The sequence below is a fragment of the Natator depressus genome, chromosome 21 (assembly GCF_965152275.1).
Source record: "Natator depressus isolate rNatDep1 chromosome 21, rNatDep2.hap1, whole genome shotgun sequence".
NCBI lineage: Eukaryota > Metazoa > Chordata > Testudines > Cheloniidae > Natator > Natator depressus.
In genome coordinates this window covers 5,479,223-5,623,401 of record NC_134254.1, presented here as the reverse complement: position 1 = coordinate 5,623,401, position 144,179 = coordinate 5,479,223, and the positions used below count along the sequence as shown (strand labels likewise).

The 144,179-nt window shown below is 43.8% G+C and overlaps 3 protein-coding genes and 1 long non-coding RNA gene across 5 annotated transcripts; 1 reads left to right on the top strand and 3 right to left on the bottom strand.

Moving 5' to 3' along the window:
• Nucleotides 1-23,043: 23,043 nt before the first annotated feature.
• Nucleotides 23,044-27,200, top strand: LOC141975787 (interleukin-20-like). Its single transcript, XM_074936441.1, has 5 exons — nucleotides 23,044-23,199; nucleotides 23,913-23,978; nucleotides 26,313-26,465; nucleotides 26,942-27,016; nucleotides 27,123-27,200. Exons 1-5 carry the CDS (start codon nucleotides 23,044-23,046, stop codon nucleotides 27,198-27,200), a joined length of 528 nt encoding a protein of 175 aa, XP_074792542.1.
• Nucleotides 27,201-60,972: 33,772 nt separating this feature from the next.
• Nucleotides 60,973-88,676, bottom strand: LOC141975588 (immunoglobulin mu Fc receptor-like). The gene is made up of 7 exons (XM_074936076.1): nucleotides 88,596-88,676; nucleotides 80,256-80,588; nucleotides 79,858-79,962; nucleotides 71,490-71,697; nucleotides 71,191-71,309; nucleotides 70,109-70,270; nucleotides 60,973-61,676 (listed from the first exon to the last, which is right to left on the bottom strand). The coding sequence occupies exons 1-7, from the start codon at nucleotides 88,630-88,632 to the stop codon at nucleotides 61,630-61,632; spliced, it is 1,011 nt and encodes a 336-aa protein (XP_074792177.1). The 5' UTR covers nucleotides 88,633-88,676; the 3' UTR covers nucleotides 60,973-61,629.
• Nucleotides 88,677-93,488: 4,812 nt separating this feature from the next.
• Nucleotides 93,489-119,479, bottom strand: PIGR (polymeric immunoglobulin receptor). 2 transcript variants are annotated; one of them, XM_074935836.1, is made up of 11 exons: nucleotides 119,314-119,479; nucleotides 104,389-104,486; nucleotides 102,852-103,190; nucleotides 101,836-102,165; nucleotides 99,769-100,092; nucleotides 98,859-99,173; nucleotides 97,699-97,801; nucleotides 96,789-96,907; nucleotides 96,140-96,268; nucleotides 95,439-95,497; nucleotides 93,489-94,129 (listed from the first exon to the last, which is right to left on the bottom strand). In XM_074935836.1, the coding sequence occupies exons 2-11, from the start codon at nucleotides 104,444-104,446 to the stop codon at nucleotides 94,052-94,054; spliced, it is 1,854 nt and encodes a 617-aa protein (XP_074791937.1). In that variant the 5' UTR covers nucleotides 104,447-104,486; nucleotides 119,314-119,479; the 3' UTR covers nucleotides 93,489-94,051. The 2 variants fall into 2 exon arrangements, with proteins under 2 accessions (XP_074791937.1, XP_074791938.1); XM_074935837.1 differs by lacking the exon at nucleotides 119,314-119,479 and adding an exon at nucleotides 105,368-105,384.
• A 5,064-nt stretch (nucleotides 119,480-124,543) lies between these two features.
• Nucleotides 124,544-127,293, bottom strand: LOC141975458 (uncharacterized). The gene is made up of 3 exons (XR_012635923.1): nucleotides 126,892-127,293; nucleotides 125,757-125,820; nucleotides 124,544-124,704 (listed from the first exon to the last, which is right to left on the bottom strand). It is a non-coding gene; the product is annotated as an uncharacterized LOC141975458 (long non-coding RNA).
• Between the last annotated feature and the right edge of the window lie 16,886 nt (nucleotides 127,294-144,179).

The following is a 144,179-nucleotide window of genomic DNA, read 5'->3' as shown; positions in this document are numbered from 1 at the left end:
CATCTGCGGATAGGACAAGAAGCAATGGGCTTAAATTGCAGCAAGGGCAGGTTAGGCTGGACATTAGGAAAAACTTCCTAACTGTCAGGGTGGTTAAGCACTGGAATAAATTGCCTAGGGAGGTTGTGGAATCTCTGTCACTGGAGATCTTTAAGAGCAGGTTAGACAGTCACCTATCAGAGAGGGTGTAGAAAATACTTGGTCCTGCCATGAGTGCAGAGGACTGGACTAGAAGACCTCTCGAGGTCCCTTCCAGTCCTATGATTCTATGAATTTTATAGAATGGTTTAGGAAAGATCTTGTTCTCTATCACATTCCAGATACTAATATTTTCAATACATTTCAAGTCAATGGGACTTTTGTCACTGGCTTCAGTGGGGCCAGAATTTTACCGTACAGGGTTTTAGTGTGATGTCCATAGAACCATATGATTTCATCCCTGTCAAATTCTTTAGGACTTTTTCATAGGGAACAGTGGAGGCTGCCTCCAGGTGAGAGCAAGTCATAACTTGAAAGGTTGGCAGGCAAAGGAGTTAATTCCAGAGGGGAAGGAATGCAGCCTTCCAAGTCTGGGATAGAACTGGCTAGACGTGCCAAGATTTTCCAAGTGTAACAGGTGAGAACAGATGAGGCTAATTATCTTCACCTGGCAATTGTCTACCAGATATTGAGTTATATAAGAGGAGCAATTGGGAAAGCAGAAGAAGGCATCTTCAAATTATTCTTGGTATGGCTCCATTTGACTCTGGGGCGGTTCAGGAATGGGCCCCGTGTTGGCTGCTATTGCAGCATCATTTTCCACAGGAACTGCACCTATCAGATAATACAGGAAGCAGGAAAGCCAAGACTTGCTTGCAGAAAAACCCTTTTGCGTTCCCTTTCTCACTCCTGTCCCCCACCCAAGTTCCTTGAAGTGAATGAACCACACTCCTCACCCCCACCTTTGAAACCGCTTCAGTTTTAATTCTTATACATCCAGCACCAGTGAAACCAGTTTTCAACCCCTTCCGCTGAAACTGGCACTGATCCAAGCAATTATTTCTGATGTGTTCAGGACAATTTCTGTCCAGCAAAACGGAAACTTATATTTGAGAGCTGAGTTACATTCTGAAATTGCAGGCAACTTATTGAGCCAGTAGATTCTGGTTTTGGTGAAAGCTAAATCTATTAGGGCTCTGACTGGCTATTGGGATGATTCATTCACTGCTGAGATATTTCAGAAATTAAGCCAAGAGAGCACTGAACAGGCAGTTTCCCCTCTATTAGGCACCATTTATTGTATGCATCATCAGCATATTTTTTTCAAACCTCCTAAGCAAACGAAAGCTGCATTGTGGAGAGACGGTTGTATTGCTGGTGCTCGTCCTTTACTGGTAGGAGCAGGCTTTGAAGACCCACAGAGATGACTAATGGGGCCCTGAGGGTGTGCTCTTGTTCTCCCATGGTTAGCCAAGGCCCAGTCATTTTAACACACAACGAGACTTTCTGCAGCCTCAGACAATATCAGCAGCGTGTGACTGTGGTGATTCCCATCGCCTGTGCTAGTCTTCATTTTTGCATTTGGGGATTTAATTAATTTATTTATTTTTTTAAAATTTGTCATGCTCTGTGGGCTGAGAGCTTGAGGAGAGTGATTGCTGGGGGACATATCTGAGCAGGGTCTTGTGTGGTCTTCCCATGCAGATCTCAATTCCCCTGGGCACCTTTTCTCTTTCAGCCTCTCCTGAGCTCAGACAGCTACGAACTGTGCTGGACTATGCAGTAATAATGGTGTGTTTGGGGCCTGATTCTCTGTTCCTCTGTGCCTTGTGCAATCCTTTAGGTCAGTGCAAAGTGAGTGTTTCAAGTCAGAATCTTAGGGTTTTACACTCGCTTTGCACTTGTTGTGCCCTGGCATTATCGGTAATATGTGTTAATTTTTTACAATCTCAGAATTTTTTAGATAACCTCAAGATTTCTGGGGAGATAACTCATGAGTTTTGAATGTCTGGGACTGGTAATGCTTAGTAGTTAAACTGTGGAACTCATTGCCACAAGATATCACAGAGGGCAAGAGTCGAGCAGAATTTGAAAAAGGATTGGACATGTATATGGCCAAGGCATCATGTGAGCTATTCTCTGAGACCAGAGCACAGACACTTTGAAACAAAAGATAGAAAGCCTCAGGGTCTACCAATGCTAGGATCCAGGGAATAGATCACATAAGAGATGCGAGCTAATCCAAGCAATCCCAGCAATGATCCGTGCGAGGCAGTGCACCCAAAAGCACATATGTCCCCCAGAAAATTCTGCTCTGACCCCTCTTTTTTGGGCAACTGGATCAATATATTGCACATGTGAGCAGAAATCACTGAGTCTGAGCCCGGAGTCATGAAACAGAGTTGAAAGGGAATTTTACCAGACTCATGGGTTGAGGCCTATCATGGTGTAGTAACTAGTCCCATGTATATCCTGAAATACTATTGCTGTCAAAGTCATTGTCCTTTTCTTCCCCATCCCTTGAGTCCAAATGATGTGGATTACTTATGTGGTAAGTTTTTCCGGGGGCAGGGACCATCTTTTTGTTCTGTGTTTATATAACACTTAGCACAGCAGAATCCTAGTCCGGGACTGGGGCTCCCAGGCACTACCACAATACATATTAATAATAATAAATAAATAAATGGCGATTTTGTTAATTAAGATGACTGGGGTTGTAGTTCGCTGTTGGTGTAAATGGGTACAATTCCATTGAAGCCAATGAGTTTTTCACCTGGTGCCAAAAAAATGACACACCTGTTTTTGCCTACTGGGATTTCAAAATGGAAACCACATCAGTGTTTGTAATAGGATGAACATTGTTGCAATGTAGAGTATATCTAGGGAGACTTTAAAGGGCCTGCAAAAAGAAAAGGAGTACTTGTGGCACCTTAGAGGCTAACCAATTTATTTGAGCATAAGCTTTCGTGAGCTACAGTTCACTTCATCGGCATCCGATGAAGTGAACTGTAGCTCACGAAAGCTTATGCTCAGATAAATTGGTTAGTCTCTAAGGTGCCACAAGTACTCCTTTTCTTTTTGCTAATACAGACTAACACGGCTGTTACTCTGGCTACCAGTTAGATGGTAAATGCAAAATAATTGCAAAGAAAGGCAAAACTTTTCAAAATGCGACTTTCTCCATTTTGTTACAGACTCAGAAATGAGTATTCTGCTGAAAAAACAGCCAGCTCATGCAAATTTCTTTGGCTTGGAAAATGGGCCCCTTTTAGTAGTGAAAACAGAGTGAAAATGGGCCATTTTGAATGAAATGCAATCTTAAACCCTGCAGATTCTAATTTAACTGACGGGTTGAGGAGTGGTTAGTGCAATGAGTGGATAATTCCACTGGCACTCAGAAATGCATTCGGAGAGAATACCCAGCTGTACTGTTTGTCCAATACATAGGTCTCTATTTCAACTAGTGCCTTGAAACTAAACGGACTGGTAGTGTAAAAAATATCTAAGCTTGTGTTAGATAACCTTGATGAGCTTTCTGCAATTTGCAGCTGCATCCCCAGTGTCATTACTGAAGCCATGACTCACTGTAAACCTAATATTCTTTTTCAATGTGCACCTATTGCTAAGGATACTTGCTACTCTACCTGTCATCACAGGAGAACTTTGCTTGCTGTCAATTCTACCCGGATGCACTGCAGTGATTGAGGACTATTTGAATGGAGTGCCATTGATGTTTATTCATTGACCATTGTCCTAAGACAAAAAGAGTGGCAGAGAATGCAACTGATCACTTTAAAAGACAGGACCTTCAGGATTATTGCCTGTCTGAAGCATTAGATGTTATCATGTAATTCACTGTATCTCATAAAGGCACAGCTAATTTTCATACTTAATGTGAATGCGGGCCCCAGCCAACCTCTTTCAAAATCCTTGATCCTATTTAATATACGCAGAATAAGATAATTAGTTATAATCATTTTTAAATGACTCACTGCTTAATTTTTTTTCCAATAATGCCCCTGTTTGTTGTGGGCAGGGTCAGACAAATGATGTAAAATAAACATTCTGTGAGAATTTGATCAAACGCTTAAATGAATTCCCTTCACATTAATGAATTCCCTCAAATACGTGCAACAAGCTGCTTGCAGATGAACCACAGGCCCAGAGTTATTTGCAAATTGTTGAACAAATAATTTAGAAATAGAGGATAAATTTGAAGATATCACAAGCTGGCAGTGGGTAATATGTGAGCAGTAAAAGCGACAAAATTCTTGGAATGAGTTATTCCCTTTGAATCCTGGTTCTGTTACTGACCTGCTGAGAGTAAGTTAACAAATAAATAATTATAATGAATTATACATCTAGCTTTAGTTGTGAGAAAGGGACAAAGTTCTGGAGTCAGGATTCATGCCTTGGCTGGTAAGCAAATGTAAATCATCCAAGGAAGGATATATGTAGGTGGCTTTTGTGGACTTTGAAGAAGCTTAAAATTCATCTATGCAAAATGAGTTCTCACTCATTGACTGCAACATTCTTCCCTGGAGAGGGCTTCCAAGAAAGTTTCATCCTTTCTACTAAATAGTTGGATCTCTTGCTGAACCAAGGTCTGGGACTTACGATACCCTGAGGATCACAAACCTTTTTGAAAATTGTCTGTTTTTCATTTTTCATTAATCACTGCTGCCGTTTACCTTTAGAAGCCCAAATATTAAAAATGTCAGATCCCCACAACAAAATAATTCCTAAACCATATGAAAACTGAAACATACTTGTGATTAAGCTAGTGCCTGAGATCTTGCCAGTGGAGTAGAGAGACTCTACAGAGCGTGTGCGTTTGCCGAGTAGTGCACTGGGGTTTTTTTGCACTTTTTATCAGAAAGCTTTTGCCCATATTCAATTACAAAGCAGTTCTTTGTTCACATTTTCTTCCTTGTTTTTGCTGAAATGACCAGTTTAATTAAAATGGTCAAAAATGACAACAAAATCCACAGCCTGTGAACTTACATGAAAATGATTGCCAAACGGTGAAATTCACCCCAGTCAGGTGAAAGTTAAACCCTTTGGAAAATTCCCGGAATGTTGCAGTTCTCATGTGAAAATTTCACAAGAACAAACAATACATTTATGCATTCAGCTCTTTAAATTAGCAGAAGTTCATTGAACTCCCTCATATTGGGCCCCAATCCAGCAAAGCACTTAAACACATGCTTAACTTGAAGTACACAGGAAGTCCCATTGACTTCAGTTGGACTACTTGCCTGTTAAAAGTTCAGTGTGTGCTTTGGTGCTTTGCTGGACCAGGGCCCTGACAAAGAGAGTGGTCCTTATTCCAGTCCACGTGATGTACATTTCAGGTGAAATCCATGCATATGTCCTTTTACAGCCTGATGTGATGTGAGGTTAAATTATGAAGACATTCAACATGCATTTCTCTTTGGGGAAGATGCCAGCTGTGGTCATCAGAATAATGAGCTCAAGTTTTAGCACCACTATGGAAGCCATTACTTCATCTTCAATTTTATTTTTCCTTCCTGAAGACTCAATTCCTGTGTTTATCCACAGAACAGGTACAGCACAAGTAGTTGCAATGGAAGCTTCCCCAAAGGAGAAATCTTCAAGGGGTTGGAGTATTTAAACTTGTTGCATAGACGAAATCCTGACCCCAATGGGAACTTTACTATTAACATCAGTGGGTCAGGATTTCACTGCATGTTTCTATTACCTTCTGTGAGGAGGTCAACTAAGTCACCAATTATGATGGTGATTTTTGTGATGTGGCTCCCTGGCCGCTTAGGACCTGAACTGAGAGCCACCAAAATAATTTCCTATAGGCCACTGATGGGGACAGCTTTTGGGCACCTCAGTGGAAATGGTGACCAGTGACCTTGAACTGAAAGTTTGAATCCCATTACCTATTCCCCATGAGATCCATTTTCCTCGGTAAGGTAGAATTTGAACGCACACATTCTGCAATGCCTGCTGAGCTGTAATTAGCAGCTGTAGAATAATGTGCCTTAAACACAAACATAACTTTTCCAATAGTGTTTTATTTTGTGCCAAGCTGCGGGACTGGTGCCCTGGGCAGATTTGCAGCACCGCTGAACCAGATCACAGCTACTTCAGACTGCTTTTGCCTCTGTTGCTTGTATATGTTGGAAACTAATTATTAGTAATTAGCAGAGATGGGTAAACTGTTGTGGATACAAGAAGTAGAGAAGTGATTAAGCCACTGGACTAGGACTTAGGAAATCTGAGTTCAACTTTGAGCTCAGTCCAGACTCCCTCTTTGTGCCTCAGTTCCCCAACTGGAAAATGGGATAATAATGTTTCTTGTCTCCCACCTTTGGTCCATCTTGTTTGTTTATGCCGTAAGGTCTTGGGGGAAGGAGCTATGGGTTTGGATAGTTCTGTGCACAGTGACATCCTTATCTGGGTTGGGATGTAAGAAATAAGAAGAGGTGAACTAAAATTTTGTTCAATATTCAGCTAGAACTGGAAATGTTCTTTGATTTTTCAAAAGAGTTCATTTTTAAACTTTGCATAAGTCTGAAATAAGCATCTGAATTTTGGCTATAACTAAAGGGTTAATTATCGTTGAGTCTACTGCACACCAGGGCTGGAGCTCTGGCCCCAGTGAAGTTAATGGCAAAGCTCCCAGTAACTTCAGTGCGGCCAGGATTTCATCCCAGCTGACTGTTTTCCTTCTATCTATCGTAAGTATTTATATGCCCCCCATTTCCCTAGTACTCGAGCATGGCACAATCTTTAACGTGATTACCCACACCACACACTTGTGAGGTCAGCATTGTTATCCCCATTGTACAGATGGGGAATTGAGGCACACAGAGACAAAGCACCAGATTTCTAAAGGCATCTAACTCCCCTGGGTTTTAGGCATCTAACTCCCCTGGGTTTACCCAAGGTCACACACTACGTCTGTAGTGGAGCTAGGAATTGAACTCTACTCGCCCAAATCCCAGTGTAGCACTCTCACTTCTGGAGCACCCTTCAGTCTATAGCATTCTTGTAAATAAGGTTCTAGCTGTCAAGGAACATGTGCTGTTCCATGCTGGGTAGAAAGGCAGCTGATTAAACTGCTGTTTTTCTCTCTCGCTCTTTAGAATATCTGTTCCTGTGCTGAATCAGAATTGAATTTTGTTAAGGTTAGCCATGAGTGAGCCCGGTGAGTCTCCAAAATGCTATGGGTCATGTTTGATTTTCAGAATTAATAAAGCGGTTATGGTCAGAAACGTGACTGCAAAGACGGCACTGTTTGTATCATACCTATCAGCCCATATCAGCTCCCCGCGTGTCTTCTGAGTCATATCTGCTCAGTTTACTGAGAAAAACAATTTTCTCCTGCTGTCAGCAGCATTGCAGAGCTGCGGGTATGTGAGCCATATCTTACCTTGAGCGTTAAGATTGGCAACTGTATTCTGATGACAGAATCTTAAGTGCTGTTAATAATGTACCGTACCAAGTAAAAGAGAACAGAATGTAGCCAGACTTTTCTGAAGGCCGGAGCAAGCAGAAGAACCAGCAGTCCAAAAATGTGATTCCATCTTGTACATAGAGCAATTTCAGGGTGGAAGTTTATTGATGGAGTAAATGTAAAGTGATTTGATTCTGATCTCACGGACACTAGTGTAAATTCATTGACTTCAGTAGAGTAACTCCTGATCTGCACTGATATAAAGAGAGATCAGAATTGGGCTTAGGATCTGATTTTTCTTTTATGGTTAATTTCATGGCCATTAAACCTCCACTTTTAGGGCGTCAGAACTAAGACCGTCAGGCTAAAGCAGCAATTCTGGGAAAGAATTATTAATACTTAACATAAGGAAGCACATGTTATAATTATGAGTCTAGTATAGTTTGATAATTTCTGTGGCAGATTTAAGGAAACAAGCAAGCGCTAAAAAATCATGCTATTAATTCTACTTTTAATCCCCAGTGTGTAAGAGCCTAATGGAAGCAGTTCCTATAAGCCAACAGAGCTAAAATCCCTTGACAAATCCATAGAGCTTTGTTGCTTGTTACCTGGGAGTCATGGATAATGTTATTAAATATGTGTGGTCATGACAAACAAAAGGAAGAAAAACTGGATTAGGGTTATTCCAATACATTTGCATCTTGAAATGGGTAAATTAGACCAAGACTTCCAAACCCAGATGCTTAAAATTAGGCTCCTAAATCCATGGTCAGGTACCTAAATAAGTGGACTGTTCTTTGAAAATGCTGAGTACTCAGCAGTTTCCACTGTCTTCAGTGGAGTTACTTCTGACTTACACTGGAAGACCTGAAATATACCCTGTATCTTTCCCCAAGAGCAGTGTAAATAGATGAAAATTCTGGTTATGTGGTTTAACAGAACATGGTATGTTCTCGAGGCTTGATATCTTTTTCTCCCAGTTTTCCTTAATAGTGTATCTGCACTGGTTCTCAAGGATCTCTGCCAGAAGTATTTTGCAAACAGTTCCTAAAGATCAAACGCTGCCATTCAATCGGGTTTTGCTTGTGCCTCACTAAAACTAAAGAAGGTATATTTATCATAAATGTCTTCTTATCCAGAGATCCCAGTGCAAACCATAACCCCATTTTACATAGGTCTGAGAGTGGAAGGGACACACCTAAACCTTTTCTATAAAATTGGAAACATGAAATTACCTACAAACCAGAAATGTTTAGTAAAATGTTTTCAGTTCTGTATTTTGGAATGAAACTGCCTTGTAATGCAGTTGATATGAAGTGCAGATCAATCAAATATCCCATGGAAAAGTGTCTTAATGCAGCTGAGGTGTAAAATTTTCAAAAGTGCTGAAGTGATTTAAGAGTCAAAGCACCATTTTCAAAAGCGACTTAGGAGCCTAAGTATCACTGAAAGTCAATGGGAGGCTCCTAAATCATGTAGGTGTTTTGGAAAATTTTACCTGAAATCTCAAATTAAAATTTGCATGAGCTCAGCCATTCCCAGGGAGGCTTTTGGATAAAGCGGAGTTTGGTTAACTTGGAGTGCATAGTATGGGGGTTGTAATGACTGTACCTCCACTAGTGCAAAGGACTCTGCATGCATGGATCCCTTATGCAGAATCCCATTGACATTAATGCCGGATTGGGATCTATGTTCATCTTTATTATTGAATATCCCTGAACAGAGGTGTCTTTCGGTATTGCTTTCCCACCGTGGTCCTGCGCTCCCCAGGAGATGGTCGCTTGGTTCTTCATCCTCGGCTCATTCAGTCATTCATTATGCATGAACCTCGCCTTTTCTACAATGACTGCAATTATTTCTGTCGACATGCTTGTGATGCTGCTTTTGACATTTTCACAGTGACGTGAATTCAGCAGCCTGTTTAGCTCTGGAGTGCTGATGACACTTAATGATAAACACTTTAGTCACCGCACTAATCGGAGATGACTGTGGAGATGATATCGATAGGTAAGGGAGGTGGGCTGCAGTAACAGGAGCAGTCTCTAAAGGTTGTTTTCCAGAGGGTGACAGCACTTCACAGTATCGCAGGGATATGCTAGCAAGATGAATGCATCATTTATGTCACTGGAAAAGAAAGAAACACTGGACGCTTCAAAGGAAACTACACCAAGGAGAGTTTGTGACTGACGCAGGGTTAGAAGGGAAACTAAGAGTCCACGTATCAGTAATGACACTCTAGTTTTGCGTGTGCATGTGTGGGCAGCTGAGAGTGCGGTGCAGGACGGGGGGAGGAATGAACTCAGGTGCTATATCATATTCGTGGTTTTATTTTAATCTTTCTGTCTCAGGTTTCGACAATTTGCATAGCACTGTCATATTATGTTCTCTGCTGCTCAGTTGCTGGGCAGCAGGGATGCACTGTCGTCCTGTGGGGCTCAGAGCCAGCGACTCTGGGAGTTGTCTCACATTCTGGGCACAAGTAGAGTAGGATCCCCTGGCTTCTAATTCTGTCCCTGTTACCTAACTCTGTGTGCGACCTTGGGCAAGTCACCCAAACTCTCTTTTAGTTAGTTAAACTAATACATGGCACCTCTCTTAATTCTAAATGCACTACATGGATCCTCCCATTCTCCAATCCACGGGGGACCAAGTAAGTGTCCAGAGAGGTGGCGTTAGTCACTGTGGAGGGAAGCTCCTTAGCAGCTGCATGGCATGGGAGGATTACTCCCATCCTCCCTCCCTCCCCCCCCACATGCATGCACACGCACTGGGCTTGGGAACTGGCCCCTAGAGTTTGTCTAGATTAGGAGAATTTGCAGTGGTGTAAGAGCAAGCCCCTTTTGGCATTGATGCAGCACATCCGTATTGGAAGCGTGCAAATTTCCCCATCCTTGACATGGTCTTAGACAAAACAGAGCCCTAAATTATCAAGCCATGGTTGATAGTTTATTGCCCTCTAGTGCTACCTAGTGGGATTGGATTCAGGAACTGTTTTTTGAACAATTATTTTAATACACGTGTGTCCAGAAAAACTTAGTTCCATGAAGGACCTCCCTCCCCACTCTAATGAAAGCTCTTAATATTGTAGGCCCCGGTGGAGTCTCACCCAGATGGGTATTTATGTTTTGACACCATCTAGCTGTGAGGGATTCGGCCACAGTATTTGCAGTCACCTTTGCAGTCCCCAGGGTGCAGAATGAGCTCTCTCTCTTGACTTCTGTCTGCAGATGAAATAATTCTTTTCTCATTAAGTTCTTCTTTATTTTTGGTGTGACACCGATCAGAACTGTAGAATGTTCACTCCCCTCTTTTAAGGAGAAATGATTTTTTCAGCCAGCCTAGTACATCTTGAAGTCACGATGGGCCCTGGGCTCAATAAACTGCAATTCTGAAATTGCCCATCACATGGCTGAGACACAACTTTTATTATTCAACTGTTTAAATGGGCCATCTTGATTATCACTATAAACATTTTTTTTCTCCTGCTGATAATAGCTCATCTTAATTAATTAGCCTTTTACTCCACCTTTTCATATTTTCTGTATGTATGTATATATATATCTTCTTACTCTATGTTCCATTCTGTGCATCCAATGAAGTGGGCTGCAGCCCATGAAAGCTTATGCTCAAATAAGTTTGTTCGTCTCTAAGGTGCCACAAGTACTCCTTTTCTTTTTGCGGATTCAGACTAACACGGCTGCTACTCTGAAACTTTTATTATGAAGACTTAATGGAGGAGTTTCCCCAATTAGTTCTGACTCATTTAAACAGCAGTCGCGGGGGAGAGAGAATTCCAGCACAATCCTGAATGTTGCTGAGATTGCTAAGGAACGTAAACTTTGTTTGCTGATTTGCTCCGTTTACTATACCTAAGTGCTTTTATCATCACACGAGGTAGCCCCAGTGTGCCAATTCCCATTTTACCATTCAGTGCTCTATATGTATTTTCATCCGAGCACATTCCAGGAATGCCGATTATCTGGGTTGGGTTTTTTTCCCCTTCCTTCCCAGCCTGTGTGTGAGAAATGGCTTCATAAGTTTTTATTGAGGTATTTTTGTGTGTGCGTGATCGGGAAGTCTTTGTTTTGTGTCTGTGTGAGCTTTGAATTCGGGGCCCACTCCAATGCTCTTTGCAATTAATGGGTGCTTTTCCATTTATTTCAGTGGGCATTGAGTCAGACTCTTAGGCCATGTCTACACTACAAAGTTAAATTGATTTTATGTAAGTCGACATCGAGTCTCTGATTTAAGCTAGTCAAGCTTGCATATCCCCATTATGCTCATTGTGTCGGCGGAGTGCATCCTCACTCGCAGGGCTTGCCTCGACACACGGAGCACTGCACCGTGGGTAGCTATCCCACAGTGCATGTAGCTGAGTGGAATTTTGGATTGGGCTTGCAATGCCTTATGGGACCAAAACATTGGCACGGGTGGTTATGGGAACATGGCGTTAGCCTCCCATGATGCACTTACCTCCCTCCCTGAAATCAATGGCAAACAAACCAAGCCATTTTCGCGCCTTTTTTCCTAAGCCTGGGTTACCCGCGCAGATGCCATAGCACGATAAGCACGGACTCCGCTCAGCTGTACACTGTTGTTGTGAGCATTACAAACATCTCGCGGCTTATCCTGCAGTATTCACACAGCCGATACAGGAGTCGCTGTGTGGAACAATGTGATGCCACGCAAGCACCCCTGCTGGAAGACATAGAGCAGAGCAATTCGCAGTTGCTGGCCACAGTCACACATCACCTTGACACAGCTGTGTGCCGCTTCTGGGCCTGGGAAACAAGCACTGACTGGTGGGACCGCATCGTTATGCAGCTATGGCATGATGAGCAGAATTTTCAAATGCATAAGGCCACTTTCCAGGAACTGTGTGACGAGCTTTCCCCAGCCCTGAAGAACAGCAATACTAAAATGAGAGCTGCTCTGACAGTGGAGAAGCAAGTGGCGATAGCTCTGTGGAAGCTTGCAATGCCAGACTGCTACCGGTCAGTGGATAATCAATTAGGGGTGGATAAATTTACCATGGGATCTGTTGTGAGTTTGCAGGGCAATCAACAGACTTCTGCTAAGAAGGTTAGTGACTCTGAGCAACATGCAAGACCTAATGGATGGTTTTGCCATAATGGAGTTCCCTCACCATGGTGGGGCTATAGGCAGAACGCATATACCTATCTTGGCACCAGACCACCTTGCCAAGGAGTACATAAACTAAAAGGGATACTTCTCAAGAGTGTTGCAAGCGCTGGTGGATCACAGGAGCCGTTTCACTGACATCAACGTGGGATGGTCGGGAAAGGTGCATGGTGTGTGCAACTTTAGGAACTCTGGTCTGTTCAGAAAGCTGCAAGCAGGGACTTTCTCTCCAGACTGCAAAATAACCATTGGTGATGTTGAAATGCCAATCGTGATCCTGGGAGACCCAGCCTACCCCTTGCTCCCATGGCTCATGAAGCCGTTCACAGGCAGCCTGGACAGCAGTAAGGACGGGTTTAACCATAGGCTGAGCAAGTGTAGAATGGTGATAGAATGTGCCTTTGGACATTTAAAAGGTCGCTGGCGTTGTTTGTTTACTAGGATAGAGCTCGGTGAAAGCCATATCTCCACTGCTATTGCTGCCTACTGTGTGCTCCATAATACAGGTATCTGTGAAACAAAGGGAGAAAAGTTTCCAGTGGGGTAGGGGGTTGAGGCAGATCAGCTGGCAGCCAATTTTGAGGAGCCAGACACCAGGGCAATAAGAAGAGCACACTGAGGGACTCTGCATTTCCATGAGGCTTTGAAAACCAGTTTCAGCAATGATCCACAGTAATGTGACACTTATCTGTGTTGTTCATTACCAAACTGTCCCTTTCATTGCATTTTCTCCCCTGTAAACTCCACCCCCACTGACCACCGTGTGTTGAATGAATAAAAAACCTTTTCTCCTCTATCCTTTAAGTTTTTATTATGCTCACAAACATACAGAGACAGCAAAGAAAAGTAAGATAATCTGGGTCAAAAGGGCTGATAACACTGGTTGGGGGGTGGTGGTGGGAGGGAACAAGGACAACTGGCTTACAGATGCACTACGGTAGCAATCAAAGATGTGGGAATGGGCACCTTCCATTCCTTGCACCCCCCTTGGTGTTGAGTGCAAGGGATACCAAACTTCCCCCCCACCCCGCCTCATAGGACGTTTCGGGGAGGAAGATGTAGAACTGGGCGATGATGGCAGCAGGTTCAGCATTGGCTGCAGAGGGACTGTCACATCCAGTTGCCATTCTTGATCCTCAACCAGATGCCTCAACGTGTCTGATTGCTCCTTCGTATTCCACAGCATTTCTTCCTGCATGGCACTGTCATATTCCCTGCATGCTCTCCTGTCCTCACTGTCCATGTCCAGATTCTCAGACAGTGTAATCCTCCATGCGCTGAGCTCCATCTTGTCACTCTCAGAGGCATGCATTAACTTATTGAACATGTCCTCCCAAGTATTCTTTTTCTGACTTCTAATCTGGGAAAGTCTCTGTCCCCGTGTGGAGGGTGCACCGGCAGACAAGCTTTCAGCTGCAAGGAATACAAAGCACAAGGGTAGCACTGACAGTGCATATATTGTTTTGGGTGCAAGGTTAATTTTTTTTATTTAAAAAAAAATCCCTCACTGCACTTCCCTGCAAGCCACAATCTAATCACAACTGCAGACTATTGCAAGAGTCGGTTTGCTGCTCCAGCCATGGTGGGTAAGGCCACGAGGCATGGGTGAGAGGTCTTGTGCTGCTGCTTTTGTGAAGACATCCTTGAGATCACTGGTTGGAACTTGAGAAAAGCCCCCTGTCCCCTAGCAACCTGGATGGTGCTTGAGGACAGGCACCAGGGTAAAGCCCCCCAAACAGTTTGTTTTTTACAAAAGCAGCACAGGGTTGGGGTAGGGAAGAGAGACAAACAGGAAGCTGTCCTCCCGCCCCCTTTTTTTTCAATGCTGTTTGCAATGCTCAGTGATCCCTTCCAACCACACCCATGGCACACTTGGGAAATCGTGGTTGTGTGTCCCAGATTTCACCAAACAGGGGTGAATTACTTGTTGAATTGTTTGCAGTTTAAGGGCTAGCATTGAAAACTTCCCCTGTTTCCCTTAGGTGGCCATGTGCGAGATCACTCTCCTGAGGGTAACGGAGGTGGAAAGGGAGTAGATGCTGCAAGCGTCTGGGTACAAACCTGGTCCTTATGCTGCCAGACGAGTTAATACTGGAGTGGCACAGGAAAGTGTCCTACCGTGGTGGATGAAACAAAGCAGCCCTTCCCGTAAACCTTCTGCAAAGGATTGCAGAGTACCTCCATGAAAGCTTCCTAGAGATCTCCATGGAGGATTCCAGGGCCATCCCCCTGCACATAAAGAGACTTTTTCAGAGAGCACCCTCTGCATAGCTGGAGTGGCCACCGATACCCACTATGCCAACTTTTTTGTTCAAATTAAACATTCAAAATAATAGCATGTAACCCCGACGGTTTGACTGGAAATGTGTGCGCCCCAGAGGTGCCTTCCCTGGCATCACGCTGTGCCGGCAATTGGGATGGGCTCCTGGGTTAAAAACCGTTCTTGGCTTTCGGGGAGAATGGATCCTCCGCTTGCCTGCCTTGCATTCTCCTCCTCTGTCTCCTCCTCCTCGTTGTTGCTCGAGGTCACCCAGGGCTCCTGGGAGGTATCCACAGAGCGTTTTGGGGTCGTGGGGGGGTCGCTGCCGAGAATCCCATGCAGCTCCTCATAAAAGCAGCATGTCTGTGGGGCAGAACCAGAACGACTGTTCACCTCCCTTGTCTTCTGGTTCACTTGCCAAAGCTCCTTTATTTTCACGTGGCATTGCTGCATGTCCCTGATGTAGATCTTCTCTCCTATGGCCCGCGCAATCTTGGCGTAGAGGTCAGCATTTCGTCTGCTGGATCGGAGCTCTGCCTGCAGAGACTCTTCTCCCATAGGCGCCAACTGTGTGGGTGCTGCAGGGCTGGAAAAAAATTAGTGGGTACTTAGCACCCACCGGCATCCAGCTCCCCTCCTCCCGCCCACCGGCGGCCCTGCCGATCAACTCCTCCCCCCCCCTCTGAGCGCCTACTCTCTTCCACAATCAGCTGTTTTGCAATGTGCAGGAGGCTCTGGGAGGAAGGGGGAGGAGCTGGGACAGGGCGCACTCTGAAGAGTGGGCGGGAAGAGGTGGAGTGGGGGCGGGAAGAGGCAGGACGGGGTGAGGGCTTGGGCGAAGGGGACAGATGGGGGCAGGGCCGGGGGCAGGGCCTGGGGCAGAGCGGGGAGTTGAGCACCCACCAGGCTCAAAGGAAGCCGGCGCCTATGTCTTCTCCCCACACAGCAATAAGATCCAGCATCTCCTGTGTACTCCATGCTGGAGTGTGTTTGTGGCCTTGAGTCTCCATGATCAGCTGTGATGGTGAGCTCTCCACGCTGATCAAACAGAAAATGAAAATTCTAAAGTTCCCGGGGCTTTAACGGGGAAGTGGCTGTTTCCTGTGTACCTGGCTGACGTGCAGTGGAGTGAAAGTACTGTCCAGGGGGTCACAGCGGAGCACTGTGGGACACCTCCTGGAGGCCAATGCATTCAAACTACACAATGCAGTGTCTACACTATCCCCATGTCGACTTGTGGATGTCAAGCGCAAGGCCCCTCATGAAGGTGGAGTACAGAAGTCGACGTTAAAGGCACTTAGGTCAGCGGAAGGGATTCGGTAGTGTAGACACATTATTAAATCGACCTAATGTGGCTTATGTTGACCTGACTTTGTAGTGCAGACCAGGCCTTAGTTCTGAAAGTGATGAACATTCCTATCTCTTGCCGAAGAGACTTCCATAGTCAAGGTCCAGCACCTGAGAAAGTTGTCTCTTGCACTCACCAGCCCTCCCAGCTTGAGTGTTTCATTGTTCTAGCAGAATACAGCTGTCATGGGAGGTCACAGCTGTGGAGGAAAGGACATATCTCAGGGAACTAGGGCTTTGAGTGTCAGGAATGCATCTTAGAAATGGACTCTGCACCCACTGGGGATTGGGGAACTGTGCAGAGAGAAGAGAACAAGAGTCGGAGGGCTGCATTCATAGCAACCTGTGTTGCTAAACAGATGGGTAGTCTTTTTTTCAACACTTTGGACAAAAAAATGGCTTTCTAAATTATATTTTAAAAAATCAGTTTTTCATTAAAATACAACTATTTTTATTTTGAAATGTTTTGTTTCCTTGCAATTACATTTTTGATTCAGATTAAATTGAAATGATTTTTTTGTTTAATTTCATTTTGATGAAAAATTTGAAAATGTCCAGGGAAAACTTCATTCAACATTTTGTACAGAAACTACTCCGCCTCTTCGGACCAGCCTTAGCTGCTCCATTTTTTGCCAGCTGTACATTCTTCAGGCAGGTGAGCTTTATCTCTCCATCTGAGGAGTTTCAATAACCAAGCCCCCGGATGTCACCAATGCATGGATCACCAAGGCAAGGTGTCTCTGATAGGTTGGGGAGCAATTATCCAGCCAGCGGCAGATGAAAGTGGATGATTCTTGCTGCCATGGCTATTGGGACATCCATTGAGGAGTTTATCAAATGCGGACTAGCAGAGCAGAGGGAAAGAGGGAAACCCTATTCCTCACAAAAAAGTTGACATTTTGAAGTTTTTTCCATTACAGAGTGTTGGAAATGGACCCGTTTTCCAGGTTATTGACACTTTTTTGGGGGAAATGTTTTATAGTCTATATAATGTAATTGAAAATTTTGTAGAAAAATTTCATTTGCCCAAGACCTGGTCTTCAGTAACCATTTCTAGAACACTTTCAATAACGTTTTGTATTAGAATTTTGGGAAGAAAGCCATGACATTTTTTTGCCAAACATGAACCTCTGAAAACATTTTGATGCATTTTCTGTTTTTGATTGGGAAAAAAAGTTGCATTTGAAAAATTGCAGCCATGGTGAGACCCCCATGGGATGAGCCTGGCTCGGTTATCTTTGCTTGTAAGTGTCTTACATTTGTATCAGATTTATCCACTCTTAATGAAGAATTAGCAAACTTTTTGTGTGTCTGTCTGTATTTCAGGTACTTATATGGCCCCCATCACCTCACCATGGTATCTGAGCACCATAGAGTCTTGTAATGTATTTATGCAGATAACATGTCTGTGAGATATGATATTTTACAGGTGGGGAACTAAGGTAGAGAGAGACTAAGTGACTTGCCCAAGGTCACAAAGGAAGTCTCTGGTGGAGCAGGGAATTGGATCCTGATCTCCCGTGTCCCAGATTAGTGCTCTAATCACTGGACTGTCCTTCCTCTGCCTGCCTGTCCAGTGTTTAGTGGACCCACTTATGCTTTTCTTTTATTAGCACTTAGCCTAATTGCTTTTTGAATTGTCAATTCAGCTTTGAAATTTCCCTTCTTCTCATCCACAATTTACATAATTACTGAGTAACACTTTCCCTCTTTATTTCCTTACTGGGACTTGGGAGTGGTTTGGGAGAGCTGGGGGGCTCATGGGGAAACTCATTTGGTCAGGTGCACCCAGCAACTGCCCGTTCCCTTCCTCTAAGTGGAACATATGTTTCCATTGCATTTGCCAGGCAGCAGCCGGGAACCCAGGGAGGAGTGCACTGTGCAACAATGCTGCAGGCTACAGGGCATCTTTCCAGCACCTCCATAAGGGGAAACCACAACCTGCTTCAGATTTATTTCCGCTTCTAGTTGCACTAACTATTTTTCCTTATCATGCAGAATAACAGTGACAGTGAGAGGCATTGATTATGTGGATCGGTGGTGATCTGTAACTCCTATTCTGCATTTCCATCTACATGGTCTTGAACAGCGCTTGGTAGAAGAGTTAGCTAGGCTTGTGCCAGGCACTTGGTGGAAGACTTGGGTGCCTAACATCACAATGGGTGTAAGTCAGCCATGTACGTTTGTCATGAGAATTTACTAGCCTGGGCACAAAATCTACTTGTATAATCCTACCATGTTGATGAAAATACTGAAGAGCTTTAACTTGCTCATCCAAAAAATTACTCACCCATGTCCTGGGCCATACTGAAGGTCAGACTATGATCACAATGGCCCCTTCTGGCCTTGGAATCTATGAATCTATAAACCGAGCTCCAGCCCAAGCTGCAATACCAAATAGCTGTCTATACAGCTGTGTTTAGAGCACTAGCCTGAGTCTGTTGACCCGGGCTGGGAGGTTCGTTCTTGCAGGCTGCAAGATGCAATGTAGACCTACCCTTAGGGGAGGCTGGGCATGTCTACGGGTGCCGAGAGAGAATTGTCCATTTCCAGTGGTCCTAGTCATAACTATCATTAGTCTCGATCATGGATTCCTTGCTTGATTCAGCTCCATGGCCCTTGCTCCCTCCCCAAATCCCCCTCTGTCACTACTGAGATCTTTATTATCTTCCACATAAGGCAAAAGGAAACAGTCTCAAGTTAGGCAGATCCCAAAGAGTTTAGGGGGCTTTTATAGGAGGAACCAAATCCTTAATCGCCCCCTGGAAATTAGTAGTCAGTGAGTTAGATATTGTCCTGCCTTGTACAGTGTGTTATTTCAGCTTTAATTGCATGACATCTCCCAAGTAAAAGGTCTTCTTCTGAGATGTTTAAAGCTCTGAGTCCTTTAGATTACAGTATAGGGATCAATTGTGCACTGACCCTTGGGGAACAGCCTGGGTGAGCTAACTGGCTTGTCTGCTTCTAACTCCTTTGATTCTGTGAATTTCTGCTCCTTCAAAGACATTTGTTCTATACTGAGTGCCCAGCAAACTCTGTGTGAGTCACTGTGTTTACACATCATGGAATGTTCAATCTGATGACCAAATGGATATTTCCAGGTCTATAACTGTCCTGTGCATCTTGCATCATGTCTCTCTACTTCTGCATCATGGACCTAAGTCAGATATTCAAATGGCTTACAATAAAGTGATGAACAATTAGATTTCCATAGCAGTTAATAAATTGTCCGATATAAGGCCACACTCAGAACTGCTTACTCAGCTTTCACTCAGTCCTTACTCAGGCAAAACTCTTGCTAAATTTAAGGATTGAGTCAAACTTGAGTAAGGCGCTCAAGATTTGGTTCCCAATGAATACAGTGAAACTTGTATTTAGGCTCAATTCCCACAGGACAGTACTCTTTAAAAAGATTGAAAAACACATCACGGACCATGAAATCTGATTTCCCCTGTGAAATCCGGTCTTTTTTGTACTTTTACCCTATACTACATAGATTTCACAGGGGAGACCAGCGTTTCTCAAACTGGGGGTCCCGACCCAAAAGGGGTTTGTGGCGGTGGGTTGCAAGGTTCTTGTAGGGGGGTCAGATATTTGCCACCCTTACTTCTGCGCTGCTGTCTTCAGAGCTGAGTGGCAAGAGAGCGGTGGCTGCTGGCCAGGAGCCTCGCTCTGAAGGCAGCAGCGCAGAAGTAAGGGTGGCAATACCATACTGTGCTGTGCCATCCCTCTGCGCTGCTGCGGGCAGTGGCTCTGCCTTCAGAGCTGGGCTCCTGACCAGCAGCCGCCGCGCTCCGGCTGCACAGCTCTGAAGGCGGGACCACCACCACCAGCAGCAGTGCAGAAGTAAGGGTGACAATACCGAGACCCCCCGTTACAATAACCTTGTGAACCCCCCACAGCCTCCTTTTGGGTAGGACCCCTACAGTTACACCACTGTAAAATTTCAGATTTAAATAACTAAAATCATGAAATTTATGATTTTTAAAATCCTATGACCATGAAATTGACCAAAATGGACTGTGAATTTGGTAGGGCCCTAAATCTAAAGATGGCTCTCTCCTAAGGACAGCCACTATTTGCCACTGGGTGGTTGTTTAATGCAGATGTCACCAAATTAATCTCTGCATTGATGCTGCTGGATTGGGAGCTTTTCGAAGAAGTGGGTGGATTTTCCCTTGGCTGATGTGACCAGAACGCTAACTCTGATTCTAGTAAAAAAAAAAAAATGACCCAGGAATAATGACACATATGTGGGTAACTTTGGGTTGTGCGGAGCGGGCTGGCTTGCCCAAAAATCGGTCCACTTATTCTGGTGCGTAAATGGGAGCTGAGTTCTTCTGAAAATTCAGGCCTCACTGTGGATCTGGAAATTTCCCCTCGCTGGGTGATAACGAAATGCAAATGGATCCTAGGGGTATGTCCATGCTGGAGCTGGAGCGGTTGTTTCCAGCTTGAGTAGAGGTACCCGTGCTGGCTCTGAGTGAGCTAGTGCACTAAGAATAGCAGGGTAGCTGTGGCTGCACAGATGGTGGGATGGGTTAGCCGTCCCAAGCACAATCCAGTCCGAGACCCTACGTACATACCTCGGGGACAGCTCGTCCCTCCCGTCACCTGTGCAGCTGCAGCCACACAAGTGAGCCATAGCTCACGAAAGCTTATGGTCAAATAAATTGGTTAGCCTCTAAGGTGCCACAAGTCCTCCTGTTCTTTTTACTCCTATTTTTAGCACACAAGCTTGATCGGAACTTGTGCAGCTATATGTACCCTGGTTGGAAATGACGCCTCCGTCTTCAGTGTCAACATACCCTGAGCGAGGCAAGGAAGCTGCTGTCAGGCATCCCACTGTCTGTCCATTTGGCCTGCAAATCGCCCCCTGTGCATCACATGACCACCGTGACCTACGCAGCAAAATGAACAGTTGCTGGGAGCAGCAATCTTGCCATGACACCAGAAGCTCCAGCCTTCAGCAGTTTCAGCTCTGCTTCAGATCTCTGCTGTGAAGCTCCATCCCACACACAAACTCCTTGTCCCCTAAAGGAGACCAGGGAAAGCCTTTTTCCAGAAAGCCCCTGGCAGCACTATTCCTCCAAGACAGGAGGAAGCCAGAGGAAGGGGAAAGAGGTGGGTGCTGTCAGCCCCCGGTCTCCATCAGATCCTGTACAATCTGCAGGTTAATTGATGTAACACCTGTGCAAAGCCCTGCCTCTCCCCCACAAAGGAAACTCCAAAACTCTCCACTCCCATGTGCAGGAATAACACCTGTGGGAGAGAAACTTGGCCCCTTTTATTAGCCAATTAAGTCATAAAATTAGGAAGGGAAATCAAGTAATGAGAAAAGTGGGAAGAATCCCAAAAGTTGATCCAGAGGTGTTTCCTCCCTCCTCCTGCATAAAAATGATCAGTACTCGCCAGGTGAGACAGCACATCAAGAAGGAAGCGAATACGTATCATAGAATAAGGTAAGGCACCAATATATTTGTATATCTATGCAGCCAATCCATCGGTTGTACCTGTCTACAATTAATATATTTATATTCACACACTCTGCATAGGTATATGTGTATATCTATGTTTATATACATACACATGCCTAGATATCTATGAGATTTTGTTCATAAACAAGTTAATTTTCAGTGGTATCAAAACTATAGTTAAGGTATCAGAACTATTTTTGTGATAACCCCCAATACTTTCAGTTGCTCCTAATTTCTGAGGGAAAAAAATCGCTTCTGGATGCAACTATCCATTCTTCGTTTCAGCACAACTATCAGGCTGGGGAAAATTTTCTGGCAATTGCCTCCAATCCAGCTGCTTTTAAGTTCAAAACAGTTTGGAATATGTAATTAGGGCTACGTGCATTTTTCCATGAAAAATTTTGTTTGAGAAGACATTTTTTTGTTTCATTCCAAATAAATTATGGATTTTTTCAATTTTTGGACTGAACAAATCAAAAGGAAAGTTTTTGTTTTGGTAAATTTCAAATCAAAATTTGTTTTAATTCAGTTTTGGTTTTCCTTCTCTCCCCTCTCAGGGGAAAAAGAAATTGGGGGAAAACAGAAGAAAAGGAAGGAAACACAAATGAACAAATAAAACAAAACCAAACCCCAAGAACTGCAACAAAACAAACATTTTCTACTTTGAAATAAATTAAATGAACATTTCAATTTACTTTCATTTAATCAAAGTATTTTTAAAAATTATAGGAAATATTTTTGTTCACAAAAATGGGCATTGCCTTTGAAAAGCCATTTCTCACTGAAAAAAATTGTTGTTTTAAACATTTTTAACCAGCTCTCTAGATAATACAGTGTGTATGTATGTGTGTATATAAAGCATATATATATATACACACACACATATATATAATAGCATTTATAAATATTCACATCTGTGCTATATGTAATATACTATATATATTATGCATATATATGCACTCATGATGTATGATAAATATGTAACTCGTATCTATCTAATATACACTTGTATTTCCTTTCCTGTCCACCAAATATACTTTTTTCACATAGGTACTGAAAAATGTGAAAACTGGAAGTGTTCACGTGAACATGCCTTCAGAAGGACTAGTGGCTTGCCTAATTGTTTTTAGGGGGTAGATTTTAAAATTAAAAACCACTCCTAAGTATGCTCCTGTTCAGATATTATGCTGAAGGGAGAATCAGGGCTGCAATCCTGTCCCATAGATGCCCAGGGGAGTTTTGCTGTTGACTTGGGGGGTGAGGGGGGCAGGAGTTCACCCTAGTACAAAACCCTAAGAGTTGGAGAGTGTATTTTTTAAATTGTGTAGATGAAGGATAATGAAGAAATATTTTCTCCTCATTGATCAGCTATCCAGCCAGTCAGAGCTTTCTAATTCTGCAGCAGTATGAAGATCTCCTGCCTTTTCTTCTGCCTCCTTTCTACGTGTTGGTTGTATCTGACACCAACAACCGGGAACAAAATCTTGCAATTTGGACCTTGCACGATTTCAATGAATGTTAACGAAATTAGAGCCAGCTTCCAAGCGATCAAAGCAACCATTGTAAGTATTGCCCCGTGCGCTGTAGCTGTAGAAAGGCCTGTACAGTCATGGTTTGACCAACCAATATCTCTTTAAAGTCAGTTATCTGGGGGCTGGGGGGCTCAGGAGATTGCGATATGGAGCTTTAGTAGTGACCCAGGGCCAGATTCTTCCTTGTTCCACACCTTGTGCAGTCATTTACCTCACTGTGTGAGTGCAAAGTGGGTGTCTAATGCTTCCGTTCAGCTGTGTGAGCACTTTACATCCACTTTACACTGGTGTAAATGCCAACACGAGGTGCAGGGGAATGGAGAATCAGGCCCCCAAAGCTGTCCCCATCTGATGTCTCTTAAGTGACCTATTTGTGAAATGAGTTTTGGTGGTTCTCAGTTCAGTTCCTTTTGAGCTTAAAAAACAAAAGCAGCCACACACCACAAAGTGACCACGCACAGAACGAGCCTGGGAGGCTGATCTCTTCCTCTCCCGACCGGTCCCTCCAAGTCAGGGATGAGATGTGTTGATGAGGCAGTTAGGGGGAAGCCTACATGCTGAACCTGTTTTTCAAGCAGATTTCACTCTCCAGAGATCATCAGTCTGGGAGCTTTCACCAACATGTAATTCACTTTCAGTTTTTAAGAAGAAAAGCTCTGTTTATATGCTGTATGCATTAGCTGTCTAAACATCCCGGTAGCTGATATGCATTAACATCATTGTATTTTTCTCTTTCTGTTTAGCAAGCCAAAGATGCCATCCGAACCATAAGCATTTTGTCATACCCGTACTCTCTGCACAATTTCAATGTAGGTATCATTATTGCCTCTCCGTACAACTTTTCTTTGATGAATTGATCCTTTACAGATAATTTTAAGTGGGCAGTTACTCAAGGCTGACTGTAAAATTCCACAAAGATGTGAATTAGCGCTGACTGAAAGGTTCCAATGGAACAACTTTCCATCAGAAAACAGTGTTCTGTCAACTCAGTCATTGTCCCACGGGAATGTGTAGATTTCAACAAAATTTTATTTAGAAAAAGAAAAATCAAAACAAAGTGACCTTTTTGGAACAGAATATTTTGATTTTTGTTTGTTTGTTTCAGAACATATTTTTTATTTCAAAATTTATGTTATTTTACGTTCTAAAATATTTTAAAACAGAAAAGCTGAAATTGAAATGAAACATTTTGATTTTATCCAAGCGAAACATTTTGATTGACCTGAAACAGTTTTTTTTTAATTTTGTTTCACAAGAAATTTAGACATTGAACATTTTGTTCTCAGAATGAAAACAAATTTCAAAACTGCAGAATTGACCTTGAAGCAGAAAATCTGGTTCCCACGCAGCTGTAGTATGAATACATATACACAGCTAAGTGGACTAATATGGGCTGATTACATGAATTAAAATAGATGACTCCCTGCTTCTGTAGCCAGCTCTTTTGAAAACAAGATTTCATGTTGATAGTATTTGATAATGAACAGGGGACAAAACCATTTTGCTCCGTATATTACTGTAGTTGTATCTCTTTGGGTGTGATTCTCTTCAGCTCCCACAAGGGAAGGAGCCTCAGGCTAGATCAGCCTTTGGGATGGGAGACTACTCAGGAACTCAGAGGTGCTTCAGGAAGGTGTTGGTGCTGATAATTTAGTAGGTGGCCTCAGGCGTGTTAGAAGGTGAGGTACGGCTGGAGGTATCATCTTTTGGAAGAGACATGTAGCCAAGTTCTTGGCTGTAGAACTTTTCCTAATCGGTATGGATGATAATCCTGGCAACTTTCCAGCTTGAGTAATAACCTTCTTCACACCTACATTTCCCTACCAATTTCAGTCGTACTCTTCACGTGTATTCTTCACTTGCTGGAGATTTTAAAGTTTATGTGTTTCCCAAGCTCCAGGCACATTGCAGCAATGAAGGGATGTATTTTCAAAAGTCCTCAGCACCCAACAGCTCATAATTGTTCCCTTTTGAAAGTCAGGCAACTTGTTTAGGTGCCTTGATGGGTCCTTGTCACAGGGTGGCTATGTCCCCACCACACCATCCCCCATGAATGAGGTCAGTCCAGTTCCCCTGTGCCAGGACAGGTGATTTCATTGGCCAATTAGGAGGGCAAGGCAGCACCTGGGGGCTATAAAAGACTCGGGCAAACCAGAGACAGGGAGACCCAATAAGTAGGAGAGATCTGCTGAATCAGAGCTGCCTGAGTGGGAGTCAGGGGGCAGGTGAGGTCTGCCACAGACACTGTATGCTTAGGAGCTGGGAGAAAGCGGAAGGCAGGAAACAGCAAGAGGCGTTTGCAGATTGGTGTCCCTAAGCCAAAGAGGCAGGACTAGAGAAGGCTGAAGGCAGGAGGAGCAGCAGAGGGAGTTACCTGCTGACTCTGAACCACAGCCAAGGAAAGAAGGCAGGGGAGCAGTGGAGGAGCTTACCCACTGATGTCTCCAGGATCAGAGAGCTGGGCCCAGAAGAGCCATGAAAGGGCCAAGGGGAGTGAGGGATGTTCCCCTTGTAAAGACAATCTCCCAGCAGAGAGGCTGTGGGGGCTCCCACTGGGAAGAGTAGAAGTAACACTCCAATAGGAAGGGTTGGGGTGGCTGTCCTGGTACAAGGACAGAGGAGAACTTCTGGAGAGTCTGGGCATGGTCAAAGGTGCTGGCGTGTGATATGTGGGGCATCATGAGACAAGATGTCGGGTGATCTTAATGACTGTTGGCACTGGGGTGAGAAATGAACTACATGTGTTTGGGACGGTTTTCCCAATGTCTCATTATAAACCAGCCCCAAGGAGGGTACATTTGTGTCAAGAGAGCTTGCATAGAGTTACTGGGGATGCTGAATGGAGAAACTGAGGCAGACATGACTGACATGCCGTGGCCTGCCACAGGAGAGCCGCTCCCAGCAGGGGATACCCTAGGACAGTCCTCTTGGGAGCTGAGTTCTTTTGAAAATCTATCCCAAATCTATTGTAAACATTGTAGCAAAATGTATCAAACAGAATTTTTAAAAAAATTATCCATTCAACTGCCATGTTTAGCACCAAAGATGGCTGCATTTTAGTGATGGGTGAAGTGCTTGCTGATTATAATTTTTTATAGCACTGTGTAAAGCATTTAAAAAGAAAGGATACTATTTTTCTTAAGTCTGCAGATAGATGTTGCATCATCCATCACCTTTTAAGATTCTACGTGGACAAGGTCTTCAAACACTGTGAGACTGAGGATTCTCATGTCAACCGGAAAATCAGCAGCATAGCCAATTCTTTCCTCAGCATCAAGAAGAAATTCAGACAATGTGTATGTCAGGTTTCAATAAATCCCAGTTATCTCTAAAATGTATGTTAAATCCATGAACGTGAGGGATATGAACAAACTGGGCATAGATTAAATAAATCAGGCAGAACATTTCCTGAGGTTCCAAAAAATTGGCTTAAAAGAGAGTTCATACCGCTAGGGGCTTCAACAAAGAACAGAAGCATCAAAACCCCGTGAAAAGAATTGTTCACATGTTCTGATCACTGGGAATCTTTGAGATTTACCCTTGCACCACATAGCTCCTATTTGAATCTGCAAAATAGTATTTAATTGGGATCTTGGACTTGCGCTAGTTACAGGAGTGAATTTCATCCTTAGATGAGGCAGTCTGATTTAAGGGAATGCAGTATTTTGCACAGTTTAGCAAGAGCTAGCCTATGAAAGAGTTTCCATATTAATCAGAAAGCCACAGCTTGTTAAAGGAGAAAAGCCTCATGAATTCTCTCTCATTTTTCTAGAATGAACAAAATGCGTGCAATTGTGGAGAGGAAGCAATAGAGAAATATAAACAAATTCTCACCAATTTTGGACAGGTAAATTGATCAGACTTTATTTGCTAATGCAAAGACTTGGATTCCTTTTTGCTCATTTCATATTGCCGTAATTATTTACCGAATATTTCTTTCAATTTGCTTCCAGCTGAACATCGCTTCTGCAGCAATGAAATCCCTTGGGGAGCTGGATATCCTACTAGACTGGATGGAGAAGGCTCATTAGAGAACAGAATACAATAACCAACATGCGACTTTTAAAGGTGCTTTAAAGTTGTGCAGCTGCCATGGTGATGAGTGTGCAATAAGGTCTTAATCCAGCTTTCTTTGGGGGTCTTCCCATTGACCTGAATTGGCAACGTAAATGTTTAGACATTGTCTTGCGTAAAGGAGCAATTATTTCAAGCTCACGTGTGGTTTTTCAAATCATAGCACTTATATTCCTGATTAGCCTTGAAAGACTTTCTCTGCTATTAAGGGTAGTTTTTAATTATTCCTTTTAGTCGTGGTTAGATGAGTCTCTTGAGCAATTTAATGAAATTATTGTTTAGATTGTGTGCTCTTTGGGACAGGGACTGTATCTTCTTCTGTGTTTGGAAAGCACAGAGCACACCTTGGGAGCTACTTCAGTCTAGATATTAGTAAAGAATGATGCTTACAACCCTAGGGCTCAATCTTACAAGACCCCCTCGGGTAGTGAGCTCCCATTGAAGCTAACAAGAGTACAGCCTGGGGAAGGCTTGCAGGATTGGTCCCTGTAACGGGTTGTGCTCACCACCGTGGTGCCTCTTGCCGGTTGTTCTAGGAATTAGCTCTGTCCAGCAGCAGGGTGCCCCCCTCTGGTGGTGTCTCACTCTCCATTACTGCTGTCTGTGGGGACCCGCGTCATTCCCGGACCTTGGCGTCCTCTTCAGGGCACGACCCTCCGGCTGTGCCTCAACTCCATTGTCTCCCCCCTTCCGGGGGAACTGGCAGTCATTTACCCAGCCTCTCGCCACAGTGGCGAACTGCAGCCCCTCGGCTGGCCACTTACTTCAGCAGTCAGTGGGGCAAAGGGGCGGGAGGGAAAGGCCCACCCACTACTCTAGGCCCCGACCCAGGGACCCTATAGCTGGCAGCCACTCACTGCTTCTCCTTCCCCTCTGCCGCTATCTACTTTCCCTGGGCCACTTCCCTGTAGCTCCAGCACCTACTCGGCCCCTGTATCAAGGCCTCACTCTGGGATCCAGCCAGGCTGGAGCTCTGCTTGCTCCCCTGACCCTGCCCAGCACTGCTCTGTCCCAGATACTTCTCTCTGTAGGCAGCCAGTCCTTCTCCCTCAAGCTCCGAGGGAGACTGAGCTCCTCTCTGCCCTGCAGCCCTTCTTATAGGGCCCAGACTGGCCCTGATTGGCTGCTTCTAAGCCTTCCTCTGATTGGCTGGGTTCTGCGCTGCCACTCCAAGGGCTGCTATTAACCCTTTGCCAGCCAGTGAGGGGCAGCTGCCCCATGATAGTCCCCTAATTTTTCTTTTTAAACCACAAAATAATTACTATTGTCTCTTGAAATAATGCTTAGCGTCACTGTGTTTTTCTACACGTGAAACCATTTTCTATGTAAGATAATTTATTCCCAAACAGAAAAAGAACTGAGTTCTTCCTATATGTATTATGTTATCTGCAAGACACTCAATAAGTATATATTGTATTGATCAATTGCACTCCATCTTAAATAAACACTATTCAAAATGATGCTCATTCTGCCTGCTCTGTGTTTGTGAAACTTCCCAACAATTACATATCTGATTCTTGATTGTGACTTAATTTATATGTTTTCTTTGATGATACACATTCACTATTGCCACACATTCAAAATTCCTGAGTCAGTCTGTGATGGGGTGCCCACCCCACACAAGACAGGAAGGGGTTAAGATGGCCAAGTAGAGCCAGGGAGTGGGGAATTGATTGACGGCAGGCTTAGCTGGGCGGGAACAGAAGTGGCCTATAAAGCCAGGAAGCTAGCAACAGACAGGGGCAGCAGTCATTCCCTGGGAGGAGGTACTCCCAGAGAAATGGGGGGAACCAGGAATGGTCGGAAGCAGTCCAGGGATGGAGAAATGAGGGCTCAGAGTGTAAAGCCCAGAACTGCTGGGTTGACAGTCCCTGGACTGGAACCTGGAGTAGAGGGGAGGCCTGGTTTCCTCTACCAGCCACTGAAGGAGTGGCACCTGGGGCAGTGAATGGGAAGGATGCCTAGGACAGCTGAAGGGAAGACTTTGATATACCCCAGAAGGGGGGAACACTGAGTCACCTGGCTGGAGGGCTGAGTCATGAAGAGGATGCTGTGGTTCCTGCGGTGAGAGAGGGGCTGCAGACCAGAGAGAGTGACGGAGTGACAGTGTGTGACCGTGGGAATGGGCGTCGACCTGACGAGCTAATCCCCAGAGTCGCCAGGAGGAGGCGCCATCCTAGCAGTGAGTGGAGCACCCAATCACACAGTACAAATGAGACTGTTTTTAAAGCCATGACACTTTGAAAAATAATGAAGGCTGGATTCTTATTTGCCTTCTGGACTTTGAGCCTTTAGGTCTCACGTTTTCAAGCTTTTGACTCCAATCATAAGGGCTAGAAACTTTTTTCTTTGTTTACATGAAAGCTGAGATTCTCACATAATTATGACTTTAGTAGCTGGAATTACAAAATCAACTGCAAACATCATGAGACTTATTATGAAGTCACAAGAGTTAGCAACAGTGCATATTATAAGGCCCTGTGCATTGCAGATGGCTTGTTTCTGTGTCAACTGCATCTGTGAAGGGAACAACACACAAGAGGTAAAATTCAGCTGGTGCAGAGCAGGCACTAGGGCACTGCTGTTCTTGAGTCCCACAGAAGTGCTCAGAGTAGAGTTTAGGTGAGACTTAAGTGGTGCATAGATGTTTTGTTGTTGTTACGCTGCGGCTTTGCCGGGGGAAAAATTTCACCCACTGCAATTTACAGTATATGCAATCAATATGTTTTCACATGGATTATTCATTGAGTTGCAGTGGGGGAATTTGTTCCTGAGGGATCCATACCTGGAGGATGGCATGGTCCATTGCAGCCTTATACAACGGCCATGAAATGTTACCCGCCCTGAGAGAAAAACCAGCTCATAATCCTTTACTGTAATGCTGATTGCAATGAAAAAATGAATATTTCACTCATCCTTATTAGTCCCTAGTAGGGCAGTCGGTACAGTGGTCTGATGACAGGTGGGTTATAAAGGTGACCAAAATGGCTAACTATTGATGTCTGTCCTGTGCAGGAGGTATTTATTACACGTGTAGATGAGCCAGATTCATTCCAATCACACAAAGCCTGAGTATCTGGGGGTCTATGCAGGTGGAGTGAAGGGAGGTTGTGGAGATGGAACACACCCTGTGCCAACCTAGGTCCAGGGTACCAGGCTGCCATGCAGTTTCCTTCAGCTGTTGTTCCCACTATGGGCTGGAATAGTGGCCAGGGCTCGTTGGTGCCAGTTGCGTATGATACCAGGGTCACTGGTACAAGAGAAGAAATAAGTGATTCCAAGGAATGTAAGGGCATTTAGGTGCATGCCACAGGTACTGCAATCTGGAAACCCAAAGGCGATATTGATGAGATGTCTGGAATGTTTAGCTTCGGCTTGCTGCTGTTGATTTGTAGTCTATGGTGGCCACTGTATCTCAATGTGGGGTTTTTTGCCTTCTAAGGGGAATGGGGAAGCAAGTCACTTTAGCATCCAATGGGCAGGACTGGGAAGATGGGCACTCTCAGGAAACATTTTGCCGGGCATTTCTTAAGGTGCTTCATATCCTGATGCAAAATATATGAACCTTTCCAAGATATTGAATGTAAGCCATGTGAGGAAATGTATGGTCAAAGGCAAAGCAGAAAACCTTGAGGGAGTCAGTTTACTTTTCTGAAGTCCAGGGTCTGTATTCTGCTGCTCTCCTTTCTTCCCTGTGTCAGGATCCTGAACTCGACCATCTCATGGTCACTGCCTCCCAGGTTCCCATCCACTTTTGCTTCCCCTACTAATTCTTCCCGGTTTGTGAGCAGCAGGTCAAGAAGAGCTCTGCCCCTAGTTGGTTCCTCCAGCACTTGCACCAGGAAATTGTCCCCTACACTTTCCAAAAACTTCCTGGATTGTCTGTGCACTGCCGTATTGCTCTCTCAGCAGATATCAGGATGATTGAAATCTCCCATGAGAACCAGGGCCTGCGATCTAGTAACTTCCGTGAGTTGCCGGAAGAAAGCCTCGTCCACCTCATCCCCCTGGTCCGGTGGTCTATAGCAGACTCCCACCATGACATCACCCTTGTTGCTCACACTTCTAAACTTAATCCAGAGACTCTCAGGTTTTTCTGCAGTTTCATACTTGAGCTCTGAGCAGTCATACTGCTCCCTTACATACAATGCAACTCCCCACCTTTTCTGCCCTGCCTGTCCTTCCGGAACAGTTTATATCCAGCCATGACAGTACTCCAGTCATGCGAGTTAGCCCACCAAGTCTCTGTTATTCCAGTCACATCATAAGTCTACTCATGTGAGTAAGGACTACTTGTATGAGCGAGGGTCTAGGACTAGATCCCTGGACTCTTTAGGGCAGGAAGTTAAGTAAGGCACAGTTTGCTGAGGGTAAAACTCATACGTGTGCAGAGGGTCAGCATAAGACCAATGCACCATTGAAGACCCTGTGTAGCGGGGTGAATTCCATCTGTATACTTGGGTGCTGTGTAGACAGATGGCTACATAATACATGACCCTTGGTTTTAACAAGGATTTTTGCCCTGTGTACTGAGATGATTTTCTTATTAGCCTATGGACAGGTGGTGTTTCCTTTGTCACTTTTTAAGATTTTATCTAGTTACCATTTTCAGCTGCTGAAAGGCATCCAGTCCCCTCGTCAGCAGGAAGGTCAGCAGCAGCATAGCCAACTCCTTTCTCAGCATCAAGAAGGACCTGAGGCTCTGTGTAAGTCAGAGGGAATGGGCCAGATTCTGCTCACAGCCACACCAGTGCATACTTGGAGTAAAGCCACTGAAGTGAATAGAATCACTCTGGATTTACATTGAGGTAGAAAATCTGGCCAATAATATATAGAACAAGTTCTAATTTTGGGCCAGATTCCGCCCTCATTACTTGCACTGAGTAGCTCCTTATTCTGGGAGGAATCCCATGGGATTACTTGAGAAGTAAGGTACTACTCAGCGTGAGTAAGGGTAGCAGAACTTGGCCCTATGTCTACAGTGAGGTATTGTTCATGCCTGCGTGTCTGTCATTAATTACCTTGCCTTTATCCCTGTCCAGCATGAAGTCAGCATGTGCCACTGTGGAGAGGATGTGAAGCACAAATATGGACAAATCCTGAGCCAGTATGAAAAGGTAAATCACTCTTTGCTTTCTGACATAGCTACTGCATGTGCAGAGAGTTTCTCATGCTGGAAGTAGGAGTCTGGCTTTATTATATGACAGCTGAAATGCTGCTGACTTGAGATGCTATCTTTCCTCTCCGGATCACCTCTGATGGAAAGTGCCCTGTGAGACTCTTGCTCTGCGGCTGCTGTAACTATTCTGTGTTATGTAAAAGGCCATTCGTCCTCCGAGCTGTCAATGCGTTGCGTTCCTCTAGGTGGCACCCACAGACTCTGCCGAGCAGTGCGTGTTGTCTGGGGTTCTCTGCTCAGCATCCTCCTGGATGCCTTGTTCTGATCCTAGGACCTTCATTCTCAACCTTGTTTGTTCATTGTTGGTTCCCCAGGCTTGGCTGATTTCTGGGTTCTGTGGCCTCACCCTCACTGGGTAGGGAAGACCTATGTTGCTTTGGTGGAGCTCTGCCTACCAAAGCCAGTCATCAAATAGGCTGGCACCTTTCACCAGCACTAAGATTAACTTTAAAATCAAAAAAGAAAAGAAAATGAAACAAGCAGCTGCGGTTCAGTGTGAGGATGGGGAAGGGCGGGAGGGCGTGGCTGAGCGCGCGTGTGTGTGTGTGTGTGTGTGTGTGAGCTATTTTCATCGTTTGTCAGAGCAGCAACTGAATATTTATTGTTCTCTTGGTTGCAGACATTGGTTCTGGGGCCTTGTTGGGAAACCAAACGGCCCTTTAAAAATGAGCCTCTGTTGTTATAAATGAATTAGCTGTTCAGCGAGCAATCCTCTCCCTTCCCTTTCAGATGGATGTTGAGTCTGCAGGTCTGAAGGCTCTTGGGGAGCTGGATATCTTATTGGACCGGACGGACAAGGCTGATTAGACGGAAATCTAGACCTGCCATCCTGCAGGGCCCCATCTTGCCACCTTAGGAAAACTCCCATTGAATACAGATAAGTAAGACATAGGATTGGGTCCTAAATTAGGCTCTCTAAATAGTTCTTTTAGGGCCTGAATTCCTGCTTCCATTGAAGTCAATGGGAGAGTAACTGTGGACCTCAGTAGGAACAGGATCAGGCCTTTCATTGGCAGAGCTGAGGGTGCCCAGCACCTCACAGGAGGAGGCACTCAGCACCCTGCATGATCACACCCAGAACCTCTGTGGCTCCAGTCCAACAAACACAGCTGTGTAACCTGAAGCATGTGAATAGTCCCAGTGAAGTTCTCTGTAATTTTTTGTGACAGAGAAATATTTTCTACAATGCAGATTTTTTTCAGTTTTTATTATTTATTAATAATTTATTTATTTGTATTAATTTTATTTATTGATCCTCCAGCTTAGTATTGTTCTGGGCTAAATTTATGTACAATGTACCTTTAACGTATTGTTAAAGCCAGCAAGCACGGGTGTGCTCCCCATTTGTGGGGCATCGGACAAGTGCGCATTCATAGAATCATAGAATATCAGGGTCGGAAGGGATCTCAGGAGGTCATCTAGTCCAACCCCCTGCTCAAAGCAGGGCCAATCCCCAATTTTTGGCCCAGATTCCTAAATGGCCCCCTCAGGGATTGAACTCACAACTCTGGGTTTAGCAGGCCCATGCTCAAACCACTGAGCTATCTATTGTACGAACCCCTCCCACTTTTCTGAAATAAAAAGTACTGGAATGATGGTATTGTACCTAGCCTGTATGTGAAAATGTCCCTTAGCCAAACCCCAAACAATAATACAGCTGATTAATAACAGCCTGTGATTATACAGAACCATCCATTCAAAGAGGTCAAAGCACGTTACAAACATAAATGAATTAAGCATCCCAAGAGCCCTGTTCTGGCAAGGTAAGATTATCCCCTATTTACAAGTGCGGAAATAGAGGCAGAGGAGTGAAGTGACTGTCTAAAGTCAAACAAGAAGGTTCTGGCAGTGCTGGAAACAGAACCCAGGTGTCCTAACTTTCATCCATTGTTTTACACGTAAACTCATCCATTCATGTCCACCAAATGTCTCTACTCATGTCCTTATCTGACCAGTCAAAAAGTGGCTGCTGTCACCTGCAGCCTAAAGAAAGAGCCCTGACATCCCTCATCTGGGTAGGCATTCATACCACTTTCATCACCATGCCTTCCTTCAGTAATGCATTCATAAATGAGTCAAGGTGAACCCAGTTTCATTTATTTAGGGCATCCATGAGAGCATGCTTCCTATGCAGTCCATAGGCATTTTCTGGTTTCAGCCCTGTAGAAAGTGTGTGTAACAGATTAGCATGGGCATTTTGCCCGAGCATGTAAGTCACGTAATTTATGTTCCTGGTACCAATGTGGTCTGAATGTTTAGGATGTTGAAATTACCCCTGCTGAACTTGTCCCATGCTGGAAAGTTCAGCACAGGGGTGGGAGCAGCATCTAGGATTTGGGTTTGGCCCATTTAGTTCTGCAGAGGAAAAGCTCCACTTCAAAAACCGTCGAGAGTAAGACATGCCTCTTACACCAAAAGGCGAGGCTGCTTTTCCTGGGACAGGAAGAGAATGATCTTTCCTTGCCTCTCAGTTTTCAGAGACTGCTGGCATGGCACAGCGACAAGGATGGTTCCAGCAGCTAAACGGACAGTCATCCATCGGACCCACTTCAGCATTGCACATACCCTCGTGAGATAGAGACTTGCATTTTGCAGTGTCTCCTTTTCTCTGGGTAACTGGCCTGTGTACTCGAACGGTCACCAAGCCCCGGGGGAGGGAATCTGAGAGAAAGGACACATTTTTATCCACATAAGAGGACAGTCCTAGACATTTGTATAACTGAGTGAGTTTATTTGTTTCTATTCAGTGTGGTCAACTCCTGTGATTTTATTGTGATTCTCATGATTTTATACTGATTATCACTTTTTTTTAGTGTTTTTCTTAAAGCCCCAGCTGCTGGAATCATGATATTGCATGAGAGTCTCAGCTTCAATTAATAAAGAAGAAAAAAAAGTTTCTTGCCTGACTAGAAGGAAAAAACCTGGAAAAATAAAGCAAGGGCAACCTAACAGCTGAAAAGCCAGAAGACAAATAAAAAGACCCCAATATTTATTTTAAAAAAACCCCTCATTTTTAAACTCTCACAATTTTGGGGGACTGGACTCAACTGGGATTTTTGAACATTTGGGGTTGGCAACACTATTTGTTAAGAGACCCTACGCAACCAATCACAAGAGCACTTAGACAGGACTTTACCAATGAATACATCCCAGACACTGAAGCCTTTAGAAAGGGCTCAGTGCCCCCCATGGACCTCAAGGACTGCAGTCAGCACCATTAAGAACATTGTCAGTTCCGAGCGCTAAAGTGCTGAGGTTCATGTGAGCCTCCTTTTCACGCCCTGCCCCTCTCTTCCCACAATGCCTCACTCTTCATGGGCCGATAAAGTATCTTCCAAAGCAGAGGACAACCCTAGTCACCAAAGTCTTCCCCACCTCCGCTGCTCCAGTGGTTGGCCTGCTGCTGGCAAAGGCAATTTCTAGTGAGGCCATAGAGGTGGTTTTCAGTGGCTCTTCCCTGCAGGAGCAGCGAGGAGGATAAGAAACCACTTGGGGAAGAGTCTGTTTTCCAGAGTTGTGTAATTCTATCCATGACATATGGAAATAACTCCCCATGCCATTAAACAGAAGTTGCTTAATGCTTGTGATTTCACCACTGTCAGCCCAATCCCAAGAGGGTCTAGCAAATACCTCATCCATCCTGTGTGCATCTAGTCTGCACTGCCTCTCCATGTACATGTTGGGTCCTTGTAGCAAGTGCTGTTAGATTTTTAACTGGAGCCAACTGAATCATTTGTCGCAAAGAAGGCTCTTTTTTTTCTGTTTTCAAACTGACTCTGATTTCTGAGGATGCCTTTGTTACCCGTAAGTGTTTGTGTGGACGCACTTCACGCTAACTGGGCTTTACTCTGATTCGTTTTAAAAAGGAAAAGCTTAAAGCAACGACATTTCGAGCCCGAGACCAAGTCCTTTTGGAAGCTCAGAAAGATGGAGCAGGGACTGTCTCTTTGTTCTGGGTTTGTACAGTACCCAGCACAACATGCCCAGAGCTCCTGCGATATAAACAGTGCAAGATTTTAAGGTGGATAGAGAGATGATCAGAACTATTAAAATCCTATTTGAAATGTCCTTATGTCTAAATCGGAAATGAAACACAAAATGCAAGATATTTTTAATCATTTTAAGGAAGACTGTGGTCAACATTTGCCTTGAAAACTCCCCATTCTCTTTTAGATTAAAAGTTCCTGTAATTATTCTGGCTAAGTCAGCATTTCGATCCATCATATCCCACCCCCATTCCCACACTGTGGTATACAGACTCTATACAACCCAGCTGTTCACACATGGGATCCAGTCCAACAGGCCGTACTCACACAAAATAATTGACTTGTGTTGACTTCACTGGGACTATGTACTTGACTCAAAACTATCCATATAAATAAGGGTTGCAGGATGGGCCCTTATCCTGTACTAGACATTGTTGGCGTTGTGGTAATTATCTCTGAAGTTAAAGTCAAAAGTTAAAAGAGAGGAGATGAAAACACTTAAAAATCATACAATGCTGCCACCTAATGGCAATCCTGATGCTGCAATAATTCAGGCTGAAAATGTTAGTTGTGTGCAGAATGTACGCGCAGAAGGGAACATGGGTCCAAACTTTGCTCCCCTTTCCACCATTGTAACTCCATGGATTTTCAGCTTATCGCTGGTGTAATTGAAAGCAGGATCTGGCCCGTACACCCTGCTCTACGGAGCTTCAGGCTAGATTTGCAAAGGTATTTAGGCATTTAAAGGTACAGATAAGCACCTATTCGGATTTTCAAAAGCTCCCAGGTTGGTTGGGTGCTTAACACTGTGGGGACATCGAACAGCAGATATGATTTTTGCTGCTCACCAAAGACACTACAATGGTACACTATAAAGAGGTGTTGCATTGAAATCAATCGGAGTTAGATACCTAAGCTGCTTAGGTGCTTTTGAAAATCCCAGTAGATGCCTATCTGGATATTTAGGTGCCTAAATGCCTTTGAAAATCTGGCCCTTACCCGACACAACTTTGGCTTTGTCTCACAGTAATTATGCATTTCTTTTAACTACAGATTTTGTTTGCAATATGTTGCAGGTCAGGAGGTTTACTTCTGATTCTTTTCCTTTTATCACGCAGCATAAAAGTGAACAGAAAAGTGTGTCATGGACCAGAGGATATCAGATGGGAGCAGGTATGAGATTGTGGATTTGTACAACTAAGGGCAGATTTGCGAAACATTGGTCGGGGAAAGTGGTGGAAGAAGTTTGCATGGCCACTGCCTATGCTGGTTCTACCCTGGAGATAAGCAGAAGACTTCACTCTCAGGAGCTAGTCATAGAATCAGAGAATATCAGGGTTGGAAGGGACCTCAGGAGGGTCTAGTCCAAGCCCCTGTTCAAAGCAGGACCAATCCCAAACTAAATCATCCCAGCCAGGGCTTTGTCAAGCCTGACCTTAAAAATTTCTAAGGAAGGAGATTCCACCACCTCCCTAGGTAACGCATTCCAGTGTTTCACCACCCTCCTAGTGAAAAAGTTTTTCCTAATATCCAACCTAGACCTCCCCCACTGCAACTTGAGACCATTACTCCTTGTTCCGTCATCTGCTACCACCGAGAACAGTCTAGATCCATCCTCTTTGGAACCCCCTTTCAGGCAGTTGAAAGCAGCTGTCAAATCCCCCCTCATTCTTCTCTTCCGCAGACTAAACAATCCTAGTTCCCTCAGCCTCTCCTCGTAAGTCATGTGCTTCAGCCCCCTAATCATTTTTGTTGCCCTCTGCTGGACTCTTTCCAATTTTTCAACATCCTTCTTGTAGCGTCGGGCCCAAAACTGTACACAGTACTCCAGATAAGGCCTCACCGATGCCGAATAGAGGGGAACGATCACGTCCCTCGATCTGCTGGCAATGCCCCTACTTATACATCCCAAAATGCCATTGGCCTTCTTGGCAACAAGGGCACATTGTTGACTCATATCCAGCTTCTCGTCTACTGTAACCCCTAGGTCCTTTTCTGCAGAACTGCTGCCGAGCCACTCGGTCCCTAGTCTGTCGCGGTGCATGGGATTCTTCCGTCCTAAATGCAGGACTCTGCACTTGTCCTTGTTGAACCTTGTCAGATTTCTTTTGGCCCAATCCTCTAATTTGTCTAGGGCCCTCTGTATCCTATCCCTACCCTCCAGCATATCTACCTCTCCTCCCAGTTTAGTGTCATCTGCAAACTCGCTGAGGGTGCAATCCACACCATCTTCCAGATCATTTATGAAGATACTGAACAAAACCGACCCCAGGACTGACCCTTGGGGCACTCTGCTTGATACTGGCTGCCAAATAGACATGGAGCCATTGATCACTACCCGTTGAGCCCGACGATCTGGCCAGCTTTCTATCCACCTTATAGTCCATTCATCCAGCCCATACTTCTTTAACTTGCTGGCAAGAATACTGTGGGAGACCGTATCAAAAGCTTTGCTAAAGTCCAGGAATAACACATCCACTGCTTTCCCCCCATCCACAGAGCCAGTTATCTCATCATAGAAGGTAATTGGGTCAGTCAGGCATGACTTGCTCTTGGTGAATCCATGCTGACTGTTCCTGATCACTTTCCTCTCCTCTAAGTGCTTCAAAATTGATTCCTTGAGGACCTGCTCCATGATTTTTCCAGGGACTGAGGTGAGGCTGACTGGCCTGTAGTTCCTCGAATCCTCCTCCTTCCCTTTTTTAAAGATGGGCACTACATTAGCTTTTTTCCAGTTGTCCGGGACCTTGCCCGATCGCCATGAGTTTTCAAAATAATGGCCAATGGCTTTGCAATCACACCTGCCAACTCCTCTAGCACCCTTGGATGCAGTCCAGCCCCATGGACTTGTGCTTTTCTAAATAGTCCTGAACCACTTCTTTCTCCACAGAGGGCTGGTCACCTTCTCCCCATACTGTGCTTCCCAGTGCAGTAGTCTGGGAGCTGACCTTGTTTGTGAAGACAGAGGCAAAAAAAGCATTGAGTACATTAGCCTTTTCCACATCCTCTGTCACTAGGTTGCCTCCCCCATTCAGTAAAGGGCCCACACTTTCCTTGACCTCCTTCTTGTTGCTAACATACCTGTAGAAACCCTTCTTGTTACTCTTAACATCGCTTGCTAGTTGCAACTCCAATTGTGATTTGGCCTTCCTGATATCACTCCTGCATGCCCGAGCAATATTTTTATACTCCTCCCTGGTCATTTGTCCAAGCTTCCACTTCTTGTAAGCTTCTTTTTTATGTTTAAGATCAGCAAGGATTTCACTGTTAAGCCAAGCTGGTCACCTACCATATTTACTATTCTTTCTACACATCGGGATGGTTTGTTCCTGCAACCTCAATAAGGATACTTTAAAATACAGCCAGCTCTCCTGGGCTCCTTTTCCCCTCATGTTATTCTCCCAGGGGATCCTGCCCATCAGTTCCCTGAGAGAGTCAAAGTCTGCTTTTCTGAAGTCCAGGGTCCGTATTCTGCTGCTCTGCTTTCTTCCCTGTGTCAGGATCCTGAACTCGACCATCTCATGGTCACTGCCTCCCAGGTTCCCATCCACTTTTGCTTCCCCTACTAATTCTTCCCGGTTTGTGAGCAGCAGGTCAAGAAGAGCTCTGCCCCTAGTTGGTTCCTCCAGCACTTGCACCAGGAAATTGTCCCCTACACTTTCCAAAATCTTCCTGGATTGTCTGTGCACTGCTGTATTGCTCTCCCAGCAGATATTGGGGTGATTGAAGTCCCCCATGAGAACCTGGGCCTGTGATCTAGTAACTTCTGTTCCCTGAAGAAAGCCTCGTCCACCTCATCCCCCTGGTCTGGTGGTCTATAGCAGACTTCCACTACGATGCTAGTGGCCTAGCATCATTTGCCAGCACTAAATTAACACAAAAATTAATTTAATAGCTAGCTAGCTAGCTAGATTTCTTCATATGTAAGCATTAAATCTGAACTTCTGGTCTCCTAAACTACCCTTTTTCTTCTTCAAATAGTTTCCTGTGCCAAACTGGATCCTGCCTGGGGTTATCTCCTCTAATGCTGTGTTTAATCTGTCTTGTCACAATCAGGTCTATGTATTTTTCCTTCCACTTGTCTCACTGTCAGGGTGCTGTACAATAGTGTCTCAATCCAGAATGGGTGTGTTTCCCCCCTATGTGCTTTGAGATCATTTCCCAGAGTCGCTGTTCAGCACTGCGGTGCCTGAGGGCAGCTTATACGGATTATATACGTGGCATGTTTCCTGTTTTCAAGTCAGAGCAACAAAACATGAGTGGGGTGGTGACTTCATGAAATGCCATCACTTCACCTTCAGGTAAAGCTCCTTGTCACAGAATAAAATCCAAATCAGGCTCTTGATTCCTGAGAACAGTTCCAATGAACGCACTGGGACTGCTTCTGTAAGGGCCTGATCCAATGAAAAGTGAAAGTCTTTCCATTGACTTGAGTGGGCTTTGGATCAGCTAAGCAAGGAGTGCAGGATTGGGCCTCACATCTTGGTGGGCCACACAGAATTCCTCTCAGGGTCCAATATTTTTGCATTCTTATCATTCACCAGATAAAATTAATTTAATTTAAATTAATTTAATCCATTGGGAAGAAGGATGGTCTTGGGGCAGAGACACAAATCTGGGAGTCAGCAGATCTGGCTTCAATTCCTGGTCTCAGGTTTCCTTGGGACAGGTCACCTCCTCCCTCTGGGCCTCAGTTTCTCTCTCTCTCTCTCTCTCTCTCTGTGAAATGGGGATTGTACTGCTCCCCAACCACGGATGGGGGAGGGGTTGTGAGGCTTGACTCACTAATGTTGGTAACAGGCCTTGAGAGAGACAGGTAGGGATAGAGCTGGTTGGAATATGCTGTTTCACTGAAGTGGAAACGTTTTATGGAGATGTATTGGTTTCCACAAAAGTTTTGTTGAGAAGGTTTTTAGGTCTAGAGGTGGGGTGGGGAGAAAGGGAGAGTTTCTCTAAGGGTATGTGTACACTTGGAGCTGGGGGTGTGATTCTCAGCAGGCGGAGACATACTCACACGAGCTCTCATCGAGCTAACAAGTTAAAAATAGTGTATGGCCACAGCAGTGCGAACGATGGGAGAATGTGCCCATCTGAGATGCTAGGCATGTCCTTGGAGTAGCTAACCTGTCCAGCCGTTTGTGCTGTCGTGGCTACACTCTATTTTTAACATGTTAGCTTGATCACAGCTAGTGCGGGTATATGTCCTTGAGCTGGGAATAATATCCCCCGTTAAAATGTAGAGCAGTTAGGGTACTGGCAGGGATGTTTGAGAAGCAGGCTCAAATCCCTGTTCTGCGTGACTTGGAGTGATCTGGGATGAAAAGCTCTGCTCAGATTTACTCAGAGCAGGGACTTGAGCCTGGCTCTGCTACAGCCCGGGTCGGTACTCTAACCCCATCAGGTTACAGAACACATTCCAATGCAGAACAAAAACAAAGTTCGAAAACTTGTCACGAAACAGAACTGTCGTTCCCTGGCCAGCTCTAAGAGCTCTAGAAGCTCTCGGTAGAGATCGAAATGTTAAATGATTGTTTAAAAGACTGTATAGTGTCATATGCCTTTTTATCATCTGTAATGAGATCACACTAAATATATCTGGACACATGCCCAATCAGCGAGTGAGTCCAAGTTTTAGAGGGAGGGATTTAAAGACAGAATTCCTGGGCTCTGCTAATGAGTTCCTGTGATACTTCATGGAAATGGCTTGTACGTTTTCATGTGCATCAGTTTCACCCATCTGAAAAAAATACTTACTTCCTTGGGATGGTGGGAAAAGTAATAAACTCCCATTCCGAAAATACACGTGCAAGGTGTTAAAGCCATGTCAGACAGCGCTGGCGAAGAATTGATTGTTTGCTTTGGGACGGAGAACCAACAGATGTGTCGTTTTCATTTCCTTTTGAACCCACGCGGACTTTTTTTTCTTGCTGAAACGAAAAACCAAGCAATTTTCCTTTGGGTTGAACGAAATGTTTTCAGTGTGGTTTCGAAATGACATTTCAAAATGAAACTGTTTGTTTGGAAGTGAAATGTCAAAACGGTTCGTTTAGAAAACGTAGAAACAAACGGTTTTGGCTTTTTCAAAAAAAAAATCCTTGTTTTTTTATTTGGCTGAAATTATTCACCAAATTTGACCCACATTTGTGAATAGTTTCTGTTGCCCCCAAATTGTGTTTTTGCGGCCTTTACCATTCAACCAAAAAAATTCAAGCAGCTCTAGAGGACTGCGCTATCTGGTACTATAATCCCCCTTTGCTTGGAGTGAAATTGCACGAGTTTTATTAGCCTGCAGGTTCTTTGGTGTTCTGGTCCCATCTTATGACAAATGCTAGGAAACAGTGAAACAAGGTGAGTAATTGAATGGCGATGTTCAAGGAAGTTGTGCTGGTGGCTCAGTAGCTGGCACTTTCCCTTTTGACAGATTTCAGAGTAACAGCCGTGTTAGTCTGTATTTGCAAAAAGAACAGGAGGACTTGTGGCACCCTAGAGACTAACCAATTTATTTGAGCATAAGCTTTCGTGAGCTACAGCTCACTTCATCGGATGCATACTGTGGAAAGTACAGAAGACGTTTTTATACACACAAACCATGAAAAAATGGGTGATTATCGCTACAAAAGGTTTTCTCTCCCCCCACCGCACTCTCCTGCTGGTAATAGCCCATCTAAAGTGATCACTCTCCTTACAATGTGTACGATAATCAAGGTGGGCCATTTCCAGCACAAATCCAGGGTTTAACAAAAACGTCTGGGGGGGGGGGGGTGTAGGAAAAAACAAGGGGAAATAGGTTACCTTGCATAATGACTTAGCCACTCCCAGTCTCTATTCAAGCCTAAGTTAATTGTATCCAATTTGCAAATGAATTCCAATTCAGCAGTCTCTCGCTGGAGTCTGGATTTGAAGTTTTTCTGTTGTAATATCACAACTTTCATGTCTGTAATCGCGTGACCAAAGAGATTGAAGTGTTCTCTGACTGGTTTATGAATTTTATAATTCTTGACATCTCATTTGTGTCCATTTATTCTTTTACATAGAGACTGTCCAGTTTGGCCAATGTACATGGCAGAGGGGCATTGCTGGCACATGATGGCATATATCACATTGGTAGATGTGCAGGTGAACGAGCCTCTGATAGTATGGCTGATGTGATTAGGCCCTGTGATGGTGTCCCCTGAATAGATATGTGGGCAGAGTTGGCAACGGGCTTTGTTGCAAGGGTAGGTTCCTGGGTTAGTGGTTCTGTTGTGTGGTATGTGGTTGCTGGTGAGTATTCGCTTCAGGTTGGGGGGCTGTCTGTAGGCAAGGACTGGCCTGTCTCCCAAGATTTGTGAGAGTGTTGGGTCATCCTTCAGGATAGGTTGTAGATCCTTGATAATGCGTTGGAGGGGTTTTAGTTGGGGGTTGAAGGTGACAGCTAGTGGCGTTCTGTTATTTTCTTTGTTAGGCCTGTCCTGTAGTAGGTGATTTCTGGGAACTCTTCTGGCTCTATCAATCTGTTTCTTCACTTCCGCAGGTGGGTATTGTAGTTGTAACAATGCTTGATAGAGATCTTGTAGGAGTTTGTCTCTGTCTGAGGGGTTGGAGCAGATGCGGTTGTATCGCAGAGCTTGGCTGTAGACGATGGATCGTGTGGTGTGGTCAGGGTGAAAGCTGGAGGCATGTAGGTAGGAATAGCGGTCAGTAGGTTTCCGGTATAGGGTGGTGTTTATGTGACCATTGTTTATTAGCACTGTAGTGTCCAGGAAGTGGATCTCTTGTGTGGACTGGACCAGGCTGAGGTTGATGGTGGGATGGAAATTGTTGAAATCATGGTGGAATTCCTCAAGGGCTTCTTTTCCATGGGTCCAGATGATGAAGATGGCAGCAATATAGCGCCAGTAGAGTAGGGGCGTTAGGGGACGAGAGCTGAGGAAGCGTTGTTCTAAGTCAGCCATAAAAATGTTGGCATACTGTGGGGCCATGCGGGTACCCATAGCAGTGCCGCTGATTTGAAGGTATACATTGTCCCCAAATGTAAAATAGTTATGGGTAAGGACAAAGTCACAAAGTTCAGCCACCAGGTTAGCCGTGACATTATCAGGGATAGTGTTCTTGACGGCTTGTAGTCCATCTTTGTGTGGAATTTTGGTGTAGAGGGCTTCTACATCCATAGTGGCCAGGATGGTGTTATCAGGAAGATCACTGATGGATTGTAGTTTCCTCAGGAAGTCAGTGGTGTCTCGAAGGTAGCTGGGAGTGCTGGTAGCGTAGGGCCTGAGGAGGGAGTCTACATAGCCAGACAATCCTGCTGTCAGGGTGCCAATGCCTGAGATGATGGGGCGCCCAGGATTTCCAGGTTTATGGATCTTGGGTAGTAGATAGAATATCCCAGGTCGGGGTTCCAGGGATGTGTCTGTGCAGATAGGACAGCTGCTTCTGCTGGGCTAAGAGTATACCGTTAACCTATCCAACTATACTCTTAGCCCAGCAGAAGCAGCTGTCCTATCTCGGGGCCTCTCCTTCTGCCCCTCCACTCCCACGAACATGATACAGTTCTGTGGTGACCTAGAATCCTATTTTCGACATCTCCGACTCAAGGAATATTTCCAACACACCTCTGAACAACATACTAATCCACAGAGACCTCCCTACCAACACTACAAAAAGAAGGATTCTAGGTGGACTCCTCTTGAAGGTCGAGACAGCAGACTGGACTTCTACACAGAGTGCTTCCGCCGACGTGCACGGGCTGAAATTGTGGAAAAGCAGCATCACTTGCCCCACAACCTCAGCCGTGCAGAACACAATGCCATCCACAGGCTCAGAAACAACTCTGACATCATAATCAAAAAGGCTGACAAAGGAGGTGCTGTTGTCATCATGAATAGGTCGGAATATGAACAAGAGGCTGCTCGGCAGCTCTCCAACACCACTTTCTACAAGCCATTACCCTCTGATCCCACTGAGAGTTACCAAAAGAAACTACACCATTTGCTCAAGAAACTCCCTGAAAAAGCACAAGATCAAATCCGCACAGACACATCCCTGGAACCCTGACCTGGGATATTCTATCTACTACCCAAGATCCATAAACCTGGAAATCCTGGGTGCCCCATCATCTCAGGCATTGGCACCCTGACAGCAGGATTGTCTGGCTATGTAGACTCCCTCCTCAGGCCCTACGCTACCAGCACTCCCAGCTACCTTCGAGACACCACTGACTTCCTGAGGAAACTACAATCCATCGGTGATCTTCCTGAAAACACCATCCTGGCCACTATGGATGTAGAAGCCCTCTACACCAACAGTCCACACAAAGATGGACTTCAAGCCGTCAAGAACACTATCCCCGATAATGTCACGGCTAACCTGGTGGCTGAACTTTGTGACTTTGTCCTTACCCATAACTATTTTACATTTGGGGACAATGTATACCTTCAAATCAGCGGCACTGCTATGGGTACCCGCATGGCCCCACAGTATGCCAACATTTTTATGGCTGACTTAGAACAACGCTTCCTCAGCTCTCGTCCCCTAACGCCCCTACTCTACTGGCGCTATATTGCTGCCATCTTCATCATCTGGACCCATGAAAAGAAGCCCTTGAGGAATTCCACCATGATTTCAACAATTTCCATCCCACCATCAACCTCAGCCTGGACCAGTCCAAACAAGAGATCCACTTCCTGGACACTACAGTGCTAATAAACAATGGTCACATAAACACCACCCTATACCGGAAACCTACTGACCGCTATGCCTACCTACATGCCTCCAGCTTTCACCCTGACCACACCACACGATCCATTGTCTACAGCCAAGCTCTACGATACAACCGCATTTGCTCCAACCCCTCAGACAGAGACAAACTCCTACAAGATCTCTATCAAGCATTGTTACAACTACAATACCCACCTGCGGAAGTGAAGAAACAGATTGATAGAGCCAGAAGAGTTCCCAGAAATCACCTACTACAGGACAGGCCTAACAAAGAAAATAACAGAACGCCACTAGCCGTCACCTTCAGCCCCCAACTAACACCCCTCCAACGCATTATCAAGGATCTACAACCTATCCTGAAGGATGACCCAACACTCTCACAAATCTTGGGAGACAGGCCAGTCCTTGCCTACAGACAGCCCCCCAACCTGAAGCGAATACTCACCAGCAACCACATACCACACCACAGAACCACTAACCCAGGAACCTACCCTTGCAACAAAGCCCGTTGCCAACTCTGCCCATATATCTATTCAGGGGACACCATCACAGGGCCTAATCACATCAGCCACACTATCAGAGGCTCGTTCACCTGCACATCCACCAATGTGATATATGCCATCATGTGCCAGCAATGCCCCTCTGCCATGTACATTGGTCAAACTGGACAGTCTCTACGTAAAAGAATAAATGGACACAAATCAGATGTCAAGAATTATAACATTCATAAACCAGTCAGAGAACACTTCAATCTCTCTGGTCACGCGATTACAGACATGAAAGTTGCGGTATTACAACAGAAAAACTTCAAATCCAGACTCCAGCGAGAGACTGCTGAATTGGAATTCATTTGCAAATTGGATACAATTAACTTAGGCTTGAATAGAGACTGGGAGTGGCTAAGTCATTATGCAAGGTAACCTATTTCCCCTTGTTTTTTCCTACACCCCCCCCCTTCCTCAGACGTTCTTGTTAAACCCTGGATTTGTGCTGGAAATGGCCCACCTTGATTATCGTACACAATGTAAGGAGAGTCATCACTTTAGATAAGCTATTACCAACAGGAGAGTGGGTTTGTGTGTGTGTTGGGGGGAGAAAACCTGGATTTGTGCTGGAAATGGCCCACCTTGATTATCATACACATTGTAAGGAGAGTGATCACTTTAGATGGGCTATTACCAGCAGGAGAGTGGGGTGGGGGGAGAGAAAACCTTTTGTAGCGATAATCACCCATTTTTTCATGGTTTGTGTGTATAAAAACGTCTTCTGTACTTTCCACTGAATGCATCCGATGAAGTGAGCTGTAGCTCACGAAAGCTTATGCTCAAATAAATTGGTTAGTCTCTAAGGTGCCACAAGTACTCCTTTTCTTTTTCCCTTTTGAGTCCATGCTTAGCCAATGACCAAACTCAGGGCCAGGTAATGTGCCATGTTTCCAATGAGATGGCAAACTGAGATTTCAGTCATTTAACGTGGATTGTTGCATTGGCCGAGCTGTATGTTGGAGACTCAGGACTGGACTAGCAGGGCATGCTGCTTGTCAGGGATGAGGTGTATTGGCAGATATCATGATCTTTTTTTGCAAAGTGACACAGCACGGGAGTGTGGGCAAGAAGAGGGCAGAGAGGGAGATGCTTCGAGGTGGGCTGAGGATGGAGCCGACTCTTTTTTTTTCCTTCTCAGGAAATCCCCACCCTTAAGCACTGCCCTCCAGCTTCCTTGCTTGCCACTCCCCGGGGGACACTTTCCATGTACACACCTTTTTCCGTTGCACCAGAGTCATTTGCTCATTTCCAGCAACTCTGTGCAGGCTTGGGCCTGTCACCCCACTCATTCCTTTCTGTGTCTAAGTACACAGTCCATTAGGTCCTTTTACAACATGTGAAACGTAGTGATACGAGAGAAACTGATCAAAGCAGCAGTCTCCCCTTGTGGAGAAGTATAGGGAATATCGATTTTTATATATAATTTTTCTATTGAAACGATTAAATATTGTCACTTTTTTTTAGCTACGTTCAGGAACAGCAGTATTAAATAGAAATTGAACAGGTTGGCTTCATGGAGGATCTATAGGATTTTATAGGGTGAAAACAACAGAGTTCTATAGAAATTAGAGTTAATCTAATATTAATTCAATAGGGATGAAACCAGCAGGGTTTCAAAGAAATTACTCTAAACTCCTATAGATTTCAATAGAAAATGCCAACCATTCGGTAGGTTTTGGGGAACATTATAGAAGGGATTTAAGTTTTTGTTAAATTCTATAGGATTTTTCCATAAGGAATGGGACAAATTCATCCCTGGTATAATTCTTTTAACTTTCTGTTTGAGCTAAATAGATTGAGCTCCCTGAGTCTTTCACTGTCAGCATGTTTTCAAATCCTTTATTTATTCTTATGGCTCTTCCCTGAACCCTCTCCAATTTTTCAACATCCTTCTTGAAGTGTGGACACCAGAACTGGACACAGTATTCCAGTAGCAGTTGCACCAGTGCCAAATAAAGAGGTAATATAACCTCCCTATTCCTACTTGATAGTCCCCCATTTATATTACCAAGGAATGCATTAGCCTTTTTGGCTATAGCATCGCACGGGAGCTCATGTTCAGCAGATTATCCACCATCACTCAGAAAGTCTTTTTTAGAATCGCTGCTACCCAGGATAGAGTCCCCCATCCAATAAGTATGGCCTATATTCTTTATTCCTGGATGTTCCGAGACCTTACAAATGACTGCACTGATAAGCTTAGGGGACAGCTAACGCAACTGTGATGTAAAGCTGCCCTGAGGCCACAAGGGAAGGGCTGGTACAGGGAAAACACACAATTAGCACTTAAACTATTTCCAAAGAAGAAAGTTTTTAATCACTACAGTCCTACACAGTATGGGCCAGACTCCTCTCAGGTGTGAAGCCAGTGGAGTAAACTCAGGAATGAATTTGGCTCTGACTTCCACTCTCAAGGAAGGCTCCAAATCTGGGTCTTAATGCTGAAATCCCAGAACCCTGACTTTAGAAAAAAATATCTTCCATTGTTGTATGCAGTATTGTTGTAGCCATGTCAGTCCCAGGATATTAGAGACACAAGGTGGGTAAGGTAACATTTTTTACTGGACCAACTTCTGTCTTCTCACCAAACACAAGTTGGTCCAGTAAAAGATATTACCTCACCCACCCTGACTCTTCGGAAGAAAACAGCAGACGAATCATTAGTGGCTGAATTTCTTTTTCTTTCTTTCTTTCTTTCTTTTCTTTTCTTTCAATAACATCTCAATGTGCATGTGCTTATAAGTGTGTGTGTTGATATCTATACACATATTATATATATATATAATGCCCCTCTGTCATGTACGTTGGCCAAACCGGACAGTTCCTACGTAAGAGAATAAATGGACACAAATCGACATCAGGAATTGTAACATACAAAAGCCAGTAGGAGAACACTTCAATCTTCCTGGACATTCTGTAACAGATTTGAAAGTAGCTATACCTGAACAAAAAAACTTCAGAAACAGACTTCAAAGAGAAACAGCAGAACTAATTTGCAAATTTGCAAATTTAACACTATTAATTTGGGCTTGAATAGGGATTGGGAGTGGCTGGCTCATTACAAAAGCAGCTTTGCCTCTCCTGGAATTGACACCTCCTCATCTATTATTGGGAGTGGACTACATCCACTCTGATCGAATTGGCCCTGTCAACGCTGGCTCTCCACTTGTGAGGTAACTCCCTTCTCTTCATGTGCCAGTATATTTATGTCTGCATCTGTAATTTTCACTCCATGCATCTGAAGAAGTGGGTTTTTTACCCATGAAGGCTTATGTCCAAATAAATCTGTTAGTCTTTAAGGTGCCACCAGACTCCTTGTTGTTTTTATTTTTATATAATATATATATACACACTCTCTCTCTCTCTCCTGTGTGTAAATACACACACACACACAGAATTAAAAGTCACGCCATTTCCTTAACATTTTATAATAGACTTAGAGAGGGTACCATTCATGTAAGGTGCTCAACAGATTATATTTAAAAATAATTCCAGAGAATAAGGGTAGTCATACCCTATTCTCTTTAGTTTACTCCATCATAGTCTGTTAGATGTATACATCATAAAGACAGAGTGGAATATGGGAATATGAATTTCTGTCTATCCTACTGTCCAAACACCTCTGCCCCTTGTTTGACATCTCCACCAAACTTTCACCAGACGATCAGACTCCACAACCTCCCACTTGTTCTAGAAACATAAACTGAAAAACTTGCATCCCAGAGAAACTTAAGTCCCAGCTTTGTTGAAACTATTTCATCAGGGCTATTTCCTAACTTGCATTATCTACAGACCATTCTATCTACCCCACCATCTCATTGACAAGATAATAGTGTAAACCCAGCTATTTTTAAAACTCTGCATTGATAAATTACTTCTTCATTCTGCCTTACCCTTTTTCGATGTAAGGCCAGAACAGGAGCTATGAGAATCACTTGTATTTTTAATGACTTTTGGTGTCTCAGAACCTCAGCACCACCTGGGATCAAGAAAAGAGATTAGAATGTGGAACTGCACTAAATTAGATCGTGCAACTGCACTAAAGCAGGGGTAATCAATTACTGTTTGTCAAGGTCCAAATTTCTTGGTCAAGGTCCAGACACCAGAGAAAATAATACAAAAACAAGAACAATAATGATGATGATAATAATAAGTAAATAAAAGGATGTTGCAGTCTGTTCGAAAGCATCTGGCGGTCCGGATTTGGCCCACGGACCGCCGATTGACTACCCCTGCACTAAAGCAACACCTGCCTGATACGCTAAATGTCAGATTTTTAAAAGCCCTCAACATCCAAAGTGCTGAAGTCGAGCTCTTTCGAAAATCTGGCTGTAAGTGTCACAAGGAAAACTACTGGGGGCTGAGCACATCTGAAAATCTTGCCGTAATATGTAAATTAATATTCCTGAGTAATATCCCGTAATGATAACAGAGTGGAAATGAGTTTCTGTAGGTGTCTGGCTACCTGAGTTCCTGGCAGAATGATTATTTCATTGCTGCTGGGATTTCATTACGTAGTATAATTAAGGAGGTGTTCAGGTGCTTAGAGCCTTGGAGAGGCAATTTTTGTTAATCATTTTATGTCTAAATAAATAAATAAATAAATAAATAAAGAGTCTGGGTGCTGGTGGGTGCCCAGCTGTTGATGGAGCTGATTTGTTCATCCTTGACTAAGTGGCAGGTGCCACATACTGGGAGTCACGCAGAACCTGTAGGACGCTGTTGGAATAGAAGAAACCTGACGAGAACGTCAGGCTAGCCTGGGACGCTCTTAAGGGAGGCTCTAGTTAGTGAGTCTCATGCAGCTGCTGGGCTCAAGACTAGAACTGGGTGAAATTTTTTGACCACAACTTTTTTCTGTGACAAATGCGGGTTCAGTCACCCTGAAACAAATTTTGTGAATTTGTGTCAATTTTTGCCAAATTGATCATTTTGGGGGGGAAAATCAAATGTTTCCAATATTTTGATTTGAAACACCTTATTGTTTCAAAATTTAATTGCTTAAGAAATGTGTAAATGTTAAAAACTGCTCAAAATTAAAATGAAATATTTTGGTTTGGGTCAAACAATATGTGTAATTCAACCCAAAATTTTTTTTTTTTTTACTTTTGATTTGTTTCACCCAAAAACATTTTTTTTCATTGTTCAGGATTGCCAGTGAAACAAAAAATCCATTTTTGTGCAGCTTTACTAAAGCCTTTATGGCAATTTTGGTTATTCTTTTGACTTTTATTGTAGTTCCTTTCCATGGACTGCACAAGGACTAGTAGGTGATATCACTTCTTTGCCTAGCTTGGGTCCTGTGTCAACATTTTCTTCAATAGGACTAAAGTACATGCATAAGTGCTTCTCGAATAGGGATGGACTTAAGCATGTTCTTACGTACTTTTCTGAATCAAGGTCTTGGTCTGCAGACCTTCTTAAAAATGAAACAAACCAACTCACCTTCTTGGCCTCTGTGTCAGATAGATAGAGATAATCATCTTATACCTAATCCATTTACACATTGGTATAAACTATATACTAAGCTCTTGGAACTTCTTTCTCAGATAAATGTTTTGTCTTTATCTTTCTTTACCCTCCTGCATACTCAGGTGCTTGGGGCACCCACCAGTTTCCAGCATTTATTTCGGTCTTGTGCTGGTCTTTTGAGGCTTGTGAGAGACATGTTGATAGATTTGGCTTCTCTCTCTTTTGTTCTGCATCATGTTTCTCTAGGTAACCCTCTTTTCAAGCGGTGTTCATATTATTACTTGCTGTGTAAGTGGTGTTGGTGGCATCTTTAAAGCGTGTCCTAAGTGTGGCCATTGTTTTCTTTCCACTGTGGATGTTTTAGATTGGGTTTGCTCGCTTTGAATTTCTGATGTTTCAGGCAACTTTCCAATGAACTCTGAAGATAATTTCCAGTTATTTACTCTGGAATAAGTTAATCTTCTTGTCAATTACTGTTGTCCATTTTTATCTCTCACCCTCTCTTTCAGCACCCACATAAAAAACTAACTTCTACTGTCAGCAATTCTGTTTATCTTTAATAAAACCTTAATAAAACCTCTGTTTAGTTACTGTCTTTTGTTAAAAGGAGCAATGGTGTGAATCTTAGGCACTGCATTATTGCAAAGGAAGTAGGTCCTAACCCATCTCCTATTCAGTTTCAAAATCATTATAAATCTGCAAGTACATGAAGTCACTTTCTAATTACTCATGACTAGGATATTTTTTGGGGGGGTGTTTTTGTGAAACTGTTGAAATATGCAAATGAAGCCTAGACAGGAAGGTAGGAGAAGCCACCCCCACGCTAGTGTACCTAACAGCTGAAAGGGTTGGCAGGAAATTTCCTTTCACTTGTATAAAAAGGACCAGAAACCTGCAGTTAGAAGCAGAAATCCATAAGCACCAAACTACTGTCTCCAAGGAACTCAGGTAAGAAATGAAACTGAGTACTCTACTTTATGCTAACATAAAAATAATGATGCTATTTTTTAATGAACTGTATATTAAAAACCAGCATGGTCCAGTGGTTAGAGTATGGGATAAAGATTCAAGAAACCCAGATTTTATTCCCAACTACTGTTGACTTGCCACTTGATTGTGGGAAAGTCTCTTCCATTTCTCTATGCCTCCATTTCCCCATCTGTGAAATGGTGATGTTACTGATGTATCTTTGTAAAGTACTTTGAGATATCTGGGTGAAAAGAGCTATATAATAGCAGAAGATTTCTTATTGTTTATTTTAAATGGGTTTAGACATTGAACGTGGATTGTCTACAGCCTAGAGGAATTAAATTATTTTGCTTTAGTCTATGAACACTTTCTATAGCAACAAGAACAATTTTAAACTATGCTTGAAAAACAGGCAAAAAACCTGCCTTCTTGAGCATGATATCACATTTTGTGACTGATCATATTTTTGCCCCAGCACAATCTAGATTCTACAGTTGACCATTTATACACAGGGAATAATTAAAATGACATCTAAATATTATTTTCCCATATGAAATCACATACAAAGAGCCTAGAAAGGTCATTTTAAATTACCTTTAGAATAATTAGTAGGTCATTAATAATGACACTGATTACTTGGAGGGATGCTATTCATGTGGCCTATCCAGGAGATCCCATTATTCTCTTATATTTAGTATGAAAGTAGGAAGGATGATCCTGTGGTCAAGTGAAAGGACTGGGAATCAGAACTTCAAGGGGTGACTTGATTACAGTCTATAAGTACCTACATGGGGAACAAATATTTAATAATGGTCTCTTCAATCGAGCAGAAAAAGGTGTAATACGATTCAATCGTTGGAAGTTGAAGCTAGACAAACTCAGCCTGGAAATAAGGTGTACATTTTTAACAGTGAGAGTAATTAACCACTGGAACAATTTACCAAGCGTCAGAGTGGAGTCTCCATCAGTGATAATCTTTAAATCAAGATGGGATGTTTTTCTAAAAGCTCTGCTCTAGCAATTACTTTGGGGAAGTTCTATGGCCTGTGATATGCAGGACGATAGACTAGCTGTGACCCCTTCTGGCCTTGGAATCTATTAAACTTCTGGTTCTATTCCCCAGTTCTGCCACAAACAGCCTGGGCAGAAAGTCAGTAAACCTCTGTGCCTGTTTCCCCTCACGTAGAATTCTTACATACCTTTCAGAGGAGTTTTAAGGACACATTCATTTATGTTTGTAAAGTGCTTTGAGATCCTGGTATATAAAGTGCTCAGGACGGGCTAAGTATTATTACAGAGTAAACTCATGTCCCTCTGGATTATAAAAGCTTCAGAACCCAAGAAAAATAGAATGAAAAGGGTGGTGTCAAGGGTGAATTTGGCCCATTACTCTTAAAATTAAACCAACTCACTTTTGTTGGTAGCACGGTCACTTTTGTTCATGATTTCCATAAACAACATACCTGGCATTTAATAATATTTAAGAGTTTTAGACTTGGTGAGGAAAATGAATGGAACAGTTGCTCCAGGGAACAGATAGAAGTCCCATCACTTGACTTAAGACTGTGATTCAACAAAGCCCATAAGCACATATATTACTCCATCACTATTCAGCCAAGTGCTTAAGTATATTATATATTACTGTGCTGACTTCTACTAGATGAGGCTCTGTCCCACTGAGTCAATAGGCTGAAGACAATGTCAAAAGGAAGATGAGAAGATAAGGAAAGAAATTGAGAGACAAGGTGGGTGAGGCTACAACACTTCATACTTGAAAGAAATTGAGTCATTCATTTCTAATGACAATTGAAATTGGCAAAGTTGGATTCCATGGAAGGCATTACAGAGATAAATGAACTAGTGGAGAACACATTCAATCATACGTGTATAAACAGCTAAGTATGCTAACAAAAGACTTGGTTTCAGAGGTGCCAATCACCCGTAACTCCAGGTGAAGTCAATGGGAGCAGCAGGTGCTCAACACCTCTGAAAATCTGGCTCAACATGAATGTAACATTGCAATCCCCATTTCTTTTTAACAGGGGCAGTTCAGCCTGTTCTGTAGAATGATGATGGCCATGAGTCGTTTCTGCTGCCTGGTTTTGCTTCCATTTTTCTTTGGTGAGATTCTAATGATGGAAGGAAGAAGGCTCCGCTTTGGTGACTGTGAACTGAGTGGTGTGTCTTTTCAGGAACTAAGGGACTACTTTGGTGCAATCAGAGGAGCCACTGTAAGTACTGCCTGGAAATGCTTGTTGGCTTCCAATCTGTTCACAGGAAATCACAAGTGCATATTGAGAAGTCTGAATTAAAGGAGACCAATCAGAGCATTGGGGAACATGACATCTAGAAGCAAGTTCAGAGGCAGAACAGAAGCAGACTCAGATGAACTGAACACCACATTGAATTATTCCTGTGGAAAGTGAAAGGAATTTGTAACCAACATTCTGCTTTCTTTACCATTTATAGTAGTCGTTAGGTTGGAACAAATGCCCATAGATACCCAGTTCAATGGCATTTGAAACCAATGGAAAAAAGAAACAGTAGCCCCAAGCAAAACTCTCAGGTGGCTGGCTATAATTTTAAGCCAAAAATACTGGAAGCTGATTTCCCCTTTTCATCCCTTCATTCAAACGATGTCTCTTCTTTTTGTAATTGCAGCAAGCCCAAGACCGCATGACTGACGTCGTATTGCTGAAGAGAGTTGCTCTGCAAGGAGTCCCGGTAAATGCTGTCATTTGTCAATAAATCCTGTTGCTCGGAGTAGGGAAGCTCTCAAGTAATTTCCTGCCCCCTCTCCTCCCGGTTCGAATTTACCTTCACACACAAAAGCTTTTTTCCATTTCTAGTAGCGCTTTTCATATCTTCCTCTTGTCACTTCCCTGAAGGGAGACCTTCAAGGTTCCTCATTACTCTATTCCTTTCACCACCAGCCTCTTCTCCTTGTCCCATGCCTTACTTTGCCCTCAAGACCAGAAACCTGAGAGTAATTTTTCATCCCAAAAATCTACCTTATACAGGTCATGTGTCTAAAAGACACATCCCCCCACCTGCTTTCCCTCTTCCTCCAGAATGTCCTGCCCTGTGCCTGTGATTCTTCATAGCTGAATGTGGTCTTTTCATTTCTGCAGCTCTGCCTACACCTAAAGCCCTTCTCTCCAAGACCCTGTGTCATTTGTAATCTAAAGATCTCACTCTAAGAGCTGCCTCTGCAGTTTACCCTTTTGAGTGTTCCCCCTTAATGCATTCTGAAAGGCATTTTATGAAGAATACAGTATAAAGAGAAGATATTCTCCTCTTCAAGCTGCCCCAGATCTATTTCCTATTCTGGTCTCCTGCTCTGTGCAGAACTTCCATTGGCTTCCATTGGAGTTTCTCGTGCCAGACATGCACTACAGATCTGATGCCGCTGTACTCACAATAGGTCCAAAGCTGAGCTCAGAGAGAAGCATTTTGCCCAACTTACGTTGCAATGATCTCATGGACAAAAGCAAGCTGAGAGCTTGCTAGATGAAATGTGAGCATGAATACAATGGAAAATAATCTTGGGAAATGGGCATGGCAACCAGGGCTCAGTGTGGCCAGAGGAACCAGTCCTTGAGCATTGGAGTTAAACTGCTTGAGCATTGTGCTGAATTGCCTATGATTTCAAGATTTACTTTGCAAATATATGTGTGTCTTTCATTTAAGTTAATGCATATAACAAGAGACTTTGCATGCAACTGAATAAGAGACATAGGATATTTTGACACTGCAATAAGCCTCATGTCCTCTCCTCTTCCCTTAGATTTCAGAGAGCTGCTGCTTACTCCGCCATCTGTTGAGGTTCTACATTGAAAGTGTTTTCAGGCACCATGAAGCAACAAGCCCCCTACTTCGCAGAAGAACCAGTAGGCTGTCTAACTCCTTCCTCAGCATTAAGGGGAAACTGAAACACTGTGTAAGCATGGAGGCTATATCAGGTTTCTTTTTAATGCCATGAAATAGGGGCCAATAACATCACGAAAAGATGGAGACTTGGGTCCAATAGTTATAAGAACAGTGTGTGAAATATGTTTAAAAAATAAAACCTTGAATAAAATAAGCTAGCATAGCCTGTGCTGTCAGTTCGAATAACACCTACCTGCTGGGTGACTGAATGACTCCGGAATTAGAAATGGGACATAGGCCCAGATCCTCAAAGGTACTTCGGCGTCTAAAATCTCATTGTTTTAATAGGAATTAGGTGCCTAAATACCTTTAAGGAGCTGGGCCGTAAAGCTTTTCACCTCTAGGCCACCTGTTGGTAAACACTGACCCTGGGTTGACAGCTTTTCTGAAATGAGTGGGTGGATCTCTGTCTACCTCCTAGTGGACACTGATGAGAAAAACAGCATCATAACTGGTGATAGTTCCCATTCTTTTGCAGTCTAAGCAAAGTTGGAAAGGACTGACTCCATGGGCCATGGAGATTGAGCAAGCTTTCTCTTCTGCAAGCCAGGGTGGGGGCAATATAGGGTAGCCCGCTTAGCTCCAGAGCACGGACTTCAGTCTCCAGGGCTGCCCCTAAACCAGTCCCAAAAATAGGCAATAAGCAAAACTGTTTGCTTTGCCCAATAGTTCTAGCAATGTATTTGTTTTCTTTTACATAGCATGATCAGAAGAAGTGTTCCTGTGGGGAAGTGTCAAACAGTAGATTTCAACTCATCAGAGAGGAATATGAAAAGGTAACTTGGGGGATTCTCCCAGTCATCCATTGCACAATTGATTTCTATCGCTGGTGGGGGCGGGGAGAGGGAACAAACAGGACACCACCTTATTATTATTAATTTGTATTATAGTAGCACTTGGAGGCTGCAACCAAGATCAGGGCCCCATTGTACTTGATGTTGCACAGACACACAGGGCGAGACAGTCCCTGCCCCAAAGAGCTTAGGCCTAGATTTTGAAAGGTATTCAAGTGTTGTTGTACTCTGTGTTGCAACATGTAGCTGACTTAGGAGCCTAAATCTCATTTTTAAAAAGAATCTCGTCACTTTAGGAGCCTAAATCCCATCAACTGTTGCCCAAGTGATTTTTGAAAATGGGAATTAGGCTCCTGCAGCATTTAGGGTTTTTTTGATAATTTTGCCCATTGTTTTTAAGAATCAGAATTTGCAAATAGTTGCCACACGTTGATGTCTAAGCTACCAGCTTTCCTCCAGATTTTACTTAGAAATGAACAGTGGTGACTATATGGTACCTATTGGCTAAATCATGAATTTTCCCGGGGGCTACCATTTGAGTCGCCATTCTTCAATTCATAAGATGAAGAGAAAATCAGTTAAAAAAATTAAAACCAGCTCCTTTAGTAAAGTCCTGCGGGATCACATGAATTACGTAAGTAAAACAGGTAGATGCAAAACCAAATCGAAATGATCAACCTTTGATGTTATCGACAGCTTTTTATGAAGGCACTAACAGTATGACTCGGTTTTATTTCTTTAGCTGGACAGAAACGCTGCAACAAACAAAGCACTGGGTGAGCTGGATGTTCTCTTCGTCTGGATGGAAGGGACTAAGGGCTAAGAGCACGGAGAAAATCTGGAGCACAGCCTATTTTTCATTTTATTTATTTCAAAATTATTTACAAATCTTCCTGTCTTTTTTTTTTTTTTGCTTTCTGTAACACTGTAAACTGACGTAGCTTCTTGGAAGCCCAGGGAGGTCGGACAGTGTACCTGTGTGTATGTTAATTGTTTGTTACTGAAAGAGGCAGATGTCTGCATGGCTCAAGGAGAAATTCCCCAAGATCCTGATCTTCAGAATCTCGAGGGATCTGGTGATGTAGGCTGCGAGCTACTTTCATTTGATGGAGCTGCACAGCTAAAGCACATTTGCCTGATCCTGGAATTGTGAGCACTTACTGCTTCTCAGCCCCAGGCCACGGGAGTGGAGATGTCACATCAGGAACAAACTGATGTTGTTTCCCTTTCACAGGGCCCAACAACATTATATCGCTACTTTTCTGGTACTTACTGCTAACGATGGGCCTGAACTAAACGCTGGATCTAAATCAGTTCAGGAGCATCTCTTTCAGCCATATTGTTGCACCAGTCACATTAAGAAGCCAGAATCTTCACCCACAGATTCAATAGATAATTTTTTAAATTGTTCTTTGCCCCTGTACTGTTTGGTCCCAATCAGGGCTAGAAATAGAGGCATCTGAATACTGTGAAACACTCTTCCAAGAGCATTTCCAGCCTATCTGGAAGGAGGAGGTACCAGAAAACTCACAAGAGCCCCTTTTCTTTCCATCCAAAGGTCGTTCTCAAAACTGTAACCCCTACTCCCCTAAATGGTCCTGTTAACTTGAATGAGACTGTTTCTCTGAGTACAAGATCAGGCACCACACTTTCCCGCTCAAGTGGCCTTATTCTCCTTTCACTTACACTCATGTAGGTCAGGAGTAACCCCACGGTAGTAGATGGAGATGTGTAGCTATATATCTGGGGTGAAATCCTGGCTCTACTGAAGTCAAATGGGAGTTTTGCCATTGGCTTTGAAAGAGGCCAGGACTTCACTTCTGGTGTCAGTGAGATGAGAATCAATCCCAAGAGGTTTAGATGAACTTAGATAAGTATTCACCCGAAGTGCAACCTTTTGAGGTTCTCACATCACATTATGCACAGGTATAAGTGACAAGAGTTTATCAGACACTAACTTGTAAAATATCTTAGAACTAAAACTACATTTCCATCATAACACTCATCTGAGATCTCTAATGAAAGGTACTATGCAAGTTCCAAATGTTATTTATTTTAAATAAGGTCTATTTAAATAATTGGTTTTATTTAAGATGTATTTATAGTAAAACGTATTTAAGGTGTATCTGTTCTTATATAACTAATATGGCATAGATCGTATTGTCTGTTATTCAGTATGTACACATTGTACAAGTTACTAGCAGTGAATAATGTCACTGAGAAGCTGATATCAGGTGTAATGACAATATTTGTTCTTGCAATATTTTGAATGTCTAACTGTATTTAAGGTGTATGGTCAAAGTTGTTTGCTTTTTTGCAGCTAATAAAAGTTACTTCATTTCAAAACGGATGGAGATCATTTCTTTCATACAGATGTTAGGGGAAGGGCAGCACCTGAGAAGGGGGGGAGAGGGTCTGTACTGTCCTTCTGTCTGCAGAACAGACAGGACTCAGCCATGAGAAATATAAGGAAGATTCTTTATTGAAGCTACTGGTCACAGATGGGCCCTGTGGTTTTCTTTCGCTCCCAGACTAACACAGCCCATTCTGTCCACTGTATCCACATGGGGGTCATACTAAGTCCTGTCCAGGAATCCGAAGTCATGGAAGAGAATGGTGACTTGAGAACAGGATCCAGAACCACTGTGAAGGTCACTGGGAAGTCGCCTGAGATGATACCTTCTGCCTGGACCGTAGCAGTATAAGCTCCCCAACCCCACCACACTAGTAGGGGTATACACGGAGGGACTTCTCTAGGGCTGTGATAGTAGTTTAGGGTCTGAATCTAATTTCACTTATACTGCTATAAATTAAATGTGAGACACGCTGAATGAGGTAATGTCTTCTATTGGACCAATTTCTGCTGGTAGAAGGTACAAGCTACACAGAGTTCTTAGGAAGCGGAGTGTTGGAACAGAATATAAATTGGGACACATTGTTAAGCAGATGTGTAGCTTAACACATTGGAATTAAACATAACTTCACTAGTATCAATGGATTTACATCAGTGTTAAATTGGGATCAGGCCTGTAGTCTCAATAACAATAAGCAGTCGCCTGAAATTTTCTCCAAAACATTTTTATTTATTTCAATGAAAAACATGTATAAAGTATTTGGAAAGGGGGGGGGACCCCAAAAACCAACCCTCTGTTTTCCAGCCAGTTTCATAGATGATCAGAAATTTCGCACCAAAAATGCATTTGATGAAACATGAGAAAATTTGCAAAACAATTCTCCTCCTTTTTCTGGGCACTGGATTACGAACTATATTCACCTAGTTCAAGCCAACAATAAAGATGAAGTTTAACGCTATCTCAAAATGTCAATGAGCTTATAGGGTGAAATCCATTCTTGTGCAATGAGCACAAAACCTAGACAACACTTCAGTCTATTAACCTAATTTGAGGATTTAAATGGTGCTTAGGTCCTGCACTGACCCTCTGCATAGGAGAAATCTTCAGCCATAGTCAATAAATATTGAGGGGGAAAGTTTACCTCTGCTTATAATTGTTTGCCTCAACCTGCATGTTTTGGCAACCATCTGTACAGACCAAGATCTGCAGTGCAAATTAGAAAAATCACATTTAAACAACCACAGCACATCCATTGTACCTTTGTAAACTCAGCACTAGCACTGTGTGTGGAGAAAGCATATAGACCAGCTTCTGCAGGGCAGTGTGGTTACAGAGCATCAAAGTAATGCTTTGATATGTAGGGTTCAGGTGCTGATTGGAGGCGGCTTTGTATGGGCCTCAAGTCCTTCCTCAGCTGTGCCTGGTGATCCATGCGCAAATGTGCAGTCACAGCAGCTCTTACAAGTCAACTCTGCAGTGATATGAGTCATGCAGTACATGAGAACCTAGGAAAAAATCATAGAGGAAAGTGATCAGGAACAGACAGCATGGATTCACCAAGGGTAGGTCATGCCTGACTAATCTAATTGCCTTCTATGATGAGATTACTGGTTCTGTGGATGAAGGGAAAGCAGTGGATGTATTGTTTCTTGACTTTAGCAAAGCTTTTGACACGGTCTCCCACAGTATTCTTGTCAGCAAGTTAAAGAAGTATGGGCTGGATGAATGCACTATAAGGTGGGTAGAAAGTTGGCTAGATTGTCGGGCTCAACGGGTAGTGATCAATGGCTCCATGTCTAGTTGGCAGCCGGTGTCAAGTGGAGTGCTCCAGGGGTCGGTCCTGGGGCCGGTTTTGTTCAATATCTTTATAAATGATCTGGAGGATGGTGTGGATTGCACTCTCAGCAAATTTGCGGATGATACTAAACTGGGAGGAGAGGTAGATACGCTGGAGGGCAGAGATAGGATACAGAGGGACCTAGACAAATTGGAGGATTGGGCCAAAAGAAATCTGATGAGGTTCAACAAGGATAAGTGCAGGGTCCTGCACTTAGGACGGAAGAACCCAATGCACAGCTACAGACTAGGGACCGAATGGCTAGGCAGCAGTTCTGCGGAAAAGGACCTAGGGGTGACAGTGGACGAGAAGCTGGATATGAGTCAGCAGTGTGCCCTTGTTGCCAAGAAGGCCAATGGCATTTTGGGATGTATAAGTAGGGGCATAGCGAGCAGATCGAGGGACGTGATCGTTCCCCTCTATTCGACATTGGTGAGGCCTCATCTGGAGTACTGTGTCCAGTTTTGGGCCCCAGAAGGATGTGGATAAATTGGAGAGAGTCCAGCGAAGGGCAACAAAAATGATTAGGGGTCTGGAACACATGACTTATGAGGAGAGGCTGAGGGAACTGGGATTGTTTAGTCTGCAGAAGAGAAGAATGAGGAGGGATTTGATAGCTGCTTTCAACTACCTGAGAGGTGGTTCCAGAGAGGATGGTTCTAGACTATTCTCAGTGGTAGAAGAGGACAGGACAAGGAGTAATGGTCTCAAGTTGCAGTGGGGGAGGTTTAGGTTGGATATTAGGAAAAACTTTTTCACTAGGAGGGTGGTGAAACACTGGAATGCGTTACCTAGGGAGGTGGTGGAATCTCCTTCCTTAGAAGTTTTTAAGGTCAGGCTTGACAAAGCCCTGGCTGGGATGATTTAATGGGGATTGGTCCTGCTTTGAGCAGGGGGTTGGACTAGATGACCTCCTGAGGTCCCTTCCAACCCTGATATTCTATGATTCTATGATTCTAGACAGTAGGTGGTAATGAGAGAAGTGTCTTTTTATAAAACATTAAATCTAGCCGTGGGTCTAAGGTGGTGTGAGGCAGGGAAGAATACTATGCGTGCCTACTTATCTCCGTCACGACTAGATGTAGTGGAATAGATTCTCAGCCTTTTATACGGCAGACTCCTATAAGCCGGGAAGGGTTATACCAGTAAAGTCGCCTTATGTTGAAATAACTGCCCACAAAAGGGATTGCATGGACAGAAAGGGGTGTGAGGGGAGGTACTGAGATTCGGCAGGGGAGGGGGTGCTCCCGGATGGGCAGGAGGATCCCAGGCGTTCCTCCCTGCTCCCTGGCCTGATCCCAGGTGCCAAGGTACCTGCTCCTGATCCTTTGGCTCCCACGACCGTCTTCCCAGCCCAGTCCCAGCTGCCACGGCAGCTGCTCCAGCCCTGCCAAATCCTACTCTCTGCTCCACAGCTTATTCCTGGGTCCCAAGGCAGCTGCTCCAGCCCCTCTGGGTCCTGCTCTGGGTGTAAGTTTAGGCAGGAATGGCTCCCTGCCAGGTTCCACTGCCTCTGAGAGGGGTCACAGAGGTAAAACTATTTTGGCCAAAAAAAAAAAAATCACACCTCTCGTCAATGTAGTGATGCCATAAAACGTGTAAGTGTAGCACAGGCTGTCGTGACTTAGGAACCCAGGCAGAGATGGCCACTGACACATTTTCAAAGGCATTACTAGGGAGCTCAACCGCTTATTGCCATGTGTGCCTTTGAAAATCTTCCTCACAAAATCCCAGTGACAGCCAGTGACACCAGTGTGCCTAAGTGACCTAGACGCTTCTGAAAATCCTGCCTCCAGAGTCGATGGAGCCTGAGGCTTATTCCCTAGTTGTTGTTTTTTAAAGTGGTCTAAGAGCACCGGGACAACTTTGTACTGCACTGGGAACACAATCTAATGAGTTAATCTGAAGCAACTCTTGACTCTCAGTAAAGATTCCTGGCACTTGTGTGCCTTGGCGGCTGGAAACACGTAATCAGCAGGAGCATCATAATGTTTATACAGCATGCTTCAACAGTAGCGCTCAAAGCACTTTGCAAACGAGGTCACTCCTTATCCCTGTTTTACAGCTGGGGCAACTGAGGCACAGACAGGGGAAGTGCCTTGCCCACGGTCACCCAGTAGACTAGTGAGAGAGCTGGGAATAGAACAGAAGTCTCCTGTATCCCAGCCCAGTGTTCTAACCCATAGGCAACATTGCCTCCCTGCCAAGATGATGTGACTATTACAGGGTTTTGCAAACCTGGCAAAAACCACTGACTGTCTGAATAGCCAAGCCTGCAAAGAAAAAGAAAAAAGGACGACACAAATTACAACTCCCCGTGCGAATTTAACTGCATTTTTCCAGCTTGCCCCTCAATTTTCAGAAAAGGCAGGTCTCTCACCTGTCTCATCAGTGCTTAAAAAGCCTCCTTGAACATCCAGTTATCTGGCACCTTCTGTCAATTATTGCCAGCAAAAAAGGCTGAGTCGTGTACATTATGCAAGTGCTGTGCATTTCCCAAATGAAAGCATTTCCTGCTGTGTCTTCTCATAGCATCACTATGAACATGTATCCAGCTTGACTGGGACAAAAGAATAGGGTGTGTAATATAGAGCCTGGCCTGTTGAGTCGGGACTATAATACCCCTTCCTGTAAACTAACCGTGGAAATACCCATAGTCACAAACTTTATGTTGGGTTTCAGCATAGCAACCGTGTTCGTCTGTATCTGCAAAAAGAAAAGCAGTACTTGTGGCACCTTAGAGACTACCAAATCTTTAGGTTAATCATTATCTATCCGTGCCACTATGTCTATCAGAGCTAACGTATCACTCCTATATTTATGAGTCAGTTACATTAATTGAGTTCATTACAATTTTCTAGTTTCGCTATTTAATAGTTTATCACACACGGGGGCCTATTTCGGGCATTCCAAGGGGCTATATGAAGAGGATGACATTTAAAAAGAGAACCTGAGTCTGGGTATCAGGAAAATGGCCTCACTGTGAGATCAATTAGGCAGTGGAATAGCCTAAGAAAAGATAACATTCTTGTCATTGGTCGGACATTTCAACAAGACTAGAAAAATTCTTTAAAAATGTACTCTGTGCTAGCCAATAAGCCTCCTTTGCCAGGACTAGATAACCAAGCTATCCCTAATTTCCATGATACAGATCTGTGCCTCAGTTTCCCCATTGAATTCCCTTGTAACGTGCATTGAGAGCTACAGATGAAAAGCCCTCTGTAAGGGCCAGGTATTATTATGTTATTACTACTACTGTTTATACCCACTCAGACATTGCTCTGATTAGTGGCCTCAGAAATGGCAGCATTATAAAGGTTAAACCTGTCAGACAAAAATAAATTGTCAGTTAAGTCACATGTCTTGCAAATTACTTCCTAGTGTTGCAGTTTATTGCATAAACTGAACTCACCACTGGGCAGCCATATCTCATGCCAAAATTATCTCTCTCTTTTTGTTGTTGTTGTTGATGACTCGTGAACTTTTCTCTAGAAGAGGATAATGGAACTAGTCATCCCCTAGAGAGGAAGGAGGTATGAGCATGAACCTGTCTTCCCTTCTGTTACTGCCAAGAGATGAGCTTTTGTTATGTCTTAGAGATGTGGGGCTGATTGCACCTCGATGGCTGGTGAGGGGAAGGCGAGTTAGAATTGCTAATGGGTAGTTTGCAGTAATGAAGGAAAGAAAGTGCCCTTTGAGGGTTTTTGTCTCTCTGTTTCTCCCTCTTTTGAACCCTCTCCATGGGCCTGAAATACAGATTAACCATAACAACTCAACAAGAGGGAATATATGTGATGGTTAGAGCCTGGAACAAAAGATCAGCAATAACAGCCTGTCTCTCCAGCCCCTTCATGCCTGGTATAGGACGAGCCAGGGTAATGGGAAGCAGTTCTAGGCCTTGATACCCAGAGAACTATGCTTTCTCCAGGCCAGGCAGCCCTGCAGAACACAGCCACAGGGCTGCCTTCTGAGGACCCCATCGTAAGCCCTATTGTAGGGGGCATGCTGAGGGCCGGAGAGGTATGTTGCAGTGGGAGATTTGGGGCAGTGCTGCAGCCCATTAAGACAGCCCAGGGAGGTTGCTGTAACCTAGACAGGCCTCTCCAGCCCTCAGAGCAGCCTGGGAAGGTACTAAAGCTGCCAAAAACTTCCCTAGCCCCATTTCCCTCTGGCCAGTGAGTTCTGTGCTGTGCTTCTTAGAGACACAGCACCAAATCTCACCCCTAGATTCTATTCTGAACGCTGCCTTTGATCTCTGTGGGATCTTGGGCAAATCATTTCGCCTCTCTGTGCTCCAGTTTCTCCAGTTGTAAAAAGGGGCGAATAACATGGGAGCCTTATGTAACTGGCTTTTATAAAGCACTGCGTCCTGGCTATATGAATGCAAAGTGTTATTGTTTATCCCCTTTATTAAGCAGACACGCCCTCAGAAGGCATCCTCAGGAGTTAATAATTGTCTGCTGCAGGTGGACGTAATCTTGACAGCAATATTAAAAGGTGGGTTTAATAGGTGTGGATTTAAGTTGCATGTACTGTTGGGTGAACCCCGAAAGGTTGGCAGGTTCCATTTGGATAAGTGTCCAAACCTTTTGGGTCTGAAAATCAGGGCTAGAAATCTCACAAGAATCTCATGCCGTATTTCAGCTCTTCCATTCCTGCTTCCAGTTGGAATCAGTGCAGAGGCAGGAGAGGACGTGACCATTAAAGGGAGAGGTGTGGGGGGAATAAAATTAACCCAACTTTTTCAACTTATTGTTAATTTAGCATTGTTGGATCAAATTCACCTGTAGTGTAACTTCAGTGGAGTTACATCAGGGATGGATTGGGCCCAAAGTATGAAAAATGTAATATACACTTTAGCTAACAAGAGGCTGGACATAATCAATCAGATGAGCTGTATTTTTAGCCCAGTGAGTGGTTTGTTAAATTGAATCCCAGTTAATAGGAGATCTGGGGTCAAATCCAGAGCCAGTATAAGTGGCTATAACTTCATTGAAATCAATGGAGTTTCACTTGATTAAGCCAGGACTCTGTTCTCTGTGAATTTGCTGTCTGATTCACCATGCAAAGTCCCATAATGCATGGCAACTTCTGTAGCTCTAATCTCCATCTCCCTGGATGGAATGGAATAGCGGCTGCAGTGATAGCAGACTGCAGTGTCCTTCATTCCAACCTCTTTTATGTGTGGAAAGGATTGCCGGGTTCCTGACATCTCTGCAGCTTCTGAGCGGCGCAATGAAATATCGTTCTCAGCTAAAGAAGCAGTGTGGGTGATGCAATGCAGAAACTGCTGCATGCCTTCTTGGAAAAGCTTCAGACAAGGGGATGGCTTTGATGAGAGGCCAAACATCTGGAGAGCATCAGGAACTGACAGCTCAGGTAATTGTGGATGACACTATCAGCCTTATCATACTTCAGAGAGAAATTCCTACTGAGAGGAGAGGGAGTGGTAGAGAGAGAAAGGCCTTAAAATAGACTCCTCATCTATTTGTACACTTCCTACAGTGTCCGTGTTATTGCTTTCTTGTGGTGGGTGGGTCAGTCATGGGAAATGGCTTGGTGATCTAAGCTCAGCTACCTAATAACTGGGTTTCCTAGCAGCCCACGCTTATAGTTCTTTCGTGCTAGTTCTCAGCTCAAGTATGAGGCTCACTACTGAAGTCCCGCTGAACAGAGCAACCATGTAGTAAGCAGCAACTTCCTATAATGGCTCAGAGTTGGGAGTCCAACCTGACTGCTGACACATTTCTCTCTATTTCCCTTTTCACCCCCACCAGCAGCTCTTTCAGTCAACATGAACACCCAAGGTTTTTAGTTTGGGCCGTCAGCACAGGGTTGTCTCATCCAGCTTGCTGCAGCAATAGGGTCACATCAGGAATGTTTTCAGTATTTGATGGTCTCAGGGCTGGCCTTATGGGTGAGCGCTGTGGTCAAGGGAATGCCATGGTCAAGAAGCAAGGAGTGAGGCAGGCCTGGGGTGCAAAGCTGCAGACGGGAGCTTGGAGCAATGTGTGAGGGGAGGCAGTGGAGCCTGGGGCCAATGGGTAGGGGGTCAGGGGCACCAAAATACAAGTTTGACCTGGTGCCATTTTCCCGAAGGCTGGCCCTGGAGGGTCTCTTGCTCACGCATGTCTAGCCTGCGCACACAAGCCATAGCTGGTGCAGAGCAAGTCTGCCCAGTTCTATAGTAGTGTGCCACTTGGAACACATTAGCCCAGCTCTACAAAGACTTCACTGGCTTCCTGTGTGTTTCCAACTGCTGTAATTGATCTATGCAGATGGTTTGCCGACCTGACTAACACCCTGCCTCCCTGTGCGTCATCCAGCCCCAAGATCTGAAATTCTCAGTGGTGGGTCCTGGAATTTATTCCTTCTGTTGATCAGACAGAGCCTGAGTTTGCTGGCCATCAGAGCCTGATGCAAGGCGTATCTGTTTGATTAGGGCTTCACCTAAGAAAGGAAGTGATTAGATAACGTAAGAAGGAGTGGAAGTCAGTCTGGGTCTGTATCTGCTAGCTAACAGTATATACATGTCCCTCCTAAATTAATTTAAGATCAACAACTTGGGCTGCAGTAGCCTATTGGTTAATGCTCTGCCCTAACATGTAGGAGACCGGGCTTCATTTCCCAGGATTACCCCATAGAGGCCATTTGGGTTTGAGTCTGTTGCAGAGGCGGATCCTGTGTCCTAACTGTTCGTGCTCTGCACGGTTACACTGCCTGGGTAAGCTGGGTAAGGTATCTAGCCCTTTATACCTATCTCAGGGGGTCTCAAACTTCATTGCGCCGTGACCCCCTTCTGACAACAAAAATTACTACACGACCCCAAGAGGGGGGACCGAAGCCTGAGCCCCGCCACCCCAGGATGGGGGAGGGACACCCGAGCCCCACCATCCAGGGCAGGGGTGGGGGGCCAAAACCCAAAGATTCAGCGGGGAGGTGGGAAGCCTGTAACCTGAGCCGCGCCACCCAGTGCTGAAGTGCTCGGGCTTTGGCCCCGGACGGCGGGGCTCTGGCTGTGGCTTTGGCTTCAGCCCCAGGTCCCAGCAAGTCTAACGTCAGCTCTGGCGACTCCATTAAAACAGGGTCATGACCCACTTTGGGGTCCCGACCCACAGTTTGAGAACCGCTGGATCTGGATGTTCCTGCAGTCTGTATAAACACATTGGTATCACGTGACTTGCCACTTTCCCTGTCCTTAGCACTGCACTGATGCTTGTTTGTCCAGCTGCGCAACTTTGCTTCAGCAATTTTTGTAAATCCACCCCCGTGCCCTCGGCATCCCCCTGTCCCCAAACAAAAAGCAGGGAAGGAAAGGAGCAAGACAGGATTCACAAGGCTCATGCTGAACCTGGGAGCATCTTGCACTGTAGCCAAGTGCATTATTAGCACAGTGGAGGTGCGTGTTACGTAAGCCAAAGGGAATGGGATTGTCAGGGGTGTCTGAGGACAGTTCCGTAACCATATCCCGAAAGCTCTCAGCCCACACGCCCATCAGTCAGTGGTGCATGTAAGATGAGTAACATTAGACAGAGAGGCCAATTCTGCTTTCAGCATGATAAGGGTAAAGCTGGGCCGTGCAGGAGACGGAGCTTTCTTGGGAACTGGTCCAATACTGTGGAACAAACTCCTCCGGGAACTAAGGGCCATCACAAACCTCATCCCTTTTCACTCCAGGTGCAAAGTGCGTTTCTTTGACCTTGCTTTCTCTCACATAAATTTACAGCAATCTGTATATTTAAAAACAAACAAACTTAAAACCCTACCAAGACAAGACCCTGCACTGCATATGCTTCTCCCTCTGGGGAGAGGATGACAGAACAAACAACAGGTGACAGATGTTGGTCATGATGTTTAATGCACTACTGGGAGGCACTCAGATGCATTAGCCCATATGAGAACCTGCATAGAATAGAATAGTTGCACTGGTAAAAATGCAAAGTTAACTCAAGGGACTTCAGTGGGTTTACACTAACATTATACTGTTGTAAATGAGAGTAGAATCTTGCCCTCTGACATTAGTGAGCACCTGCTGTAGACTGGAAAGACCATAGGTGGAGAACAATTAATTAGAGGTTGAATAGTTGTGGGTGAACTTACCGTTCCTGTCAGCTCCCTCGAGCCTGCGGGGTAAGACGCTGTAGATATTTTCCATTGGAATGTGCCCTTGGCCATGTTCGAGCGCACTCAACCTCAGATTTATTCCATAGGTTTCACTGGAAGCTGCTTCTCCAAAACATCCAGACATGTAGATTGTAATACCTATAAACCAATGGCAGTCAGCCAGTCTACAGGCGAAATACATTTAGCCTTCATGATTTGCTATAGTCACCCTGACATAAACTAATGGCTGGATTTTGAGAGTGCTGAGCGTATGCACCTCCCACCAGCGGAAACGTGCCGTGTTGGCACCTCTGTAAATCGGACTCTAAAGCAGTTATACTATTGGTGCTTCTACTGCAACTTACAGCCAAAGATTCTGTTCACCAGACTTCACAAAATGGATGACCAGTTGCGTACACTGTCTTCACTGAAACGCAGCCCCTCTGGGATGCAAGGCAGGCGTATAGCCACATAACACAACAATTCAGGTGAGCCAATGAAGTAGGTTAAGTAAACGAAAAATCGTGAATTGAAACTGTAGGGCAATTTTATGCAGGCAGAATGTAATTAGTCAAATTGGAATTTGGCCGGGACATGGCAACTGACACTCAGTCATCAGATGTGGACTTTCACAACGTAGGTTTTATGTTTCATCTGAAATTGTTTTATTGCCTATCTAGCTGTTTGGTTTGGTTGGTTTTTTTTCTAGAAATGAAGCCAGCTGACTGGTAATTTTTCCCTTGATGTGATAGGTGCAAGTGTGATAGGTGTGGTACAAGAACCAAAATAAAACAGAATAAAATATTTGTGCAAATATCAGCTATTTTCACGAGTATTCGTGAATTTGATCCATGTTACGGTTTTGCTTTTGCAGCTACTTGCAGTTTTCATCGTGAAAAATAAAAACATTATTTTCTGCAAGAGGCAAGGAATTATGTGAATTTATCCAAAGCAGAAATCAATCCTTTTCAAAGAGAAATTATTGTTCTCCAACTGTGGAAACTGTCTTGTCCTTTCTTTTTACCACAGAGTGGCAGGTACCACAGACTGGTATAAGAAGTATGTGACCTTTCTCTTACCTTTCTTCCCTCGTAGCTGTTTTTTAACAATTATCATAGAAGCCACAAGCAGCAGCAGCATCAGGAGAATTGGTACCAGGATTTGAAAGACATCATTCCCATAATTGCTTCTCAAGAGGCTGGAAAATAATGAATCAAAGGGGGAAGTGGTTTCACTGCCAGTTCTGACACGCAGATCCACTCCTCACACAAACAGCTTGGTTGACCCGGCAGTATTTGTAAGCTTGAGAGGAAATGAAATGATCTAGGGGAGAGTTCACGCTGGAAAATCCCTGAGGGGGAAAGTTTGTGGAACTCACCGCTTTGTATGCCTGGGATGGGCATAGCTGATTGTCCTGGAATTCTTTGGAATCCCTTTTGTTATACTTCCAGTCTCTTCAAAGGTCACAATGCTGCCAGTGACTGCTGCAGGCATGATTATTGTACCTTCAGGGAATTTGATGCCAGGCGCAGCATGGGAGGTATATTTTGCCCATGCTCCTTTAGTCAGCTGTGGTTGTGTGACTCCTGGGGGAAAGCATATTAAAATGAACTGTTGCTACATTTCCCATTCTTGAACATGTGTAACTTTTCCAATAAAGCAAGTTTCATAGTCAAAACTAGGGATGAGTGCGAGGGGCAAATGCTGATCTCACACGTATATTAATCTGGAGACACTCCATTGACTTCAGTGGAGTTACGTGGATTTACACCAATATGAGTGAGACCCAAACTTGGCGTGGGCTTTTTGTTTTCTAAACTGTAAAGCTCTTGAGCAATATTCTGCTCTCATTTCCTCATACTGTATTCGGTAGGTGGACATAACTGCGGTTAGGAGTTAGCCTTTCTTTGGCCTTGAGGATCAAAGATGCTAATTGTAAGACTGGAGCTAGTCACTATCTTTGAAGGATATTACTGATGATCCATGACAAATAGACATTTGCTGCAAAAAATCTATATTCTAGAACACAGCGGACATGGTTCTGCTCTCACATAATAATAATTAATCATTCATCATTAATTAATAATATAATAGGCTGGAGCCTGGCTGGGAGAGAATATATGGACAGGCACAATGACCTTGCCAAGTGTCTGCATTGTAGCCTTTGTGGCAAGTGCAGATTTAAACACCCTATGCAATATTATGACCACCAAATTGAAAACCCTCTCGAGAATTAAGAGGCTAAAATTTTATGGACTCGGGCCATTGGCACAGACAGAACAGAGCAGGCAAACTGGCTGAACATAGGTGGTGTAGAAAAGAAGACCAATAAGGCGATGATAATTAATATGGTCGTACCAGCAAAAAAACATAGAAAAAGAAATAAGAAGAGAAGATAGTGAGGTTTGAAGAACTTTCCCATGAAGTGGAATGATTATGGGAAACTAGAACAAAGACAGTCCCGGAGATTATTGGAGCACTCGGAGCAATCCCTAAGGGTATGCATGAGCAGCTCAGGAATACGTTAGGAGTGCAGTACATCCCGATCAGTGACCTCCAGAAGTCAGCGCTCTTAGGTACTGTGAAAATTTTAAGGTGAGTCACAGGAGAACCAGTGCATCTGAGCACCTAAAATGCAGGAATTCTGCGGAGCGTTTAACAAAGCTCCTGACTACTCAAGCCAACAGAGTCAGTTTGTGGTCAGGATTTATGATGACTCCTGTGGATAAATTTTAGACAGCAGCTTTCCCTTTTTAAGCTTAAAGATCTTTTATGTTTTGAAGGTTGTTTAAAAAACCCCACCATCCCCATTGTTAATATGGAGGGATAATTAATAATAATAATTAACATACCTACCTCTCATTAAAAATGTATGTTCTTTAGAGCTGAGAACATGTTACAAAAGAAGTCAATGTTATTATCCCCATTTTACAGCTGGGGAGGTTGAGACACAGATGAAGTGACTTGTCCAAAGTCACCCAGTAAGCGAGTGGTGGAGCTGGGCAAAGAACCAGAGGGGCAGATCTACAGCTGGCATAACTGATCATGCACCAGCTGAAGACCTGCCTCAGGTTTCCCAAGCCCCAATCCAATGCCCTATTCATTAGGCCACACTGCCTCTCCCTTACACCCACTGTACACAAATATGACTCTGTTGCCGGCACCCAGTGCCGAGAGGCAAAACAACAGCAGGGGTTCGTTACTCGGTGTGTTTTACTTAATAATCACAACGGGGTGGAGAAGCAGAAAAGTTTATTTGCAGCTGCAAACAAGGTACAGGGAGAATAGAATCTCAAATCCTGCACATAAGAGCAGGTCATTACACACACTTTTATATTCCTTAATTCTACTGCACTACACATCAGCCAATTAAAATTTTACACAAACACTCTGCCTTCTTTATATGCCTTCCTTATATGGGTTACAACGTTTATTTTTTGCAACCTTTAACAAGCATTTTTAGCAACTTAAACAACCAGCACATTTTGTCTGGCCTTGTAACTATCTCCTATTATTTTAACTTGGCGTCAGCAAACCTTACACTATGAGGCATTATCTGCGGCTGCAACACTGTTTTAAGAGCAAAAGAGCTTACTCAAACCAGCCAGGCCTGAATTCTATTAAGGGTGGTTGAGAAGAAGCCCTTAGGCCTTCAGCAGGGAGACTTCCTCGACCCTTATGGCCTTTCATCCCCTCAACTGAACTAGTGGCCATGCCCTGGGGTCTCCAACAATTCCCTCTTTTGAGAATACTTATTTTTATTGCTTGAGTTTTGTTATTTTTATTTATTTACTAGCGGGCTATGCATAAAATTAAAATTTTTAAAACTATGCAAAATAAGCATTTTTATACCAGACCACATATAACACAGTAAACATAACATGATTAATACAGGGAAAAAAAACTTAAATAATAGGCTAAAGAACTTACTTAGCCACGGGAAAAGGCCCCAACTAGAAAATAGAGAGCCTAGCCAATTTTTTTTAGTTTGTTGATGAATGCCCTTTATTAGCTGCTTTAGGCATTGTAAATTAGCTTTTACGGATGGCCTTGCATTTGTTATATTAAAGCAACACATGCCTGCAAACTTTTGGCATAGGTGACCATGGCGTAGAAGCAAATAGTTTACAGCCAGCCTGTTTTGTAGCATACCCTGACGTATTTTTTTTAACTTATGTGAGAGTTGGGCCAGGACGGTTGAGGTTAAATTAATGGCCTTTGCCACCGTGCAGACAAGGTGCTTTATTGCGTGATAATTATGCACCACAAGCCCAGGAATATTAACTAAGGAAAAGGCCAGAACTGCTGCCTTAGTTTTTGAGAATAAGGTTTTTTGAGAACGACGTTGCGTTTACTACACTTTGGGCTAGTGACAGCCAGGTATTTACGGGTAGAATGCCTGAAACAGCAGTACCAGTTAGGCACATGGCCAAGAGGGGGAATAAAATATACTTTTCTATCTATTTTTTTGCCTTTTTGGCAGGCTGCTGTTTAAATAGTAATTTTAGTTTAAGATTTTTAGTGGAGGGGGCTGAATGCACGGTTTACTTTTTAGGCGGGGGGGGGGGGGGTTTGACACCGCTTTCAGCCGGATATAATGAATTTAATATTTGTGTTTTTTGACTTTTGCTGCCGTGTGGGAGACCAGCAGGACGGTATAGGGTTTTTTTTACTTTTTTTGGAGGGGCTCGTCTTTCCAGGTACGTACGAGCACTGAATTACCAGGCTGCAGGGAGTGGATGGGCGAGTTTAAGGGTAGAGGCTGGGAATTTTTAGTATACCTGTGAAGAGACAAAAGAACAGCAGACAGGGAACACATATACTGAGACAGAAATTTATTTTTTAATTTTTTTTTTTTTTGACACAACCAGTGTACTATTTATAGGCCATGCCCTTTTAAACATAATTTTAAAGGGACTGAGCCTTAATTTATTTTTTGGGAGAGCACGGATGCGGAGCAGAACTAGGGGCAGGGCATCAGGCCACCGTAGGGAGGCCTTTTGGCATACTTTTGAGAGATGTTGCTTAAGAGTTTGATTGGTTTGCTTTACTACCCCACTGGCTTGCGGTTTTTAGGGTGTATGGAGTTTTTAGGGAATTTGTAAGGCGTTTGAGATGCTTTGGATGATTTTTGATGTGAAGTGTGTTTTATTGTTAGATTTTATTTACTGGGGAAGTTTAAAGCGAGGAATAATCTCCTTAACAAACTTGAGAGCCACGGTTTTGGCAGTGCAATTGTGACATGGAAAGGCTTTTGGCGATTTGCTGAATTTATTTACTATGACAAGGAGATACTTGAACGCTTGGGTTCGGGGAAACTTAGTAGTTTATTTGCCACACCCGTCCGGGGCCTGGAGTGGGTTCCAGGGCCGCTGGTGGTACTGGGTGTTTTGGTTGGGGGTTATTTTTTTGACAGACAAGGCATTTTGCTTGTACCTGGGCAGCCAGGGGTTTGAGTTTGGAGGTTATGAAGTACTTTTTTATTAGTTGGATAAGTGCCTTTCTGCCAGCATGAGTGGTTTGATGTAATTTTTGTAATACTGGCAGAATTAGGCCCTTTGATAAGAGGACTTTTTTTTTTAGGGAATGAAGCCATTCCTCCTTTTTCTGGAGACTAAGTTTGTTAGCTAGCTGTTTTGTTTTTTTAGAATACTGAGGGGTTGGGAGCTTTTTTACTGATGGGATAAGGCCATGCATATAGGTGTTTTTCGTTTGAGGGGACATTAGGGTGGCAGCATGCTTTGCTTTTTTATTTGCCCTGGCATTAGCCCTGGTTATATTTTGATTTTTTTTTTTGATGGGCCTTATAGTGTACAGTGAGTTGCACTGCCTTTAGAAGCCGGAGAATCTGGGGCCCGTACTTGACTGGAGAGCCTTGGGCTGTCAGCATTTTTTTTTTTTGTTCTTACAGGCCAGCATGAGCATGCAGCACACTAAAAGCATATTTGGAATTAGTGAAAATATTGACTTGGTTTTTTTTAGACAGTTCGAGTGCACGGGTTAGGGCTACTAGCTCAGCCAATTGGGCCGAGGTTTTAGCGGGCAAACTTTTAGCTTTTACGGTGTTATTGAGGGTTATAATAGCAAAACTTGCCTTTTTTTGTTTATTTATTACTATGCTGCTACTATTAGTGTACCACTTATAATTTGCATTTGGGAGGGGCACATTTTTTAAGTTTGGGCGGCTAGAATATTGGGCATTTATGATTTTTGAACAGTTATGTCTTTGATTTTTAGTTTTTGGTAAGAGGGTGGCAGGGTTAAGGGATGGACAAGGCTGCAGCGTGACCTCAGGGTTTTTTAAGAGCTTTGCTTGGTATCTTTGCCTGTGGCTTTTGTTATAGTGAGGGAGTTTGCTACTGGCAACTGAAGGGGTTGATTTATAGCAGTTTGCGCCGCTTTAGAGGTTACTAAAAAATCTATTTTTTTATTTTTTACCCGCATTTTTACTCGGGGTTCCGGGGGTAGGATGATTTGGTTTCTTTGACACCCCTGTTTTTGTTTTTTTATTGTTATTATAGAGGTACCCCTCCTTTTTTTTTTTTTTTGTTTGGGCACTTATTTTTTTAGTGGTTTTTTTGCTGATACAGGGCACACTGATTGCACCCCAGTTGTTTTTTTTGTGGGCCTGGACGTTTGCGTCCACGGCCCCTTTTTTTTGTTTCTTTTTTTTTTTTGTGCCTGCCTGCACCGCCGCTACTATTAATTTTACTTGCTTTTTTTTAAAAAAAAATTTTTTTAAACTATATACTTGATTTGTTGTTTTTAAAATTTGTGCCATGGTTATACTTATTTAATTTTTTTTTGTAGCTTTTTTTTAATGTCGGGGGCTGCCCTGCTTGTAAATATTTTTTTAATAATTGCTTTAGTTTGCGGATTATTAGGATTTGCATTGGTATACTGTTGGATTGTGTTTTGAATGCGCTGTAAAAAGGCTTTAGGGCTTTTTTTTGGGGTTTTGCACTACTTTATATGGTTTAGTTTAATTATTCTGTCTGACAGCTGCATGACGGAGTCCATACAGTAGCAGCTTTTTATAGGAGGTAAGGTGGGTTATAGCCTGATTGTTATTTGGGTTTTATTTAGGATTTTTTTATAGGAACTTGATTATTTGGGGTCTGGATATTGTTATGGTTTTGGTTATATTGCTTTTTTGCTTTTTTTTTTGCTTTAGCTATGACCTGTTTTTGTTTAACCTTAGTTAATAATGTTTGCAGAAGGACATTACAATTATCCCAGTCTGGCTTGTAGCTGCTAAGACATTTTTAAAAAACCGATACAAACTTGCTTGGGTTGATAGAAAATTCTCCAGCCTGTGCTTTGAAAGCGGCCAGGTCTATAGGATTAAAAGGTGCATGAGTATAGACCTGCATAGTAAGAGCAGCTTGTTCTTTCTATTGCATTACGGGCGATTTTAGTTTTGGTAAGTAACGGGTACAGTTCAGCAGATGGAGCTTGAACCTTACTATGAGCTTTACTAGGAATTTTATTTTGAGCCTCGCTCTGTGTGGGTGTAAGGGCCGAAGGAGCCTCACTCTGTGTGGGTGTAAGGGCCGAAGGAGACACCGGATCTGCCATTACATTTGGGGTGGGGGTCCGGGGACTGACATTAATTGCTACCGGGCCAATCGGGGTTAAATTACAGCATTGTAAAATATTAGTACGAGACCACAAGGTTATAAACAAGTAAGCATACGAATGCTTATTTTACTTTTTTGTTTGCTGACAGAACAGGAGTAACTGGAGGATTGTATTATGATTTAGTGATTTTTTGGGAGGCCACTGTTTTTGGTTTTTTAATTGGTACTGAGGCCAGTTAACTATACAAAATTGCTTTAATTTACCCTTAGTTATTGGATTTGATGTAAATACCTTTTAATTTACTAAAATACACTTTAGGGGCGTGCACCGTACCCTACCTCCCGTGCTTTGTTTCTGACCCATATCTACAGGGTAACTTTGGGCGTTTTTAGGTTTTAACACAGCATACAATTTGGATTTTAAAAGGTTGTTACCTTATTTAAGGAACCGGTTCCCCACCGTTGCCTGCAGCTGCTTTTTTACTATGTGAGTGCGTTGCACCGTTGTGCCCTTCGGGGTTGATTAAACTGCGTCTCCTCCGAGGCCCCCGATGAACTTACCGGTGCGCGCTGGGCGTCGGTTGTTGCTGCAATCCTTGACCTCCAGAAGGGATTTGGGCAAGGCTAAATTGCAGCCTTGTTGCCCACCCAAAAACGCCAAAAGCTGTTGCCGGCACCCAGTGCCGAGAGGCAAAACAACAGCAGGGGTTTGTTACCCGGTGTGTTTTACTTAATAATCACAACGGGGTGGAGAAGCAGAAAAGTTTATTTGCAGCTGCAAACAAGGTACAGGGAGAATAGAATTTTAAATCCTGCACACCAGAGCAGGTCATTACACACACTTTTATATTCCTTAATGCTACTGCACTACACATCAGCCAATTAAAACTTTGCACAAATACTCTGCCTTCTTTATATGGGTTACAACAATGTTTATTTCCTACAACCTCTAACAAGCATTTCTAGCAACTTAAACAACCAGCACATCCTGCCTGGCCTTGTAACTATCTCCTATTATTTTTAACTTGGCGTCAGCAAACCTCACACTATAAGGCATTATCTGCGGCTGCAACATTGTTTTAAGAGCAAAAGAGCTTACTCAAACCAGCCAGGCCTGAATTCTATTAAGGGGGGTTAAGAAGAAGCCCTTAGGCCTTCAGCAGGGAGACTTCCTCAACCCTTATGGCGTTCCATCCCCTCGACTTAACTAGTGGCCATGCCCTGGGGTCTCTAACAACTCCATTGATTTTGATGCAGTCACTCCATCCTCCAGTCTAACCGAAAGCCAAATCAAGACTCACACTGAATATAACCATTATAGCACAGCCAGGTCCATACTGTCCTAGTTCTGGCAATACAAGCCAACAGCCCCAGGGAAAGGAATGGAGGAAATAAGCCCCAGTCCTAAAAGGGAAGGCAAAAAGAACGAGAAGAAGGGATGTGTGTCACACAACATTATCTGACCTTCGTGCCTGTGCACTCACACATGGGAAGATCTAACGCCCTATTAACTAAGATCCAGGAGCCTGGTATTCTGAATATATTAGCAGTGGCAACTGCCACGTGTTTATAAATATAGTCAGAGAGAGTAACAAAAAACGACAACAACTTGTTGAGTCCTCAGAGGCTTAATCTTGATGGGAACATTCAAAAATAAATGCCTCGGTATTTAGGATTTGTTGATGATTTTCTTTTCGAGAGGAAAGACAATCTCACAGGGAAATCAGTGGACTGGGGCTCAGGAGATTTGAGTCTGCCACAGACTTCCTGTGTGAGCATGGGCAAGTCACTTAGACTTCCTTGGGACTCAGATCCCCATCTGTCAAGTAGGGAGGATACTTCCACCTCACAGGGAGGCTGTGAGGATAAAAACCATTGACAAGTGTGAGGTGCTCTGATACCACAATGGTGAGGGGGAAGCAGATAAATTCCTAGATTAGACAGATAATTATACAGTAGTGAATGCAGTGCTGGTGAAAGGTGCCCTGAAAGCTTCCAAACACTCACAGCCCAAGCAGCTATGGCATACAATTCCCACGTGCATCACCATATTAGTGTGAACTTGAGAGACCTCCCGCACCCTAAGGGAGAGATGGGGACCAGTTAGTGCCAATTCCCTTCCTTCGCCTCCCGTGGGGCTACAGAGAGGGATGCAGCAAACCTCACCTTGAGTGTCAGCGCCTTTGCTGCCAGACTCTTCTGGTACCACAATAGGTCTCTCATGTCCCAGGGGTTCAGCAGACAACATGCCCGTTCTGGGTGGAGCACTCCCTGCATGGAACAGAACCAGATGTGTTCTAGAGCACATTCTAAAAAGTCACGATCCAATTTTCATTCCTAAAGCTAGACTGTAAGAGGTAGTGCCCAGAGTGGTAGTGCATCACCAAGGACGCTGTACAACCAGAGTGCTACTGTACAGAGTGATCACATAGCCTCCGTGGCACTGTGTCAGCAGTGATACTGTACAGAGTGATACTGATTAGCAGTGACACCATACCGTCAGAGTGATACTGCACTGCAGAGGGAGATATACTCTACAGAGTGACTATGGAGTGATCCCATACCATTAGAAACCTCCAGCTCCACTTGGAGGGTCCTTCCACTGCCTCTGTCGTTTTGATTTCCTGTCCCACACGTGTACAGCCCAGCGTCCTCCTCTTCCAGCCTTGTGATTGTAATTTGAAATATTCCTTCCCGAGGCCCCTCAGTGACGGATATTCTATTCCTGTAATTCTCATTGATGTATGGAGAGGTGGAGACGATGGTGACACAGATCCCTGTCTCGAGCTCCCTGCACCAGAATTTTCGCCTGGAAATGTCCTTCGCGGGACACTTTACAGTGATGGATCCTCCAACCTCACCAGTCACTTGAATGCGTCGTCTTGCTGCACTTGAAACTGATGACACAGAGAAAGAAGTCACAGGGTCTGAGTCACATTTATGCTAAAGGGGTGTCACACCAAGGCCCTGTCTTCACTACCCAAAAAGGTGGGTCCTGACCATATGATAACTCTCACAAGGTAAAATATGAGTGAAGACAAGGCCTTCGGCCCCTTTATAGAATCATAGACATGTAGGACTAGAGGGACCTCAATAGGTCAGCTAGTCCAGTCCCCTGAGCTCAAGGCAGGGCTACAGAATAGCCAGACCATTCCTGACAGGTGTTTGTCCAATAGCTGTTCTTAAAAACCTCCAATGACAGAGACTCTACAACAGTGGTGGGCAACCTGCAGCCCGTCAGGGTAATCTGCTGGCGGGGCCGTGAGACAGTTTGTTTACATTTTTCAGAGTAGCAGCCGTGTTAGTCTGTATTCGCAAAAAGAAAAGGACGACTTGTGGCACCTTAGAGACTAACCAATTTATTTGAGCATAAGCTTTCGTGAGCTACAGCTCACTTAATCGGATGCATTCAGTGGAAAATACAGTGAGGAGATTTATATACACACAGAACATGAAAAAATGGGTGTTATCATACACACTGTAAGGAGAGTGATCACTTAAGATGAGCTATTACCAGCAGGAGAGTGGGGGGGTGGGGGGGGAAGAAAACCTTTTGTAGTGATAATCAAGGTGGGCCATTTCCAGCAGTTAACAAGAACGTCTGAGGAACAGTGGGGGGGGGGGGGAATAAACATGGGGAAATAGTTTTACTTTGTGTAATGACTCATCCACTCCCAGTCTCTATTCAAGCCTAAGTTAATTGTATCCAATTTGCAAATTAATTACAATTCAGCAGTCTCTCCTTGGAGTCTGTTTTTGAAGTCTTTTTGTTGTAATATTGCGACTTTTAGGTCAGAGATCGAGTGACCAGAGAGATTGAAGTGTTCTCCAACTGGTTTATGAATGTTATAATTCTTGACATCTGATTTGTGTCCATTTATTCTTTTACGTAGGGACTGTCCAGTTTGACCAATGTACATGGCAGAGGGGCATTGCTGGCACATGATGGCATATATCACATTGGTAGATGTGCAGGTGAACGAGTCTCTGATAGCGTGGCTGATGTGATTAGGCCCTATGATGGTGTCCCCTGAATAGATATGTGGACACAGTTGGCAACGGGCTTTGTTGCAAAGATAGGTTCCTGGGTTAGTGGTTCTGTGGTGTGGTGTGTGGTTGCTGGTGAGTATTTGCTTCAGGTTGGGGGGCTGTCTGTAGGCAAGGACTGGCCTGTCTCCCAAGATTTGTGAGAGTGTTGGGTCATCCTTCAGGATAGGTTGTAGATCCTTAATAATGCGTTGGAGGGGTTTTAGTTGGGGGCTGAAGGTGACGGCTAGTGGCGTTCTGTTATTTTCTTTGTTGGGCCTGTCCTGTAGTAGGTGACTTCTGGGTACCAACTAAAACCTCTCCAACGCATCATCCCCCCTTCCCCCCCCCCCGCTCTCCTGCTGGTAATAGCTCATCTTAAGTGATCACTCTCCTTACAGTGTGTATGATAACACCCATTTTTTCATGTTCTGTGTGTACACAAATCTCCTCACTGTATTTTCCACTGAATGCATCTGATGAAGTGAGCTGTAGCTCACGAAAGCATATGCTCAAATAAATTGGTTAGTCTCTAAGGTGCCACAAGTACTCCTTTTCTTTTTGTTTACATTGACCATCCGCAGGCACGGCCACCCGCAGCTCCCAGTGGCTACGGTTCACAGCATTCTCTTGATCAACATTATATGTCTCTGAGGGTATGTCTACACTACGAAATTAGGTCGAATTTATAGAAGTCGGTTTTTTAGAAATCGTTTCTACATAGTCAATTGTGTGTGTCCCCACACAAAACGCTCTAAGTGCATTAACTCGTCGGAGTGCTTCCACAGTACTGAGGCTAGCGTCGACTTCCGGAGTGTTGCACTGTGGGTAGCTATCCCACAGTTCCCACAGTCTCCGCCGCCCATTGGAATTCTGGGTTGAGATCCCAGTGCCTGCTGAGGCAAAAACCATTGTCGCGGGTGGGTCTGGGTACATGTCGTCAGGCCCTCCCTCCCTCCCTCTGTGAAAGCAACGGCAGACAATCGTTTCACGCCTTTTTTCCTGAGTTACCTGTGCAGATGCCATACCACGGCAAGCATGGAGCCCGCTCAGCTAACTGTCACCGTATGTCTCCTGGGTGCTGGCAGACGCGGTACTGCATTGCTACACAGCAGCAGCAATCCATTGCCTTGTGGCAGCACGGTGCAATAGGCCTGAAAACCATCATCATCATCATGTCCGAGGTGCTCCTGGCCGCCTCGGTAGGGTCGTTCAGGAGCGCCTGGGCAGACATGGACGCAGGGACTAAATTAGGAGTGACTTGACCAGGTCATTCTCTTTAGTTCTGCAGGCAGTCCTATTGTACCATCTTCTGCCGAGCAGCCAGGAGATGTGGATGGCTTGCAATCCTACTGCACCGTCTGCTGCCAGCCAAAGATGTAAAAGATAGATGAAGTGGATCAAAACAAGAAATAGACCAGATTTGTTTTGTATTCATTTGCTCCCCCCTCCCTCCCTCTGTGAAATCAACGGCCGACAATCATTTTGGTGAGGTCTGTCAGGGGCACCTTGAAAACTTTAATGGAGATTCAATCCTGCCTGAAATACCAGAGGCAGCGATAGCTTAGTGGGCCAAGCATTGGCCTGCTAAACCCAGAGTTTTGAGTTCAATCCTTGAGGGAGCCATTCTGTGTGACAGTTGTTTTTGTTTCTCCTTGATGTAAAGCCACCCCCTTTGTTGATTTTAATTCCCTGTAAGCCATGTCGTCAGTCACCCCTCCCTCCGTCAGAGCAACGGCAGACAATCGTTCCGCGCCTTTTTTCTGTGCGGATGCCATACCACAGCAAGCATGGAGCCCGCTCAGATCACTTTGGCAATTAGGAGCACATTAAACACCACGTGCATTAACCAGCAGTATGTGCAGCATCAGAACCTGGCAAAGTGAAACCAGGCGAGTAGGCGACGTCAGCGCGGAGACGAGAGTGATGAGGACATAGACGCAGACTTCTCTCAAAGCACGGGCCCTGGCAATGTGGGCATCATGGTGCTAATGGGGCAGGTTCATGCAGTGGAACGCCGATTCTGGGCTCGGGAAACAAGCACAGAGTGGTGGGACTGCATAGTGTTGCATCTCTGGGATGATTCCCAGTGGCTGCAAAACTTTCGCTTGCGTAAGGGCGCTTTCATGGAACTTTGACTTGCTTTCCCCTGCCCTGAAGCGCATGTATACCAAGATGAGAGCAGCCCTCACAGTTGAGAAGCGAGTGGCAATAGCCCAGTGGAAGCTTGCAATGCCAGACAGCTACCAGTCAGTCGGGAATTAATTTGGAGTGGGCAAACTACTGTGGGGGGCTGCTGTGATGCAAGTAGCCAACGCAGTCAAAGATCTGCTGATATCAAGGGTAGTGACCCTGGGAAAAGTGCAGGTCATGGTGGATGGCTTTGCTGCAATGGGATACCCTAACTGTGGTGGGGCCATAGACGGTACCCATATCCCTATCTTGGCCCAAGCCGGCGAATACATAAACCACAAGAGGTACTTTTCAATAGTGCTGCAAGCTCTGGTGGATCACAAGGGACGTTTCACCAACATCAACGTAGGATGGCCGGGAAAGGTACATGACGCTCGCATCTTCAGGAACTCTGGTCTGTTTCAAAAGCTGCAGGAAGGGACTTTATTCCCAGACCAGAAAATAACCATTGGGGATGTTGAAATTGCTACAGTTATCCTTGGGGACCCAGCCTATCCCTTAATGCCATGGCTCATGAAGCCATACACAGGTAGCCTGGACAGTAGTCAGGAGCTGTTCAACTACAGAATGAGCAAGTGCAGAATGGTGGTAGAATGTGCATTTGGACGTTTAAAAGCACGCTGGCACAGTTTACTGACTCGGTTAGACCTCAGCGAAACCAATATTCCCACTGTTATTACTGCTTGCTGTGTGCTCCACGATCTCTGTGAGAGTAAGGGGGAGACGTTTATGGTGGGGTGGGAGGTTGAGGCAAATTGCCTAGCTGCTGGTTACGCGCAGCCAGACACCAGGGCAGTTAGAAGAGCACAGGAGGGCGCGGTACGCATCGGAGAAGCTTTGAAAACCAGTTTCATGACTGGCCAGGCTACGGTGTGAAAGTTCTGTTTGTTTCTCCTTGATGAAACCCCCCCGCCCCTTGGTTCACTCTACTTCCCTGTAGCTAACCACCGTTCCCTCCTCCCTTCGATCACCACTTGCAGAGGCAATAAAGTCATTGTTGCTTCACATTCATGCATTCTTTATTAATTCATCACACAAATAGGGGGATAACTGCCAAGGTTGCCCAGGAGGGGTGGTGGAAGAGGGAAGGACAAGGCCACACAGCACTTTAAAAGTTTAAAACTTTAAAACTTATTGAATGCCAGCCTTCTGTTGCTTGGGCAATCCTCTGGGGTGGAGTGGCTGGGTGGCCGGAGTCCCCCCCACCACGTTCTTTGGCGTCTGGGTGTGGAGGCTATGGAACTTGGGGAGGAGGGCGGTTGGTTACACAGGGGCTGTAGTGGCGGTCTGTGCTCCAGCTGCCTTTCCTGCAGCTCAACCATATGCTGGAGCATATTAGTTTGATCTTCCAGCAGCCTCAGCATTGAATCCTGCCTCCTCTCATCACACTGCCACCACCTTTCAGCTTCAGCCCTCCCTTCAGCCCGCCACTTACTCTCTTCAGCCTGCCACCTCTCGTCCCGATCATTTTGTGCTTTCCTGCACTCTGACATTATTTGCCTCCACGCATTCGTCTGTGCTCTGTCAGTGTGGGAGGACAGCATGAGCTCAAAGAACATTTCATCGCGAGTGCGTTTTTTTCGCCTTCTAATCTTCACTAGCCTCTGGGAAGGAGAAGATCCTGTGATCCTTGAAACACATGCAGCTGGTGGAGGGGAAAAAAAGGGACAGTGGTATTTAAAAAGACACGTTTTATAGAACAATGGGTACACTCTTTCACCGTAAACCTTGCTGTTAACGTTACATACATAGCACATGTGCTTTCGTTCCAAGGTCGCATTTTGCCTCCCCACAGTGTGTGGCTAGCCCCTCCCCCGTCCCCGTGGCTAACAGTGGGGAACATTTCTGTTCAGCCACAGGCAAACAGCCCAGCAGGAAAGGGCACCTCTGAATGTCCCCTTAAGAAAAGCACCCTATTTCAATCAGGTGACCATGAATGATATCACTCTCCTGAGGATAACACAGAGAGATAAAGAATGGATGTTGTTTGAACGCCAGCAAACATACACTGCAATACTTTGTTCTACAACGATTTCCGAGTGCGTGCTACTGGCCTGGAGTGGTAAAGTGTCCTACCATGGTGGACGGAATAAGGCTACCCTCCCCAGAAACCTTTTGCAAAGGCTTATGGAGTACATCCAGGAGAGCCACGAATGCCAGGGCAAATCAATCATTAAACATGCTTGCTTTTAAACCATGTATACTATTTTAAAAGGTACACTCACCAGAGGTCCCTTCTGCACCTGGCGGGTCCAGGAGGCAGCCTTGGGTGGGTTCGGGGGGTACTGGCTCCAGGTCCAGGGTGAGAAACAGTTCCTGGCTGTCGGGAAAACCGGTTTCTCTGCTTGCTTGCTGTGAGCTATCTACAACCTCATCATCATCTTCTTCCTCATCCCCAAACCCTGCTTCCATGTTGGCTCCATCTCCATTGAAGGAGTCAAACAACATGGCTGGGGTAGTGGTGGCTGAACCCCCTAAAATGGCATGCAGCTCATCATAGAAGCAGCATGTTTGGGGCTCTGACCCGGAGCGGCCGTTCGCCTCTCTGGTTTTCTGGTAGGCTTGCCTCAGCTCCTTAAGTTTCACGCGGCACTGCTTCGGGTCCCTGTTATGGCCTCTGTCCTTCATGCCCTGGGAGATTTTGACAAATGTTTTAGCATTTCGAAAACTGGAACGGAGTTCTGATAGCACGGATTCCTCTCCCCATACAGCGATCAGATCCCGTACCTGCCGTTCGGTCCATGCTGGAGCTCTTTTGCGATTCTGGGACTCCATCATGGTCACCTCTGCTGATGAGCTCTGCACTCACCTGCAGCTTGCCACGCTGGCCAAACAGGAAATTGAAATTCAAAAGTTCGCGGGCCTTTTCCTGTCTCCCTAGCCAGTGCATCTGAGTTGAGAGTGCTGTCCAGAGTGGTCACAGTGGAGCACTCTGGGATAGCTCCCGGAGGCCAATACCATGTAATTGCATCCACAGTACCCCAAATTTGACCTGGCAAGGCCGATTTCAGCGCTAATCCCCTTGTTGGGGGTAGAGTAAGGAAATCAATTTTAAGAGCCCTTTAAGTAAAAAAAAAAAAAAAAAGAAAAAAAAAGGGCTTCATCGTGTGGACAGGGTGCAGGGTTAAATCGATTTAATGTTGCTAAATTCGACCTCAACTCCTAGTGTAGACCAGGGCTGAATGGGTAGGGTCCTAATCCTTCCACCCTGTTTGTCACTGCAGCATCTGAGTTCCACTAGGGCACTTGTTTGAATTCTCCTTGTATTTAAACTTGAAGGTTCCCAACTCTGGAATTCAATCCCCCTCTAGTGTAACAGTGCCCCAGGTCTGTTGACCTTCAGCATATAACACTGTGTCCTCCTGTTAGATGTTTGCCTGAGGGAGGGTGGATCTGAATGGGCAGGAATTGTTTTCTGGTTTGGTAATGCCCTTTTCTGTTGGCTTTTTGGGAGTAAAGGCTGATTTTCTGGAGCACAAAGTCCCAACAACTCTAACTGAAGTGCATGAAAGCTGAGGGAAGATCAGGCTCCATGTTTTTATTGCAAGCCATTCGTGTGCCCTGAGCTAAGTAAGGGATGGCACCGTTTATAAATCAATCAATAATTCAATAAAGTAAAACATCAGGTTATGGGCAGGGTTCCCCATCCATCTATCTGTGCTGTAATCCCTTGCTGTGATCTATTTTCCTGGGCCTAGCTTGATAAAAATAGCAGGATAAATTCCACACATTACCACAGTGTGGAAGCTAATGGCTTGCTAACCACAAAACAACATGTTCTAGGAGTTTCAGAGTAACAGCCGTGTTAGTCTGTATTCACAAGAAGAAAAGGAGTACTTGTGGCACCTTAGAGACTAACCAATTTATTTGAGCATAAGCTTTCGTGAGCTACAGCTCACTTGCATCCGATGAAGTGAGCTGTAGCTCACGAAAGCTTATGTTCTAGGAGTGCTTATGATTATGCACAAAATCCAGCAATCTCTGATGCAGTATGGGAAAGAGTTGCTTCCAGATGGAAATCTTGATTGCAATATGAGTTTTGCTTGAGTAAGGATGGCTGGCTGGACTTGACCCTATGGGTAAAATCCTGGCTCCTTTGAAGTCAATACTAAAACTCTCACTGACTTCAGTGGATTCAGGATTTCACCCCTATATCTTTAACATCCTGGATCCAGTTTACAAACATGAGCTCATTTGAAAGCTTTTATGTGCCCAGTATCCCAATTTAGCTAACATTAAGTTAACGTTGTGTGCCCAATTAACTAACTTAGGTTTGTAAATCACTCTGCATTAGAAACAAGGCTCACATGAACAAGGCTCACATCTCTAAAATGAAAATGTTCTTTTGTTCTGCAAAATTAAAGCACCTCAAGCTATTCAGTGTTCTTGGAAAGCCACAGAAATATTTCATGGTCCAGCGTCGAACAATTCCTGACATTTCAGACTTACCCAACTGCCAGACCCTTAATTCCCCCCCCACAAAAAAGAAATGTACAAAGTTTTAAAAATCACATTGGACGTTCTTGGAGGGTAAAAACCCTCTGCAATTTATGATAAAAGCAAACAGGCCCAGTAAACTGTTTAACTGTAGATGACCCAAGTCTAAAAACAAAGCTCAAAGGCATCTTCTTTGTTCTTACCTGCTATTTCCCTGACACACTTTTTTAATCTATACAACCCCTTACCTTGCAGCAAGAAAAGTAACGTCTTGATGAACTCCATCTTCTCCCTCTGTAAAACAGGAGAGTGCACGCTCCGTGATGGCTGCTTGCTTCCTGTGGCACGTATTTCCAGTAACAGAAAGGAGTAAAGCAACAAAAAGAACTCGCTATGCTTGAGGTTCTCTATCAGTTCCTTTCTCGCTCTACAAATGGTATGCAAACCATAAAGGCTGTTTTATAGGAGGCTTCAAAACATATTGGACCAAATTCATCCCAGGCGTAACCTTGTTGTGAGGTTGCACCTGGACTGAATTATTTTCTTTCTTTATTTAGATTTCTGTCTTATGTGAACCCCACATCAAAGGGCACTCCGCCCCCACCATCCAAAGCTCTGGGTGCTTTAGACATACCGTTAAAAACACGGGAGATGCAAAGTAAAAACCAACCTAAAGCAGCAGCACTTAATGTATGTCATTTGATCATCAGTCCTATCACCAATGCAGCTTAAACCTTCCTTTACACCCCGGGCTTGTCTACACGGGGGAAAAGCCCAGAATAGCGGCTGTGCACTAGCTAGTGTTCACTCGCTACTCTGTGTGGATGCTCCACCTGCCCGCTAACAGTGCCCTCAGCAAGCCCAAAGTTAAGCTAACGCACACAAAGGCACTCTGAGTCAAAGGAAGTTGCAGCATGTGTAGACATACCTGAGCTAGCTTTGATCAGGCTAGCTCCAGTAACACCCACAAAAGCACGGGTGGCAGCATGGGCTGCAAAAGCCCATCCAGGACTCTGGATGTGTATTCGAGTGAACAGCTCCAGCTGCACCCTGTGCTGCCATGGCTTCACTGCTATCGTTTTTGGAGCTAGCTAGAGATCTATTTTGGGTATGGCTACCCCTGCTGCAGTGACATCTCCGCAGTGTAGACATACCCGTAGAGTCGGGCCAATTATGCTTCGCATAACCAATATGGCATGAGCTTATTTCAACCCTACTTGAACTGCCGGAGTCCCAGAGTTCAGGCTGACCTTGGATGTTACTGCTTTCATGTTCTGCTTGAGCAAGAGGGTGGGAAAGGGAGTGCCAAGGGGAAGTGAGAGAGGCAATCCGGTGGGGAAAAAACGATGAGTAAAGCTGGAGAAGAGTGTGAGGGAGGGTGAAAAAACAAAGGGAAGGAGCCTGGATACAGAGAGAAAACTCTCGCTTTCCCCCGGTCCTTCGGGCTAAGGTGCAGAGGGTTTGCGGAGGGAGGCAGCCTCGCTTTCCTGCTGTCCTTCTTGGAACTCTGCCATGGTTCCCAGTCTCCTGGGCTGTCTGCCCAATACCTTTCAGCAGCACATTATTAAAATAAAGAAATGTAGCATCACGGACCTCTGCTCACTGCAGGAATTAATAGGGTGATACATGAGTGGCCCATAGCAGGCACACCCTTCCTTTTACCAATATGTATTTATATCCCTTTTATAGGTTGTGAGAACCCAGCCAGTGTTACTTAAAAAAAAAACCCAGCCTATTTTTGCTTATAGTATGTGGTACAATAATACAGGAAGCGTTCATGCATCTCCAAGCAGGTGGTGTGAGGCAGGGTTTGCCCCTTTGGCTAGCTTCAGTGTTATCGCAATCAACGTCCCCTACTGCTAGCCGAGCTACGCTCTCGTGCTTCCTCCCAGCTCTGATGACAAACCACAGTGGCTTTCTTTGAAGCAGGCGGATGGCGAGGTCAGGAAATAACACTGCCTGGAGGGTGTCGTCATGGAACATTTTCTTGAACATGAAGACTATGGGCCTGATTTTCTTCCTGTTTACACCAGTTTCACATCATGCCAATGCCACTGACCTCAGGGCAGTGACGTCCCCTTGTTTACACTGTTGTTACTGAGAGGAGAGTCAGACCCAATAAACCTGAATCAAGCCCATCATAGTCATTGGAAAGACTCCCATTGACTCCAATGGACTTTGGATCAGGACCCATGTTCTAAATGTCTGAGTGTGGTTTAAAATTCTTCACTTCTCCTTTTTCTCCCACTCTGTGTCATACCTCTTCTCCCTGAAACAGACTCCCACTTTCCATATGTCAAGTACCCCCCGCTTCTTAAAACCCTCCATGAAACTTTCCGACATTTTCCCTTGTTCCTTCTCACGTGTGAACCACTGTCCCATGTTTTGTATTTGTCTGTGTTTGGTTGGAACCTCGTTACAGCAAAGGCCCTCTCTAATGTCTTCAGCAAAGTTCAATGCATTTAGTCACCGCGCTGTGCAATGACAGTGCCTTAGGCAGCTGATTTGCTGAGACCACCTGTTTTTCATGCTGACCAGTTTTGTCTCATTGTCACTTTGTTCCCCTGTCTGTCTCCACTTCTTGTCTCACCTCATATACTCAGACCATAAGCTCTTTGAGGAACCTGACCCCTGACTGTGGTCCCTAGGAGTGCTGTCATGGAAAAAATAGTTAATGTATAAAACTTTTAATAGTTCACAAATAAGGCAGTAAGAGAACAGGTTGGTTAGAGAAGTACAAGGATCTGGCACTAACCAAAGGACTCAGACTTGTTTGTGCGTTGTGCTATTTTTTATTAATTTTTCCCGTGGCTTTTCCAAGTATCGGAAGCAGCACAGGAACCAGCACACAGGCCCCCAGATGCTGCAGTGAGCATGAAATAATTCGAAATGTCTCAAATACAAGGTCTTTTTGCCCTAAGCTTGCTGCCGCCCCAGCTGCCCTTCACTGAGATGTGACGGGAGCCTGTGTCAATAGATTGCGGGCTGGTCAAGTGTGTTTTTTGTACCAAACGCTATGGAATGAGGAAGGTCAGTATCCCTGTCTCAAGATCCTAACCAGATCTTTTGGTTTTCTGGATGAAGGATTCTATTGATAGCGGGTGTGTAGCTGTTTGTTCCCTCTGCTTTAGCCCATCTCCATATCTGAGACAGCCACTGGAGTTCACCTGACAGTCAGTGCCGGTGGCCTGTTACCCTGATGATCTCAGAAGGGAGACGTGAAGGCCCCACCAGAGGGGATCCTGGCACCTAGAAGTGAGGATGGCAAGAGATAAGGGTTTAATCTGGGTCAGATTTTCTTCCTTAAACCAGCTCCTTTGCACCGTGCAAGGGGCATAAAGAAGCCTGAACCGGGCCAGATGAGAACCCCCTTGGTGAAAAGCCAGGCACCTCCTGTGATGGTGCCCCCCATAAGGCTTTATGGAAATATGCTTATGAATATATACGACATAACTGGAAGATGTTCTAAGCTACATATGCCATGTAACATATCTATGTAAAGGTTATGATCTACTGAATCTATTAATCCTATTTGCATATATCATTTTTGTGTTCGAAGTTATGAATATTGGCCGTGTACTGGCTTGAGTTCTAAATAACCTTAGTTGAGCATTTGGTCAGTTCCTGGAGAAAGGAATTCGCCAAGTTAAGTGCCCAGTCAAGAAGCACTTAAGGAACAATGCATCTTGGAAGGCTCCAATCCACATAAGAAGTCTTCCTGGAGACATTCAAGATGCCACGTGGCTGCTGCCTGTAAAACTGTGAGTCATGCATGGACATGTGACTTGCCCAGGTGACTCCAGAACTCCATCTTGGAGCTGGACTTTGCATAGGAGAGAGGAGGGGATCGCCACCTACAAGAGAAAGTCTATTTAAGCCCATGGGAGACCTCTCCATTTGGTCTTCAGCTGGCTAAGGAGATAGCCTCTCCACCCCCAAGGATACCTGAAAGAACTGGAACAAAAGACAGTAACTACAGGGGGTGTGAGTGATTGCTGGACCCGGACTAAAAGGAGATTAGTCTGTAAAAGGAAGCTTATTGGAACTGGTGAGGTTTTGTCTGTATTCAGTTTTATTAGACATAGACTTGCGGGTTTTATTTTATTTTGCTGGGTAATGCACTTTGTTCTGTCTGTTACTACTTGGAACCACTTGGATCCTACTTTCTGTATTTAATAAAATCACTTTTTACTTTTTAATTAGGCCAGAGTATGTATTAATACCTGGTGGGGGTGGGGGAGACAAACAGCTGTGCATATCTCTCTACCAGTGTTATAGAGGGTGAACAATTTATGAGTTTACCCTATAAATTTATTTAGGGTTTGGACCCCATTGGGAGTTGGGCATCTGAGTGTCAAAGACAAGAACACTTCTGTAAGCTGCTTTCAGTTAAGCCTACAGCTGTTAGGGGATGTGGTTCAGACCTGGGTCTGGGTTTGCAGCAGGCTAGCGGGTCTGGCTCAAACTAGGCAGGGCACTGAAGTCCTAAGCTGCCAGGGCAGGAAAGCAGGAGCAGAAGTAGTCTTGACACATCAGGTGGCACCTGCCAAGGGGCCTTCTGTGATCCAACCCATCACATCTCCATTTTCTGTGCCTGTAATCACCCATCCCTTGTGTAGGGGATGTGCTGGGGACAGGAGAGGATGGGCAGCTGAGCACAGTTGTGCTCTACCAATTCTCAGTTGGTGTACGGTTCCTTGGGGACCATAGCCAGCTGGTTTTGAGTCAGGTTAGTGCAGCCCCTGGGAGGGACATAGGAGGGCTTGATCTGAGTGTTCCTGACACCTAGAAGACAAGCCAGCGAGAGAAAAGAGTTAGATGCCAATCTTTCTAATCCCCCTGTGCTGCTGTAATTTACACGAGATCTTGACTGGCTCCCAGACAATCCCCATCCTTACTCCACTATAATGAGCAGATCCCAGCCCAGGAGAGAATCTAGCCCTATATGTATATGTTACAGTATGGTATAAGTGTACCTGGTATCTCCAGAGGCTTCTGGTTTTGAGTGACGAAAACTAGGAGATTTTTATCCCTCGCCAGCCCCTGCAAAAATGTGCCTCTCCCCATGGCATTCACTCCAGGTGGTATCAGAAATTGAACAGAATAACTGATTTGCTAAAATACAATCATATTCTTTATTGGTTGTGAAGAAAAAACAATTCCAGGCTACTTGTCCGGCCTTCAGGTACTGCCTTATCGATTAAAACGCTCACAGGAATCAAAAGAGAGACTCACATTGTTCTAAAATATTTCCTGGTGCTTTAAAATCAAATGAGATGTGAATCTTAAATGTATCCTTAGGTCATTGCCATCCTTGGGGCTTGGTGAACTCCGAAAGGTGTGAGCTCAGCCTGCAGGAGAGCAAAGGCATTAGACTTTTATTGCTATTTCACCTCAAATCTGCTTGAAATGAGATCCCTTGCCCTAAAAAAAGGGGGGGAAAATCAAACTTCTGAGGGTTCAACTTCCCCAAGGCAACTTATTTTTGACCAGAAGATTCTTATTATATCACCACTCACAATCTCATTACAAATCTTTGAGGAACTGAAAGATCTAGATGTAGCAAAATGTTTGACAGTAAGAAATAGTGCAACTTGCAGATCTGTTGTTCACTGATTCAGAACACAGGATCCTTTTCAATCATTATTGCTTTTTGCTTGTACCATCTTCAGAAGGAATTGTACTGGGACAGTTGAGGAACTTGTTAAGCCTGTCCTTGGGCTACTTTGTTCGCTTGAAGCAGGAATGTGGAGTAAGCAAGATCAGCCTCCTCCTTGGAACCCTGAGAAACAGGAGAGGAATCACATTATTCAGACTTCCCCAGAAGAACCAAGGAGGCAGCAGACACTGAAGGTGCCATGTAGAGCCAAAGTGTAAAAAGACCAACGTATCCAATGCAAATAAGGTACCCAACATTGCTATCACTGAGAGAATCCTTTTATCATCCTGTTGCCTACTTAAGAGGTTCAGGTCCTTTGGATCAACTTCAGAGAAGTGTCCAAAGTTTTATAGACCTGGAATTCTTTGCAATGTGCCCTTCACTGCATTCCTGTTTTAGTTCTGTTGAAACTGTAATTAGATTTGCCTGTTCTAAAGGAAGTGTCATAAGCTTGCTTTATTTCCAAATTTTTCTCATATCATAAAGACACTTTGCACTTCTCAAGTGACTTTCAGCTAAGGATCTCAAAGAAATTTACTAACCAGTTAATTCAAAGATACTAGAAGGGCATTCTTCATGAGAACTTTGAAACTTGTTCCCTATTCTCACCTTCTTGGTCCAAAATAGTCCAAACGTGGTCTTCTGGCAATGCTGCAAAAGCCTATTTATTCTATAACAATTTGGGGGGCAAGTTCCTAAAGGTGTAAGGGGCTTTTCTGATGCTTTGATTTACTGGTTGGGCTCCTGGCATCATTAATTGTTAGGGCACCTAGAACTGTTTGTTGTGGACTTTTTTTTTTAATAGTTGTTGACAGCTTGAGGAACAATAATCCGTAACTAAGCCTTACAGCACTCCTGTGGGATGTGAGCTTATCTTTATCTCATTTTACAGTTGGTTAAAGTGACTTGCCTGCAATCACACACAAAGTCAGGAGTAGACTTTGCAATAAAACAAGGGAATCCAGACTTCTAGTTCTCCCACTCAAACCACCATACAGCACTCCTTCCTGGCATGAGAGAACTACTTGGTTTAACAGAGAAGAACCCGAAAGCAGCTGGATCACTGTGGCAGGCTCACAGCTCCTATTGATCCAGTAATCTGGCAGTTTTAGATTTATCAGTCTCCTGGCCCAGACTCAGGCTTCCAGAACAATAACACCTGCTAATATTTCCAGCTGAACTGAAACCATGAATCAAAGCTAAGTGACTGCTGGTGAGTTCTGTGCTCTAATGATGTAGGTGCAGCAAAGGGTTAGAAACTCCAGCGGAGAGGCTGCAGGTGTGATGCTTAATAGGCTGCTAATTGAGAAGTAGTTGACCATAAATAGGGCATACAGGGGGGAAAGGAGCTTTTGCTGCTGAAGCTCTGTTGCCTGAAAGAAAGACTAGGCTGCATGCAGCACCTTGGGTTATACATTCTAGCGGTTCTTACCCTTTTCACCTTCGGTGGTTCTTCTGCATCTTCAGCATTGCCAGGGGTAGTTATAAATTCTGAAAAGCATCGGAGATGTTAGGGTACTCTGCATGGGAGATCGTGCACTGTAGGCCAAGCCCCACTTATTCAGTAGCTCCTACATGCACTAAACTGCTGCTGATGTTCAAGGTACAACTTCTTCTCTGGGATGGATGTCAGGCTGAAGCACTAGTACCGTAAAGCTTTTGCAAACGCAGCCACGACACCTCCTTTCCCATGAGCCAACTGTGCTGCATCTGCATTACGTGCTAAGCATCCCTGCGTATTGAGCCAGGGAAGCCTCTAGATTTCTAGGGTAGAACAAACATCTTTGTGTTTCTTTAAAAAAAGTTGTGTTTTCTGTTTCCAAAGATGGCAATCACCAGTGGGACTATTGCCCACACACTCAGTTTGGCATTTAATATTGTAAGCACTTCTGGGAGAATCTGTTTTATATTTAGCCCAGTGTAGAAACCATCCATTTTGCAGTTGCTTGCTAGATACATTTTTTTTTTTATTTTAAGTTTTGGTTTTGCACAACAAAGTGAGACGATCCCAGTATCTTTTTTGTAGCCAGCAGCCTCAATGCAGAATCCTCTTTATTTGCACTATCCCCTAGGCCAGTCATTTCTTTATCTCAAGATACGTTATGGGTGGTAAAGTTTTAATGTGGAACTTACCATCCGCTCCTCCTATCTGGGTCTCCTGAGCATCATTTATGCCCACATTGTCCTTCGCTCCATAATCTGCGGCATTCTCAAATTCTGACATGCTAATATTTGTTCGGTAGCTTCCAACCGAAACCAAATCTGTTAAAAGGGAGGCAGAGAGCAGACATACACACACAACATTATTTAATACAATGAGCTCCTTTGTTTTATGCTTTCAAGGCTTTCTTCAAGCTTTCTGCTACTGCCTGGTTTTTAGAGAGAGACAGCTATAGATCTGAGCACAGGGCTGGGGGAGCAGAAGCTCTAATGCCAGGAAGACACGGCTCCTGTTGCAGCCTCATTTTCCCTGTCTGTAAAATGGGATGGTGGGAGGGTCAATCAGCTAGACGTAAAGTGCTCTGAAGTACAATAATATTATTGAGTCCAGGCCATACATATTATACTTTGCCAACAATGTTTTATGTGGAGTTTCTTTGTTCTGGGGCAAAAGGCTGGGACACTGTTCCCACCATTCCTATATGAGTGCTCTGACGGGGAGGCTCATAGGAGCAGCCCAGACCAGTACAGAGACTGTTGTACATCTCATACACCTTCTACCTCCAAATCTACAGTATTCCCAAAGCTCCCTGGGAGGCTAATAAAGAAAGTTAGGACTCACCTGTGCGCTTCAGGAGCCTAAATTTAACAACCACAAAGGCTGTAGCAAGGAGCAGACACACAGCAGCAATGGGGAGCAGGACTGAGAGAATCACCTTAGAGCTGTCATGTTCCTGAGAGCTGGAAAGGGAGCAATTGAGCAAAACACATGTGTGATCCCTGTGACTTTATATTGCTCTATCCAAGACTGTATAACACAGATGAACCAGCATAGCCTAGAAGATCTATATAGAAAGCTTGTGCACAATTACGTACACAGAAATGCTTAACAATGGCAAAATCATGGATAGCCACTCAAAATTCAGAATCGAGTGGGATTTTTTAGAACAAAATCATCATTGCATTCACATAGTGATATTCATGTACAGATGTCAGAGCTATTAATAAACAATTAATAAAGCATCTCGACATTCCAATGAGGCAGATAAATATCTTTATCCCCGTTTTGCAGATGGGGTAGTTGAGACACCGATGGGTGAATTGGCTTCTCGCAATCCCAAAGGGAATGAGCGTTCCAGGTTCCTGGTCCCCAGTGTACTGTTCTAGCTACTGGAACATGTTGCAACCTTTGTACCAACAGAAGCCTGAGAAGAATGAGTATTTGCCAAATGGCATTATGAGAAACGATGGATAAAAGTCAAAAAAAATTGGAGTTCAGAGTGGATAAACCTAAGGAGTTTGGATGATTACCCAAAACTGAGCCAAAATTTTGATATGGGCAAAATTTTGCTGGGAAACATGAATGCACAGTCTCTGACAGTAATTCGTACTCATTGGAACTGAACACATCAGAATACATGAAAACTATAAAAAAAAAAGTTTGGTTGTAAAAATGGACACAAGTTGGATGGGGCAGGGGAATTCTTACTCTTTTCCAAACCACTTTGGAACAAAGTCTTTGAGGGACTGACCTGGGTGAAGAGTTGTCATCTAGGACCCCGGCTCTGTTTCGGGAATTAATACTAACTTCAGAGCCTGTGTCAGAAACAGCATTGGGAGAGTCTGCAATTTCAGCTTCAAACCGTAGTAGATGGGAGTGGTGGGTTATTTGCATCCAGCATCACGGCAGAGAGAGAGAGAGAGAAAACCCCAATATATTGTCAGCACTTGATTCATAAATAAGACAATTTTCAAAAGCGCCTAAATCTCTTTTTCAAAATGTTCCCATTGATTTTCTATGGAACTTTGATTCCTAAGTGATATTTTAAAACAGGAGTCACTTTTACCAAATGACCTCATAAGAAAATCTTGAGTGGTCTTCCTAGCCATGTATGAAAAATATTGTTTTTAATCCCAAACTGTGTTACTAGTATGCTCCAGAATACGACTCAAATATTTGATATGCTTTTCTCCATTTATATTGCATGTTACTTTTCGCATTTCACTCAGCAAGGACACTGCTTCCCTTTCATTTCTAGCCAGTTGCTCTTCCTGGTTCTCATGCATTAGTTAACACAAGGATATTGGGTTTGGGTTTCCGACACCACATGGTTGTGTTTGCCCCCAACTTCCTCCAACCCTCTATCCCAAGAAAAAATTATCTTTATTTTAAATGTACTGAGATGGAGTTGAGCAATCAAGTTTCCCATCTATAAAATAGTACAATAGTCCTTATTTTCTTGTTCCCTGTGCTCTTCTCTATGTAAACTGTAAGCTTTTGGGGGCAGGGAGTGTCTCTTATGAGCACAAAGGGACCCTGGTCTTGGCCAAGCCTTCTCAGTGCTGCTGTAATATAAATAATAAATAAATAAATAATAGGGGGCTGAAATGTAAAAGTGGTGCAGACTCCATTCTTTTTCCAGACTTGTTATAGTGACTGGAAAATGGAAGAATGCTGTAACCAATGCGTGAATGAGAGTTACAGTGATAAACATTGTGAACACCGTGAGATCCTTAGTGAAACAAAGTGTGGTCTGTCCAAGACAAAGGAGATTATGATGTTCTGAAATGCCACCACTTGGTGGTTGTTTCAAGATAGTGCCTCTCAATGGAATGACACCATTATGGGTGAGCATTGTGGCTACAGAGAAAACCTTGCCTCTTTTGTCTTGTAATAAATCCTGAAGCTCACCTCCGTTTACTGTCAGGTACACTGCCATGGTTTCCCCATAGTGACCAGAATTGCTCACTCCACACCAATACCACCCTTGGTCTGTCTGTATTACTTGGTCAAAAGTTAGGTAGAGTGTCCTCTTCTCCTTGTCACAGTTCACAACCAGGCCGGTTTGGTTTTGCTCAGAGGAGATGAGAGTTTGGCAGCCAGTATTATGCCACTTGCACCAGTATTTCTGGTAAGAATAATATTTGCATGGATAAGAGCATGGTATAGTGACCTGTGTACCAATGACTGCATCGATCTCTTTTGGTCCTGTTAAACCAGGTTGCCCTGTTAGAAGGGAAACAAAAGAGTGAGACTGATTTTAATGACTTGAACAATTAATATTCAGAAGTACTGTTATCAACAAGGTGTTAATAAGAATATATAATTACTATGTAACTACATGGTACAGAATGTATCTATGAGGGTAAACGCACTTTATATTGCTTTTGTAACACTTAAATGTACTATATATGTGTATGGATACATATATCCCTATGTACTTTATCGTGTGTGTGTATGTGTGTGTATATATATATATATATATGGCATTTAAATAGCATTTGTGTCAGAAAAGCTTGAAAAAATAGTGAAAATGTTGGGTGGGAAATTAGTGAAATCTTTGCAAAAAAAAACTCAAACATTGTCCAAAAAAAAAGTTTCTGCTGAAATCTTGGACTTTTTGAAAAATTTCCACCAGCTCTAATTTGTACCTCAAAATGTCAAGCTTTACCCATTAGGATTATGAAGCTAAGAATTAGAAAATAGTTCTCCTCAGGAACGCGAGGCTCTGCTCTTTGATGCTGCTTTGGGAGGAACAAAGATCAGGTGCCCGTATCGCTTGTGCTGGCAGAGACACTCATCACTACATGTGCTTTCATACCTTCTATAATCTTCAGCTCCTTTGTAGATTTCCTTTCCATATCTCCATCCGTCATACACCAGTAATATCCTGCATCCGCTGCTGTCAGCTGGTTCATTATTACCGTGAATGTTCCATTTTCCGGGTTATCGTGCAGGACTATCCTTCCTTCATATGAATCTGTCATACTCGCAAGGTTGTTTATTAACTGACTGCACCCATTCTTCCTCCATTTGCACCAGTACTTGAGGGTGTAATTCCCACGTGGATCATAGCGGCATTCGACAGATACTGAACCGCCTATGACTCCATTTATTACGTGTCGTCCCTGGGGGACAGATGTCTCTGGAGATACAAAATGGAACATGTTCTGTTAGGCTCCTCTCACACATTTCATGCTGTGCTAACATGCATGCTGCGTGTGCCTCATGTGGTTGGTTGGGTCTGTTCCTTATAAAAAAACATTTTAAAGTAAAGTTAATTGCAGGGATGAAATATAAGAGACTGACAATGCTGGTGCCTGCAGAACAGAACCGTCACAGCATGGTCAGAGAGAGCTCCCGTTTCCCTCACACACTGCCTCCTGCCAGCCCCCAGTGGAATAATGGGAGTCTTTCCCCTGACTTCTGTGGACTTTGGATCTGGCCCTTGTGCCTCAATCCTGAACTGGAGGGACCCCCTCTAGAAGCCAGAGAGTAGTTCAATCCTCCACAGACCTGTCAAGAGAGCCAGCAAGGACACCAACGATAATGGGCATTTCCTTGTTGATTAAGGTTTAACATGAATGGTTCGTGAGAAGTTTTGGTGTCCCCTTCACTTGGAACCTGTGGAGAAACCCGGGGCACAATGGCATGGCATCAGGCCAAACAATGTCTTCTCCATGCATCCGGGAATCCAAACACAAGTGGAACAATAGGAGCCACACATACCTCAAGAGGAACAGCAGCCCCTTAAGGCACGTCTACACAAGCTCTGCATTGGCGCAGCTGTGCCGGAGAAGCGTATCAAGTGAAGATGGAAGACGCGCTCTCCCGTTGTTATAATTACTCCACCTTGGCAAGAGGCGTAAGGCTATGTCGGCAGGAGAGCGTTTCCTGACAACATACCACTTGCGTCACTTGGGGGGTGGGGGTGGTGAATTTTTCACACCCCTGAGCATCATAAGTTAAATTGACTTGAGCGGTAGTGTAGACCTGCCCTAAGATTGTTAGTGCATCCAACTGAGCATAGAAATACCTTTTTCTTATTGCCTGTCGCATCTGCTCTTTGCCCTTGTGCTTCGGAAACTAATCCAGAATGAAGCAATGAGGCTAATTTGCAGCAGGCAGATTATGCAAAGGGAGATCGATTCTAACAGGCAGTAGTCTCCCAAACAAAGTGGTGGAAGCCCCATCGTGGGGGACATTTAAAACTAGACTGGAGAATAGACTGTAGGGAGCTATCCTGGGATGGCTGAGGGGCTAAACTGTATGGGCTCTAACCGGCTCTAACCTATTCTAAATTCTGTAGTTCTTTCGCTTCATATTGGATCAATATTTCTAAAAATTGCTTAGGCAGGCAGCCTTGTGGTCAGGAAAATGTGTCTGGGTTTTTTTTTCTTCTATAGTCTGCATTTGAGATAAGCCAGTTAACTGGATCAAGCAGGAGTTTGCTCACCCCAATGCTGTAAAGAGAATTTGCCTTTTGCACGTGTCATCATGACCTTCTCTAAAGGCTGGCTCACACCGAGGGTTACAACCTATCACAGCTGCCTACTAATGGAGTTACTTCTTCAACTCAAGTGATAGTTTTTCTGATGAAGGCTCAAGTTTAAACCCCTGCTGTCAACAGACAATGGACATTGCAACATAGAGTCTTTGGGAGAGGGATTTTTGTCTTCTTATTTGTCTGTGGACGCACATAGGACACCGTTGGTAGCTAAATAGATGAAAACATAAAAGAATAACAAGTACAATTCTTGTTCTCTCTAGATAAAATTAAGAGTATCAGTGTGATTTTCAAGGGAAACTCAGACCCTTAGTAAATAAAATATTAGTCTCTTCAGACTGTTGGAATGGCTGAAATCTACACACCCTGCCCATCGCTCACCTTGGTAGACATGCACATCCAGTTCCTTGGATTCTCCTTTCTCTCCGTAAGTCCCAGCCCCACACAAATATACACCCGAATCTTCCTTCCTCATCTGGGTCAGATAGAGGCTGAATGACCCAGCAGGCTCCTGAGGGCTCAGCAAAACTCTCCCTTTGTAGTTTTCGTTAACGTTCCTGTAGGTGTCGATGACAGTAGAGCAGCCGGTTTTCCCCATTCTGCACATGTACTTCCTCTCACTGCCATATTCCAGGCCAAACGCGCAGTTGATGGTCACAGAACCTCCCAGCTCAACGTAATAGAGTTCGGCTTCTTCAGGCACTTTTGGACCTGTGTGAATGATAGTCCAAGTCAGTATCCAGAACCCAGATTGTATTGCAGTTTACAACACGCTTCTATACCATGCCCTATTGCACTTCAGTAATCATACTCTTCTATACTTCTCTATACTACCCCAGACTGTACCATAGCCTACTCCAGTATAGTATACCTTACTGGACCATACCTCTATACACATTACCATACTTTTCAACCCTGCATCATTTTGTACCAGGCCACCCCATATGCACTGCATTGCAGGATATCTTAATGCACCATGCTACTGTGCACCATATCATATGTGTCTACGCTATGTCATAGGGCACTATTTACTCTCCCATACTACAGTAGACCATGTAGTGTCATGTACTATGCTATGCTGCACCACATGATCGCATGTGGTGTTGTAAATTACAAACAACCTTTATTTTTGCTGAGTTAGCCCCTTCCACTCAGGAGAGTAGATAAATCAAGGACTGGTGGAGAATTTTGGCTGCTGTGAACAGAATTATTGTATATCTCCTATTTTGTATGGTACCTTTACATTATAGCAATGGGGGTGCTAGAAATGCAGAGATCTTGGTTATTACTCAAGGTACCAATCACCTTGCTCTCTTGGATATTGTCGATGGATAGATTTCCCAAACACAATTATTACAAAAGAAAAATAATATAAGAAGCCCCCAGGCTGTAGCTACCCTTGGAAACATCCAGCTTGACTCTGAAGGAAAGTCCTCTATCATTGAGACCAATGCCACATTTATAAAAGCTGATGTCCTTTTCCACTAGCTTTGAGATCTCAATGGTGAAGATGCCTTGCTCTGGGAAGTCTGTGATTGTCGCTCTGCCAGTGAAGTCTTGAGCAGTGTAGCCACTGGAAGAAATGACGGTCACACATTGCCTTGTTGATTCCTTGCACCAGTATTTTCTGTCGTGGCGGTTCACACTGGTGCGAGGGTAGAAGCATTTCACAGTAACTGATCCTCCCTGCAAACCAGTCACCTGCCTCGGTCCGAAGATGGGGCTTGAACTTAAAACTGGCAAGAGGAAACGTGTTTCATGTTATTCACTACAAATCAAGTCATTATTACACGAGCACCTTCAGGCCCCAATGGAGATCAGGGCTTCACTGAGCTAGGCACATAGCTACAAACACAAAATAAAAGACAATCCCTGCCCCAAAGAGTTTTCAGTCAAAATAGCCAGGACAGACAAAAGGAAAATTAAATGGCTTGCCCAAGGCCACATAAGGAGTCTATGGCAGAGCCAAAAATTAATCTCCTGTGTTCCAGTCTAGTGCCTTAGCCACAAACCTCAATTTGTTTCTGAAAGCGCTGTGAAATTTCTGTGGCAATACAGAGTGGCAGTTACTTGTGATAGTTCATCCAAACCAGTTTAAGTAAGAACCAATTCAAACCTTCATGCCAAACTTGAAATGAACCTCACTGTTTTAGCTCACTTGGCTTTTTAACATTCTTTTAATGTTCTTGCAACCTTGGATTTTGAATCATAGGCAGAAATATTAAATAGTTGTGAAAATAGTCACTGTTCTGATTATTCCATCCTGGCTCAAACCAGCATATAGCTGAAATCTTGCAAAGCAGTGGGTCCCTGTCAGAGCTAGGCAACTCTTCCTTAATGATGGTTTCATCTGCTAGTTTTGTTGCAAAGCCAAAACTCAAGTTTTGCCCATAGTTTCACTGAGTTTCAAGAACTTTTGAGGGGTTGGGGGGCCTGAATTTGCAGAGGTCCCTGGGGCTGATTTTATCTTTTAAAAGAAACAATGCTGAACATGATGGGTATTATATTATTTTGAGCCAAACCCAGGCAAATTGATTGGGCTAAGCTTTACATTGAAATTTTAGGTCCACTTGAACCCAAAACTCAAAATGAAACTCGGGGTGTGGAATCCAAACAACAAAATTGAAGAAAGGTTTCTGTGAGCCCCCAGGAACAAATACTGCAGTGCATCACACAGCTCTTGTTCCTAGGAGATTTCAGACGAAATACCACACCAATGAGAAAAAGACCAAGGAATGGGAAAGCCAGGAAATCTGATATATCAGCTGACTTGCCTGTAATCTGAATGGTCTCAAGAGATCAGCAAGGGCTATAAAGAACATTCATCTATTTGGTCATAACTATGTATTCGCTGATAGCGACTATATAAGATTAGCCTTACACTGACTGTGCTAAACATCGACACGTCTCTCACACTCTTGATTAGATACTTACTTCTTGTAGACTGAGCTTGGAGGAAGGAGAGCAAGAAGATGAACACCAAGAAAGTCATTTTCCTGTCAAATGCCTGGTTCCCCAACCTCTCCTGAAATCTGTAAATAACCACATTCAGAAGGTCACAGTATTTATTTAGTTGGATATTTAAAAATTTTTAAAACCACCTATTGAACTGGTCCATGATACAAAGACCCTGAGTCATGAGTTCAGCCACGTGCATGGAGTGTTACCAGAAACATAGGCCTATAGCCATTTGTACTAAAGGAAAAACAGTGTGATCTAGGGGTCACAGCAGGCAACTGGAACTCAGAGTACTTGTGTTCTTGGCTCTACCATTGACTTATTATGTGATTAGAAATAGGTCACCTAATATCCATGGACGCTAGTTTTTTCTTAGTAAAATGGGGTGTCAGGTTGTTTGGGGGGCAATCCAGACCAGTGAGGGGTTGAGTCACTACCTGCCCCATAACCGTAGGTGCCTCAAATGCTGTGCTACTGTAACTCCCGGCCTGGGATGTTCAGTCAGTAGCAAGCATGCCGGTCACACCCTGAGTGTCTCTATAACGGCAGCTCTGATCCAGCAACTCTGAACCCAGCAGTCTGCCAGCAGCACATCAGTCACGCTCCTGGTCTCTATCAGCCTTGGTTACTACCTGTAGAGTGGCCTCAGCACACTCCCAGTCCTGAATTTTCCAAAATCATGTGCTCTGTAATGTCCAGTCCCCTCCTGGGCAGTTCAGAAAAAATAATGTTTATTTTTTCCCTCTGAAGTCACTTCACTGGGGCAAATACACCCTGCATTAGTTTATCGTAAAAAACCCAAATGTATTAACAATAGGACATAGGATAAGTGATGCCAGGTAAAAGGAATAGAGTTTGAAAGGGTTACCAACAAACACAAATGAAAAAACACATATCTAAAAGACTAAAACGTGATCTATCAAGGCACAGGCTTATTTAAAATGTTTTGTCTCACCAATCCTTCTCCTTCCCAGCCATGGCTGTTTTTTCCCCTATCAGGACCTTCCACAGAAGTCCAAGAGACTGGCTTCCCTTGTCTTCCTAGGTGAAAGATGTTTGCCTAAGTAGCATTCAGTTCCTAAAGACTTCAACCCCCACCTTGTTGACGCACCCATCCTTCTCAGCTCACAAGAGCTCTGTTCCCTTTTGTCTGTACTCTCATATCTCTGCTTATATCTCCCAACATTTAATGACGTTGCTTCAAGAGGTAGGATGACTTCATTCTTCCCTTCCTGTGGGCTTTCCATCTCCCAGTATGTAAACAGAACTTCCATTGTCTTGATTCCACCATGCTTACTTTACATAGGAGACAGGTAAATAGCTGTTACGTTTCCCTCCTGTATGGGAGAGACCTGTTTCTCCCTTTGTTTGGACATAGACTGTAAAGCCTTATATCAATGAGTATCCATAATTCCCTAACTTCCATAAGTGTTAATACATACATTTTATGATGATATTAAACACCAGTGTGTCATTAGTTTTCATAAACACCTATTTGATACACTTTAATAATACAATAATATTGTATACAATCAGTTGATTCAGTTGCTTATCACTTGAGGTTCAGCCCCCTGTCTTTATAGATCAGTAAACTTTCACAATGTAGTCTCTGGAAAGTAAAAACCCAGAACAAGCTTCTCTCTCCTTCTGGGGGTGGGCATAGAGGTTCTACTGTCTCCTTGCCCACTTGATAGATTTATTTACCTGTGTGATGGGGTGTCCCCCACCCCCCACAACACGTACCCTGAAGGGGTTAATGGAGCCCAGATAGGCCAATTAACCTATTAGGCTGAAGGCTGGAGGAAAGCTCTAAGTAGGGGAAGCTCACCTGTGCAGGAACAGGAGGGCTTCTATAAAGCCAGGGAGGGGACTGTAGGGAGGTAGTCTGCAGTAACTCCCTTGGATTTGGGGGCTATAGAGACAAGTAGCCCATGGTGACTCCCTAGGAGGAGGGAATAGAGAGGCTGGTAAACCCCAGAGATGGGGGAGTGCCGGGGTAAGAAGCAGCCTAGTGAGTAAGCAGCAAGGTTGGGGACTCAACTGACCTTGGTTGTGTGTGGTAGGGTGTGTGGTTGTGTGTAGCTGGGACCCAGAGTAGAGGGTGGGCCTGGGTTCCCTTACCCGCCACTGGGGAAGTGGCACTGGTGGGGCAGTGACTGGAAGACTGCCTGGGTCCCTGTGCGCGTGGCAGAGACTTTGAAGAACTATCTCCTGGAAGGGGAGAACACCAAGTGACCTGGCTGGAGGGCCGAGTCACGGAGAGGATGCGGCAACTCCTGGAGCAAGAAGGAGGCTGCAGACCAGATTGAGAGCGGGAGTGAGAGCGTGCAACCGAGGAAATGGCATTGTTTCTGGTGAGCTATTCCCCAGAACAGCCAGGAGCAGGTGCCAGACCTGTGGTGAGTGGAGTGCCCATCACAAACTGATATGTAAAAATGGGCCTTCATTGTCTCTGCCTGAAGACAGGCTGGTCAGAGAATCAAGTGGCCATTCCATTGTCTAAGGTACATTGTGCTTAAGCATTGCTACCCATGCACATTTTAAGACTATAATTTTAGCACATGGTCATAACATTTTGCACAAACCCTGTGTATACATCATACAAGAATATTAATGCTCAGCGAATTACTGGTTTTCCAGTGATACCTTACCTGACATCTTTTTAGGTACAGATTGTAACCATAGTTGAGTTGGGGTACACTGCATTGGTCAGGCCAGCTGAAACTCCTAGCCTGATACCATTAGGCCTCTAGCTATCTGGCATCAGGATGTTCTTAGAGTCATGTGGGGATCATCATAGTAACCTGTCTCCCATGGGGTATTGCTATGCTAAATGAATTAATGTCTGTTAAATTCTGTATTGTCTTTGCATAAAAGTCACTATAGTTTGTAGGCCTGCTTTCAGAAAGATTGCTTGCAAAGGTCTGATTTCCATCCATTAGAGGGCAGTGGTATCATACAGAAAGTACCATCTAGTGCATATTTCCTGTCTATGGTACAATGGCACTCTAAAACAATCCAGTCTGGGCAGTGTTAGCACATGAGTTTCTGTAAGAATGAAATGAATTATATGAGAATAAATGTACAGTAGATCTCTGCCCAGTGGAAGGTTTCCATGGATAATTTACTCTGGAGGACCAGGCTTGGACCACAGCATTCCACAATATGACGTTAATTATTTTTGACTCTTGGTACAATCTTGGTTTGGAGAATGGATTCATCCGGTGGTGGTCTCTGTTCTGGAGACTGTACAGAGAATGAGTCAGACACCTGGATTCTGTAACCCTGAACAGTCTGTAAAAGCCAATAGTTTTCTACAACCGTTCAGTATTTGTAAGGCATAGTCTTACATTCAGGATGGCAGCCTGCACTGTGGACTTTCCTTGCTTCATGTTCCCTTCTGGCCCCTGAGTTCTCTTGTTATGAAGGTCACCTCAAACCTACTGTGTGTGTGTGTGTGTGGACATCATTATGCTAAACCACTGCTCAGAGCAAAGTATTAGGGCTTGTCAACACTTACAGCGTTGCAGCTGTGAAGATGCTACCTACACCGACCCGGGAGAGGCTCTCCTATCAGCACAAGTATTCCACCTCCCTGAGAGGCAGTAGCTATATCAACAGGAGGAGAAGCCCTCCCGTCGACATAGCGCTGACCACAGCAGGCGTTGAGTCAGTATAACTGTATGGCTCAGGGATGTCGATTTTCCACACCCCTTGCTGATGTACTTACACCGACATAAGTTTGTAGTGTGTACCAGGGCTCAGTCTTCTCCAGATGAGAAATGGGCCTGATCTAACCCCCTGCCCCAGATTTTAGGTTTTAAAAATCCAAAGCAAAATCCGGACCCACGCTCCTAGCCTTATTATGGGCTGAACGCAAACCTAGATCCAAACACCTCTGAACTTTGAAGGGGCAGGGGGAGGCAAGAGTAAGAAAGCTAGACTGGGATCTGGATCCAAACTCTTCAACTTGGGCCCATTTCGGAACAAAGCCCCTTTTCAAGAGTTTGGTGCCTCAGTTTCTCCCTTCTGCTTTTTAACATTATTCACCTAGCAGGAAGAAAGATTGCTCACTTGGCATCACATTGGTTGCCAAAACCATGCCTTAAAAACCTGCTTCCATAGCTCCCGTAAGACTATATTTGATTTCTGACCATTGTTCTTCTGCCCTTTTCAATCACAGATGCAAATCTAAACAAAGTTTTTCCTCTTCCCCCTCCCCGCCCCCCACAACTGCTGTTAAGTCAATGGGAGATGCAGGTACTCAACATCTTTGAGAATTAGGCTTAAACTGCAGAGTACTTGTCACACCCCATCTATCATAATGTGTCCACTGCTACACAGCATCCAGCCAGGGAAAGACAGAGTAGGTCCCCAAAAATGAAACCAGGTGTCAAGGATCAAAATTCCAAACACTGGGGCATTAAAACTCTCCTAATCAAACTGTGCACATCTTAATCTGAGTCTGTCTATAATTCATGTGTTTCTCAAACCTTCATATGTCCCAAATCTTTAATGGTTTGGATGGGCTTTTGAGTGATGGGCTGGAGGGAACTGGGGTTCTTAATATTTTAAACCTGCTTGCCTATCACTGAATTATTGAGAGCACTGGAGTGAGTGTGTGTGTGTGTGTGTGTGTGTGTGTGTGTGTGTGTGCGCGCAATGCATGATCAGTGACCCATCAAATAATCCAGGGAGCGGTGGTGTTTGATTGTTCAGTTACCGAGAATACGATGGGTTACCAGAAAAATTGTGCAAATAGCCAGACTGGTTTGTTCTCTGGGCATCAGGTGACAGGCTTAATTTTATAAGGGGTATTTCCCAGCAAAGAGAGGGTTTTATTTCCTCCTTCAGATAAAAGGTGTTCTGTTGTGCTTTCTTTCTCTTGCTGTGATATCTAATTGTTCAATGGCTACTTGTTTGTAGCAAATAATTAACTCCTGGAGCATGAAAAATGCCCTTAACTAGTCACCCCCAGAAGAAGCTGGTAAGATAAACAAGACCCACTCAGCTGCAGAAAACCAAATCAACACAAAAATGGGCCCTGCTTTTTGCAGCAGTTACTGTGTTTTATTGGAGCTGACCTTGTTGCCTAAGGACCAGCTCGGCTCTGCCTTGCCAGCCTAGGAGAGGTGGGGATAGGCCAGGACCCCACGCCCTTCCCCCTCCTTCTTTGGCAAGATTAAACAGCCCAAGGGAGAGGCAGTGGGAGAAGTGAAAAACCTCTGTGGAGTCAGCAGTTAGGCTGGCTTCATTGCAAATAGTCAATCATTCTGTGGTTCTTTATGGTCAATATTTGTTGTTAGGTAACAAAGGAACATCAGCTGTGGTCTGTGAGCTCCTTGGAACACAGCTGTAGCCTTGTTCAAGGAGACCTGGAATGTAGGAGCATGGTCTGGTTTGTGCAGGTGTGTTAAATTGCATGTGTGTGCATAAGATCATGCAAGCATCCATGCGTCCATATCAACACAAGTGCACGTGTGTGTGTTTGTGCATGTGTGAGCACAACTGTATTCACATGGGTAGGCAAACACATTTATGATCACTGAAACCATCCACTGGGTTACTGGCAGTCAAATCCTACTGGAGACTTAGTTTGATTCCTTCACTGCAAACACGGCATTTATGGAGAAAATGTCCCCCAAGTAACTAGCTCAAGCAAGTACAATCAGCTGTTGCGTAAACTGCTCTTTGTCTGATACCTCCATGGCAAGCGTGAAGATAGGTCTGAGGATGAATGTCACAGGAAAGCCCCTTTTCTCCTGCTGCATATTATGCACTGCGCTCAGGAAGAATGCCATTTCCCAGGTACAGACAAATGGCACAGGCGAGCTTTGCTGCTCTGTCTACAAGACCCAGGCACTATCCAAGACGCTGGAAGAGAATTTTATCAAACCTCTGTTGCTGACAGGGCTCTTGCTTCATGGTGCTTCCAAAGACCATTTGCTGCTGGATTTGCAGATATAGTGTGAGACTGAACATCAGGCCACCCGCAGAAGGGAAATTAATGGAGTATTGGTGTGAAGGGGAATGCAAGTAAGTACCACTGAAATTCACTAAACTTTACTGCTTGTGCAGATAAGAGGCCCTTGAAGGGGGGAGAGGGTGAGAGGATGAGGCAGTTACTTTTTGCCGGGTGCTGTCAAAGGGACTTAAGAGGACTAAAAGCAAAGTGATATGCCATATATATTGCATTCTGACCAGCGATGAAGAGGGTTTATAACATCCATGGTGCATGTTTGGTTTAGAACAATGAGTATGCCCTAAATTTTTTGTTCTACTTACGTAAACCTGACATCTATTGAGACGCGCACCAGCTCGAACACTTGACTAAGCCTAATGAACATGGCGGTAGAGTGTTGAGACTGGTTTCTGTCTAGTGAAGTGTGTTTGTGCCCAGTCTGTGCACTACAGCCCATCTGCATAGGTATCTCATAAAGATTTTTATCATGGGTTTTCAGGAGTACAAGAGGAGAAAAATAGCCTTTCTCTGTTAGTACATATCGAGATGAAATCTTGGCCCCACTCAGGTCAATAGTAAAATGCCCATTGACTTCATTAGAGCCAGGATTTCACCCCAAGTCTCCAAAATAGTGTCATCTGCACCTCCGTTGTAAACATAGGAATTGCCAGACTGGATCAGACCCAAGGCCCATCCAGTCCAATATCCGGTCTCTGACAGTCACCAGCATCAGCTGCTTCAGAGGCAGGGGCAAGAAACCCTGCAGTAGGCAGGGATGGGATCACCTGCCCACCGGGCAAGTTTCTGCCTAACCCCTCATTAGAGGCTGGCTTATCCCCTGAAGCATGAGGGCTTATATCCCTTCCAAATCCTTCTGGTGAAAGATGACCTTGATTGCGTTGAGATTTGAAAATGGTTATACATACAATTAATAACTCTACTTCGCACTTTGATCCAAAGGTCTCAAGGCATTCTGAAAACTTCAGTTATTTCTATTTACATTTCATGTGAGTTTAGTTACAATAGGCTGCTGGTTGCCGGCCGTGCTGTGTAATTAAATGGGATATCCCTTTATTTTTCAGAGTAGCAGCCGTGTTAGTCTGTATCCGCAAAAAGAAAAGGAGTACTTGTGGCACCTTAGATTTATTAGCCAATTTATTATATAACCAATTTATTTGAGCATAAGCTTTTGTGAGTGAAGTGAGCTGTAGCTCACGAAAGCTTATGCTCAAATAAATTGGTTAGTCTCTAAGGTGCCACAAGTACTCCTTTTCCCTTTATTTTTCTCATTCTTACTCCAGCTCCTCCTTAGAGATAACACACCTGTCCAGACAGACCACTTCTCCAGAGGGATTCTGATCCTTCTCAGATAAGGAAGAGCGCCGCTTGGCAGACCAGGGTGGCCCAAGGAATTGTGAATGGGATAGACCCCTTCACCCATGGGTCATCAGGTCAAATACATCTTAAGCTGGGGCTGGCCAAAAGTTTAGTGGCTCGTATGCAATGAGCTGGGGGAGAGAGGAGGGGCTCAGTCCAGTTATTGGTGGAGAAAAGCATGCAGCCCACCTTCCATAGCTGCCCCCTTTGTTGACAGTTTCAGTGAAGAGGCTCAGGATTGAATGGGCACTGGAGGCTGGACTGTGCTGTCCCCTAGACTGTGCTGTCCCACACTGATGGGCTCACTCAAGGCCAGGTGTGAGAAATGTCAGAGGGGTGGTGTGTTGGGGGGAAGCTTGGACTGCCGCTGCTTGTGTTGTATCTATGCATACAGACTGAGGAGATCGGTCTTCAGGGCTGCCGATCCAAGAATCTTCCACCCAGCATTAAAAATCACTTGTCAAAATGCACTTAAAAATAGAAATATTAAAATCACAGAGAGAATCTGCACGGAGGGAGTAGAAGAGGCTGGTAAGGAAGGGATGAAAGGAAAAGATCTTGTATCCCCACTGTGGTGGGAGACAGCAGGGCTGCCACTGTGCAGGGAAGTGTGCCCAATATATGCGCAACGGAGCAGGAGGAAGCTGTGGTGCAGAAAGTGTCTCCTGCAGGTCTGTCTGCATTCTCTCGTGTTTTCTTCGGGCTTGCGCTGCCTGCATGATTGAAGCTGCTTTCTTTTTCTCTCTTTCTATATAAACAGAAAGCAAAATATCTGAAGAAAAAACAAGCTGTGCCAGTTCCCACTGATACTCTTTGCCTCTCAGCAAATAACTGGCATGGGAAAAAACATATGGGTAGGCTTGTTTTATGAAGCAAGGCACAGGTGTGTGCTGGCTTTGTTTGTAAATTCCCCTCTGCAAAATTCAAAGGTCAAAATCCTCAGCTGATCTAAATTGACAAAGCTTCATTGAAGTAAATCATCTACTCTCATTTACATCAGCTAAAGATGTGGCCCATAATTTTTATGAAAGGACACGGCTTGTCTTGCTATTTAGGTGGAGGGGAAGATCAGTTTGTGCTTTTATTTTAGCGAATTAATTGCATTACAACCACAGCAGCACCCCAGAACTGTGCATTTTCCAAATCCACAATACCAAAGCTTTGGATTCCTGCTTCAGGATGAGGCAGGCACTATTTCTTTGTGTGTGTGTGTGCGTGTGCGTGTGCGTGTGTTTGTGTAAAGCACCCAACACAATGATTCTGATTGAGGCTTCTGGACATTACTGTAATATTAATAACACAACCATACCGTTGGGTCATCTAGTCCATTCAGCTCGCCCTCCTGGCCAGTGCAGGATTGTTCCTGACAGTGTATTTTCTATTGCTTTGACCAATCTAGTTTTAAACACACCAAGCAATGATCTCTCCTCCACCTCCTTTGGAAAGGGCTTCTAATATGCCTCTGTTCCACAAGGTAATAGATTTATTCTGATAATTCATCCTCCATTATCCTTTTTCTTAGTGCTCTGGGACGATTTCTAATTGTGTCACCATCCTGAGATCTCCAGAGGAAATCAAGCAAGAATGTTTCTCCCCCCCCCCCCCGCCCCGCCCACCCCCATGGCCAGCCAATATAGACCTCACCAAGGACGCACAAATGCTATCATAAGGAAGATATGAGTCACTCTTGTTAAACAGACTAGAACATTGGTGTGAGCCTTGGTTATAATGGCCTGTAATATACCTCTTTGCACTGTTTTACTTGGATTAGACTGAAGTTTATTCTACTCTGCAAGAATGCAAAAAGCCGATTAGATATTTGCATATGAAACTTTCTGATCTCTTCCTGGTTAAGGGCAAGAATTTGGACTCCAGTCAGACAGTTTCTTAACACTGAAAAGTGCTTTATCCATGTATGTGGAGATACAAGAGCAGTTTTTGTGAAGGATTTTGCTACCTTCACTGGGTTCTCATGGTGTACATTCGTACCTGCACACTGTGTACGTCTACCTTCCAGCAATTGTTCACCTGGGAGAATCTGTCACTGAATCCCCTTTAGCCAAAACAAAATTTTACATTTGCATGAAACATATATTAATCACCCAGAAATCTTTGTTTCCGGTGATTGTCCATGTTCTGGTTGTTAATTATTATTTATATTGCATTAGTGCGTCCAAGCCCATTCATGGACCAGCTTCCCATTGTGCTAGGCACTCTACAAACATGACACAAAAAGACGATCCCTATGTAGGCCTGGGACCTAATCAACCCCTCCCCCGCATCATATTAAACGAGCCTTGCGTGAAACTCAGGGATTTCACCACTGCTGCAGATAAAGAATTAATCTGTCTAGGCTATTGTATGGTGTCCATCCCTACAGATGCCAGTCAAATGTGAAAACAGCCTCTAGATTTGTGTTTGCATTAAAACCTCTCATCAATCTATGAGCAAAAAAAAAAGACTAATTCCCTCATTAAAACATTAGTGCCCCATATATGCCACTAAAATTATAGGTTCTATCAGCAGTGCTATTAGAAGCACCTATCTTCAAGGCTTTTTTAGTATCAGTGGGACATAAATATCTACTAGGAACTTGATGTGTGACTCAAGGGCTCTGAGTGCGATATGCCACTTTTCAGAAAAAAAACCCCAAGTTTGTATCTTTTGAATTGCAGGTGCGTTTAAAGCGATTGAAGATGGTCTACTGCCCACAGTCCAGCTGCACCATTCCTGGAATCTTTGTGGCAAGGGAGGTGTCCAGGATGGGAGGTCTCCATGATCCCAAGAATGCTACAATTGCTTTAGGCCCAATTCCCCTATGTGGCAGATTGCTGGGCCGCAGTCACGAGAAATAGACACGTGTCCAAAGCTGGGAATGGGCGACAGGGGATGGATCACTGGATGATTACCTGCTCTGTTCATTACCTCTCTGGCACCTGACATTGGCTACTGTCAGAAGACAGGATACTGAGCTAGATGGACCTTTGGTCCGATCCACTATGGCTGTTCTTATGTCACTTCTTCTAGGGCACAATACAATAAATGTAGCCAGTGGGGAAAACTGGATAAAAGAAAACTGTGAGGGCAGCACCTGGAAAGCAGCAGTGCGGCTTGTAACTGGAAAGAAGCGCTGCACAGGAGGTAGCCCTGCTCACTAGATCTGATTAGAGATTTAGGAAGAGTGTGTTTCCGGGGTTAAAGCTAGGGATTGGGTGTCAGGATGCCTGTCTTTTCTCAGCTCTGCCACTGCCATTGCGTGCAACTGTGGATACATCTGTGTTCCTCATCTGTAACGTGGGAACAGTAATGCATACATGGTGTAGGTAGTATAAGAATCTGAAAGGGCTGGCTAAGAATAGACTGCCTTCACTACAGGCCTGTTGCAAGTCTAAATTCACTCATATTTATGTGCTTTGAGATTCTCAGTTTAAAAATACTCTAGAAGTGGGCATATGAATCTTTCTTTGATTTTAACTTTGTAGTCCTTTCTATCTTTGCATTTTTCTTCTTACTCAAGTGAAACAGTAAGAAACCTTTTTAAAAAGTTGCTCCCAGGGGCTGATCTCCTGATCTCAGTTATACAATTGTAACGCCATAGACATTATTGGAGATGCTCCAGATTTGCACTGTTGCAACTGAGATCAAGATCTAGCTCCAGGATTTCGTAAGAACTGGTAATCAGCTGCTCTTGCTGCAGAGGAAAGTGCCAGAGCCCCCTATCCAAATTCCATTGACTCAGCTCTGTGAATGAACCCTAAGGAACTGGTATATGCTCACAGTACAGATAGCCTGGGGCCAGCAGTCTAATCCATTAGTCATTAACTATTGCTCTCAATAATGCCTAATGTTAAGGGAGCATTAATTACTTGATGATTAAAGCATTAAAATACAGTGTACAGTTTGTAATTTTACCAAATGCCCTTTTTTAAAAACAATTGCTGCTGTCAAGCTGGTCACATTCACCAGGAACATGAACAGAATTAGTCACCGCTGGGTAGAGAAAGGGTCTTCTTTGGAATGGACTTTTTGTATCTGCTCTAAAGCATTGAGGAGCATGAGTTGGAAGAAGGCATTAATGGCTGCAGCAAAAGCTTTCCGGCATTGAGTAGCTAATGATGACGGTGGCAACTTTCCTGAGTTTTCAAAAATTATTAGTGGGCAAGTTCACAAAATTCAGCAAAACACGATGAGCGTTTTCTAAATCAGACTGTTTCCCTTCCCTTACTTTTGCCTTAGGTGAAAATGGAAGTTGTGCTGTATTGCACCTTGAAAGACTATGAGGAAAAATGAATTTTTGTATGCGTCACAAAACATTAGCATCCCTTGGTCTTTCACTCTTTTATCCAAAGCAAGACCTGTTCCAGACAAAGTCAGTCTAATGTGGTTTTATAAACGCAATGGATAATGCTATTTCTAGACATTCTTGAGTTTGTAGGCTCATTCAACAGAACTCAAAATGTTTGAGATAACAGACATACAATAGAAAAATGTTTTTTTCCCCCTCTACTGCCTTTTAAACCAATGTGTCCCACAAAGCAATGAGTAAGACACAGCAATGCAGTTGCCTGGTACAGACACAGATAGAGACCATTTTTTGCTGAGCCATAGCCTATATGCATCCTCAGAGGTTAGAACCTGTTATGTCATGAGTAAGGCTAAGATTTTGTCATGGGTATTTTAAGTAAAAGTCACGGACAGATCACGGGCAATAAAGAAAAATCCACAGATGCCCGTGACCTGTCCCTAATTTTTACTCAAAATATCCATGACAATATGGGGAGCTGTGGAGGTCTCTGAAAGTCACGGATTCTGTGACTTCAGCAACCTCCATCACAAAATCGTAACCTTAGTCATGAGTAGGGATACTGAGGGGCTATTCCCTCACCTTTTTTTTGAAAGTTGCCACAGGCTCTTCACTTTGCCCACGTAAAGTCACCAGAAGTGGTCGGATATAGACCTCTCTTCTGTACAGAAGGATTTTGATTATTTATCTGCCTTGTAGAGTCCTTTTGCTGCAAAAGAAAAAAAGGAAGTAGGATGATAACTAGGGAAGTAAACCCAAGCCAAGGGTCTGACCCTGCAAATCTTTACAAGCACAAGCAGATTTTACTTGGGTGAGTAGCCAAATTCAGTGGAGACAACTGATCTGTTTTCAGGCAAACGAAAAAGAAGATTGAAGTGCGATAAGGGAACATTCTCGACTCAAATCAGCCTCCGAGAGAGGCTTTGACTTCACCACAATTTAATTTTATATTTAGCAAACAAAATTTTGCTCTTACAATGGATTTATAACAAATAACTGACTATCTAAGACTCACATTTGTCCACCCTACAGGAGAATAGGGGCTAAAAACCCAGAACCAAATGCTGAATGCCTTAGTCACACCTTAGCAGAGTTCACTTAGGTAAAATATTAATTGAAGTCAATGGGATTTTGCCTTAGTAACAACTATAAGATTTAGTGGTTCCCTTGAATTTACTAAGAATTAGCGTATTCCAGCAGAGCCACTTCACAAAAGGGATCATGAAAAAAATGACTAAAGAAGGGACCTCAGGGTCAGGAGAATCAGTGACATGAACAGGGTAGGAAGGTAAGTTTGCTGATGGTGAGAAGGTAAAGCTGTAAGCAGAAACAAGACAATGAGAACCCGATAAAGCAACAGCTGCATTTCATTGTGTCTCCTTTTACAATGTGACTACCATCTAGCACTTCTGTATTTGGTAGTGCCTTTTCTTCGGAGGATCTCAACAGGTTTCTTATGCACACATGAAGAATATCAGCACCCCTCTGAAGGTAAATATTACAGCCATTTTACAGATGGGAAAACTGAAGCACAAAGTGGTAGTAACTTTCTCATGGTCACATTGGAAGCCACTGGTAGATCACCCAAGAAGCTTGACTCCCAATTCTGGATTATAATTACTAGACCACATCCCATGCAATGTTACATTCTTAGTTTGAGAATTCAGCCAATAGGCTGCATTGGCAATATTCAGATATTAATGTAGCAGCATATTGGATATTTCAGTGGGACCACCACCATATGCATTGAGAATGATGAACTTTTATTGGCTGGAGAAGGAAATGCAGCAAGTCCACAGGGACAGAAAATTTCTAATGCATTTTGTGGCGCTCTGAGTAAGCAATTCATCATTGCCATCCTGAGCAATCAGTCATCCTTGGAAACAAGGAAATACTTCAGGTTCTGAATCAATGTCCCTTCATGGTGTTGAATGAGTAGAAAATAAATAATCATAATGAAATTGTGATGTGCTGAACAGAAAGTGTCCCAGGATTTATGATAAAATCGACTATTTGCCTGTCTTAGGGTTTTCTATAGCATCCGGGACCTTTGTATCTACTCACTTATGTGCTAAAATACACATCCTAATATTTGGAATCCTTGTAACATGTATAATCATCATAGCATGTTTTAGGAATTACACTCCGAAGATTTTCACCACAGAATATAAGTGACTAACATCAGACAAAGACTGAAATTCACAGTACCAGGAGGGCAGGCTCTCAGATTATCTGGTCTCATGTTTAACCTAAAATGTGTCACACTACAATATGCCATTTTTGCCAGGTCTCAGATATTTGGGATTCTTACAGTTCACATGTCTCTCGTTTTCTGTTAGTTGTATTTGAGCCGCCTTACTTGCAAAGGAAATAGAATGACAGTTGAATGCCATTAAAATGTCCCGCAAGAAGTTCTTTTAATCCAAAAATACTTGCTGTGTTACAACTGATTGCACACTATAAAGGTTTGACAGAAGTAGATATTGCACCAGTGCATATCTTTTAGGGTTAAAGAAAGGTAGATGTTCATTGTTTCTCCATACTCTAAATGATAACACAGACTCATAATTTTATGAGCATATTTGCTGGGCAGAGTAAAAATGTTGTTGTGGAGAAAAGACCCTTCTCTGCTGTGGTATAAATGGGATAGATGATGGGAGAGAGTGCAATAAACTTTCTATTTTCATGACTTAGGGATAATAAAGTATAACCCATTCATTGACTGTTTCCACCACGTCCCATCTCTGTCTATTGTGCAAACATGATTGATTTTTAGAGCCCACCAAGGGAATTAGCTACACAACTCCCACTGTAATTAGCAGGAGCTGTGTAACTAAACACCCTAGTTGGCTTTAAAATCTTGGCCCTTATACAAATCTACTACAACTTTCAACACTAATGATCCAAAATGCTTCAATAATCTGATAATGATCTGCAGTGTCTTAGATTGTTACTGTAGAATACAGTAGCACTTTTTAAATACATTTGTACATTTCCCTGCAGACAAGAAACAATAAAAATCTTGGGGCCAATCCTGCAGTCCTGACTTCTGTAAAACAAACAAACAAAAAACCAAAAAAACCCATTGAAATACCCAGTGTGTCTGTCTGTCTGTCTATCTAGGTTTATATATGAATAAGGCTCCCTGAATTTATTCAGACTGGAAATCATGCTATAAATTATTCTGCTTCTCCACTCCCCACAGGTAGCTTACAAGGGATTTCATATTTTAGGGAGACAAATAATAAACATTACTCACACTCACTGTTGGTTCTGCAGACTATTTGGGTGACTTCTTTTCTCTGTTAGTCTGGTCACTTTAACTCTGCTTCCATCTCAGAAACCGGACCTCTGAGGATCCTGTGTGTGTGTGTGTGTGTGTGTGTGTGTGTGTATGTCCTGCCTCCCTCTGTGCAGTCAACAGGACACTGAATTCTGTAAGAATTGAAAGTGATTTAAATACTCCTCTCAACTCTAGCCCTGAACTTCTACCTGTTGAGCCTTCTTAAAGAAATATCCTCCAAAAATGCAGGCAGGTAGGAATGAATATCCCATGTGACCATTTGTTCAAGCCTCATTTTAGTTTTGCTGACGTGTTGTTTGTTTATTTACATTGTCGTTTACTTTTTGATTAAATGGTGCAATAGTACTATGGTGGTAGTGCAGTTATTATTGGACTACGTGATTACTCTGGGTGTGGGAGAATGCATGTTTGTGACCAGCCCTCTCTTGACACCCATGATCAGGGGAAGGAATCTTGGGGCGGTTTTTGAGCCAGACTTAAAGGAAATTCCTAGGCCCACCCTCTTGCTGGCTGCTTGCTGGATAGGCTCCCAAAGCGTGGACTTAACTGGGCCACCCACACAACAATGTCCAGCCGTCTTCTTTCCCCCATAGGTTTCCACCGTGCAGGCTTTTCTGGACCAGCTGCAGGAAAATGGCTTGCCTTCTTTCATCTGCCACTGGAGTTCCCAAATGGGGGCCCATGGAGCACATGCTGGTGGTCTGCAGAGAGTTGGCTGACCACATGGTGTGTGTGGTTCCTCTTCCTCATTTCAAGCTCCTAAACTGGATTAAAATAATCTTAAAAACACATTAAGAACATAAGAATGGCCATAGCTGATCAGATGAATGGACCATCTAATCCAGTATCTTGTGTTCTGACAGTGGCCAATGCCTTGTGCTTCAGAGGGAATGAACAGAACACGTAATCATCAAGTGATCCATTCCCTATCACCCAATTCCCAGCTTCTGGCAATCAGAAGCTAGGGATACTCCCAGCATGGGGTTGCATCCCTGACCATCTTGGCTAATAGCCATTGATGAACCTATATTTCCATCCCCCTTCCATATTCAAAACCTGAGCATCTGAACTTTCCAAGATCTAACCAGTGCCCTTAAACCCAGAGAGGTCACTGGGGAACACTGCTATATACTTCTCTCCATTCTGAAAACTGGCCATTTATTACTACCCTGTGTTCTGTCTTTTAACCCTTTACTGATCCATGAAAGGACCTTCCCTGTTACCCCATGAGTGCTTACTTTTCTTAAGAGACTTTGGTGAGGGACCTTGTCAAAGGCTTTCTGAAAGTCCAAGTACACTATTTCAAATGGATCACCCTTGTCCACATATTTATTGTTCCCCTTGGAGTTCTAACAGATTGGTGAGACATGATTTCCCTTTACAAAAGCCATGTTGACTCTTTCCCAACAAATTGTGTTCATCTGTGTCTGAAAATTCTGTCCTTTACTATAGTTTCAACCAATTTGCCTGGTACAGAAATTAGGCTTACCAGTCTACAGTTGCCAGGATCCCCTTTGGAACCTCTTTAAAAAGTACTTAAGTACTTTCCTAATGTTACAGTTGCATGTAAGCAACTGCTGAAGTTCCCAGGGGCCTGTTAATTGATTAGCCATGGGAAGGCAAGAGGATTCCTCATCATGAATGGGATAAGATGTTCCCATGGATCAGTCTCTCCATAGCGGGCCACGCTATGAAAAAGTCTGAGATTCCCTGTTCTAAAGATCAGGTCTTAAAAGGCTCAATCAAAATCCTAGGTGCAGAGAGTCCCAGAGACCTCTATGGGAGCTGGATCAGATCAACGATGCGGTGCTCTTTTATGCCAATTCTAGCGAAGCAGCCAGTCCCCTCCTCCTGATGGACCTTGATATTTGCAGTGTCACACATCTTCACAATACAGGCCCGTCTGGGGATAGTCCTGAAGCGATGCGTTGCTAGCTGTTCAGTCACATACATTTCCCGCTTTGCATCAAAATATCTTGCACCCTCACACCTCGGCCCTCGTGTGCTGTGTGGAAGAGCACAGAGCTGAGATCTTCATGACTCTGGTGTCCTGGTGCTGTCATTCAGCAATGAGTGGAGCTGGTGGCAGAGCAGCCTCAAAGAGCCACAAGATGAGATGGAAATAGAGGAGAGAGAGGAAAGAAGAGAAGGGGGAAATTAACCTGTGCCAACAGGTAATTTTTTTCATGAATCAAGTTACTTGCAGTTTGTATGAAGTGCACTTGATGGAGCTCATACTGCTTAGTCACATTTGGTCATTTCCAGTACATTATTGCCCCACTGCTCAGTGCTGAGAAAATTAGATCTAAATTTGCTCCGGATCAAGTTTTTCAACTCTTCAGAAAACAATGTCTTTCAGTCTTTTCCAAGGAGACCCGTGTAGATGGCCCTTCCAAATCAGCAAGGCTCTGCAGGGGTGCAAGGCTACCCACCCATATTGCCCTGATGGGGCCGTACCATGTAGGGAGGCAGAGACTGTCCTTGCTTGCATTGTACACAGTGCTGAGCACCTTGTGAGCTCTTAACAAATGAAAAGAAATAAACAAAAACTCTCCTGCCATCTTAACTATGAAGTCGCTACTGCTCCTCCAGGAGAGGGAGGGATTAAGCAAAGATCTGTTGTTAAGTAAGGTGCTATTGGAAACCCAACCACATGGCAAATTAAAATGATAAAATATCCCTTTGTGAGGGATCAATCATTAATTTGCTCTCGGCATGGACTACTTGTTTTTTCAACCATGATTTCATTTAAGGTGAAATGTGACCCTAAACTTTCACTGTTTATTTCCAGAAAGCTATAAGCAGAAAGTTGCCCAGATGTAGCAGAGGAATTGTCACCACACAATGGGAGTGCTGTTTAATTTTTAAACAACATCTAGGCCATCTTGTTTGGTTTCAGTCTTACCAAAATCTGGGCTCATTATTTTCTCTGTGGCCATGAACTAGATTGCCAGATTTTTACAGGCTGTGGTCTACAGTGCCACTTTAGTTTCAGTTTTGCAGGCCAAGCTTTCCTATGGTGTAAAGGTTAATGTACAAGAGACATAAACAACTGGCTTCTTATTTTTATCCATAAAGCATAAGGAAATTTCAGGTTTCCAAGGAGCTATCCACACGAGGCACAAACTGTGGATAAACCCTCCTGCAAAGTGCCAAGCTTAAGAGCATTTGCCCATTCAGAAGATTGGACTAGGTGACCTCTCGAGGTCCCTTCCAGTCCTACAATTCTATAATTTATAGGTAGCCCAAAACAGACTCACCTTAGTAATGTAGATTATATCCATGCCGTCCTACCAATGTGTCTCAGCTATGAGCTGGAGGGCACCACGTGTAGGGAAGAATTTCTAATCTTTCAAAACATCGTAATCCATTTGTCATGTTCTTTGTGACAGTTAAAGGCCTATCCATGTTTCCACTAAAATAACTGATTTTTAGGTGGTTTTGTCTTTTACGTAAGAATTTGCTGTGGTTGCATCTTGATGACAAGAGGGGGACAAATTCCTTTCAATGCTATTTGAAAATTTGGGGCTCTTTAAGATAACAATATAGCTCAGCCTGGCTGTTACAGGCTTGAGGCAGGAATCACTGAATGGGATTCTCTGGCCTTTGTTATGCAGGAGGTCAGATGGGGCAGTCACCATGGTCCTTTCTGGCCCCCCAAAAAAATCAATGACTATATTAATTCCCTGTGGCTGTGAAATGATCCGGAGGTATTAACGGAGGGCAAAAGACACTGGAATACTTTGCTCCCTGGGCTCTGATTGAAGACCTAACCAGGGATGGCAGCTGTAAATGCTGCAGACCACTTTGGTACAGTTGGGGAGCAGATTGCTTTTGTTCTCCACTTATAATTTGTTGTCGTAGGATCTTAGCTTCAGGCATTTTTGTCCTGGCAGCAGACATTAGGGTCCACTGTTGGAGTCAAGAGTTTTGCAGGGTGTGTTAGGTCTCCCAACCCCACAAAGGAAGGGAAAGGATGAAATGTCTTTTACTGTGGATGGGGCATCCACCCACCTTCCATGCAATAGGGCTGCATCTGCAAGGAACAGTCAAGCTCTTGTTAAGTGGTTCTATATGGCCTATGTAATAGCTTACACTGTTGCCAGGACAGAGGTTGCCTTTAGGTTTATTCTGTTCTGTCCTCGGGCAAAAATTATTAATGTTGCAGCTACTTGGCCACAATTTACTTGTTTACATCTGCCCTCATTAGTCATGTCCAATCAATCTCTTTTTTTGAATTTCTACATGCCGCTGCCCTGTGTTGTCTTTCCTTCTTGTTGTTTGCACTGAGGAATAGAGTTTTTAAGAGCATCTGTGACTGAATAATTTGTAACTGGTACCAGTTTGGCATTTGAAGAGTGTGCATAATGAATGCAATGCACACAGCGGGGGGTATGAAAGGATTGTTGCTGGAAAACCAACCTAGAAACTGGCCCGGTAACTAAATGAGCTGGAATTACATGAGCATATTTACATGGCTTTAACTGACAAGGAAGTGTCTTCTTGCCAAGCTACAGGCTTCCAATACATTCTGGTTTCTCAGACAACAAACCTTAGCTGTTACTTCTCAGTCCCAAGTATGGTGTATAACATTAGAGCCAAGGACATTATTTGGGTCTGAGCTAAAGTCAGGCTAAAATGGTTTGATAATGGGTAGCTCTGAGGCAGAGATGGATTAAAATCAGGGCCAGTTATCCAGATCCCCTGCACTTGAGCGGCTTAGATATAACGAGTCTCAGATCTGAACCGCCTCTGGTTTTAGTTTTGCAAAACAAAACCTGACAGGTGAGGATTTTCAGAAGCCAAAAGCACTCCTCGATTTTTGCCCATCTCCAAGATAAACAAACAGCGTTTCAGTCTGTCATTCATTCAGGCTTGCTACCTGTACGCATTAATTATGGCTAATGTGCCACATGGATGCGTCCATGTTCCCCTTGCAGTCCCTACATAGAGCTTTCAGGCATTAATGTTTTGCCTGCAGTATACAGATAAGAGACATTTTGCTCAATAACAGTTACATAAATATTGTGGCTGTAAAATAGACAATTTATTCTCTGTTTAGCAAACAGTTCAACTAAATGTGCAGTCTGTAGTTCTTCTGCACTTCATATAACGTGCAGTTAAATGAAATGCACCCTGTTGAGGATGGGAACAAGTTAAGAGTTCAGCTGTGCGATCTGCAATTTATAGCGATGTCTATCTTGTAAGTCAGCTACTGTGTTTGTGAACACCCGGATTTGCAAGGCAGGGAATCCTGCCCTATTTCCCTTGAGACTTCAGCAACTGGTACTTCACTGTGTGTTGTTGGCAGCTGTAATTGGGAGAACAACATTTCCCATTGGATCCCTGCAAAAACAGAGGAAAAAATATTAGCTGCTATTGTCTCCAGCTAATATTTTCAAAAAAGATTTTGGGTGCGTCTGTCTATGGGTGCCCAACCTGAGATACCTTTAAAAAGCACTTGTATAAGAGCTGGGTATTATCACGATTAACGGGGCCTGATTTTTCAGAAAGTGCTAAGCACCCAGCCTCTAAAAATCAGGCCCTTTTAAGTTGTTTCAAGGTGGGCACCCAAAATCAATGAGAACTTTTGAAACTCTTGGCCTCTCTTCTTACTTTTTTGGACTCTCAAACTGTAAAATGTCGTCATTGCTTTTGCAACTGATTGCTTCCCCCACCCCCAAGCCCTAGATTTTAAGCAAATAAATTCTCTCTCTCATATATTAGAAACCTCAAACATTAGGTTGAATAAAAATCCCTTGTAAAAAATACTATATCATTCTAAAATAAGGCCCCACAAACTATTGCAATCTGTAAATTTTTGTTCAGGTTTATGTTACCATCTGCGGTATTTTCTAGATCTCCGACATTATGACTGACATTTTCCAAAGCCATTTTCAAAGGATTTGGATGGCTAATTCCGACTGAAAGTAATAGGAATTCTGTATCCAGATTCCCTAAACAGCTTTGGAAATCTCTGCATACATCAATAGATCGGCTACCTACTTCTATTGAAGTCACTGGAAGTTTTGCTATTGGCTTCATTAGCCATGAGCAGGCCTCAATGTTTACCTGAAGTCTATGATTGGGTTAGGCTAATGAAATTTTGCACTCTCTGGGCCAAATTCTCTGCTGGTATAAATGGTACAACTCTTTTGGTGTTTCACCCATTTACACTAGCATGGAATCGGGCCCTATATATTTTCACAAAATGTCATCAAATCCCTATAACTTTCTTTCTGTTTTGACCATTCCTCAATGGAGAAGAGTAAATTTTACTGATATCAAATGCAACAAAAGGGGGATCCCTGAAGGTTTTTCAGATGTCCCAGATGCTTCTTACAGGAATTCCTGACCTAAGACCACGAATATTCTGAGAAAACCCCACTGTTTGTTACCTTGTTAGACAAACTTAGATTTCATCTGGGCCATCCGGCTCTTTCAGCAGTCGTGAAGAATGTTCTGCGCACACGGAACAGAAGAGTTGGAATGATTGCAACATAACGAACAAAAAAGGTTTCTGTATAGCCCTGTGATAGGTTATAAGCAATCAGATATTTTTAAATGACTGCAAACAGGAAAAGAGAGAACTCGCTGGCTTTGAGTAAGCAATCCAACAATACATTTATAATCTTAACAAGCAGCCTGATCCAAAGCCTGCAAAAGCCAATGGCTTAAAGCCACATAATTGGGCAAATGAGGGAGTCTTTTTTGTTCTATTCAGGATACAAAATTACATTCCTTCACCAGCACTCTATCAGCTGTATGCAGACATCTACTGACTATTCTGTATGGGTACAAATATAGGATATTCAATTAAGGTCTAATCCGGCAAACCCTCAGCATGGAACTCACATTACTCCTATTCTTCCAGGAAAATTTTACCCGTAGGTATATTTCTTGTCTATAAACTGGGGGGAAAGCCCACAACTTAGTATAGGACACTGCATACACCGTGCTATAGAAAATCCTAAAATAGCTAGACAGATACTAAGGTTGGGGAAAAGAGTTCAAGTGAGTTCATTTAGCTCCCACTGAAATTAATGGGATTTGAGTGCCCATAGAGTCCTTTAAAAAAATCTCCACCTAACCAGTAAACGTGGGGATAAATTAAAATATATCAATAATCAGAAGTGAGATCAGGCAAAAAGTAGACTAAATTCCAAGATACTCAAGATGGTCACAAAATTTTACGTTTTTGATATTTCAGTGAAAACTTTTGCAAGAAAAAGTTTGTTTAGGTTTTTCTTCAATTCACTTATGGAGTGGTCAACATTTGTAAAAAACCTGAAATTTCAATACAAAATTTCCTGAAAAGTTTTGTGGGTGGGTTTGTGATCTTGTGTTTATGTACGTGTGCACATGAGTGTGTGTATGTGAAAAGATTTCTGCATTTTTTTTTTATTTTTTTTTTTTAACCTATTCTCCCTGGCTCTCACTGACAGTGCTTTTTGCACAGACTTTCACTTTGTTTTTAACTGTCCTCTAACCAGTGAGATGATATTTGTAGCACAGAATCCAGAATATGTCTACCTTTGTCATGGCCCAGTTTAGGTTCACATTGCTTTGCTGGATCCATGTTTTCCTCCATCATTTGCTCTTCTAAATACTTTATATCACTCAAGGTTTCTGTTGCTTCAAGGTTTCTCACAGAACTTCTCTTCATTTCTAAAAAGAGATACAAAGATGCCCGTTGACTTCAATAGGCATATGTTCAGACCTATAGTTTCTTCTTGTTGTGTTCCCAGTGACTGAATAAGATATAGCTGCCAGACACTGCGTTCATTAAAGTTTGCTTTCAATTTCTAAATTCATCTCTAAGGCAATATATTCTTCAGTGAGATTTAGCAGCATTTTCATGTCATGGTGAAGGACACCAACACAGAACATCTGCAGGTAAATGATTATTCTAGTAAATCTTTCTACCATTTGGAAAGGAGCTGCTGTGTGATGGGTTTGTATCAAAGAGCAAGCAGTGTGTCCCTTATCCTGCACCATTAAAGACAATGGGAGCTTTTGTCATTGACTCCTATAAGCGAAGGATCGAGCCCTTTATACGCCAAATTTTCCAAATGACAATGGAACAATAAACCTGTTATGTTTGTTCCCTGCACGAAGAGCAGGCTTTACTTTCAGTTTGAATGATCTTTACTTTAGATTAAAAGCAAGAAAGAACAAAAGTGAAGTCTCCTGGGGCGAGTTCACTGTGTGTGTCTGCTGTGACAGGCTGCATTGAGCTCAATACAAAATGCCTGTTTCTGCAGAGGGCAGTTTTGAGAGATTGAGAGGTGTTGTGCACAGAAAGCCAAGGCACATGGCTCAACGCAACACACAAAACATCAGCGGGGGGTTGCTGCTCTGACTTACCCTTCTTCTTTTGAAGCTTGACTTTAATAAATATAAGAATAATAATAGCAAAAAGAAGCAGCAGCACAATGAGGGCTGGTACCACAACTGGAAGCAGTTGCAGTTCACGTGTTGATGAGCTGGAACGATAAAGCATCAGGATTACATGGGATTTAGTGACAGGGAGCGTGCACAGTAACCAGGTGCCCTAACACTGGCTGGGTTTGCATGTAGCACAGCTGCTTGCTGCAGGCTGAAACGTGGAACAAAAGAAGTGGCAAACACTCAACCTGAAGCAAAGGAGAGCAGTCGACAAGGTCAAGTGGTGAATAAGCCATTAGATCTGGAGTTTGATTCTGAGCAAGTCCTATCTGTAGCTACTTATGACTGTGCCCCACTCAGTGGAATTTATAGTGCTGGCTGAATTACCCACTTCAGAATGAAATCTAACTGCTCCCGTTTCCCAGGCTCTCCTTGTACAGGTTCTTACACAGTTCCCATCACCATGGTATCAGAGTGCTTCTGAATACTGTCTCTGTGCAAACTCTATAGAGGTACAGTCAGACTGGAAATCTCAAGCGCTCCATATCCACAGAGTAAATTATGTTTGCCACTAAATAGAAATCTGGGACTTGAGTACATCAGAATAATACCTTGCCTACATATTGTAATGGACTACCCTCAATCACACAGGGGGTATGGGAATGGAAAGTGTTCTTTTGGAGGAGGATGCTGCGTGTATTCAGCTGTAGGGGAAGCAGGCGCTGGGGTAAGAGGCTCCACCTGTGTTACATTTTATGGGATTTATTATACAATGTGGTCTTGCCTCAGTCCTTTTGGGTACTGCGTCTGTAATGCTGCCATATATTTTCTCCCTGGCGAATCCCCAAAGCTCCTTACAAGCGGGCAAACAAACGACAGGAGGGAAATCAGTCCACCCACCACTGAAATGTAACAGCTGCTCACAGCAACATTAGATAAACAGTTTAGGACAGGAAGTGAAGAAAAATGTTTGCACCCAGTCAAAATTAGTGGGAGGGCGTAAGGAAGCAGACACTTAGCCTGGGCACTGGGCCGAGCAACTGGAGAAAAGTGGCACGGAATCATTGCTGACCGCGGTGGCGCCGCCTCCAAAGCCAGTGCCCACCGCAGCACGGCCGCCCGCAGCACCCCAGTGGGTTATTGATGGGGGGCTGACTCAAAGGGAGGCGTGGCACCTACTGCATCACCTGCATCACTGAAGTTCCCTGTAGATTTCCTCTCCCAGTAGGAACCATAGGAACATAAGAACGGCCAGGCTGGATCTGACCTGCGGTCCATCCAATCCCACTGTCCTGTCTCTGGTCCTCTGCAGATGTTTCAGAGGAAGATGCAAGAACCTTGCAGTAGGAGGACATGGGATAATCCTCCCGCCATATTAGGTTTCCTCTTAATCCATTCTAGAGATTGGCTGAGGCCCTGAGGTATGAGGTTTTATCTCCCTTTTAAAATTGGTTCGCATTAATTATATTATATTATCTGTATAAATGTCCAATCCCCTTTTTTGCATCTTGTTAACTTATTTGGCCTTAACAACATCCTGTGGTGAGACGTGCCACAGTCTGATTACTTTTTCACACAATATGTATTTCCTTTAATCAATTTTGAATTTGCCACCTTTTAGTTTCATTGAAGGTCCCCTGGTTCTTGTGTTCTGAGACAGGGAGAATAGAAGCTCCCCATCTCCCTCCTCTGACCATTTGTTATTTTACAGACTTCTTTCATATCCCTTATTAGTCATTTCTTTTCCAGTCCAGCCTTGCTTAGATCCGATGGGATAAGAGCACAAGGTGGAATTGCTGCAGGATCAAATATTTTTCTATTTTCTGCATATAAAGTATTTTAAATGAAGTGAATCCAAAGAATCTGAATAGACTTTGTGTAAGTTGACATTATCAATGGTGATTGGGGTAAGAAACGCTTTCAGTAACTTACCTGTCATAGACTGCATTGCTAAAGGTTAAAAATCTGCCTTCAGGGGTGGTTTTTTCCAATATTCCTTCCGTGACACTGCTCATGGGATATGTCTGATTTATGACATTTACATGACTGGGGATCCTGTGGAGAGCAGATGTAGACAAAAGTATTTTAAATGAAGTGAATCCAAAGAATCTGAATAGACTTGGTGTAAGTTGACATTATCAGTGGTGATTGGGGTAAGAAACACTTTCATTAACTTACCTGTCATAGACTGCATTGCTCAAGGTTACAAATCTGCCTTCAGGGGTTGTTTTTTCCAATATTCCTTCCGTGACACTGCTCATGGGATATGTCTGATTTATGACATTTACATGACTGGGGATCCTGTGGAGAGCAGATGTAGACAAAAGTATTTTAAATGAAGTGAATCCAAAGAATCTGAATAGACTTGGTGTAAGTTGACATTATCAGTGGTGATTGGGGTAAGAAACACTTTCATTAACTTACCTGTCATAGACTGCATTGCTCAAGGTTACAAATCTGTCTTCAGGGGTTGTTTTTTCCAATATTCCCTCCGTGACACTGCTCACGGGATATGTCTGATTTATGACATTTACATGACTGGGGACGCTGTGGAGAGCAGATGTGGACATAAGTATTTTAAATGAAGTCAATCCAAAGAATCTGAATAGACTTGCAAAAAGAACAGGAGTACTTGTGGCACCTTAGAGACTAACCAATTTATTTGAGCATAAGCTTTCGTGAGCTACAGCTCACTTGATCGGATGAAGTGCATCTGATGAAGTGGGCTGTAGTCCACGAAAGCTTATGCTCAAATAAATTGGTTAGTCTCCAAGGTGCCACAAGTACTCCTGTTCTTTTTGCGGATACAGGCTAACATGGCTGCTACTCTGAAACCTGATACTTGGTGTAAGTTGGTATAACTTGGTGTAAGTTGACATTGTCAATGGTGACTGGGGTAAGAAACACGTTCAGTAACTTACCTGTCATAGACTGCATTGCTAAAGGTTACAAATCTCTCTTCAGGGGTGGTTTTTTCCAATATTCCCTCCGTGACTCTGCTCATGGGATATGTCTGATTTATGACATTTACATGACTGGGGATGCTGTGGAGAGCAGACGTTGCTGATATTGGGCTCACAGATGCAGATGGTACTGGCGCTAGTGAAGAGAATGATTGTAACAAAGAAAATGAATAATTTCAGGGCTTGAATATTTACCCTTTGCACGTCTCACAATTTTTACCTGTGAAATGCACAGCGCAGCCTTCTTGGTAACCTTCTCCTCCTCCCACCTTTCATTTCACCTTGCAATCTGTGTCATGGACAAACAGGCAGCACGAAAGGGACCACGTCTTTTTCATTGTGGCCGTTGGCCGTACAGAATATTACATATAAGTATTCATGAAATCCATGATCAGTTTTGGCAAGTCAGACACTTTTGCTAAAGGTCACTATTTCTACCTTGTAAACTCTGGAGACTGCATAAAGACACCATCTGTTACGGAGAAATGTAAAATGGATACAGCATCCCTATTCCTGAAGTAGTGACCTCAGTTATTGGTTGTTTTGGTTGTTGTTTTTTTTTTAACTGTAGGGTCCAATATCCAAATGCTGGGAAACATCTGTATCTTTTTCTACATTGAGGGTCTAAAGACTGAAAAGTATTTTTCTGACACAACTTGTGTTATTTGTGCCTTAAATTGGGGGTGTGGAGGTGAAAAAAACTAACTCATTGACCCAATAGGGGAATTATTAAAAAACGGAGGTTGAGAAATAAGTTTGTCAGGTGACGTTCAAGGCAAGAGCTGTGTCTATCTCTGTCTGACTGGCACTTAGCACACTGGAACCCTCATCCTGACTGGGCACTACAATAATATAAGAAGTAAATAATAACAACAATAATTAATATGATTTCTCATTAGGGAGAGCTTTTCAAAGGCATAAAATATAGATAAATATCCAACTTCCATTGAAAGCCAGTGGGAATTGGGCACCAAACTCCAATCTGTGCATTTGAAAATCTCCCCCTTAGTCTTGACTTTACCAAACATCTCCATTTCGGTCCATTAATTGTTTATCATTAGGCTGCTATTCTTTGATCAGCAACAGGATAAGAATTCAGCAGAGCAAAGCTTATTAATCAGTGGGATGACTTTTCTTATCACCTGTGACTGGGAGGGACACATGGGCTATGAGTGACCGGAATAAAAGAGAGCGAAAGAAAGAGGTATTAATCCCAGTGGGCAAAGCCCCTCAAACCACACACCCTTTTGAACATGTAACTTCATGGAGGATGTTTGCTCTGTGTCTCCATCTTTAGCCCCACACCAGTACCATCCTGCATCCTTTTCTTCCAGATGGCTCATCACTACGGTGAAAGTCCCATTTTCCTGGTTATCACTGATGATCCGAATTCTTCCTTCAAATGCATCCTGTACAAATCCACTGGTATCCGCCACAAGGGAGCACCCAGCTTCCTTCCAGCGGCACCAGTATTTCATTTCATAATTCTGTTGCGGATCGTAGTGGCACTTGGCAGACACCAAGCCTCCTTCAGGTCCATTCAAGAGCCTGGGTTCCCTGGGAGCGGTTGACTCTACAGGTTGCGAATATACTGAGTTAGCCTTACAGACTCGTTAACTGATACCGCTCTGAATTCCCAGCAAACACAGGTTGGTTTTTGGGACCACGAATGCAAATACAGCGCTGTTAGCAAATCTCTATCTACAGCACCTTCTGAAAATTAATTGGTCTGTCTTTCTTTCTTTCTAGACTTACCTTCAGTCACTTGTAGATCTATGGTTCTTGCATTTCCAGAGTCATCAAGCATGGCCGTCCCACACTTATACAGTCCAGAGTCCTCTTTTTTTAGTCTGTTTATCAAGATTTTGAAAGTACCAGAGCTTTCTTCAGGGGTAATAGAGATCCTTCCCTCGTAATTCCTGGCCACATAACCATCAGAGTCCGCTATGACAGAACAGCCAGTTTTCCCCAGTTTGCACCAGAATTTCTTTCTTCCGCCTTTGATGTTTTCAGGTTGGCATTGTATTGACACTGACCCTCTGAGCTGCCCAAGCACAAGCTCTGGTGATTTAGGTACATTGGGACCTGTTTGAAGAGAACATACCAAAACATCTTAATGCAACTCCTATTTCACGTGGAACAATTTCCCTTTTTCTTCATTTTAAATTTCTTAACAGCTGTTTCAGTAAAATCTGAGTGCTTTGTAGAAAAAAAAGAAAAGTTCTACTCCTACAGGTAAATAACAGGCTCTTAGCAAGGGGATGGGGAGGTATGAATAAGAAGTCAAAGTTGGTGCAACAACCACTGTCTTAGGTTGAAATGCTCATGAGTCAACACTTAGGACAGTGATTCCAAACGACTCTGTAAATGTGGCACCAGAATATTTCAAGTCTGGTGTTGCCGACTCAGAAGAGAGATTTGGGTCTGTACCTTTTGCAATCAGCCTGTTGTGAAGATCCCCGGCTACGGTACCTTCCAAAACTGTTAGATTCATGCTGACGAATAAGGCTTTGTTGTTGCTGCCGATGCCACATCTGTAAGCCCCAGCGTCATTCAGCTGCAGCTGTGTCATTTGTACGGTGAACGTGCCGTTCATAGGGAAGTCGGTGATGGAGGCTCTGTCTTTGTAGTCTTTAGAGATGAAATAGCTGGTAGAAATGATGGTGTTGCAAACTCTTCTGGCTCCTGACATTTTACACCAATATTTTCTGTCATGTCTGTTGGCTTTAGTGGGTGGATAGAAGCATTCGACAGTGACGGATCCTCCAACCTCACCTGTCAAAAGCCTTGGTCCATATAAGGCACTTGAAACTGTTTTGTTTTTTTTTTTTAAAAAAAAAGGTAGAACGTGCATTAGCTAACTAGAGGGCCAGAGCCTCAGCTGGTGTAAGACAACACAAAAGTCAGTGGAGTCTTACTGATTTTCACCAGCTGAAGATCTGGCCCAGAAAGTGTAATAGTTATTCTGGATAATGTATGTTACTGTAGATCAGATACAGGTCTCTCAAATCTCCCGTTTGTTATCCTATGCTTTAGAGGATAAAAGATTGGATAAAACCCCTTGTTTGCATTGTGTATCAGCACATAGCAAAAAACTCTTGAGCTCCAACTCAAATATTGCACAGTCTCTAGCCACGTAAAACTCCTATTAATGCCAACAGGAATTTTGCCTGAGTTAAAAGCCGAGTGATACATGCAGTATTTTGGCCATACAGATTGTGGGCTGTATTTAGTGACAAGCAAATCCCAAAATAATCAAACATAGTTAGTACGTACACGGCCTGGTGTCCCGCTGCCTTGCAGCCTGTGCTGTCGTTGACATCTGTATAAAATGCTTCCAAATCTGAATATCCATTCGTGGCAGTAGTAACATTTTACACCTACTTTGCAAATGTATCTTTCCATTGGCTTTTGGGCTTTTGGTCAGGCCTCAAATGGAGATACAGGGCTTGCTCTTCCGTTTCCCCACACCTTGTGTAGTCATTTACACCGGTGTAACGTGGATGTGAAACACTCTCCTTCTGATCTGAAAGCTTTTCATACCTCTCTGCACTCACTTTGCACTGATATTAATGGCTGCACAAGGTGCAGGGCAGTGGAGAATCAGGCATTTAATCTTGAGAGCACTTTACAATTAACTAATTTTCACAACACCCCTGTTAGAGGGACAAAGTGGGTGAGGTAATATATTTTATTGGACCAACTTCTTCTCCAGAGCTCTGTGTAGCTCAAAACCTTGTGTCTCTCATCAACAGAAGTTGGGTCAATAAAATGTATTATGTCACCCACCTTATCTTTCTAATATCCTGGGACTGACACAGCTCCAACAACACTGTGTACAATACCCCTGTTGAACAGGTAGGTGTGTCTTTTATCCATTGTGCAATGGGGACATATCACTCCAGCTGCCCTGCATAAGGAGGGGTGTTCCCTCATTTTAAAGCCAGATTTACCTTTGTCCCCTACAAGTGTGGCATTCTCTCACTTTTACTATGGTGATTCGCATCAGGAATGTAGCTCCCAGCTACTCACCTTGTAGCAAAGTTAATAAAACAATGAAGACAGCCATGTTTAATCTCCAAAAAATGTTCACAAGGCAGACATCTGAATTTGACTCTGGATGTTGAACTCAAGATGCCCTTTCAGATTCAGGTGGAAATCTGAAGTACTGACTTTTTCCTTTTACCTGTCATCAGCCGTAAGAAAAAAAGAGAAAAGTGATACTGGGGTTTTCCAGGGACCGTCTGGAAGTGCGGCACCCAAACGGCATTGAAATTTCAACAGGAGCCAGACATCTAACTCTCAGACAATGCTTTGAAAATCCGAGCCAGCGTGAAATTTCACAGACCCAATGGGAGGACATTTGTTGAGGATAACAATGCTTTTGCACTTGCAGGCAAGGATCTCAGAGCCTTTTGCACAGAGAAGCAACTTGCCCAAAGTCACACAGTGAGTCAGTTGCAGAGCTGGGACTAGAACCCAAGTGTCCTGCCTACCAGTCTCTGAGGCTCCATGGGTCTGCTAGTTCCTGGACAGCTGTGTGTCCACACTGCCACCTGCAGTGAAATAGGGAAAAGCGGCCGACGAGCCCTGCAGTTTCAAGCACCACCAGATATCCCACCTATGGCAGTCATGACTGGTGGAGCCTACCGTGTTCTCTGATTGGCCCAGGCACGCTATTTTAGGGTTAGGGAAAACACCTGGAGCCTGTCTGTGTAGCTAGCAGGCTCCCTGGCTTGCAGCTGCAACAGACCTTACTGAATGCTCCTGATCCCTTGCCTTGCTCCTGGTTCCTGATACCTAGCCTCAGTCCCTGGTCCCTTGCTCTGCACCTGACCCCCCACACTCTCTCTCTCTGTTCCACTAACCCAGCTTCGGCAGGCTCACATGGCTCCGACCCAGCTCGTCGACCTCAACTCGGACCTGATCTAATGGCATGAAATTGACATGTATTGCTGCATCTGGCCTTGACCCTCTAGACCAGTGGTTCTCAAACTAGGGCTGCCGCTTGTTCAGGGAAAGCCCCTGGCGGGCCAGGCCCGTTTGTTTACCTGCCGCCTCCGCAGGTTCGGCCGATCGCGTCTCCCACTGGCTGCGGTTCGCCACTCCAGGCCGATGGGAGCTGTGGGAAGCGGCGCGGGCCGAGGGATGGCTGGCCACCCAGGGGCTTTCCCTGAACAAGCGGCGCCCCTAGTTTGGGAACCACTGCTCTAGACTGAATTTGGACCCCATTCTCAAGTCCTCTCCAACCCAGGCCCTGGCCTGTGCCCCGTAGCTGGGATCCTGACAGAGTCCAGTGCTGTAATCACTAGATCAGATTCTAAGTCTCCTTGCATGCTCAGTTCAGAAAATAAACAACTTTTATTATTTGTACAGTGATGTACGTAGACAGTATGCGAACTACACCAACCAGGAACTAAACCCATGGTGGAGGAGTTACAAAGTGAGGGTAAGAGCTGGTACTGCCTTTCACAGTACAACACACACTGAACAAATGCAGCATAGCAGTATAGAATCAGGGAGTTTTCAGTATTGTTCTGAAGGTGAGAGATGGGGCCTGGTGAATATTGAACAATAATAATACCTAGCTCTTATACAATGCTTTTCATCCAGAGAGTGACAAAGGAGGTGGGTATCATTATCCCCATTTTCCAGATGGGGATACTGAGGCCTAAGGGGGCATCACCCAGCAGATCAGTGGTAGAGCCAGGGCTAGCAGTAGCACCCAGATCTCATGAGTCTCAGTCCAGTGGCGTAACCACTAGACCACCTTGGGATGGGAGGCTGTTTTAGGCCAGGAAGAGAGCACAGCGAGAGGCAAACAGGTTGAACTTGTATGATCCTGGCATGAGTGATGATCAGTTTCTCAGGGAAGCACAAATCTGCCTAAATAAGGGCTCTAACTGGGCTTTCTGAGTCCGCAAGCAGCCAAAGCTGTAGAGAAGAAATTAAAGATTTTTATCAGCTCAGCAAAACAGCAGGTGGTGCATCGGGATTCCCCAAAAGTTCCCTATCAATAGGAGATTGTTTGTTTTTCATTTATGATCTGCAAAAAATAACTCTCTTCCTCCCCTTCACTTCTTGTTGGAACTTTTTGGACAGCTTTGCTGCCAATTTTAGCTCTGAATCCAGACACTGTTCATGAGTCCAACTCCCCACTTTGGGGCAGACCGTGTCTGGAGTTACTTCCCCACTTGAGTTAAAAATTCACTGGTTGGTGTTTCGTTCTCAACAGGCTTTGTTACAATTCTTGGCTCAGGAGTTGCTCAATCAGTGCGGTTAAAAACACCGCTTCCTACGGGCGCACAATGAAGGTGAACATTTGTAGTTGTGAGGTTAGTTGGGTCACCTCAAAGCATTTCTGGAGGCAAGAAAAGGGAAACGAAAAGGTTCATAACTCCATGGTTGAAACCAACCATGGGTTTGGGCAACTGCAAAACTGTTTAGCCACTTCTGTAAAGCAGTTGTCATGAAACGTTCTAAAGGCTCGTGGATCTTCCTATTGTTCGTGGCAGGTATTTGCTTGTGTTCTAGGCATGTCTCTTTGAAACATCAACCGAATATCAGTGCCATAAAGGAACTCCACCACATGTTCCAGTACAGGACTGGAACACAGTAGTGAAGTGGTTAAGTATTATCGTGTGCCTTTACAAAGGGGGAAACTGAGGCACAGAGAAGTAAAGTGACTTGCCTCAAGCCTGTTGCAGAATGGAGAATAGAACCCAGGAATTCTGACTCCCAAGTCTATGCTCTAACCATTAGACTTTGCTGCCTCTTTGCCCATGGAATTTCCTGCAACAACCAATGCTAGGGAGGGTGCAAGTTGTTTGAATGCAGGCAGATTAAAAATATTTATCAGTTAGCTTCACTTAGCTAAATGCAGGTAGAATACAACAGCAAAATTAACCTCTTCCTTTTCTGAGATGCTTAGGCAGGTTCAAAAAGAGAGCACAACGGGTGGTGATGATGATGAAGGGGTATTACACATAAAGAAGTGACACAGCCAAAACTCTGGGTCTGAACACCACTGAACTTTGAAAACCCAGATGAGATTTTTGTGACTTGTTCTCTTCTCTTATGAAGGTGTCGGCTCAGTCCTGCCCTCTGCTGGGCTAGGGCCCAATCCAACTCCCTCCCTTTAATGGCAACAAGATGTGGAAAGGGACATACTACGGGGAGTCTGACCCCACACAAAAGCAGCGGAACAGGGTCCTTGGTCAAAAGGAGAATGCAAGGGGCTGGGCCAGCCTGATGCACTAGTTACCAGGTTCTACGCCACATGGTCTACAGGGTCGGACGCATGTCCCCACCAAGCCAAACAGCTCCTATACTGCCGTCAGCAATAAGTGCCTGCTCAGTATGCATGTCGCTCCTGCTCAGTCATGTGAACTTAGCTCGTGCTACACTGTAATAAATCAATGAACCTTGTGCAATGGGGCTAGGGAAATGTGTTCTCTTTTCAGGCCATATGCTGAATTGGTTGTGAGTAGGAGTAGGAATCATCCTCGCTTAACCCCTTGTTCGCAGTTCATGGGACACCAAATATGCTTTATTGCATTTCATCTCTTTCTATTTCTCCCCAGGGCCAATCCTGCCTTCAGTACAAAGGTAAATTGCCCCAGGGAGCTTTCAATACACGAGGCAAAATCCACCTCATTTTCATCCAAACAAAATTACGAGGCTGCCAAAAAGGCTATCTGAGTTGCCGTGTTATTCAACAACCTCAAAGTCCAACTTCGTAGTAGCCCAGGAGGGATCGGGGGAAGGGTGCACGGATTTTTATAGCAATGAATGTGACTGGGTGAGGTTCTTTGGCCTGCGTTATGCAGGAAGTCAAAGCAGTTGATGATAATGGTGCCTTCTGACATTGAAATCTATGATACCATCCAGCATCCAAAGGCTGTTTCGTGAGTAAGCCAGAGCCATCTATAAAACACCATGGGCCAAATTGTGGTCCAACTGGTGTCAACTCATATTGACTTCAACAGGAGCGGGCATTAGCCCCTGGTCCCTAATGCTGAACATTGCAAAGCCGGTCTGGCAGCATCGCTGCAGGAGTAACTTGGTCGTTAGCACAAAGTGTATTGCAAGCAGAGATAGACCAAGGACACCCAATTCATATCCAGATTTCAAAGGCACCCAAAGTTCAGCAGGTTCAGATGCAAAGTTCTGATTTGGGCCCAACTGCAACTGAAGGTCTGTTGAGATTTGCTGCAACATCTCATGAGAGTAGCCACTGGCATTTTGTTCATGTGGATGAAGCTCTCACATACTGGCATCGTCTGTTTATTAAAGTTCTGATATGGTGCCTATTGCCATGGCAGGTGGGCACCTCACAACTGGCTTATAAATAAACACGTTTAAACTAGTATGGCTCAGCAAAATGGGTGACTAAGAAAACATCATCATCATCAGAAACCCCTTGCTACAGGAAGAGCCGGCTAATTAATTAAAAGTATGAATTTTATCCCATGCCATGATGATCACCAATCTTGGGGTCCGGAAAGGGTGAGGGTCTTTTACCACAAGAGGAAGAAAAGGGATGAGTTTACAGGTAGAGAGAGACACCCTACTTATTCTTCCTGACAAAATGGGTATCATGTTACCATCTAAAATAAGCCATTTCTTCTTTTTATTGCACAGCACCAGTGACATTTAGTAATTCTATACGATGCTTTGCACAGGAACTTACAGTATCAGGGTAATTTTTAGCAAAATGGAGCAAAATGCATTAAAAATCACTACAGTGCCATTACTGGAGTTTACAATGATCTGTCTATTTATATCTCTCTCTATATTGTACACATCACTTCAGTATCATCATTAGTTTCATATCCATTTCATATTATATAACTACAGTTAGTTAGCGATGGCTGGTAAGACCCAAATGTGTGAAAATGACATGTGGAGTGCCAATTTACAGTGCATTGAATACAATGGACAGCACCTACCATCCTACCCAAAGGAAACACTCTGCTGCACAGATTGGCAGTAGATTAACACTTTGCTCCAAGAGCAAAATGATTTTACCTACCTTAAGTTACAGTGAATCTTTACTGTAGACTTTCTCCTATGCCACATTCCAAACTGGATTTAGACACCTGAGGGCTCTCCCACCTGGCAGCTGGGTTAGTTAGTGTTCAGATCTTGATGTTTGTTCCAATTTTGTATAAATGTCCAAAACTTATATATTAAGCTTTTCTTCTTCTCACATCCAGGCCCCTGGAATAGTTTCCGTTCCAGGCTGCTGTCACAGATTTGCCACCAAGAAGAAGGTATCAGACGTGACTGAAGAACTTTACAGGAATGCGAGAAGTGCCATCAGCTCATTGAATATGGAACCCCAAACTTCTCCTTATGTATTCGGCTCCTTTGTTCACAAGTGTTAATGAGGTAATAAATTTTAAAAAAAAGAGAGAAGTTATGATCAGAAATGGCGAGGATAAAGGAGAGGAATCCCCCTGCTTTCTGGGGAACTAGCAAACATTTTAATACAAAGCACCCTACTTTTCTCCAGAGCACAGAGTTGAAGTAAGTCCAATATCCTTTTAGATCTGATGATATGTTATCAATCAAGATTCTAATGTGAATTCATTCATTAAGTTCTTTTAATGGAACATTTCAGCATCTTTTCCCTGCCACCCCCCAAAAAAATCTGCAGTTCAAATGAAAGAGACATACTAACTTCCTAAAGTGCACCATGCTCCTAAAGTGCACCATTATTATTATTATTATTATTGGGGTAGCACTTAGGAGCCCTAGTCATGGACCAGGATCCCATTGTGCTAGGTGCTGTACAAACACAGCACAAAAAGATGGTCCCTGCCCCCAAAGAGCTCACAATCTAAGTAGAGTGACTGCTACATTGAGAGCACAGCATGAATATTGCCTCTTGATATCACAGATGCTGCATAACAAACACAAGTACCTGGAAACAATCCCTTTTACTGAGCAATTTGAGTCTATTTTAAAACATGTCTAGCATCCTTTTCTTCCAGATGGCTCATCATGAACAGAACAGGGAATCATCAAATGATCCGTCCCCTGTCACTCATTCCCAGCTTCTGGCAAACAGAGGCTAGGAACACCATCCCTGCGCATCCTGGTTAACAGCCATTGATGGACCTTTGAGAAATACATTAAAGACTATGAAGTGCTTTGAGAGCTACTGATGAAAAGCATAATAGAAGAGATAGGTGTTGTTTTTTTATTATTGGATGAAATTAAGCAAAGTAAAATTCAGTCAATATGTCACCAAAATTTTTCTAGCAGTGAGATCTGTTAGACTGTAGAATAGTCTCCCAAAGCAAGCCCCAGTCTTTGAGTAATTTAAAATAAAATAATTGATAAAATGCTGTATGGCACAATCCTGCAATGTCAGAGGTATGAAAAGGATGATGTAGCAGGTCTTTTCCATCTCTACTTTCTGTGATTTTAGTCAGCATTCCAAGGGCATCCCCAGGGAGAACGTAACCCACCTCCAGCAATGTATTTGTTCAGATTTAAATAATAATTTTAAAAGACCTCTATCCAAGGGTCTAGGTGCCCTATCACATCATTAATAATAAAATAAAATCCTGGCAGCATTAAAATAACCATTTAACTCAGCCAGCCAGACACCAAAGAAACCCCTAGGGGTGTTTGGCGATGGACGGAGACTGATGGCGAATCGTATGAGACAATCAGTGTTCTTCAATCACTTCTATGACGATCTCAACAACATGAGACAATTGCCTGCAGCCATCCCATGGCAGGTGGGGAAGACTCGTGCATTCCAGGCTAGTCAGTTACAGACATGCTAATGAAATAAAATCATATCGGAGCATTGCAAAGCAGCCCAACTGAACCAATTGCCAGAAGACAGTGTTAAGAAATAAAAGAAGCAAAGAGCATAATCCCAAAGTGCCATGCACTTCATTTGAGAAGATCTTTTGCCTGGCTCAGTAACTGAGTTTGAATTATTCATGTGATTTTTATCACGGTGCATTTTATATGTTGCTTGTTTGATGGCTTTAATGTTTTGTGGGATGGGTTCACATTGTAAAAAGGTACCATGCAGAGAAAATGTATTTTGTTATTTTTAATTAAAAAACTAAAACCAAGGTGGCTGCTACTGCTCTGCACTGACAAAGCTCAGACATTTATAATGCCAGGGTTAACGTGGTTACTACTGCAATTTGGTTTTCATAGGTACATTTTAATGTGTGGTTGCAGCTGGAGTAATGATAATACTCATTTCCTACTGGGAACTGGAGAGAGAATTGAGAATGAGTCATTCATACCCACATAATTTCAGATTAGCTCTAAATAAATTGCCTTAATGAAGAAGGGAAAAGTAGCTAAAATGTGTGTGTGTGTGCGCACAGGAGATTCTTTCCCTGGAGATTTTCATCTGTGATTTCTTCAAGGGAAAATGTGGGAAGAGAAAGTCAATCAGAGGTATTGTTGAGACTGCTCCAGAGTAAAATGTGGCCCTGACACTTTGTATTTCCATGAGGTTTGTAGCAACAGTGATGTGAGAAATGGCCCAGAATTCATGAGACACATGGAAGAGTTAATATTATCTATTAGAGGGTTTGTTTCCCCCCCCCCCCTTTTTTTTTTTTTGTGGTAGTGGTGGTGGTGGTTTTAAAAGTCCTGATCTTGCATTCCTCATTTTTGAGGCCCTTTGAAAACTGAAAAAAGAAAAGGAGTACTTGTGGCACCTTTCCACGATATGCTATGCATCCGATGAAGTGAGCTGTAGCTCACGAAAGCTCATGCTCAAATAAACTGGTTAGTCTCTAAGGTGCCACAAGTCCTCCTTTTCTTTTTTCTTTTTACGAATACAGACTAACACGGCTGTTATTCTGAAACCTTTGAAAACTGAGTCCACCTTGTTTGCAAGTCAGTCCATGAAGATCTTTGGAACCCTGAGAGATGAAGGCAAATCTTCATTGAGCAGATCTGCATTCTTTATCATGTTATGATTAGTTCTACCGCAGCAATAATCTCTATTGCTCTGTGCTGGATCTGCACAATAAGCAGCTTTTGAAATTGATTAAACAGCTCAGCAACTACTCACCCTCAGAAACCATTTATTGCTCCATAACTTGTGGAGCAATAGGAGACAATAGAGATTGACCCACTGTTCCCCAACACATTCTGTGTCCAGTCTAGGGTTGCCAACCCTCCAGGAATTAAAGATTAATCTTTAATTAAGGATTATGTCATGTGATTAAATCTCCACGAATACGTCCAGCCAAAATTGGCAACCCTAGTACAGTTCTTAGTGTGGCATACACAAAGAACAAACCACAGGAGTTTGATAGGGCTCTGTAGGACCTCCCCACCCGCCCCCACCCCGTCCGAGTCACTGTATCCATTTTGGGAGCTTTTTCCAACATGCCTGTAGGGAACCCAACATGGTGGCTGGATGGGGAACATTGCAGGTCTTTGAGTTCCCCAGGCCAACAGCTCTCTTTCTACAGCGATACTTTTCAGTCATAGCACTCCACAGATATCATTTCATTATGTGCCTTCCACGAGTGCAAATAAGGAGGGCCCCGCTGAGGTCACTGGAAGTTAATGAAATTAAACCAGTGTATCTGAAAGGAGAATCAAGCACAGGCTATTCCCTTCTTAAATTAGTGCTGAGTTGACAATCGTAGAGGGTGAAGTTCCCTATCTCTCCCTGCAGCTGGTACAGCACAGACAAGTAACCCAGAATGGCGGGGAAAGCATCTGTGAGGGGAGGAGATTTGCTAAATGGATAATCAAACATTGAACCAAAGGGCCAAATCCTCAGGCCGCTGCCTCAGTTCTCCCTTGGTCCTGACTGGCAAACTCCTGAATCTTCAATGGAAGCCTTGGCTGAGCGCGTAAGCAGCCGAGCAGTTTGCCCCACTGAAATTAGAGATGCAAAGAATAGCTCAGTTCACTTCTAGCCCACACTCTGGGCAGTGCAGGATGCACCTTGTAATAGATATTTTGATTTTTGCTCAAGCTGGTTTTAAATTGCTGTAGAGTTGGGGCTTCTATCACTTCCCCTAGGAATATCTTCTACAGTCTAACCGATCTCTCAGAGTAAGATTTGCTCCCATGCAGAAGAACGTAAGTAACATTTAAACCCTATTTTGAGGGTTTAAGTGGGGCCTGGGCTTTGTGCTAGCTCTCTGCATGCTGGGGAATTGCCTCAAATTCCAGGGATTCTGTCCCAGTATTCAGCTTGAATTTTTTTTTTCTTAATTTCACTCTATTACTCCTAGCTCTATCCTCTGGGATGATAAGCAGTTCCCTCTCACCTTGGGGTTTATGCCTTCGTGTGTAAGCTCTTATCGTATATACAGGCCTAAATTTTCAAATGCAGCCAGTGATTTTGAATCTCTTTTCTGTGCCCACTTTAAAGGGGATTGCTTTCCCCCAGTGTGGAGCACCCACCCTGTGAAAATAAAGCCGCTTTAAAGTCTCAAGTTGGGCTACCAAAATCAG

Excerpts from the sequence above, each read along its gene's own strand:
- LOC141975787 (XM_074936441.1), top strand. The coding sequence starts at position 23,044 with ATGAAGATCTCCTGCCTTTTCTTCTGCCTCCTTTCTACGTGTTGGTTG. Across the intron at positions 23,200-23,912 it reads AAGCGATCAAAGCAACCATT|CAAGCCAAAGATGCCATCCG; the intron begins GTAAGTATTGCC and ends CTTTCTGTTTAG. Across the intron at positions 23,979-26,312 it reads ACTCTCTGCACAATTTCAAT|TCTGCAGATAGATGTTGCAT; the intron begins GTAGGTATCATT and ends ATTTTTCTTAAG.
- LOC141975588 (XM_074936076.1), bottom strand. The coding sequence starts at position 88,632 with ATGGAGTTCATCAAGACGTTACTTTTCTTGCTGCAAG. Across the intron at positions 80,589-88,595 it reads GTTACTTTTCTTGCTGCAAG|TTTCAAGTGCAGCAAGACGA; the intron begins GTAAGGGGTTGT and ends CTGTGTCATCAG. Across the intron at positions 71,310-71,489 it reads CATCCCAGGCATACAAAGCG|CCTCTTGAGAAGCAATTATG; the intron begins GTGAGTTCCACA and ends ATTATTTTCCAG.
- PIGR (XM_074935836.1), bottom strand. The coding sequence starts at position 104,446 with ATGACTTTCTTGGTGTTCATCTTCTTGCTCTCCTTCCTCCAAGCTCAG. Across the intron at positions 103,191-104,388 it reads CCAAGCTCAGTCTACAAGAA|TTTTAAGTTCAAGCCCCATC; the intron begins GTAAGTATCTAA and ends TCCTCTTGCCAG. Across the intron at positions 96,908-97,698 it reads GATGACAACTCTTCACCCAG|CTCTCAGGAACATGACAGCT; the intron begins GTCAGTCCCTCA and ends CTCCCTTTCCAG.